Source organism: Athalia rosae, chromosome 1 (genome assembly GCF_917208135.1).
Source record: "Athalia rosae chromosome 1, iyAthRosa1.1, whole genome shotgun sequence".
Lineage (NCBI taxonomy): Eukaryota > Metazoa > Arthropoda > Insecta > Hymenoptera > Athaliidae > Athalia > Athalia rosae.
In genome coordinates, this window is record NC_064026.1 from 23053519 (window position 1) to 23178162 (window position 124644).

Genomic DNA, 124644 nt, shown 5'->3' on the forward strand with positions numbered 1-124644 from the left:
AAGCGCACGTGAAAGAAGAGAGGGCCGAAGCGTAGAAAACGTGAAAAAGGGACGGGCGAATATAACTTGCTTGACGTTTTCCAGTCGTGCGAAAACTCTGATCGATTTCGATCTCGAAATGGAAGAATACTTTTGTCGGCCAAAAACACGAGAGTCACGTGCGACGTGACGGGGAGAAAATAGTTATAGTGTTAAAATGTCAAAGGTTAAAAGGAATTGAGATTTTTCGCGTCGTCAAAGTGCAGAAAGTTTACTCGCCCGTGCATCCGTATTAATCCGCAACCCCTAAATTCGCCCTACGTGCGAATTGTATGAATATTTCGTTTCGTGAAACGAGAGAATATAAAATTTGAACTTCGCTTTTACGTTTCCCCTCCAATTTCTGGTTTTCTTGGTTTTCTGTCTAGTTTATTCTGCCAATAGGTACAGGGAATCACATAAGTTTTCAAAATATTACCGCCGTTACAGATGTGAAAAACTCATCCGTTAGAGATCATCTGTAGTTACAAAATTTCGTAAAAATTAATTACGATCTCCCACGATAACGGAGAAAAATGGTTTTCTTTTCTTACGTTTTTAAAAAAAATTTATTTTCGCGTTTCAGACAACTCGGTAATTGGTCAAGTCGTAAGGGTAGGAGCAACGACGGAGCGATTTCCTTTGCGAATTGAGATGACAAAAGTGTATGAAAAAGATGGGAAACCAGAACGACAAAAAAAATGAAAAAAGTGGGGGAACGTATACCTATATTGTGATTAGCCAGAGATATGCGGTGCAGTGGTTTCTTTAGTGTGACTCTTAAATTCGTGGTAATGGGATTACTTGCTCTTTGGATTACCTTAGTAGCGTCGACGACTTGGTAATATAAGAAACCAACTGGAAAATCCTATTACCAGTTAACGAGAAAAGTGGCGCAACTTTTGTAGGATTCAATTCTCGGAATTGTTTGTTTAAATCGAATCCCACAAATTTTCTTTCACAGTTTTGCTTCGACTAGCCGATTTACCTGCTGCCAAAATAACGCGTATTTAATAGATACGTATTATGAAAAAAAGGGCAAGTTTTTGTCCAGGGGGCTTGCAGCTTGTTACCAAGTCTTGAACTTGAGCCAAAACACAAGAGCTGTAACGACCGAAATACATATTTTACTAAATTCGCATCGCAACCTGAATCTGAAATTACATTTCCGTTTGAAAAGACAAGCGTTTACTTGTACATACGTACGTACAAGCAAGAGCTAGAGCGGTCTACCGTTTGCGGGGATGGAAAGATTAAAGTTGTCAGCTAGTAGGTAGAATAACTGATTAAACCTGCGTTGCCAATTGACACTTCGAAGGTATCAATGTTGGGTCGAATATCCTATTATGGACTTTGTGTCTCCCCGCGCCGCCCTCATAGCTGCAGTTCATTTGCTCTGAAAGCTCGCGTTGTCGCGCGATTTAATTTCCGCCATTTGCACAGCGTATCTATCGCGAATCGGCTTTCCTCATCTATGAAACATCGTAATCCGTTGTTTTTCCCTCTTTCGCTTAGTTATTCCCTTCGACCGATCGAATCCTTATTCCTTGTAGGTACAACGTACACGGTTGTTTCCGTTCGCCACTTCATTTTTATACAAACGTTCGAGTTCTATCGGAATTCGTTCGTTCGATGAAAACTGGATTTTAACTACTTTGGAAAAAGTTGTCCACACAGGCGCTCGGCCGCGAAGCGATTCGCAATCACCCTACTGTACGTATCTAGGTCCTCATCGATCGAACAGCTGCGGTATAATGTTAATCTTCGCTATATACGTACCGCTTGTAAACAACGAGATTGTTTCGTGTTCAGCTCGCGCTACCTCGTTTCACGCGGGTAAAAATCTTTATATACATATGTACTCGCAAACATTTCTACACGATGTAATATGTACGTACACGCAAACTATTTCGGAGTAAACTAATCACAGTCCTTCGCGGTCCGCGCGCGTTCCCCGTGTGCGTTACTTCCGTCTATTGACCAGAAATTCAAAATAGGAACCGCCGTCGAATCGGGGTATACATTTCAGCACTCCGCGTGAAGATTTATTCGTCTTTTTTCACTCGACAATCGACAGTTTGAATTACGTATCGTTCATCCTTTTTGTAAATTTGGGAACGGGTATATTCGATTCTTTCTCGTTTCACCGATCGGACGTATACAGGTATAATAGGTATACGTGCATGCACCACGTATGACGTATACACCCCTGTACAATACTGTAAAGATGTAATTCAATTAATTCGGTGCAATCAGCTGGTAGTCTGTGGGCCAATCAACGTTGCAGAATGGTGGGCAAAGGGAAAACCGCGATAATAATTATACGGTAAATGAAACAAAAGGTACGAGTAAATGTACAGCATTCAATTAGCGTACCGTACGATTCGACGTCTGGGGAAGAACCACATACGCGGGACACAGTTTGATCTCCCTCCCCCCCCTCCCCCCTCCCCGCCCCACTTACGTTCGCATCGACGTACAATTCGAGCCTGCATATTTTATGCTGGTATTTCAATTTAACTTTTATAATATGCACGCTCAATAATTTTCTCTACATTCTTTCGTTTTCTCTCGTTCCGTTTGCACGGTGTACGACGAGAATAGATCTATTACGATTTTGAAATTCCTGCGGGTAACAATCTACCCGGCGCGAGGCAGTAACGGTTGATATAAACTTACCTATACGCACACACTGTGTGGTATTCCGGAGTTGTACAACGTAAGCAAAAATAGGAGGTATTTCAATTTATCGCGACCCGCGCACCGCTACGGGTGCCTCGGCCAGGAAACTGGTGCTACATCACTCAATGGTTACCTCAGAGGGTCGCAAGCTCCTCCTATACGCCGCGGCTGCAGCGTCGTCCACACGGCGTAACGATATCACGTAATGTTTGCGTATTCACCTGCGATAAGTGCGAATAAATTTTACATCGCTTAGACACGTTCCACGTATCGTGTCGTTCCGCGATATCCAATAGTTTCACATTACGTGGTCCAGTTTCAGTTCGACGACGGAGAGTCGTACACACAGGGTGATCCCTTTAGAACGAACTCGTCAAACATTTCGAGGGGCGATATGAAAAGAGCGCACGGCTGGCGCGCTCGTATGTAGATTTCGCCTCATTCATTGTCTCTACTTCGCGGTTCATTTCGCGACGAGTGATATTTTTGAACATTCCACCTGTTACCGCGAATTCGATGTTCGTCCGTGCTATACGCATATCGTTCGTCAATACACGTTATGGGTAAGCGTGGAAATTCAAACCGAATGGAATAGAATCTACGATATTCTTTCTTCACCTAGATGTGTTTTGAGCGAACCTGTAGCTACGTGACGCGTTATGCGGGGGTGGGATAGCGAAGAATCGATGCATCGTTCGTTGGAATAGATGATACGTGTTCGTGTTCCGTTGCAGCCGTTACCACCGTTGACCAACAAGCGGCTGACGGTTGGGGAGCAATAGCGTTGGTAACGGGAAAATTCATTTATCAATACGTCCGTGGGGATGTATGACGAGTGGAGAATGGAACGATCGGTGTTGTCGGGGCGGTGACGTGCCTTCGGCTACTTTATCTCGTTTTCCATATTTGTTTCGATTACTTTTTTTCTCCTTTTCTTTGTTTCCGATTTTCTTCGGATCGACCGCTGTAGTCTCTCACCACGCGACTTTTCTTTCTTCCCCTTATCGCCTAGCGTGAAATTCGGGTCAGTTTTCAAGCGGTGAAAAAAAATTTCCTGAATCGTGCGAGGACGGAGCATTAGACTAAGTTATGACGTCGAGTGGAATTCTTCACTTGACATCGATACATGCTACACAGGGGTAGTGGAGATGTAGTGCTGGTTACGAGATCAAAGGAAACGATATGATAATATCAGAGAAACGGGGACTGTTCGGTGATGAGGAGAAAAAAGAAAGTTAGAAAAAATAGCCGCTGCGAACGAAAAAAGCGGTTTTTCTTTTTCTTTCTTTCTGGGTTTTTCTTTTTCTTTTTTTTTTTTTTTTTAACTTTTATTTTTGTTCAACGACAAAAGACTTCTGGATATCGAAAATGGAAATGCTCCGAAATGCATTGTTTCTTGAGGTACTAAATTAAGCCGTCCTAGAAAGTCCTGGGGAAAATAAAGAGGGGACGCGGCGAGGCCTAACATAATAGGTTGGCAACGGTACGGAGGTAGTCGTTGGTGCCCAGCCGCTATTGTTACCCGGAAGCTTGCGCTTGACGTAACATTCTAATGACAAAACTAACCCTACCTAACCCGACCCAAGACCAATGCTAACAAAATCGTACTACACCATTCAACGCAATGTAAAGTAATTCATAATCAGTTTATCTCAGACTTGTATATATTTTTTACGTTCACCCTTATCGTTGAGACTTTCCTTTATTATTTCGTGCTTTGAATCGAAATCTTTTGCCACTGTCCGCTGATGCTACAAGTTTGAATAGGTGTTCACGCGCTACTTGCCACTCCGCAATACCATATCCCATATAATACGTCATAATGAACACGGTCATATATCTGCTGGTTGTGTTTGAGAAAAAGCACGCGGTAGTAACCCCGGGGTGGGTTCCCTATACGTCGCTATAGACCCGGCGTAGTTACGACTAAAGCTCGAAATTTCACACCCCCGGGCCATATGGAATGTTAGGTGTAATTCGTTGCCTCATCGCCAGTTTTCATCTTAATTTTTTCCCCGCATTTTCATTGTTTTCTTTCCGTTGATTTTTAATTTTCTGTTTTTTCCTCGTCTCGTATCCGAATTTACTTCGACATTACAAAGTGTCGGCTAACACAGCTATACAGTGGCGGTTCAAAGCGAAGCTAACACCGCGTCAGTGTGCATGAGGAATTTCTTTTTACCATGAGCATCGAACGTTCGCCAAATATGCATGTACCGAAGACGGTATATTTTTCTCTGTAAACGTGTGTGGGGTGAAAAACTGCGGCCCGGTTATTTATTATACTCCTATACTATACACGGTACCTACGGTGTATTCATGCGGGTGGGTAAACGTTTGCGATAAAGTCGTCGGGCGGGTATATGTAAGGTGGATACAAGTGAAGGAAGGAAGCAGGTCGTAGATTACAGCATCAGACAAAACATTTGCATTATTAATTTATAATTCGTTGCTGCAACGCGAACTCGAACGTCGAGTATAATCTAGGGGTGGCGGATGTAATTTTTTCATCAGCGCGAATACTCGGTTTATTCGTAGGTACGCGTACACCCGATGTATACCACAGGTTCAACCGGGCGTGACTTTTTTTTTTTTTTTCACCCCTTAATTGTTCTTGTAAAGTGTACAAGGAGAAAATCGAAGCATTTTGTTCCTCGGTGATCGAGTAGTGGTACTACTACGTCGTATCGCGCTTCGTTAATTGAAAAAAGTAATTAACCACACCTACACCATCTGGTGTGCCCGTTACGCTATAGTTGTTTACATAAACCGTTCCGGGTTCCCGTGCTCTAATTTTAACCGCATTCAATTTTTACCACCACTGCCGTTAAGTTCAATCTCTGAAAAGATTTTCCAATTCCTCGTTTATACCGATCGCTTCTGACGTCCCATCAGCCTCCATTTACCCTCCGTATTTTTGTTTTTTCTTTTTGGTCCCCCCCCCCCCTCCAAAGAAATGTCCAAATCAAAATAACCACCGACGCGTCAGAAACACGCGCCGGTTCAATGCCTCCCTCTCTTCGCGGGGCCCTTTCAATTCATATCACATGCACAACGACCGCGCACAAACGTTAAATAATTACAGCCAAGACTCGAAAATTTATTACTTATTTTACTAAAGGCGGCGTGAATTCGGATCCGTTTCTGTGCCCGCCGGCGAAATCCAAACTTCCCGTTTTCCAAGTTATATCCTGTCCTCAGGGAGCGGATCCGTTTCCTGCCCAAGTCTCACCGCTCGGCACGGGTAGCCGAAGGTTTGGGTAGGTCGTTGCAGGCGTTTTATCTAACCATGTATATACGTATATATGCATCAACCGCGTATGTATAAAACGTACCTGGACCCAGGGCCGATATACATACTATCATCCGCATCATTCTTCGCTCGAGAAAAAGCTCATGGACCAGTGCGCGTTTCTCAGCGTCTTCTATTTCTGCACCGTTCGTCTCTGTCAACTCCACTCCCGGTTATTTACTACTTATTCTTGTAAACGATCGGCGGAGGTCACCTTCCCAGCTCGGGTATTACCGGTCAGACTACCGACAAACTCTTTTACAAAGTGCCTACGCATTACCCGTGTAGCGCCAACCGTCCAAACTTTCATGCAACACACATTATATTTATTTCTCATTCGCGAGCGACGTTAAGAGCGTCGGGATTTCCGGCTATTTCTCTCCGAGCGAGGTCAAACGTTACAACCATCTCCAATTTGGATTTCGCAGTATTCCGTCGACCCGACTCTACGCCCAGAAGCAAATTACAACTATATACGTTTATAATAGTTTCGCGGATCTGCGGCGCGTTACGCGGATGGAAGGTTTCTAGGGAAAATACACACATTTACAGGCCGAACGAGTAGAATAGCGGGCGCGCCAGCCGACAACCTACCCTTCCGCGGGGGAGAAAATATTTCGCTTAAAACCCTAAACCGGCTCTACGCTCCGGAAACTTATCTACCCTCTCCGTTTTCAGTTGGTTCGTTGCAGCGCGCGGTTCTTCAAGATGTGTATATATTCCAACGTAGTAAAAATCTGCCGGCGCAAACCCGTCTCGCCGCAAACACATTTCGGCGTTAGACATCGTCGAGGGGACTTCTCGCTCTCCTTCGCCGTATTACTAAGCTGATATTTATCCCAAAGGCTCCCCCTAATGTGTCCCAGGGGTGCGCGGCGCGTGACTGTTATGGTCGAATTGATAACGCTGAAATAGTGCCCACCTTTTGCGCGGTTATACCGCATGGATCCGAAATGAAAACGATTTTAAATGATGTAAAGTGATAGGAGAAACGGAACCTGCGGCTCTGGGACCTCGGCGACGACCTCCGAAGGGCTCGTATAACGTAATGGACGGAATTATACGTCTCGCAAAAGCTCTTTCCACTCCGCCTCGCTGATTATTCTAAAACGATCGTTATTGTCACGTGCATATACCGCGTACACCTACACGTCCGTTGCTCGGACGTTCGTTGTACATATACCCGTTGGTACGGAAAGGACAAAGAAACGGCTGCCGCGGTCCACGATGATTTGTCACGACGCGGTACCTGCTGGGATGCTTTTACTCGCCTCTCGCCACGGTTTCCCAAGAGCGTTTCGCGAGCCATAACCGCCCCACCTCCCCCCGACCATTTTCTACATTGCAAATAGTTACCGTTCCTGGTCTTACGCTTTTCCGAGAAACGGGTCCCATACGCTGCTGAAGGAAGCTGTTCTTCTATTTCGTCCAAGAGAAACGCGTTGTCGTTACTGTTTCACGCATCATAGTTCGTGAATTTGACGCGGAGACGCGTGTGTCTTTGAAAATTTGGAATACGCGGATGAATCCGGGTGGCGGGAGAATGAGGAGGAAATATAAAATTGGCGCGATGTAAGAGGGCAGAGGACCGCCGCCGCAAAAAATGATTCATCGCAACCCCTGGGGCAAAGCGTTCCTTGAGCACTTACGCGGTCGGGTAAACACCGCGCGGAATGATTTACGTGCAAAAGAAATTACGAGAATTGTAAAAGAAATGTGAATATCCGCGGTGCACGGGTACGTTAAAAAACAGAAATTAGGAATCTGTAGACAAGTAAATTCGGAGACGATTTCTGAGCGATTTTTTTCTCTCTTTGGGCACGTACACAATTCCGATGGTATATAAATGCCCCTAAAATCCGAACGGGAAAGATTTTTCCGACGCTATAGTGGCTGGGCTAAAATGTCGGGTGGCTGCACTTGAGCGTCTTTCGAGTATAAAAAGAGGGTGGGGGGTGGGGGGGGGGGGGGTCAGGGGGAGAAAAAGAGAAAAGGATAAGCTTGTGGAATAGGGAGTGGGAGGGGCCGGAATTTTCACTTGAAAATATTGCGCAGCGTGGTTCTTGGCAGCACGGCGCTGTTGTCTTTGTCAGTTTTCCGGCTTGCCGTTCTTGAACTCCGAGGCAAAATTATCTCCTGAAAGAACACACTTCCAAAAAGAAGCTGAAACCCCGTCTTGACTCCCTGGCCGTCTAGTTGGTCCTAGAATTTATCCGGTCCGCGTGTTACGTACCCTTCTCGTCGAGAGAAGTATAAGGCAAAGAGTAATGGGAACGCGAAAATCGTGGAAACCAGACGGGGCGGTGAAACAAAGGGTAAATCGGAAAGGACTCGCGGCCACTCCCCCGCAGTTGTTCGGGTTCCACAAAATGATCAGCTGTGTTCCAATTTTCACACCCCTATTTTCGCGCCCGATAGGTTAAACTATTTTGCTCTCCCATTTCTCCCGACCGTGAAAAATCCGGGCGTTCTCGTCCCGTATCCCGTCCTTTTTGCGTTTATTGAATTTTATACGCGCGTTCCACGTATAGCTAGCTGGATAGCGATATTAAAAATTGCGAACGAGGCCGAGATCGCATTTTCGGCTCGTTATTACTTCATTTTTCTGTTTATTTATTTTGTTTCTTCACAAGTATTAGAGTTAATGGCAAAGTTTCAAGCACCGAGAGGTCCCAGATTCTATTTATACGTTCGTGCTACAGAGCCATCGATCGCGGCAACGGCTACGCGCATAACTACCTAACTTTTATTTTTCGAACGTACATATCTGATATGAAATTTTATATTTTTCCGCATCATTTCGAGAGCCCATTCTTCACGATAATGGGGACACCGAGACTCTATAGATTTTGAATATACCGATCGAATATCACGTCAGGAGAGTTTTCATAAAGATTTATTACCGCATTATGGGATCAAGCGGCGCATTTTCACTGACCAATGACTGGAAAACTGAGCGTTTCACTCGCAGCTTACAACTCTACTTACAATTGAATTCATTCGATTCAAACTCTCGGTTTTCTATTTCAACACCAGTGTTTGAGGAAATAATACACTAGAACGGTAAATTCTAGTCTCGTGGGCGTTGACGGCGATATAACTGATCGAAGTTGTATCCGCAGTGTTTCGGTGTCAGGTATTATATCAACCCACATCTAAGTATAACGTACACACGTGTGTTGTTTCGACTTTAAACCAACAATGTCGTAGGACACGTACAGAGTCGATTGTTCTCCGAAATAATGTGATTTTTCACCAACTTTTGTTTTAGAAGAACTTTTATACGTAATTCTCATTGCTAAGCGAGTCCAGCTGTCAATGGGTTTTCGAAAGAACGTAAAAAACAATCGATCGTATCGTATATAATGACCACCATCGCCATGAAACAAACGAAATTATACAGACTGAATTAATCTTCACGTATTTAGTGGTTTTGTAATACGCTGACGAGAAATTTGCGTGCGCGAACTGCTGTGTGAGCGAGTAATAAAATTTAGGCCTATAACTGAGTAACGAAACGGGTGGTAGGTGATCACGCTCTGATAACGTTATAACCGTGTGCAACCCTTTTTTCTCTATATCATACCACCAAATCGCGTGTTAGTATCCTATAATAATTTTTCAAAACTGACAATCAGCACACTAAACTGCGAGACGAATTATGGAGGGACCGAGAGAAACAGAAAAAGATGTCGCAGGTCTATCTGCCGCTGGGTAATTCTGAGTATCGGAAATGAACACGTCCGATCGAAGGTCTATCGCACCGTTGTAATATATATATTATAGTTTTTTTCGTTTTTCTATTAATATTTTATCAAATGTCCATATCCTTGACGAGTGACGCTCGACGTTTCATTGCCAGTATCTGTACCGAGTATGCGAATGTTCATGTAATTAAGCCGTCTGTACAATTTTGGCCCAGATGAGGTAGACTGAGAAATGTATAGCTTCGCCGCAGACCTATGACGCACACGATTTCTCACCGTTGCTTTGAATGGGTCACATCTTCGACGATTGTTGATATTACACGACCTATGCACGTTACATACAAGCGCATATATACCGAAACGGCGTTCAAATTTGCGTACCGCTGCAATCAATGTAACTACATAGGTATAGCTATATAGGTGTAACTGTAGGAGATAGGCATTGGTAACCGTATAGGGGTTCTACCGCGACGCTCTTCCGTACTCCGGAATTCTCTCACGCGTTAACTTGTCCCTTGCAAACGGGTCAATTCGTACGCGTAGCGAAAAGCCCCGCGAATTACGTCCGGTTATATTTCTTGAACAGTTCGCCCTTCCCTGTTCATTTCTTCCCCCGTGCGCCCTACCCTTTCTTTCTCCATGGGGTTATAAGGGGGAGAAGTGCGCGGATCTGTGTACATCTGTGTGTATACGGACACTTACCTTGGGCTCGAGGCTATACGGGGGGACTCGGATCTTTTACGCGCGCCGCGATCTTATCGACTCGGTGTTCCCGTGGGATACCCTCGTGGGAGTGACAGATAAGAAAGCAGCGCGGAATTTAAGAGGGGAAATTACTATCGTGGCTCTTTCAGACGTCCTCTGAGTTATCGTTTCTTTAGTCCACTGAACACGCGCCATCCTTCGCCCCGCCTGTCCAAGTGCTGAGTGTCCGTCAGCTGAAATGTTGTATGTGTGTCTCTCTACGTACACCCGTATACGTTTATGTACTATGTATGTATATACCCGCCGCACTCTATTAACCGGTACATATATATATATATATATATACCTTCGACCAGCTCCCTTCAACCCTTGGAGATCCACTTCCAATTTTCGACGAAATTGAGACAAGACGTTTCACTCTACCGCGGGTGGCGGGAGATGTTCCACAATTTCGCGTAACTCTCCATTGGCACAATTTCATAGAATGTTCACTCCTCGTGGTCATACCGACGGTTTAATGACCGGTGACGTCGCCGAACCACGTAGGTACACGGATATTCTATGTACCGTCGTTGAGCAACTTGTGGCCCGCGTTTGACAGTTGAACGATCGAATCCCTCTTGTGCGAGAGTTCATCATTTTCACAATATACCAAAGCGCAATGGCTCTCCATAAGATAATAATCACGAATTATATCTGTATATTGCACTCGAACGAAATTGGCGAACGTCGAACATTACGCGGTAATCGTGATAAGACATCGCGCAACAGCTAGGAATAACGACGTGTCCGAGGTTCTGATCAATTTCGGAAATAAAGAAGTATCTCCGAGTGACGCGTAGTTGGCGGGCGGTATCGACGCTATCGACAAACACGCGGATCGGGCGTAGGTACGCCTAGTTGGGAATCGAACGGATTGACTGTGATAACGATATCGTTCGATTCATGCAACGTTTTGGCGTTAAATCAAGCCGGCCGACAGTTCCTCTGGGATACCACTGATTTCCGATGTTATGCCTGGAAACCGCGACGCACCACTGGACGTCAAACGTCTCACGGTCTCACGCGAAATGATTTACTACCTTCGACCTTCGTAGATTACCCCCAGTGTAAACGTGGGGATGGACGAGTAGAGGGTAACTTGCTGGATAGATACCCAGCTTTGTTGCAACTGTGAGTTAGGAAACTTCGCAAACTCTGCAGGTCCGTCCCGCAGCGTCTGAATATCTTACTTCTCTTTGCTAAATCTAACGTCGATCGGGAAACGTAGGTGTTTTTGCCGTTATTATCGCATTTAACGTTCCCACGATTCACTCTGAAAAGGTTGCCAGGTGACATAATTTCGTATCGTTTTTTTTCTCTTTGCTTTCCTTTTCATTCGTTTTACTCTATTCATGGCGAAGGGTCAACCGCGGTGTCTGAAGCAATCTGTAACCAGTGGAAAGAATTCCCCATTGGGCTATAAATGCTACGGATCGATGTGTTAGCGAGTTGCATTCCTGGAATTTCAATATCGGTGGCTTGAGTGGAAAAATAAAGATTTGTAGAGATTATTAGGTGGGTTCGGAATCGCCGCGTAGAAAATTCATCTCCCAGGAGGCCAGCGATCACGGGTGCCCGCGATGCTGCAGGGGCAATATCCTCTAATGAAAAACTGGATGGTAAAAGGTGCACGAAAAGTTATTGCAACTTTTGAAGAAAATGAGAGAACAAATATATATATTTCTATATCTCGATCGGCCGCAGATGCCAAAAGTTTGTCAAATGCAACCCCATTATATATCCGCTGAAAGAAGTTCGTTTACGATGCCTTTGATCCTTTTGAAAATTTTTCTATTCCAGTTTTTTCAGACCTTGGTACAGCGCGGAGTCGAAGATATTGCGGAGACGCGTACGCGTTCTGTACACAGTTAGCCGGTTCGGCGTTCGCCTCCGGATGGCACACCGCAGGTTACGGAGAAATCGAGTTGACAACTTTCCCAGATATTTTCCTAACTTCCTTTTGAAGGCTACGTGATTTCGGGGAGCACCGGGTGTTCCGAATTACATTCAGTTATTCGCGAATTTCTGTACGATAGGGTCGTGTCAAAGTCGCCCTTTTCATCACCTATTTCTGCGACTGCCGGTTTATCGCGATTACGTTTTACCTACTTGTCGACTTGGAAAAGGGGGTTTTCAAACTCAAGAATTTTCTCCCATATTTTCTTGAGCTAAGAACAAACCTTTGCGAAATTGAGGTGAGGATTGAGTGGCAGCCCCTATACATGCTTCGAAAAATATGCGGGAATATGCAAAAATGTAGCCCACGTGAAAAGAAGGATATATGGAATAGAAAATACACGCACACCTGACGCGCATATATATATATATCTACATAAGTTCCAAGCATTGGATATATAGTATTTTAAAAACAAGAACTTTTTCACGCCGGGAAAGAAAATAAAAAACAATATGTATACATACGTTGTATCTATAGGTATACAGCTCACCTCGGGTCAGGTTGTGAAAGGTTACGTGACGTAGACTATTTTACATATTTTACTCGGAGGAAAATCGGTAGGTTTTACGATGCGTTCGAAGCTGCCGGGAGGGTTCGAAGTTACCACCCTCGACGCAGTCACCTTTCAGCTCCAGCCTTATAATTTATAATCTTTGGGTGCCGCCGAGCCGGTATCTGCCTTGACTTACGGTACATAATTTCTTTTACGACGTCATTCTTCCTTAACTCGATAAAAACGAAGCTAATCTGCTTATCTACAGTAAATTGGATTTGCTGGGGCATAAAGAAAAGACTGAAAACAAAATAAAATACGTTAAAGGGGTGCACCGGGACGATGAACTCTATAACGCTGTAATAGGTGTACATGTGTATTAGCCGATATTAGAGCGTATACCTACTGTATTACTGTAGTATTGATGAAAAAAAAAAAAAAAGATATACTGCAAAAAAATCACCTTACCGCATTATGTAACTTTTGGGATTGAATTTCGAGTTCAGAAATCTGAAAGGATACGCTTGACTTGAAAATTGAATCCTTGTGGATAGAAATTTTTTTCCGAGAGGAGCTAGGATTTCGATAGTGGGTCCACTCGAGGGTTCATCCAATTTAAATTTAAATTCATGTCATTGCCTTTTCAGAGTCTGCAAATTTTTTTTGCCGGCGGAATAAAGTGTCTGATTCAAGCACTCTACTCGTTAGAATATTACGGTTTGTAATTCACCCGGCTCACGCTGTACGTTATATATAACGGATGTGTATGCGCAACCTACGTGTACAGATACACCCATATTTGCACGTAATATTACCCTCTAAGTACGTCGGGGTTTCCTCGAGGTGGAAGTTTTTAAATAAATTTTTGCAATTTGTAAAAAAATTAAAAAAAATCGGTGGCTGGTTATTTTTTATCTCACGCTCTTGGTAAAACCAGTTTCCTCCGGAGTTGCGTGATTTTACAGCGCAATATTCCGTTGAACGAAACGCGGTACAATTCACGTAGGACCCACGCAGCTGCCTCCGGAGTGCCGGAGCAATCGCGAATATCTCGGGCATGTCGAAGAATGAGGGAATGAGAATAGAGAATAAGAGAAAAAAAAGGGAAAACGTACCAATATATTCATTGCATCCGCGGCATATCATAGGGCGATGGTTCATTTTGCATTCGAAAATTTATTCACCGTTGCAAAGGGAATCGGAATAACGATGTTACACGTCGGTAGTAGTACGCGGTAGTTGGAAGAGGAAAAAAACAGAGAAAATTAAACTGATTCCGTAATCGGCGTTATCTTGACGCTGAAAATTAAGAGATCGTCGCTTTAGTGTGATACGTCGTACGATCCTTGTCAATATAATTAATTTTTATTAAAATGTTAGATAAGCCCTGTATTGCGTGTAAATTTGCTGACGATGATTTTGTCTTTTTCTCTGTTACAGATTTAAACTTGGATTGTTTATTTTCTCCTTCCTCACCTCTCTTAGTTCACCCTTTAATTTCCAATTACTTTACTTTCAAGCTTATTACATACCTGTACGGAACTATCGACGACACGAAATAAGACGAGGACAAAAAAAGACGAACAAGACGACGACGTGACCCGGGACGATTCAATAAACGTACAAAATCTCGATCATATCGAAGCACAAAGTTCATCGTTCTAAAACATCGGAAAGGCAACGCTACATCGAAAGTTGTCAGAAACAGGAATAAGAAGATAAAAGAAGAAAAAAAAAAAAAAAAAAAATCCTTAACGCACAAGAAAGTACGAAGATAAAATCGCGCGGGTGAAATATAACGTTGCAAGTCACCGCCGCGCCAGAGTTTTCAAATTTTCCTGAGTCAGTGAAAAAAGAAGAACCGGCAAAATTACCGGTCGAGGCGGGTGCGCCAAGTATTGCGGCAACGCACCTACACCCGGCAACATTTCGTTCTCCAGCTTCCGCCAATCTTTTACCTCAAATGTCAATTACCTGAAACGGAGGTGAGTCTCTCTCTAATTCTATATGCTGTTTCACGTATAGCTTTATATCAACGTTACGTATAAGTGAAAAGTAAATTTTTTTCTCCTATCGCACCAGTTGACTCGCATATATCAAGCACGTCCGCTCTTATTTACTTTATTTTTCTTTTCCGCTTTGGCGAGATGCATGACCGCTGTTTTTGCACAATACTTCGCTATTCAGCGGCAGAAAATTTCTCGCGTATGAACTATTACGAATACATTGAATTTACAATTGGTAAATTTTTCTGGCACCGTCTCACCCACTCACATTTTTTACTTCTCATCATTCTCGAGTAAGATACATCGTGAACGCGGTGTACTTGAAATTGAAATTTTCATCTCTCTTTGACCAACGAACTCGCCGTTGTCTACTAACAGTGGAAACAAGTATTGCACGAGCAATGTTACGGTCGTCGCTAAGCTATCCGCCTATCGTTCATTTATTTAGCTGCTACCCCCGCTGCCGCGCGAGGTGTAATTTCCGTTTTTCATCTTCTACGTCTGTCGAGTCCGCCGATCGTGATCGGGACGCAATTCAGTTTCCCATAGTTCGTACATAATGCGACGCCGATGGCATCGCAATAACAGACGTGTAATGAGGTTGTGACCCACGGCACTCGTCGCCGTGACTTCAATTTTCAACTCTTATTGTTAGTCAAGCCCTAACCCGGTGATAAACGACTCACCGAGCGACTCGCCGTACTTCTCCGATATTCGCGAATTTGCACCGCGATTCTCTTATTCTTTCGTCGCTTCATTTTATCGCGAAACGTTCGCGTATACCTCTCCAGCGCAGTCCAGTCCGAGTGGTCAATCTTTACAATGCTTCTGAATTTGTCTTTCGTTGTTTTTGCTTCCCTCTTTTCTTTCTTACCCGCGAAGATTTGTAGGTGGTAATCATTAGCCGCTCGAGTGCCGATAAAAGCTTTTCTTCGGTGCTACGCGGCTTGTGGTATACGCGCGGCAACGGTTCATTAATCAAGATAGTCGATCTTGATTATTCTTTATACGAAAGGAGATATCGAATCCGGTCGGACGTGTTGAATGAAACTCCATTTTTAGACGGGCGTAAAGCTACAAACTGGGTGCATTCCCTTGAAAAGATCGCGATATCGCGAACGGATAAACTATTCTCATTCAATTAATCGATCGCCCGTCTAAGCTCGAGAATCTTCCGGTGAAATTTTCGTACCTAACAGAGTTTGCTGTCGGTCTGGCATAAGTACGCCTATATCCGAAGTAGACGGTCGAATGGGCACTTTGCCAAATTTTTATATCAGAGTCGAAAAGTCGGAGGGAAAAATCGGGCTTATTCCTTCTCCAGGTAAAACTCGTTCGGTTAACAATTCGGCGTACCGTCCAACGTCGTACCATTGACAATAATAACAACAATAACAATAGTAATAATAATAACACATGTACGTACGTCAGATTTTTACATTGTCTGCACAATCGGAGTACGTACACAAGGATATATAGCCAATCGGAACCTCTCAACGGGTACATTCACATTTCACCTTCATCCGTCCTTTACTCACTCTCTGCAGCTCGTTTTCACGTACAACCTCGTTCTCTTTTGCCGTCGCCCTTACTTTCGTGAGCTCCAGTAAAAATGGTAACCTCGTTTATTTTGCCGGGTTAACCACTCCGACTCGACGATATGTACCGCGACGGGGTTTGCGCCGCGGTATGTTTTCTTTAACGGATTGAAATTTAGAACGTGAAAACTTTCTATCTTCGTATAACGCGTTTTTCTTTGTATACCATAATATCTAGTAACAACTTGGCCCTTATATATTTGCTATGTTCAGCAGTGGGGTGTGTGCCGAGAACAAACTTTGTTGAGACCCTTCGCAGAGCTTTATTAAAGCGTAAGAATAGCAGATTAATTTTCTTCGCAATTATAACTTTCGCGGACGCGGATATATCTACAAGGCTCTTCGCAACTCTATATACGGACCAATCAAAATCTCCCGGGCTTAGCCTCTTCCAATATATATTTTCATCTTATAACACTTCCCTGTACCGGTACGAGTGACGTAAAAGTAACAAACGGCATCCCGTTCACTCGCACTTCGCGCGAGAAAATTATTGTCCGTTCTGATCATATGCAGAAGGATACGCGTGGATACGCCTCAAAATTTTAACGGGATAATGCGAAAATTGGAGATCGAATTTTCAGAACTTCGTCGTGAAAATAAGAAACTTGAAACGTGCAATCGGAACCATTAGCGATGTACAAACATCCGCCGTCACTCACCGCGAAATCCCGATGATAATATTTTTTCACAGACTCGTGTTTCTCACGATACCGAAATTTCTTTCCGTCTCACTTGTCTCCGCCGTTCGGTCAGCTCGCATGAGAATTCCTGAAATCCCATTGCATAATGTATCACGAGTTCCGCATGTGATGTCGAAGTATGGTGTAAGAAGCGTTAGCTGTGTACACGTACGAATGTACGTCTCATGTAGCCTAACTCCGAAGATCATTCCGGACGCATTATAATATTGTCATGTAGAATTTGCTCTCGCTGATACGTCAGTCGTCTCTCTTTCCAGCGAATATGCCGCAGACGTTGTACGGAGACACATTGAGTGTCTCCGTGCGGACTACAGAGGACAATTCGCTCTTGCTTGAAAAAAGCCTCGCACTTTTCAAACTCCGACGGTCAAATTTAGGTCCCGTGAAAACCGCTGGAATATACGAACGAATGTTGTTACAGCAATAATAACAATCGTAATTATCGCGGATCGAGGCGACGGAAACGAACGTAAGATCGCGATACGAAATTGAGGAAAAATAATCAATAGATGGAAAAAAAAAGGGAATCAGTCCAATGTGAAACGGTTCGGTGGTATTCGTGCGTAATTCGATGCAGCTTGCGTTCGCCACGTTTTCAGTGAAGAGAAAAAAAGTAAATAAATAAATAATTCTATGCATAAAGCCAATTAAACGAATTGAGAATCCATTATTTTGGTCGCGCCATGGTGAGGGCGGTCGGAATAAATTTATCGAAACAGACGGAGCGCGCATGGAGGGATCGGGAGAGAGAGAGATATGAGAGAGAAACAAAGATACCCTTATTGCAAATTAATTCCGAAGAAGGCTACCGCCTCTTTGTCGACGTTGATATTCATTTATATTTCACGAGAAGCTGCGCGTTCGTGAATAATTGAAGCCACGCGAGTTTCCGCCTTAGTTCTCGTATACGTTGAAATTATTTCCTATCGCCTGTAATTGCTTTGTTCGAATTTTCAAACGTTCCACGCTACCGAAAACTATGCGGCTGGCATTTTGTTTTTCCCTTTGTTCGCTTGTTTTCATATATTTCGTTAGGTATCACAATTTGCGCAACGGCATCCATGTAATTCTGTTTTTTCTCTTTTCTTTTCTTTTACATTCAACGCATTGTCTGCGATTCGTGCCAATTTTTTATACCCATTGAACTTTGATCCGAGCGATTTTGAATGCGTTTCGGTTCGTCGACCTTTGTTCGAGCGAGTAGTGCATAGTATTTGAATTTACCGCCACAGCTTCATGCCTATTCTAATAACAAGAAAACAGGAAAAATCAAATCTCCCGCAGATTCTCTTCGGGCGATCTAAGCTCGGAGTTGGATGACGACGATGCGAGCTCCGGGCTGACTTCCGTCAGCCAACAAGACTCCTCGCAGTCTTATCAGGGTAGTCTGTCATCCGAACGCCCCTTGCAATCGCAACCGACGCCGGCTCCGCCGCCTAATCAACCACCGATTCCTGGGGCACCACCGGCACCCTCTGGGACCCAGCAACCTGCTGGCGGTGGCGATCTGAGTCTCAATCTACGGCCAAGCTCCAGGACAACCAGCGCTCCTTCATCGCCGGCTAAAACAAGAGAATCTCTTCTCCAGAGGGTCCAAAGTCTCACGGGGGCTGCTCGAGATCAGGTGAGTTAATTTTGTAGAGTAAACAGCAACCTCAGCCGGTGACCCATTTCTAACGTAAAAATGTAACGCGGGACGATTTTCCCCTTATCGTCCCTTCTTTTTCGCTGATTGCGAGACTTCGTCAATCTTTCGATGTATCTGCATAGACGATATATATGCGGTGATTGCGAGAAGACGAGTTTTGGAATGTTGAGCGTATACGTTACCGTTGAAATGTTATACACGTGACAGTGATAGCCGTCGACACCTAACATGTATCTGGGAAACTCACCCCTCGTGTCCCCTTGCCACGCGAGGGGTTTATTCATCGCAATCAGTTGTTTATCGCCGTCTCGGTGACCTCGTTAGATCGGTAAGTTCGCGACGTTAAGCTGTAAGCTCGCGTCTCCTTGTCGCTGACGATGTCGAAAGGTCGTTAATAATAAAGTATTATTATACGTATACGTACATATAAGCCGATGTTTTGTCTCGTTAGATTTGAAGGGATGAACGTAAAATTCGACGGTGGTAGTGCAGAGACAATAGGCCTGTGTGTGTGTGTGTGTGTGTTCACGTGATACCTCGACGATCTCGAAACCGCTTCCAAATACTGGTACATAATAGAGGGACAAAAAATCCGGGAAAATAGTACGTCTGAGCTTTGAGTGGATTCGAACTTGGCGGATAGAGATTTTCGTTGATGAAATTCTAGGCGTACGTACGGACTACTTTAAGGGTTGTGCTTGTATTACCGCGATCGAGATGCGATTCGGAAAAATCGTTCGGGTTACGAGATGGCGTGGTGTATTTCTTTTGTCTTTTTTGAATGAAATTTTTTACGCTGTCACCGCGAAATTCGGGAGCAACGAATCGTGGAATGAAGGCGATTAATTCGATTGAGAAGTTAGCGTCTTTTAAAGAAAGTCCTCACGTTAGTCCGCGCGAATTGCGCTCGTAAGCTTTTCACTTTTATCGGCAGACACTTTGCCTTCAACGCTCAATCGCAAAGCTGAACAAATGAATTCAAGCCACCGTTTTTCACGGTCCTTCGGTCTTGGCAAATTAAAACGAGCTCCTTAGTCGGGCACTCGACAACGATCTTGATTGATAATTATACTTCGGATTACTTACTGTGTATCATAACTCGGATCTTCACCTCTCATCATTACTCAAGTTTCGCAAGTTTTGAGAAACTGAAACAAAAAAGACAAGATAAATTCTTCACATTTATTAAATTCCTTTGATCTCAGGTACGTACAAAGAGCAGCTGTTTCAGTAATAGAGCCATATGGAACCGCCCTCGCGATTCCACTTCATATAATATTTCCTATTAAATTCATTTCAGAAACGAGCCGTGCTAAGTAATTAATGGCACACCTGAAATAATCGGGCAGACGATAGGCAGCATCGAGAGGCGGACTGCGGTGTTTAAAAACTTGTACTACCGACTCAAAGTTATTGGTTTAAATTTATTGCATACGCAATACCGTAATACCGTGACCTGCAACCAGAAACGAAGTATGACACCACTTTACATATGCTGGTTTATGTATATTTTTCTTTCTGAGCTCGCTGCACGCGGTAGTTGAGTTTAAATTGAAACGTTTAAAATTCCGTTCCATAGGGTTTTCGTATTTAAATTTAATACGAGGAGAGACGTGCAGTTGATTTCGCTTGATTAATCGCAGTGCAGTATGAGATGGTGTAATGCGAAAAGCAGGGAAATGGAATTTGAGTGTGAAGTGTCATTGTCGGAGGTCTTAAGATGCAGACACGAAGTCTCGGTGCGGGTGCTCGTCGAGAGGACATATTGCAGGGGAGCAGCCTCTTGTAGTCTTCTTTTTATTCTCCTTTATCGGAAATTTAAATATAACCCCCTTATAGAGAGCGAACGTTGTCATTCGGTAGGTATTGCAGGCGAGAGATAAAATCAATTGCACATCGAAGAGGCGGATATCCACGAGCGGTGGTTGTCTTCCACTATGAGAATCGATAGCTGTGAGTATCCTTCAAATATAGCTTCGCCCCTTCCGTTTTCTATAAATACACGTTTCAACTTTGCATCTCCACTTTTTCCCCGACATCGAAAACTTACAGGGTGTACCAAAAATTATTTGTCACCGCTCCGGAACAGCGAAGATCCGTTCAAAATTTTCGACCCCGAAGTTCACTTTTACCCCGTTCGAATTAAAAATCTATTTTATGGCCGGAAGTCGTCATGGATTTTGCACGGTCTGGCGAAACGGCAACATGATTTTCACATACGATTCCGAGCGTAAAAAAAAAAGTAAAACTCTTTTTCGGTTTATGATATTTCGAGAATGGAAAAGAGAACTGTGAACTGGGCAAACAATTCCCGAATATTACACAACTTATCGATTTTATAGTACGACGTTTTTATTTTGTTGAGAGAATTGTCGGGAGTTTTTCAAAATTCCATCAGAAATTTTATCCTGCACCGAACAGATAAAGGTCTGAATATCATCAATACAGTGGCGGAACAAAGGCCATTGTTTATCCGGATCAAATCACCACATAATATGATTACTATACGTTATCCGTAGTATGGAGCAACCTGCAGCACGAGATATCTGAAATTTCATACCCACGTACATTTCTATATGTATACCCATGTATGTACGAGTACGTACATACGTCACGGAGTCCCATTTGTTCTAGATATACCTAAATAAAAGTACACATTTCACACGTAATTTTGACGGATATATCCATATGTACTTCTTTTGTGCGAATTTCTACCTTGGCAACGCAACGTCTACGCGTTCGAACATCTCTTGGGATGGAGAGAAATTTGAAAACGCCCAGGTTGCAATATCCGAATTGCCATACCGTCACGTTGAGTACGGTCTGCGATGCACGCTAAAAAGTTGACAGCCATTCCAATCCGCAAAAAACCCCAAGAATCGCGGGGTTGAAAAACGATAAAAAAAAACCAGCAGAAATTCCTTCGCGAGACTTTTCTCACAATTCTGTACATTCGGAGAAGAGAAAATTTCCGTGTTAAAACAAAATTGAAAAGAAAGACTAGGAGGTATCTCTCCGATCGAACAACGAAATTTCGCATGTTAAGCTCAACTAGAACTTTGTTTGTCGAACAAACTCTTGCCACGATTTTCCAAGAAGTTTCGACTCTGCATTTATTTCATTCCATGCCACGGATCAATTTCGTTGTTGGGAGTGACGACGAGGCGACAACATTCCTTCTTCAAAGCTTGTCCGTTTCTTCGTCAGGTCCTTCTAATCCCCAGGGATATACCATGCGCTGACCGATGTGGCTACTGCAGTTGGTTCCATAGGTTGTGCAAGGTTTACTGCACTTATTTATCGCGACAAAGTAAAAGCCGGACGGCGAGCTCGCGTCTCGCGGTGTAAGAAAGAGAATTTTCGGGTCAAAAGAAGCAGCGATAAAAAAAAAGAACCGCATTAACTAATTGGAGTTTTATGCAAATTGGCGTGCAGTCGTAGTGTGGATATATAGGTATATATAGGAAAATGGTGGAGGCAGCTTGCCAATTTGCATGTGCCCGTTATCCAGTTTGCGGACCACACCCGGCGCTAAGTTTTTTTCAAAAAATTTTTCCCGGTTTTTTTTTTTTTTGCTCTCTTTCTTTCGCCGGCGTATAACTACATTCTATAATCACAGGCAAACGCTTCAATTTGTCAGCGAAATTTCTGCAGGTGTTATACGTACGTACGTACCGTAGATACGTATGGAAGTATACGTTCGCCTCCATTCGGCAAAAAGAGCTTTTCGAGTCGAGCCGAGCCACGCGGATAGCGGTTACAGTGGTGCTGTTCCCATACCTCTACAGACTCGTAAGCTCGTACCATTACGCGTATTATAGTAATCTGCGAATGTTTGCCTTACGCGACATTTTCAACGACAAGAACATCCTAGATCATGTTATTTACGGGGTGTAATTTACGTGCGGAGGCCTGTTAGCCGCATTTATGGCTCATGATGACATGAAATATGGCTTCTGTTAGACGGTTTACTGACTTATTCTCATGACTAATGCAGAGCTTTTTACCAATTGAAAGCTCTATTGCTCGAAATTATGGTCGGGGCCTCTTGAACCGAGCGAACTTTACGCGCCCTCGCGTTATATCTGCCCATCATTTGTTTGAGGAGGATTCGTTTACCCCACGGTACGTTTAACGTATCCGCAGATGTAACTCGCGAGCTTTACGCTCACGTAAATTTGTCCCTACGAAATTTTTTGAAAAGTATTTACGAATGATTCGAGAAAGTTTGAAGGTTCCCGGTGGTATTTGGGTTACGAGCGGAAGAGAAAATGAGAAATAAGAGACGGGGTACAGCAGAGGTGGAAAAAAATGTAATAAAACGTAAGAATTCACCGTTACTCCCGAGCTTTCAATTCTACTCTTGAAATTTCTTCCCCTTTTCTCTGCTGCTTTACGGCCGGTACGTATGTAGTGCAAAAATACCATTTCCTCGACGTTAATACACGGTCGCGGGAAAACCTGGCAAAACCGGGCGGAATATCCTTGGGGAAAATCGTGACGTAGTCGAACACGTGGTCTTCCTTTTTTCTGCAGTTTCTTGGCCGCGCCGTATTATTGTGCACCCTCGTCGTAATCATTGACCTATATCACGTTCACTCATATGCAATATGTTACTGTTGGAGCTACATAGATATGCACATGGTTTTATACAACATATACGTGTACGTGAACGTATGCACGAACTATACAGTTCTCGGGATATGCAAAATACGCATAGCCGGGGGTCTCCCGCAATCCCGAGAAAATTAGTTTTATCAAATTCCAGTTAATTTTTCCGGAAAATTGCTTCACAGGCTTCGTTTCCTCGAATTTAGTTATAGTAATTCGATAATACTTTCCACGCGCGCTTAATCATTCGTCAGATGTGAGGTCTGTGCTTCGATATCCGTATACGTGTGTGAACTTAGCGCCGACTAAGCGGGGGTTCACATACCCCCTTCATTTCATTGTTCTAATTATGAATGAAAAGAGAAACAGAATGTGCAGAAAATATATAAATAAGTTAAGGGAAATTGATAAACGGATCGTCAGACGCTCGCAACTCTGTTAAAGCGTAATATCGTTGTCATGGAAACTGCTGCTTCACTCGGGCGAAATTCTTTGGGGCGCGTTTCACATTCGTGCAGCTGTTTTGTAGTGTGAGAAGGGTGTAGCGGCAATATACATACCAAAGCACTTCGACATCGGGACATCGCGTTCCTGGAAAACTTCAGGCACCCTTCTTCGTAAGAGAGTCCTTGTTATCGTCACTTTCGTCTGAGCTATAGGTCTATCGCTGCGTGAAAAAAGAAAAAAACAGCCACTTACAGAAACGGTAATTCCAACGCCTGAAGCGGCGCGTCCCCGTCGCGATAAATACAACGTTGTACGGCCATTGCGGTATCTTCAAATTCTGTAGATAATATAGATTCGAAGAAAATAGTCTCAAAAAATCCCTGAGGCCAAAAACGAGACAGACAACCCTCGACTTTATTCTTACCGCAATTCCGTTGTCTATATCAACAGGAGAACTTCCATTGTACGTTATTCTATGTGCCTACGTACACACACCAGCGTTTAACGATGACTATACACCTGTATAAACTTATGTAGTTCACTATCGTACTTTTTACCCACGAGTGGACAATGAGTAAAAGTTGAACAACTTCGGACAGGGTTGCCCCGCGGTCCAAGCGTCTTTGCGAAACTCCTCTTCAACTATTGTTCAACACAACCTCCGAATTAGGCGGCTTTAAGCGACTCCGAAGGCTTCTCGTTCGTTCCTCGAATCAATTTAACTCTGACCATAGATATCGCGCGTTGTTGTTGCCCTTGGGATAAATGGTTAGATCAAATTGGTCGTATTCATTCAATCGACTCACGTTGCCTACCACTATACCTATACGCGTCCCGGTGAAATTCTTTCAACAAAATCCAACCCCGCCCGTTAGTTACAAGCCTCTCTTTTTTCACTCACTTCCAACTCCTCCGATAAACCACCACGGCAAAGGGACCGTTTGGTATGATTTATTTTTTTTCAATCTACGGACTCTGTTTTGACATGATGATCATATTGGGAGTTTATTTTCTCTCGCTGACCTTGTAGTTGGAACGAAAGCGTTGAAAATATTGAAAGAATTGTACGAGTCCAGTTCACTATCGTTGTTCAACTTGCCCGTGGTTTAGAGTATCGTTAGCACATTTCGGAATGGTGAGAACATTTTTTTTCCAAGCGAACGCAAGAAAGGCTTCAATTTTTTATTTTTCTCTCGTTTGACGAAAAGTGTTTTCTATTTAGCCGGATTTTATGTCTCACGTTGACTCACTACAATTTTTAGCTGTGTAAAAAAAGAAAAAAGAGAGAAGAGAACCCGGATAAAAAATCCACGGTTGCGTAAATAGATTTAAGAGAGAACAAACGATAGACATGGACGTTATTTCATTTTTAACAAAACGGACATTGACCCTTCACCCCAGTCCTCTTTGGCTCACGGAGTACGTGTCTCGCAAACGGAACTCAAAACGGTAATTGGAAGACAGTGTAATCTCTGCTCGGAAATAAAACACGCTTATGTCTCGCGGCGCTGGCAGGAGGAGGTAATTTGGCGTAAGGTAAAGTCAGGCTATAGGGTAAGGTATGAGATGGTAACGCGGGGAAACGTGGACCCACACCGCGAAGATGAGAAGTAGGTAGAGCTCGGATGCCGGAGTCCGAAGGCTGAAAGGTTTGAAGGCAAACAGAACGAGACCAAAAAGAACGAGGAAGCTATATCCCAGGTAGCCAGTCACCCTATCCGAGCGACAACCTCATAAAAAATTTAGGCACGCCCGCGGTGGCGGAGGCATGTTACCCCAGCCTTGCCAAAGACGAAGTTTTATCATTATTTTATGAGAGGCGCGTTTCGAGTCGGTTTTCGTCGAGGTCATGTCGGGGGAACGAAGAAGGGAGAAGGAAAATAGGAAAATGCCGGAGTTCCAGTGGGTCTAGTTCGTTGGCTTCGCGTTATATGGGTCAGTACGAGGTGCCGCGAAATTTGAGTTAAAGCGTAGTGTGCATAGGGCTCTGTCGTCGGTGATGATTGAAACGTCTCTCCGCAATCGAGTGGTTTGTCGGTCGATCTGAGGGCACCGCGGAGGTGTCCATAACGGAAGAAGGGAAGTTATTATATTGTTGCAAGTGATGCAATATTATAATAAACTCCCCGTTTCTTTTTTTCAGTAGCCCAATTAATCATTTGTCCAAATACAACACGGTTGGAGCTCCAATATATCGTCAAAACACGGGCCATTTATCCGCCCGACAAATTTAACCACATATAGTCAATTATATGGGATATTGAACGACCGGATTCTCTATAATTGGGAACTCAATTTTATTCGACCAGTGTTTTTCAATTAATTATCCCCACTTAGGTATACGAGCTTCCGACAAATGATGTACCGATCGATTTTTCGACGAGCTACCGCACGATACTGGGAATTTGACTTTCCCTATGGATTTGCCAATGCCGCATATCGAGTAATTGTAGAGCAGAGCGTTTTCGAGCGGGCATTTAATTCTTCAGGATAGTTGATTTTTAAAAAAAAAACTGAAATCGCATCATTTTTCGATGTCTGCTGTTATTTCATTGGTGGGTCGCAAGCGAGGAGTGTTGATTGCTCGCTGGCAACAATTACGAGAATTCAAGCGATAGACTGTGCGGTAAAAAAGCTTGAAACGATCTAGAGACAATTCAGTATATTTCCGGAGCAACTTCGTATACCGCCTTTACCATATGTCGTGAGTCTCGTTAGTCTAACGATGTGGTTAGTTCCAATGTACGTGTGCTATTGTAATTTTTTATTCGCTTGAAATATTCACCGGAGTCACGAACCGGAGAGGTGAATAAAAATTATCCCATTTCTCAACTTTTTTCTTCCTTCTTTCGGTTGCAGGGTGCTTCCATCTTGGGTGCAGCGGTTTCCGGCGCTACACGAGGTCCTTCTTACAACAAAGATCGTTGCTTCATTCTGCTGGTCGTCGACGATCAGAATACCGACTGGAGTAAATATTTCAGGGGACGTCGTCTCCACGGTGATTATGAAATCCGCGTCGAACAGGCGGAATTCCGGGAGCTTTCGCTCACCGCAAGTGAAGCCGGAACGATCGTTTCAATGGCCGTTTTTCGTAATGGGACTAAAGTAATTCGGTAAGTACACCCAATTTATTTACCGAGTTGAAATTCATCCGCGATATGGTTAGTACCGCGCGAGAAAAAATAGCCTGGATCAAGTTGGCTGAAGGGAGCTGAATTAACGGAACCGGAAAGAGAGCTGGCATGCTATAACCCTATACCACGGGGCCACGAATCTTATATATAACTTGGACCGCGAAATACCCGCGCTTGAGATGGGCTAATGAATGTGTACACAGCAGACACTTGGTGGTAAATTGCAGGTCAAACAGTTGAAATTGAATCTTCACCTTAAAAGCCCCGCGCAATTTGAGGTTGCAGAAAACCTCAGGCACAGCTGCCGCTACACCGTCGACCTCGGAGCTTTTACTCTAACGAACTAGATTCCGATTTACGACCGTTATATATATACCTAATGCCACGTAATATAATAAAGGAAGGTATAAACTACGGAATATGAGTGGAAACGTCCTGTCTGATATTCGGGTATCACCTTGAAAAATTGAATAATCAATACACCGTAAAAAAAAGCTCGACTTTTGAATTCGGTCGTAATAATGGCGGACTAAATTATAGTATATATACCATGGTATATAGTGGCGAGAAATAAAACCACGAGGTCATGACGTGCCTCAGAACCGTGACAAAAGGAGGGCATAAATAATTCAGAGTTCATAAAGTTGCAGGAGGAGGAAGTCCTTAATGCATGTAGTACCACCCACGCGGTGTGCGCGGTAATTAAGTCTCGCGTTCTATAAAAGGCGTCAAGGTTTACAGCTTTTATATTACACGTATACTATAGCTACGTATACTCTACAGCATCGCACTCATCGTGAAGGCGATGATAGCTGCTCGCTCTGTGTTCGTATACGTCGAGCGTATACGTTATACATCCATTATATCTATCATTTACAAATATGTCGTAGATTCGTGCAATTTTTTCCAATATACAACAGACCTCATTTCTCGGACGATTTGCCGATTCTGCAGGCATGTTAACATCAGTTGGAATTTCTCGTATACTCGAATCAGTGGATAGGAGATTCTCCGAAATATTTTTTTTGTTCTCACCAACCGATGTAGTACATATAGGTACGTATTTTTTATCTATGTATGTATGAAATTTCGTTTCTTCAGATCCTTCAAACCGGACTTTGTCCTTGTTCGTCAAAATCTACGCGACGCCGGAGAAGACTACAAGAATTTGCTACTGGGTTTGATGTACGGCGGCGTTCCGAGCGTTAACAATCTTACTGCCATTTACAATTTCCAAGTAAGAAATAAAAAATTGTACAGGTTCTTCTTTTCATTCGTTCGTGAACTTGGAGCTTTCATCATCTTTTATTCGAGGGTATTTCGAAACTGTCTTATCCGATTTGATATTTTGCATGAAATTGGGAACTTAAAATTTGGGGGTATACCGTTATCATTCGCACGGCGGATGCGGTTCGGTGCTTTCCATCCGCTCGTGTAATGTACTTAGGACATAAGTTTGATAAATGTTATTTGGGAGGTGCAAAATCAATTTGGTTTCAGGACAAGCCGTGGGTCTTCGCGCACCTGGTTGGGCTGCAGCGCCATTTGGGAAGAGACAACTTCCCACTTATCGAGCAAACCTATTATCCCAACCACCGCGAAATGGTGAGTGTCCGTTTCAATTTTCGCTTATATCATATCCGTATGTGTACGGACTACGTGACGATAACCCGAACCTTTCAACGCTGCGATTTTGGGTCCAGCCAAACTTACAATCAGCCCGCTGCGTAGCCGCAAATGTTATCGCCCGTCCGATTTTTAGCTAAAAATAAGACGACAATATCTTGCGTATCTTTTGGTGCAGGTTCTGGGTAACCAAATACTCGAGTGAAGAAATGCCTTGTTTCCGCAAGCTCTCTTGGTTTAGTTCGCGTCTTAGTTCCAACCAAGGATCCACCACCAAGTGTGTTTTTCTTCGCATAAATAGCTGAAGATTACTGGAATATCTTACCAGCTAGCGCTAGTTTCGAGACGTTGTTTTCCTTACCGTTCGTTCTACTAACCATAACTTATGGTCGAAAGTTGTTCGAAAGAAGTGATCTTTCTTTAAATTGGGTCCGGAATTCGAATTTTTTTTTTTTTAGAGGTTTTCTACGGTATTCGAAAATGCCTTGATTTCAGGAATCCGATTTTTCAAAGTCAAATTGGTCTATCTGTATGAAATTGATCGAGTTATCGCGAACTTATCGATCCGAAAAGTGAAACATCCAGGATATCTCGATGAGATTTATTCGGATCGTGGTCATGTAATTTGTTTCCAACAAAATGGATAATACGTGAAAGTACGGAAAAAATATGAGGTCTGAGTATGGTTTCTGAGACTCCTCAAGACGCGAGTCTTTCGCGTGTTTTCCGGTTTCTGAGCAACGGCGCAGGAGGTTCAAATAGACTGACTTATTAAACAACTTCGATAATGAAGAAAGGAGCCATTAAGAAGTTTTCCCTTTATAACTAAATTCATATATGTAGTGTTAGTAAATATTGTGAACTCTCGGCACGCGATCTTATTCCCTATTCTCCATCGTATCTCATCATACGCTTATATCTATACGTCGATCGTTCAGAAGCACGGTGTATACTTAGCCCCACAACACGTGTGATGCATTTTTTATCAAAATCCGTTCGCTTTATGAAAAATTTTAGATGCGTCAGCAGCGCGTGCCTCTAACGCAAAATTTGACTCGCCCTTTTCCAAAAACATCCTGCCCTCCACTTTTGAATCACCGTCAATATTTCCTGCGCTGATTGAGCAATGTTATTTCATTTCTTTAAAGCAATCCATTCACGATATATCGATGGATATTTGAAGACTACTCGAACGTGTATAGTGAAATTTTACCATGGCACAGTAAAAACAATTTCATAACTCTTTCGTACAGTGGTAGTAAACATTGGCACTGATTTCTCATTTTATTAAACTTGAAGTATAAGATTCCTCTTGGATGAACGAAAGTTATTCGATGGAATTCTATCACATTTATCAGATCGTAGTTGTGAAAAACCATTTTTCATCAAAAGTTATATGGGTTACCGGACGGTAAATGATTCCGATTGCTAGATATTCGAATCTATTTTATTTATTACAATACTTTTTTCTTAAAGTTCTGTATCAGTGCTCAGAGTACATATGCTTCTTAGATCAAACTTAATTATCTATGGGTTTATAAATATGATAATATAGCTTAAATTATATGTAACTATTTCAGTTTTTATCGATTAGTATGGGATGGTAATCAATGCTCAGTTTTTTTTTTACGGTGTTAAGTCCTTACAATATTGCTTTTTTCTGAAACACCTTTCATCTGGTAGCTGCAGCAAATCATTCTTCAGATGGATACAATTATTCAAGCAGTCGTATATTTTTTATTCAGATATACAAATAGAAAAATGAAACAAGTAATGAATACTGAAATAGTTATATCTATTATAAAAATCAAAGGATTGATTAATAATTTGTGAAAATTTTTGCTAACCGATAGCGATAACATTTTTTTCCGAATGAAATTCCAATATCGGTGATCACCCCGAACAAAGGATTAACGGTTACCTCATCTTCGCGACAGGTGTAATTAATTTTGAGCCTCGTAAAATGGGGAAATGTTTGTAGGTGATCGGATAAATTGAACAAATTGCGAAACCAACCCTTTGAGCGCACACGTATTTATCCTAAACCATATTGAACGAGAAACGTCGGAAATTATTATTTTTCAATCATTAAATACTAACTATTGGTATTAGTATTTTGTACTAAATTTAATCCAACTCATTAGTCACGTTCCACGTGGCTAACGGTGGGATGATGCTACAGTCCCAATCGTGAGAATATGAAGGAAATGAAGAAAAACCGGGAAAGAGCAGCAAATTCTCTTCGAAGATGAGTTAGAAAAAAAATTCAGGCACAATATTCATATAGAAGCACGCAAAGTAGGTGTATCTTAAGTTTACCATTCTAAAAATATGTATACTACGGGGTTATAGAGTAGAGACAATAATTTAACGTTACACAATATACAATAAGCTTATTCAATATTTACAACACGTAGTGGACACCGCATGGCCAAACCTTACGTTTCTGGTATTTCCAACACATAATCGAAACCGAAACGACTCGAGTTTCGGTCGTTCTCTTTTTCATATTGAAATACACCACTTAATCCTGCGATCGTGTGATCATGCCTACGTCCGTGGTCCATCCCAAACAGAAATATACACATCGATTTGACCGGAGGAACGTCCAATCAGCTCAATTCAAATCGTAAATGACTCCGTCGTCGAGGGTTACGTCAATTATCAGCCCGAGGGCTGACGGTCAGTCGGAGCTTACGGTTCATTCGATCGCATCGCGCATAGACACCACTCGAAATCCTATTCAGTTCGTCGTACATGAATTACTCTTGAAAATATAAAAGACTCGCTTGAATCAAAGATTTCTTTTTTCTACCGTTAGTGTGCGGCGTCGGGTCGATGAATTTTCCTCAAATTTTGGGATGAAATGCGGCCGTGAAAGAATCATATGAATTAACGCAAAAAAAAAAAAAAAAAAAAAAAAAAAAATGAAATACAAACAAAAAATAGAAAAAAAAAAAAAATGAGAAAAAACTACCGATTCGTGAAAACTGCGTAATGGTTAATCGTTAGTTCACACGTGCAGCGGGATGATCGAAGCGATCAGGGTTTTCTTGTCCGTTGTTGTTCACGTTTGCGTTGGAATTCTTTGATGCAATTTTTGTAGGCGACCGATGGGAACCAAGAACACCCTGCTGGTCCTTTCATACAAAGACCGTGCTGTTCCTGGCAGTCCTGAGGCCCGGGGGAGCTTTCCCACAGGCATCGTTTTCCCGCCACGCTATCCAGGGCGGACCCCTTGTGATACCACGGCGTGAATTGAATCTGAAACATTCAGAACTCGCTTATGTTCGGAATTCGATTTCAAAGCGCCATTGATAGCATTTCTATATACATATATAGATGTATCCTACAAAGGTACAGGTCACAGAGTAGTATACCATGACAGATACGACACATGTACATATCTGGTAGCATAGATATATTGAAATATTGCTGCTAGCATCGAAAGCCTTCAACTGTAACGGGAAAGATGTTCCGTTTTAGCTTCGGTGGTTAAACCGCAGCATTTCTGCAATTAGGTATTTTTTCAAGCGGGGCGGGGCAACGGGGAGGGAGAACGACAGGATTTGTGGGTGAGAATTTTTATTTCGTTGAAAGCATGGATTATAACATCTTAATCGCGGCGAGTCGGATTTTTTTGATGTGAACGATATGGAAACCATGGAATAATATCTTTGTGCACGTATCAATGATGTTTCAATTTTCCAATTGCGATGCAAAAGATCCCGAGGTATAAAATTCCAATTTCACACTTTTCGTGTTTGTACAAGAACTTGCGGTGATTTTTGCGATGCGCGGATAATCACGGTGAAACTATAAAGGCAATTAAAATCCTCATTCGATTTCAATAGAATCGATTATTCAACGCTGCCGTCTGAAAGCGTTGCGAAATTGGACGGGGATCGAGCAAAGCCCTCCTGTTCCTGATTACTGGATTCCTGGATTCCTCGACTTCCGGAGATTCCGAGTATATAATGAAGAAAACGACCGAACCCCGGAGCCGTCGGCCAACGAGACCAGAGAGACCGGTTGAATCCGAAGAAGTAGTAAGTGACATCTGAAATCCACCGGAATGGGACTCACAATCAGTTGAGCGGAGAAACGAAAGACTTTTGTTCGGCGGTACCAAGCTATCCGCTCGTCTATTCGTCGGTGAAACGTTTTTTTTTTTTTTTGTTTCCCTTATCATTATTATTATTTTCTTCTGATTTCGTCTATCTGTCGTCCGAGGTGAATCGAATTCTTCGGTGATTTATATTCTAGTTACGGTCGTTGAATTTACATTCGTTACTTCCATTACCCGTCACACGTTTTAATACTACGATACTTGGATCTGTTTCGCAAGAATTTCATCGAACGCGTCCGACGATCGTTGGCGGGAAGAGTAATCAATTACGTACATTACCCGGAGATGGCGGAATTCAATCTCACTATAGAGTGAACCCGATAATTTCGACGCACCCGATTTGGTCAAAGGTCGGCACTTTCAAACGCAGTCAAGCACGCGCTCGCCAGAAACTGTTTAGCGAGTAACGCGCATTGACTACAGCAAAATGGAAAGGCGAGACGAGACCACATTGTCACAGAGAAGGGTTGAAAAGGAGAGGCTAAGCGGTGACTCGGGTCCGGGTGACGCTTCTCACCTATAAACTTCTCCGATAGACTAGACCCGAAAGGGGGCGGAAAGGGTGAAAGGAGGTGTTTAAACGGAGACTAGGACAATGCTTCTCGCTTCGTCTTCGACGTTAAAATGTAGTCTGAGGAAGAAAATCTGGAACGTCGACTGGTTCGAGACCTACGGTCGAAGGTACTCACGTTGCAAACGCAATTGTGGTGGTAAAGCATTCTGAATCCTTTACGTTGTCGCGCCGAAACCTGGGGCCAAGGCATCGCCAATCCACACAGGTTGATTCGGGGCTTCCCTTCGATTACTTGTCCACTGACGACGTAAGTCCATCCACGTTGTAGACTCACTCCGCACATTCCGTCGCTGGATGCGGTGAAAATGTACCCATCCTTCAGCGCATGTTCCGCGGCTTCGCTCAACTGTGAAGTGGAAAAAAAAAGAGGAAACGTTAAGCTGCGAGTCCTGGAATCTTTGTTTCTTCTACTCGTACTTATGAGAAAAAAAAAAAAATCACCGTTTTCGGTGTGTTGGAGAATGAAATATGAAAATATATCGTTTCGCGAAGATCAAGCGGCACGTCTGTTCTATCCCTGGGTGTAATATACAACCGGCGACACAACCGACGTGACAGCCATCTTGGAGAAAGTGTCGCCCACCGCAACACCCGGAGGGTAGCAGCGTAATTTCAAATTGCACTCGCTCCAGACGTTGGATTCCAGGTGGGATTCGATACATAACATATGATAACGTTATACCGGTCTCGCAAAGTACTGCGAGAGTTTTTACATTTTTCCACGTTTAGACTCATTGATCAAAGGAACCAAGAAGCATAATGAATCGGAGAAAGAAAGAAATATAAAAGCTTCCCTTATTTAAAATCTGGTTCTTCGATTCTTCGCATACGTATTCATCAATGATGAACATTTCTTTACAGAAAACAAAATAAACAATTACTTCGTGAAGCTCGTAAAGATTTTTTCAAGCCCAAATTCGTCTTCGTGCGCGTAATTTTTCATACAGTTTATTCATCTGGATACTAGAGAAACGAAAGAGAATCGACGGGGATTTGAATCAGACGGTTGATGGATGTTATTGATTATGTCCGGTGCAGAAGGGAACGAGACCGGCGCGGCGGGTCGGATCCCCGCTAATTGTTCGGTGGGTGTGGAACCTCAAACATCCGTCGATTCGTCGGACTCGTCGGTTTCCCAACACGACAGATGAGTATTAACGGTATAACGATCGCCTTCTGCTCGCATTCTTCGTTCGCTAGGTTGCGAACCTTGCTGCACCTCGATCGATTCGATACGCATACAAACGCGGTACGATGCGGTCCTTTGTATTTCGCGAAATTCGAAGACTCCACCGTATATTTTACCGAGAGTCATTGATTACCAAAACTCAACCATTGCAACGTTATTTCAACGCTTCGGCGTATGTCTGTCGGATAAAGACCCTTTACACGAATTGCGACACAAATCTGCGGGTCTGGTATCAGGCGTCGGAGTATGAATAATTTGAACATATCTCACAATATAACATGACGCAACACGAGTTAGAGAATGATAACAATGGTGGAGCAAGGTGCGTGTCGGAGAGCGTCGCCGCGTCGCTGGAAAATCTCATTTCAGAGCGGGTCGTCGAATGTCCCGAGAATTTCAGAGGCGAAAGATAAGCCGAGAAGAGAATATCCCGTAAAGCCCCGTTATGTACCATTAGAATAGATCTTTGCGCCATGAATTGGGGAACAAAAAACGTGACATTCTTAGCGTTATATCCTCGGGGCGACTGGTCTGAATCATTTTTTTTACGTTCGCGCATCACATGTCGCGACTGCATCGCGGGTGTAGCGCGAGGTGTAGCGTGAAAACAAAGGATGGAAGTATCGGCGCGTATATCGCTGCAGTAGAGGGTAGAGCCTCGTAAGGAGTCGATTAGCGAACCACAAGTGGGTGAAATCAAGATATAAAACTGGTCTATTCCGGAGGCGAAGCACGCGACGTAATAGGTCCCCGGTAACCACAGTCGTAACCGTAAACGCCGTGTAGAAGATTGCTGCTTTGCGGTCCGCGTATTTCTACAGACGCCACTCCCGCTGCACCTATTCCGCTGCACTGGATCTAATGAATTTTCACATTTACACCGTTCTACGGTGCTACGTACATACATTGTTATCATGAAATCGCAGTTTCGTCTCGGATTCTCTCATGAATTTGAATCCCCAGTGCTTCATTATGAACCTTTGCTACGCGGAGTTTAGTAATTTCGACTGACATACTTGTGATCGAAATCAACTTACTTTGAACTTCTTATGAACCTTCACTCTGTAAGCGCTCTCGTAACTTCCTCCCGGGATGTGCTTCATCACTCTCACCAGAACAACTGGAAAAGAAAAACAAACGAATCAAAGATGAATATGGTATATCAAGAGGATCCGTTACGCAAATTATGTCCGCGCTCCGGCGTTATACTTTGAATAATTCATCGTCGTCCGAACGCTAAATTATATTTCAAGATTCGTTGTAATTGATCATTTCGTAACTTGGCGGGCAAACTCCTCGGCAACGGTATTCAGAGGTCGTGGATATTTATGCGGTTCGGATATTACTGGTAATTAGATCATCGAGACTGAGGTGTATAATACCGAGAGACCCAACCTGTCAAGGTAGTCGTATACTCGTGAGACGAAACATGTTCGTTAGTTGTTCGCCCCCAGAGAACAAACGGAGGGTGTAGTACGTAGGATGTTACGGTCGTATAGATTATGGTCACATGCATGGTTTAGCAGCCGAAACTTGAAACTCCCGCGAGTACCAGTTCCGCGTTGTTGCATTATCCCTAATACCTGATTTCGTTGTAACCGAGCGGAGGTTGTAACGAGAATACTAATGACCATAATTTGTGACAACATAGTTGACGGAGTACGGACGAGAAACATACCCATTGAAGTAGAATCCAAAAAAAAAAAAAAAAAAAAATACAAGAATTGTCCACGGAGATTGACTGTGCATAAACATAATCGTTCCGCGTTTTCATAACACATCAACTGAAACTGACTCGAGTTATTCTACATTCGTCACGGTGTCGTTTGCCGCATTCGCGAAATCGTCGAATTATGCTAATTGAATGCGATTCGCAGACGGTGATGTAATCTTGTCGAACATTCTCTCTTTTATTTTTGCGCTCGTAGCAAATACGAACGTATTTCATCCGGAGATTCAGCGTTCGCCGGAATGAGAACTTGCGAATTTTTCGAATCGATGGTTCGCCGATCATTCGTTCACGAACTGGCATCTGTACTTTTTTTTTTTTTTTCATATTTATCTAAGAGGGCTTCTATATTTGTTATCTCGCACCCTACGCGGGGTTACCAGCGATCTCATTCCTTTACACAGCTTCTCGCGGTGCAGTAACTTCTCCTCTAAAATCTCCGGCCCTCTTTTCTAACGGAAAGTAGCAATATTTGATGAAGTTTGCGACGCCCTCGTAGCCAAACCCCTTCCGCTTTGAAATCGAAGCTCAACGTTTGCGGGCTTAGCGAAACTCCGAACTTTGATTGACTTTGAGAAATACTAGAATGTCTGACTTCTTCGGATTTCAGTATATCGCCCCTGACTCCGGAAATTATAGCATCCCCCGACGAGAAATACCGTGAACAACGAGCGAAACTTCGATCTACCGAAACTGACTGCTATTCCTTGGCGACGCGAGTTCTTAAACAGGTTCTTGTCATCGCTGATCAAGTATAAAGATCACACCAGATTCTCAATTAGATTTCATTTCCTGAAAAGCTTGATAGGCGCAAAGTTTTTAGCCTCGCGAATCGAGACGTTCGGATTGATTCTATCGAAGAGAGTGCCCCGTACGACCATTATTACCATATCATTGCGGTCTGGACCCGAGACAAATCGGAGCGGGTCAAGGATCCTCGTAAAGTTTAGCGTGTATAGTACGCGCGTGAACGCGCTTCCATTCACGGACTAATACTAATTCGGATAATAACGTTGCACCGTGGCTCGTTTCTGGGTTAATTTATCGTACTTGGAAAGTTGGAAATATCATGACGGAATGTTTGAAGCGTGGTATGTATCCAAGAATCGTGGGTGTACAGATTTGTATCTCTGATCAAAGAAGCCGCACACAATTTCCGATAATGCTTTCTGATAAATTTCATTCCGTATAAAAATCTCTTTTATAAACTACGAGTAGAAGTTTATCGAACAACGAATCGGGTGTCTTCTAACGGAGAGAAATTAATGAGGAAGACGCTCAAGAATAATTACATCCGACGATAGCGCGGTACACACCGAATCGATACGTACCGATTGATTCGTATTCACACCGACGGTCAAACCTCTGAAATTATGTAATTTTTCTCCGGCGATAAACTGGAAGCAAGTTCCCGGTATATATACAAGTAGGTACTACATACATTCGTTGAAGTCGTAACGAAATAATTTTCTGACTCTATTTCCCGGTTGTTCCGGCGCAGATCGACGCTTATATCCGTAGCTACGACTCTGACAAGTTTACTCTGACATTGTAAACTCACGGTAACGAACGAGATGTTTATAATGAATATATTTTCATCGTTTTATCCGCATCGATGGGCTGCTTTTTCATATTAATTATTCGTATTTATCCATTTATTTTTCTCGAGTATTACAATGATTACCCGAATACCGAGCTTTCTCATTTCGCTTCTTTCTTTTCTCATCTTTATTTCTTCATAAATTCGAACGGAGGCGCGCAGTCCCGTGCAGAGGAATAATACAGGGCCCGTATATGATTCGATCTCCAGATAAATCCCGATCTCTCTATACACGCATGCACGCACACGTTGTTTGGATAGGATGGCGAGACCATCGACAGAATTAAGCGTCGGCCGAGGATCAAGTGGAATATATACGCGAGGGGACGACAAACCATGGAAGGTGAACGTAGACGGAGAAACATGGTCAGGGATAGGATGAACGGTCGAATAGGATTGCGAAACTCCCGAATAGAAGGTTGAGGAACGCGAAAAAGGTCCTCGTTTGTTCGTACAAAGGCTCAGGTCTTGGAACACACACGAAAGTAACGTAAATGGTCACGTTTCGTATTAACGTACCCATTTGTCAAAATTTCGGACATTTTTATCAAATATACAGTTGCCCCATAGATTCGGGGAAAAAAAAAAAAAAAACTGAGATTCATACGATTGCGACCATTTTCAAAGTTCCTTTTATTCTCAACTCGATGACTCGTTTCACCTGAATCGCGTTTTCTCCGAACGATATTTTCACAACGGATGAAACGTGACGACGAAATAATATAATTCCAAGGTGACGGTACGTCTTGTGCAGCGGAACTGCACAGTCCGACCGAAAGATGTCGAGGTTTTTGCGTCGTTTTTCGGAAAAATTTATCACAGTATCGCGACACCGCCTTGCAAGGGAATTATTTTGGCATCGCGGCACAGGTGTACATCGACGGAGAGATAAAATGGGATTCGTTCGATTAATTGAACTATGGCGGCGTCATAATAGTGCAGAAGTTTGCTCTATCTCGTGAACCGTTTCTTTCATACTTGACCTTCCTCTTCGTGACTCTTCTTATCCTTACTCTACAACATACCATGGACGTATAACATATTTTACACTCAATGTGAGCGGGTGTCGAGTACACGTTGCTTCGAGTACCCGAGGGGGTCCTGCCTTTCGTCGAGGACACTCCGTGAAAACGGTACGGAGTTCGTAAGGCGCATACCTGTATACCTATGTATACGTACGTGAATATGGTCGTATGCGTTATGTATGAAATATATTTACACGGACACACGTGTGTATGATACATATAATTCCGAGTGCCCGGACCAGAACGCAAATGCTCGGGTACGTATATAAGTATACCTATATGTATGTACAGCAGTCCGCCGGGAGACGATAAATTCTATCCAACCAGAGTATAAGAGAACGCCGAGAAATACTTCCGCCGTTTGTTCCCGAATCCTTTATTCCACGCGAAGCAATGGTTCCATTACCAAGATCAATTAGCTTACCACCCAACGCCGCGTCGCTGCAGCTTCTCCGTACAGAGACTTTGGATTGAACTCTTAGACGATATAAACACAGAGGAGTTGCTCTTCACGGTTACTTTATCGCGAGTGCCTATTCAAGTTCATTGAACGACAATTTCGAAAAGACTCGATTTGGACTTTTGAAGCTATCGCCCTTTCTCCGGCCGGGTTCCATTCTTGTCCCGACCTAATTCCGTTGATTAATTTCAACTATAATCGTCCCGAGGATCGACCATAATTCACCGCTGAATTCAATGCCGTTCGAATGAGACGGATTCGAGAAATAAAAAATTTAAAGAAGTATAGAAAAAAATAAATAAATAATGACTAAATAACGAAACAGTAACGGGAGACGGGATTCAACTTTTCATTGGCCAAATGCCAGGGCTATGCTTTATCTCATATTTACTCGGGCGAATTCAGGTCGGTGGTCACCCAGGAGGTTTGAACATCGTTCGATGAGAGATCGTATGTACCCATCTGCACGCCAACAAACCAGATACCAGGTACCAACTACCAGTTACCGGCTAATCCAATCCCTGATGGATTGATCTCAATTCTGTTTTACTCGGCAAAGCGTCTAATATAGCTGGCGTACGCAAATGTTGATCGGCGTGTATAAACACGTGTAATCGGTAAGCGATCCACGTCAAAATCACGTGACCGAAACTTTGACTTGCTCAAAATCCGTTCGGACTATACGTCGCATTTATGAAGATATTTTAGGGTTTCGGTCAGTCTGCAACGCAGAGTGGTGTTCGCCATTCGGCGTGCAAATATCGATCGTCTATTTCCATCCGACTTACGTATCAATTGAAGCGGTGTTCGAGGCGACTGGGTTTGTCCGTCTCCTTGGAATAGATTTATTTTTCAGGATTTCTCGGATAAATAATGCGAGAAAAAAGAGAAAGAAAAAATAAGTAAGGAAAAACTTATCACCCCGCTGAAGGGCTTCGAATAACGTGTTCCAACATTGAAGAATTCTAAATTCGACCTGTATATCTTCGGCATTTTTTACTTCCCTCATTCCCTCGTTAAAACGGCGTATAGGCGAAGAATTCCCCACGGGATTATTGGAGTTCAAGCACGATCGAAACCTCGTTACCGCGAATTATACTACGCGGTGGTGTTACTCCGAGACCTCAAGTTCGATTTTCAATTCAGAAATATTCGTTTTCCCGTTTTAAAAGCTATTGCAAAAAAGCTGTTTGACATTCTCAGGGCAACCGCGTTTCGCGACCCTTACCACCCCTCGCTCGGTATTACTAAATTTACAACACATTAGCAGAGAATACTTACCGAATTCAGCGCGACAGAACTGCGTCTGGGGATGGGTATACTGACAGCTGCAGGCATCGACTCTTTGCGAAGGCGATAAAACTATCGCCAAAAACGCGAAGAGACTCCAGCTAATTGGCCACCGCATCTGAAATTCAACAAAAAATAAAACAACGTTTACAAAAATCAACTATTAAAAATTTATTTCCTATGATTTATTGGCGTCAGGTTTAAAAAGATGTCCTCTCCCTCGTAAATAAAGTCGACGCACGTCGGTTACTCGATTTTTAATTGAACGTAGAGAATATAAAGATGTTCAACGGAAAAAAAAAGGGCCAAAGTTCAGTTGGCAAGGTTTGACGGGAAGTATTTTCCGACCTTACACGTCGGGTTATCGACCTCTTTTAAACGGCTCGTGAACCCTGGTCTGCAACCTGAATATTTAAAAGGCCACTTCACATTTTAGCAGGCTCCTGTCGTCCTCTTCATCGTTCTCGTCTCCAAGAAGTTCGATTCCCGAATCGACAACGACTCCAAGCGTATCTCGTTCTCCCTCCTTCCCAACTTTTCTACTTTGAATTTCACCCGTATATACGTGTTGAGCGGATGTCGTGTATACGAATTCCGATTTTAATTACGTTTCAAACTCGACTGACTTTTTTTTTCCTCTCCTCGTTACACGTCAGCTAGAATCGTGCCAATGTTGCCGGAGTCCGTTCGACTCGGGCGACCGCTCGATGCGGATATAATACCACATCGCACGAATTTCAGTAATATACCAGGTAATAGACCTCGGCTAGTAAATCGAGTTTAATTAACCGCGATTTCTTAGGTCTCTCAAATACTTATCTACCATGGGATATGCGTATGCATTATACGGTCACGCGATTACTTCACTTCACGACAAAATGTATTATATATTCGTGACACCTCATATACAAATTTTTATGTGAATCAAAAAAAAAAAAAAAAAAAAAAAAAAAAAAAAAAAAAAAAAAAAAAAAAAAAAAAAAAAAAAAAAAAAAAAAAGAAAGAAAGAAAAAGATCACGCAGTCCTTTTCGAGAAAATTTTTCACGTGGCTGTTGTTATAGAATTTTTATTACATTTTTTATGTCAGCTAATTTTTCTGTAAAATATAGAGATGAAAATGTGTTCATTTTTCTAACGATCGATCGGTGCGCTACGGGTTCTGAATAAATAATGTGCGGATTAAATTTACCGTCGTAAAACAGACGCATGCATCGATTATTAGTGACAGATTCCCGTATAGCTTGATAGGTGGTAAATGGATATTATCATAGATATGCTAGAAGTCTCGATGTAACGATATTGACATAATCGATGTATGAATTTATCCGTTTGAAATGTTTCTGAGGTTGAGTTCAACCGGGGATTGGCATTTCTCAGTTCCATTTGATCTTAAAAGTATATCGACAATCTTAATCCGTTAAACCAGGTTCGCATGGTATACGAAATAGGCTAATCCCTTCGTCGGGTTAATCGATACACTTGAGAAATACACGACTCCCGCGCATTCGAAGTATGTACATGTGTACTTTCTGTCGAATACTCAACTTATATCCTTATAGTTATTAGTCGCTTGACCGCACGCCATTATTGATTATGATAATTTTCCATACGGTCAGCACTCGTCGCGCTTTGGCGCAACGCCGTGAGAAAATTCGAAATTCATCGGGAGCGAGTAAATTCCTTACATGTATAGTGGCCCTTCGAATCTACGGCGAAGTTTTCAATTGGAATCTGGATGCGACCCTACGAGTTTTCGGCTGTTGATTACACCCGCTCGCGTATAACTCCGGTATACGTGTACGGATGAATCGATATTGTTACCGTTACCATCATTATACCAGTTAAATGCGAGGCAAAGGTCAAAGATCAGCATATAAATGATGATCCTCGTACAAACACTTGTCGACATTGTTGAAGAGGTCAGGTTCGATAAGGTCAAGTGAAAGCAAATATCGCGATATCGTAATTCAATTCCTCTACAGGCGCGGAGTGTAGGACAACAATAATGGAAGAATTGATTTTGTGCCACCGGAAATCCGATGAAGGACATGGACGCGAGGAGCCGCGGACAGATTGTTGATTGGAAATACTTCGGACGAAGTCGTCGAGCTTCCCGTGCAGCGAACTTGACGCGCGGTATTTCCCTCTTTGATCTCACGTTCGTCGCCCTCCTTCTCAAGTGCGGACAATCCAACGCACGCTACACTCCGATAGGCTGATTTCTCCGTACCAAAAAGGGCTGTTTCGTCCCAAATCAGCGCCCGTTACGTCGTTAGAAATCGACAATTTCAATTAACCTATCCGTCCAATTGTTTAATCATTGAATTACGCGCGTTACCTGCTGCACTCTTACACCACAGATTCCTCGGTTATAATCCGCTACGATATAGGTAAACCGCGTAAATAGACACGGTGAATCAGTTTCTAGTTGGAATGCGCGAGATGGAAGTGAACCTATGAATAGAATTACTTAATAGAAGATCCTATTAGGAGTGGTTCGGCTTTCATCTCACGCGCGCGGCGCGAACTTCCTCGCACACACTGTACACGATATACAGTTATACAGCTTCGCGTGGATGAGGACGTCCGTTCGTTAGTGCCGCTATTTGAGTGCCATACGGACCTTTAAACGCGCCATTTACTTGTCAGTAAGATTCAGTTTTCCCGAGTTTCTTCTCGAGTACTCTTAGGAAATGTGACCGAAAAAACAAAAAAAAAAACGAAAAAAAAACCAAAATAAATTAAATTGATCAGAATCTTGCAACGCTTAGAGTTACTCACGTACTATTAAAACCATAGCAATTAGCGCGTGTACCACGCCCGTCAACGTCTAACGCGTAGAGGACTTTCAACCGTATACCTATACCTACGTGTCGAGTTACACACGTACGCTCGACTGATTCTCGCCCGCATTATCTTGCCAAGACGTTTTCTGAGAGGCAAGTTTTCCTCGGCACTTCAAATCGGGGTGGTCCTGGTCCCGATGTATCCTGACCTATCACCATCACGCCGGATGAAAAAATCGACACAAAAATAAAGTGAAAATAAATGGATCGCGTAGAGTTATATTTGTTCGTCGCGTGGCTCGGTTTTAACTTCTCCGTACGCAACGAGTCGATGATAATCTTACGGAAGCTACTAATCCGGTCTAGTTTATCGTCGTCAGCTGAACCGATTCTAAAGATAGTGTTTTCTACCGAATGCGCTTACCGCTGGAGGGTGCGGCTCTCGTGCTCACTGTCACGTTTTCTTTAAATGTACGTGAGAAAAAAAAGGGGAAAAAAAAGGGAAAAAAAAAAATATATTAAAACGAGCGTCGCGAACGTGGAGGGTGTAACCACCGGCGCGGCGTGGCGCCGACGAGGTTGAACGTAACGGCGGAAAAAAACGTACGTGCACGTCACTCATTCATGTCGCCGTTTATTGTGTAACGCCTGAATGTGGTTCCTAGATGAAATATAAGAAAAAAAAAAAAAAAAAGTGTACGTACGGCGGCGGCGGCGGCGGCGGCGGCGAGGGAAGACTTTCAACTTTACTAATGGCCTTGTCCTCTCGTTAGAAAAACATATCGCGGTGAAATATTGGTTGCTAATAGACCGTCGTTCGGTTCTTTTTTTCTTCAGAGTTTTTCCTCCCTTCCTCTCCACGGATTTTAACCAACCCCGATAGGCCGATGTGATAGATCGTACCGAAAGCACGTGCCGTACGTACGGATAGTTCTAATTCGAGACCGCTACAACTTTTAACGCCAGACGTCAAAGTTTTTCCTTTCACTATTTTTTTGTTCTACGAACCACAACAGAAAAGCTATAGTTGAATATAGTAGACCTAAGAACGTTCGTCACGTTTTCCCGGTGAAATATATTTTTTTTTTTAATTTATTTCTCAGCTTAATTATATATTTATCGTGTCAGTCGAAAACTTTGTTCTTATACCTACTGTATACCAACATCGTGTTGGTTTGAAAATTGATAATTAAATTTGACGGTTATGACCGACCCATTAAAAGTTTAAAAAAAAATTAGTCCACGAGGCTTTGGCTCGAAATTTGTTTATTATTTTTTTTAAATCCGTTACGTTGGTGTATTTTACGACAATCTTTATGAAATCTCTGGTTATATAACTCGACATGGACCAGTGCTTATAATTCAAATTTACAACGTTTTTGAGCTCCGTATACTATATTTATTTTTCCGGCGATGTAAAAAGTTTTAGCTGCTAGGAGGGATACATAAATGGGAAGTAGATTTTGGTTTTTTCTTTTCTCCATTTTTTTTTCTTTTTTGACACAGCGCTCTTCCGTAGAAACAACACCCATCCCGTTTAGTATCAACGTGCAAGAAATGATGGTAATAAAATTTTAACTGCCAATGAACCCTGGAGCTCTAAAATTGAGCTGTTTGTACGCGCGTATTTTTCTACCCATGTATGCACTGCACCGCCGGAACTGCACTTCGTAGAACTGCGGAATAATAATTTAAATCAACCTCACGTTCGGTCTGCTTCGAGCAGTTTTCTCTCTCCCTTTTTTCATCGACGAGGAAACCTTTGATATTATACAAGCAAAGCTGCTATAATTTTCAGATGAAATATGAGTCCGTCCACGTGCAACGTATGTACACGGAATAATTTTTCTCTTCTTGCTTTTCCTTATCGCATCGTTTTTTTTGCAATGTATTCCCACCAGAAATTAATCTGCATTCGATAAATTTTCATCTGTTTCTATAATCGGTGGAGATCGCGTCACAAAGGTGGTGGGAGTTTTCATTATACTCTTCTTCATAATTTGTTGGAACGTTGCTGCGAAAAGTTTGAGATGATTTTCTCTCGTCTTGGAGTGTCAGCGGTATTATGTTTTTCGCGAAATTCAAAGCAAAATTAACCCATGCGGTTCGCGATTTATCTCCTTTCTGTTCGCTGTTTTTTTTAAGTTCGAACCGTACGACGCTTAGACTCCACCATTTCGCAAACGGATTGCTCCGCGAAAAGAAAAAACATCAAACGATCTTCGTCCAAAGTAAAAGTCGACGTGTGCAAACGCCGAGCGTCTGTATCCTGCAGCTTCACGTTAAAAAAAAAACAAAACAAAACAAACCAAAACAAACAAAATGACAAAACAAACAAAAAAAGAGATACGACCTCGGCACAAGGAGCATTGGAGGTACTCCGCGGCAATACCTTATTCACTACATGAAGTCACCTACGAACCGAACACCGGTGATGTAAGGAAGTTTACTCAGAGCTTGCGAGAATATTTTTCTACCGCTGCAGCTGCTTGTAAAACTGCACCGCTGAAAGAGTAGCTTCTCCTCCAGGCACCCGGTTCGATCGCCTCGGATTGGCCAAAGGTTCTACCTATATACACAGGGTGTGCCGTGTTGAATGAGAGGGGTTTTTCATCACTTCGAAAACTATTTCTCTCGCCGAAATTACCTTGAATATTTGGAGCCAGTGGAACTGAATCAAACTTCAATATGATCCGAATGAAATTTTCCGAAAAGATTTCATCATTTGGCGTCCCGCTGATCGTTCTGAAATATTTTCGACGCGATGAACCGTTATCGAAGTAATGGAGTCCCTCGTTCGAAATCGAACACTCCGTACGTGCATTCGTGTCGTACGTGTAACGTAGGTACGTACATAGCTATACTATAATATGTTTCGCTTTTCCGTATTCTACGTATGAAACGACTTCTGCAGCCTCTTTCCCCAACGGAATTTATCTTATAGCCCTTCTCTTATCTTTTCCGATCCAACAAAGCAATTGAATTTCCCCTCTCACTCGGCTCTTTTCATCGCTCTGCAAAAGCCGTTACAGGCATCAAGAGGGCAAGCTACTCGCATAGGTATACATGTACATACGTCTGAACGTCTTACTGTGGGAAAATTTGTCTAGAATTCATTCTAAAAATCTTCTGCACGGAAGTTGGTAGCCACGATCTTCGCTTCGTTGCTTGATTTATTTCCTTATACAGGGTGAATCCTTCAACTCTGTCAACCCGTCAGGGGTATGTTGGGGCTGCTCAGACAAGCATTTTGAGGTAACTTACTTATGGTCGGAAACTCCTCCTAACGGCTGTGGAGGGCTTTGAAGTTTTGTTTTTTAAATTTTAAAAAAAAATTTTTTTTGTTTTTAATTTTTTCTTTATGGTACCCAGTTTCCCTCGCGTGACGATTAACTGCAGAGAAAACTTGCCTGTGGGGAAAAGGTCGGTTTGGGAACCGTTCACGATACCAGCGTTGCGCAGCGAGTGAATTCGAATCATTGGCGCGGTACGCATAATGCACATCTGTTAGCTCGACCCAAGTAAGGCGGTTCATGATTACTCGACTTGTCATTGTACCGATGAGACACTAAGAAGTACGTTTTTTAGCGCAGAACAAACCATTACGTTCGAATCCGAGCGAAAGTAGGAGCAACCCCTGGGTACGAGAAAAAAAAAATGAATGAATAAATAAATTTTGAAAAAAATCTTCAAAGCCCTCCACAGCCGTTAGAAGGAGTTTCCGACCATAAGTGTGTTACCTCAAAATGCTTGTCTAAACAGCCCCAACATACCCCTGACGGGTTGACAGAGTTGAAGGATTCACCCTGTATACATTTCTCGCAGTGTGTTCATAAAAGTGGATCAGAGACGGAAGGAAATAGGTCGGTCGAAAGATCCGCTCTCCTCGAGAGTACGTATAGAAATAAGAACGAATCATTCGTACGATATCGTCGACGGATGAAGAAAGTGTTGACCCCCCCCGCGGTAAGGGAGCAAAGGGTTAGCCGCACGGGCATCTTTCTGAGGAGGTCATACATAAATCACGTATCATTCGCGATATATAAGGCGCGGGTAGGTATTTACCTTATGCCGTCCAGGTATTATTAACCATTCGCGAATGCAGCAGTCGAGTCGGATCTATCACTTTCAATAAATCTTTCAACCCCGCGTTCGTAGTTGGTTGCGTTACCTGCACGCGCAAACCTTGTAATCATCGTTTCTTGTATATTTATGTTGCATTTATCTCCAGCAATCCAGACTCGGTTATATCGGCGATAAAGCTTTATAATTTGACGTACCGTTAGAGGTTTCTCTATACGGCACTTTACGGTGAAAATACCTTTTGTATGAAATGCGTGTAGCGGGGTAACGTGTAACATTACATGTTTATATCGGTGTTATTTCACATCTCATCTGTTTTCTAGTAGTTGTTTTACGTTTACCTTGTATTATATGGGACCCGCGATGAGGTTTATTTTCAGCGCGTTAGAAGGGCGAGCTGGTTTGGAACACTTTGGTTATACGCGCTGGTAAATCACCTAGTAGTCTGTTTCGGAATCCAGAACTAAATATCCGGACGAGAAAAATAAAAAAATGACAAAGATAAAATAGTATAGTGTGAAACAAAAACGAAGGAAAGATTATATCGGCGTGGCTTCTACGCGGAGAATTACCTATCTTGAGAGAATGAAGTGCCGCTAAAGTTTGGGAAAAGTGAACCTTATCGGTACACGTTATAAACTAGACTAGGAAAAACCGAAAGAAAGCTCGAATCCGCGTAGTAGGTACGGCGCGTCGTTGCTGTGCACAATCACGATAGAATTGGGGGCTTAATTTTGAATTTGTCCGATATATTGTCCGAATGCAGAAGGGAATATTATATAGATACGTTGGAGATACACCAAAATGGCGACACAGCGTTCGCACCCAGACATTGCATTAAAATTTAGCACAACGTTTAAATATTCATGCAGCAAATATGTTTGCAACCCAAGTTTTCAACATTAATATTTTAAGCGAGACTTGGTTACGCCCGAGAGGATTTATTATAATTTTGCTAAGAATGTACGAATGAACTCATTAGTCTTGAATACCTCAGTTGATTACCGCCGAGTAAAATTTGCCACTGAATTAGAGGCTCTTTGATCCGATTCTTCGTCGCACAAATCCGGTACCTCGCGATAAACTCGCGATCATTTTTTTCTAAAATTTTCTTTCAATTTATCATCGAAACACCGAAATATCCGAGGTAGTAAAACGAATTTCCCTTCGTTCGTTGAATCTCCACGCTTTGGCGGTTGAGAATTTTATCCCATTACATCGACGATATGCCGCACCTCGCGAGCCGTTCGTTGGACAGGTCCGATCTGCAGGGTCGCGGAGGTAACAAGGCGTGTGATCAATGGGACACCGGTAATGGATCAATGCCACGGTGTCCTTCTTGTCTCTGCCGTACACGTTACCCCGCTGTCAAACCGACTGCGGCAGAAGGTTCCCTCGAGGCAACGTTTTACTCGCTCAGTTGCCATCGCTCATTTCGATATACCTTCGACGGAATTTATCGGGGAACTTAACCGGTAATTAGGCTTCGGAATGGAATCGACGCGTTGACGTGGGTCGGTGGAGATATAGCGAAAAAAGAAAAAAAAATTGATAATTCGCTTTCAGTGGACTTTCTTTTTTTTTTTTTGCGTTCTCGAAATCACGGATCGCGCCGTGTAATGCGGGTATAAAAATAGTGAACTCTTGCACGACACCGCGTTGCGGAGAGGATTATTACGGGAGTTTTTCGGTAATCGCGAATACCGGAATTTTTGAGCCACGCTTAATCACGAAAATACCTGTCGGTATGTATGTGTACCGCTCTGTGGAATGGCGTAGAAATGTTCGGATAATATTAATCCTCATAATCCCGATTCGTCCGGAGTGAATTTTATAGAGTGCAGGACTTTTTATACGTATATGCCTCTCTACGCGATGCAAAGTTTTTCGACGACTTCCGAACGCGGATTGCTTGCAGCTGCACTTCGGTTCCATTCGAATTTCGGAATGTCATCGCGGGCGTTCCAAGTTCGGTCGAATGTGCTTTCGCGACAAAACTTGAGACTGTAATATACGGGGCTGTTGTCACGAAGAAACATATAGGCGACTATATACTTATACCCTTATCGAGGGCAAAAGTGGGCCGTTTAATCGCCGTAGCTATTCATCGATTCCTCAAGGCGTGTAATCGATTGTTATCCAGGCTGCTCCGAGGTATATAACGCGCCGGTAGACCCGACGGCACTCCCGACGGGCGTCCTTTCGTCTCCGCGGTGACGCCCCAAAGACATTCTATCTATAGACGACTCGCGACGATAATGTAACGCGATAACGACCAAGAACCACTACCCTAGTGACACAGCTTTCTCGAAGATTCTCACCCCGTTATACCTTATCTTAAGTTCTGCGACTCAAACGAGGGTTTCGACCGGTGTGCTTGAAAAAAATCGATCAACTGTCCTCGTTGACCCGCACGTGACGTAATTGAGATTGAGCTGTGTCACGTGTTCTCCAAACTTACGTATACCCGTGCATACATTTCAGCCTAAACGGTGACCGAACGTTGATAAATTCTCACTTCGTAACCACCTGAGTACCGTTTAACCATCTTCAGAATCGTCATTTAGAGTTCAGATAGACGATAGAATAAATTGTTCTTGATTCAATACGTCGTAAATTTTTCCCTCATTCGGGAGTAATCAATAGCGGATTAAAATTTCGACAGATCAAATCCGCATCGGTCCGAATATAATACAAAGAGATTTGATCCCAAGCTGATTAGAGTAATTAGATTTTCCCTAGCAGCAGCACGCGCGTTCTTTCCGCATTGAAATATCGATTCTATAGCAACGGCACGCACCTCGCCACCGGGAGATCAATCAATGCCAAGCTGACCTCAAACCGAATAGTCCGACTGAAATTGTCAGCTTATCAGAAATTAGGGAGCATCCTGTCCGATCGTTTTACCGAGCTTGCGGCATTCGGTATACCTAGGAGACTTGCAGGTGTTTTCGATGGCTGGCTTAGACTGCGGAAATTCGGTGAACTCGAGGAAATCGCCGCGACTCGGGGTGAATTTGCTGATCCTAGAAGACAATTGACGCGTTGTTATATCCGATCGTGACATCTACGGTAACCGCCGACGGACGAATCGCCGCGTAGGCAGATCCGCGCAATTGCTGGAAGCTGTACGCTATTCCAAGTTCATCGTAATTGCACAGGCGGTATCGTCGCCGGGATGCACGAATTTAGCGAAATGTAAAAAATCTCGACTCGAAGGCTAATTGAATTTGAAAATGATGAATGAAACGGCATCTGATCTTTGGATCTGCATTTCACTTGGCACTCATAAAGGGCAGTTGAGCTAGCGCCTACTCGCTCACGTTGAAGAGTAACACGCCCATCAGAAATCAGAGTCAACGTGACCCTGATCGGTCCGGTTGATCGTTCGGTTTGCCATCGGTTGAAGATGCGACGTAAACCACTAAATTTCGTGGCTGCATGGGAGGATCCGCTGCTTCTGATTTGTGGTTTTATCTGCATACGCGTGTGTGTGTGTGTGTGTGTACGTATATACTCGCATATTCGAGTACACTTCAATCCGTTGCGAGCAATCGCGTGCGCTAATAACGGATGGGCGTAGGGAACCTTTACACATCATTTCTGAATCGGTATATTCCATTCTGTTTTTTACAACAACCGGCGTAAATAAACGGCCGGACCATTTACACGCCGCGTGTCATTTGACCCGGTGAAAAGTGTGATGGTAAAATTAAAAATTTCCGATTAAATTTTGAAACTTCGCCCATGACTCAGAAAATTCCTTACAAAATAAATATGTATACTTGCGTTGCATTCGCGTGTGAAGTTGACGTTAAACTTGAGACGGTCGAAGTCGTTTTGCAAGCTTGTACGGATAGCGGGTGAAAATGCGCTCCAAGTTAATCCATAAACTGTAATTCCCGGATATTTTCTCAAACATACATACGCGTGCAGCGGCGGTATATTATACGTATATATGTACGGTATACTGGAAGGTGCACTTAATCAGTAGTCCGTTTGACGTCGGTTTCGACTCGGCAGTAACTTAGAGAAACCGCAAAAGCTTCGTATTATTACACGACGTATTAACTCAATGCTTACACCGACGTCGTTTCAATCTGTCCTGCAAACAGTACCGCACATTCACAAACAGTACTTACATCTACTTTCCCAGGTAATTCGCTGGTAAAACTGAGTGTTTACCGTACTGTTTCGATTATTTTTCCTTTGTTTTGTTTTTTTTTTTTTTTTTTTTTTTCTTTTCTCTTAATCCTCATTACCTGTCCGCAATTCATACACGCCCACAAAATTACTAGGAAAACGGTGCGGGTTACGTGCCGCGAGACGCCGCTGAGCTTTTGGGACGGAGGGGCGATGAGGGAAAAGCGAAAAAGGCAGGAAGGGCGGAGCGGGGGGAAGAGAGGGTCTTTGACATCGCGTCCACATATTATAGAGAGCTTTTGTGTTGTAACGGGAACAGAATTACGTACGCTTTACGTGTGATACACCAAAGCTCCTGGCGTGAGCTCGCAATATTTAACCATACGGGTGTAATAAAACGGAATAGTTATATCAAAGGGAATCTCACACGTGTGCGTGCGTACGATGCGGAATATAACCCATGAGTGAATGTTATATGTTCACCTATAGATATACTGCATCCGCGGAAAAAATTTCATTAATTATCGAACATTGTTATACATATGTATCTCGCTGCTATTTCAATCGTGAATTCAACGTTACTTTGTACAATCGGGTATACGAGCGTAAAGCTCTCTATCGTTCGTTACAGTTATTTAAAGTTTAACAGCGCCAGCGCGTGTGCTCGTGAACGAACAATTATTTGCTCTGAGGGTATTTATTAAGCTCGCTATCAACCCCCCGTATACCTCTTCTTCGGAGCTTAGAGAACGATAAAATTGCTCGTACGTGCCCTCCAACGGCGCTTTAAACGTTGACAAGTTAACAAGGCTCGGGTGTAACGCGCGTATAAATTTTTCGACCGATGCGGGATGGCGTAAATCCAAGAAGTGAATTTTCGCCAAGTACAGACACATACCGAGGACTTCGGCCCCAATCGGGTATTCGCCGACCGAATTCAAAGTGTTAATAATTCTCGAGGCGCTCGATTCGTGGTGAGAATTCGCAGTGAAAATCTTGAAGGGAATTCGCCGCATCGCGGTTCGTTATACAGCCGCCCTTGGACAAATCGTTGGAAGTGACGTCAGCGTTTCACGGATTGAGACCGATTCGATTGTCGCTGTTGATGTCTTCTCTCTTTTGTTTTCATTTCTCCTTTCGGACGATCGTATCGACGAATCGGATCGGTTACGTGGGGAATTGAGAGAATTTTAAATCGGTTCGATATCGTCGTCCACACCCCGGTGAGTCGGCACAGGGAATCGCGATTCGCTGATCCGATGCACTTCATGCATCATCATGCAAAACGAATTGATTGAAGCTGATGTCATTGAAGGGGAGGGCGCTCGATCGCCTTATCATTGTCGTATGTAACAATGCCGTGATCATTCCCCAATGACAACGCGACCGCGGCGGCAATAACGACGAACTTATGAATAACAAGCTCGTCGATTCGCTGCCCCGCGTACACAACGTAACATTATCGTCCACGTAAGTACGTATGTATGCGAGGAGTATAACTCACGTTGACGTCATTTCGTACGAGAATATCTTACGGTGACCCGTATGATCGCGATGCGCAACCCACTCCGCCTGATTCAGGTACAAATTATACCTCTGCAACAGATGATGAGATCTTCCAGTGAATCACAAGATTTCCCTACCTCCCTCTAACAAGGGCTCAGCTCCAAGACCGCGTGACCGAAATGACAACGTAGTCCGGTGAAGTCACTTGGCGATAGTATGAATATATTTGAGCAAAAGTTTAGTATGCATGTGAGTATTGTAGGTATACGCATGTGTCGGGGAACGTAGGTCTCGCGGGTTGAATAAAAGATTTACGGATATTTGGAGGAGTTAAGTTTTCACCTCTATCGTAAAATGCGATCGTATTCCAGCTGCTTGATTTTTGTTTTTTTATCTCATATTGGAATTTGATACCTTCGAATAAACGAGTATAAATCAAACCGGAGGCCAAGCTGTGACAAAAAAGTGGATAACGAGTTGAACTTTGTTAATTTATTTAATTTTCTCCGTACTTTCATATAGTTCTAGATCTCTTTTAAATCATACTGGCGTTGTTTTAATTTTATTCGTCGTCTGTACACTACAGCCTCTGTTGTTGTTTTTTTTTTTTCGATTATTGGGGCCAAAGTTCGGACAGCTTTTATTTCTTTTGTTATTTTAAATGCGGAAGTTGCAATCCATGCTAAGTTTATCTGTTCTTCGAAATGACGGAGCGAACATCTCGTTTGTAAGATACCTAATAAGGGAGGGCAATCGATCGCATCCGCTCGGTCGTCATATTTTTCCAAAGCACATCAATTTTCGTATCCACATTATAACATACATTAGTATATACTTACAGTTATTCTATAAAATTCGCATATAAAAATTTGTTCGCCTGCGGTAATGTGATATGAGACATCTTACTTCCAAGTAAGTGAGATAACGCCCTGAGGTAGAAAAAAATATGGAGGGTTTGCCTCCACTTTTTAATATAAACATTAATGCAGGTGATGATGAACACATCAAGTTCTACCTACGCGCCGTATCGCCGAATTAGCTACGCTCGGTGCAAGGTGTGCCTGTGGTCACGCCCTACAATTTCTTCGATACTTATGGGTATTATAAAAGAGAAAATACATTTTCGAGGAGTCGAAACGAAGCCGTAAGATCGAAGGCTATTACGGACGGGCGGCTCGAAGAAAAGGTGGTTGTAAGGACGTGTGGGTCTTGCACGGCAAAGCCCGAAGGGCGTGAAGTCGAGAAATTATTAGAATTCGGGGATGGCGCTTGAACCGCTTCACCGAATGGTTACGAAGCGACCGCGAAATGCTCGGCAAATGGCCGTTATTTCAGGGGGAGAAACAAAATAAAAATAAGTAGGTACTAAATAAGAATGGAAAAAAAAAAAAATAAAGAAGAAAGATCGAAAGAGACGAGCAGAAAAAACTACCGCCATCAACCACAGAGTCATTCGGATTCGTTTCTCTTTCGCACTTGTACGGTTAAAATATGGAGGACTCTTCGAATTGGCCTATTTCCATACAAATCGAAAATCCTCGAACGTCAGAGGAAGTTTCCTTTCGCATCGGTCAGCGTTTTCGATCGCCTAAAAACGACCAACTGTTTTTCAGTGTCGGTATATACGACGCGAGCAGATCGACTAACACAAATTCAAATTCAGTTGAGAATTGCCATTCGATTTTCAAAAAACTACCCAACGATATATTCACGAGCTTTATGAGAACCGGATGAGGTTTATTTGAAAATGAAGAAAGGACAAAGAAATTTATAGCGCTACCGTGATTGAAATTATTTGTTCTCTATTTGAAATTCAGTTTTTGCATACCAGATTCGCGAATTCACAGCTTCAATTGAGGGACCTCAGTGGGATGACCCCGTGTAACTGAGAAAATTGAACGAGTAATTTTCAAGCTGCGACGTGACCCTGGCCCTCAATCTGATTGTCGGAAACGCTTTTCGTCACCCGCGGAGGTCGTTTATTGTGCGTTCTTTTAGCCCACCGCGTTTTACGGGCTTACACTACAACGTTCATTGCTAAGTGTGCAGAATAAGATCGCGTGCGTCATTCATCACCCCGAACCAAAGGTGACGTATAGAATACTTGGACCCAACATGTAATGTAAACGTCTGCCAAGGAGTAACGCAGCATCCGAAAGATCCTCGCTATTCATTTTTCACCTTATTTTGTCAGTGACTCGACGACCGCATTGTTTACCGCGGCGTTGAATCACCTTCATTATGCTATTCAAATGGTAATATTTCGCGCATTTCTCTGCCTCTCTCTCTCCCCGTTGCCGCGAACATCGCCACTCCAGATTACAACGGTGCGGATCAGACCGCGACAAGGATATCATCGAATCCGCTCGAGTATCTGACTTCACGATCAATCCGTCGAATCACTCTCACGATACGTCATCCTTTCTCATTCGTCCGCTACTCTGCCGAAAGCGTTCACCGCCCACCGACCTTATACGCGTACGATTTCAACGGCAGATTAATAAATCAGCTCTGCACTCCAAGCGTAAATAAATTTTTGAAAATTTTGCCATATTTTCGACCGAAAGACAAAATAAATCAGAAGGAGCCCGGCAATCAATTGAGGATGTAGTGCGTACGACGGTGTGTGATAATCCCCACTTGTCAAATACATCTCAGAAGTCATTCTCGAGATACTAGTTCGCGCGTAACGCGCGTTGACCTCGGGGGGGAAATTGCGTCGGATTACGGGCGACGCGTGAAAGATTTATGGGTCGATACATCCTGAGCGCTACGAGTTTGTGAAGCTGATGATCCATATGTGTAGCTAGAAGTACGTGAAAAAGCAGTTCTGCGCTGTTCACGAATGTTAAGTGACGATTTTTATTCACCAGGTCTATGGTTTCGGTTCGTCATGCTTTCAATTTACTTCTTCCTTCTTTCTTAATTCTGAGCAGGTGATTTTATTATGAACTTCATTTTAAAGTGTCTGTTTTTTTTGTTTTTTTTTGTTTCAGGTAAACACATTTTATGCAGTATTACGAAAGTTCGTGATTTGTAAGTGAAACAATCATCGATTTCAGCTGATTACCTGTACATTATACGCGAAGTGTATTACAAACCGATCGCGAATGTGGTTCACGTTCCCGTCGAGCGCGCGGGGGGAAATATTATTATTGCAAAAATGCAGTTGAATTGACTACAAGGTCGGAACTGTTAACCTCAACCCTTTGGTTGAATTACGTGAAACGGAAGGCCATTAAACATAAATGGCAATCATGCCACGGGCTCTCGTGACTCTGTTTGATATATTATACTTGGGAAAATATTTGTTGCGCTTAGACGCTGGAATTTTTCATTTCATATTGTTCCGTACCTCCAATTTATACCGTCGCGGCAATGAAAACCGCATACTTTACCGTAACGTTCTCTGATTCCAATAATTAATTGCACCGTCGGAGTTATATCGCAGTGTACGGACGCTTTCGAATCAAAGTTCGGAAACTGCAGCCACAGATACCTGCGCCTATACGTTCGTATATAGCTATATGTAATACTGCGGATATTCATCGATGTACATCGAGACGTATAGTATATCTACGCTAATTACCTCAGGCTAATTAATACAGCGCGATTAACTTCAATTAACGCTGATCTTGGGTATCCCTATATCCAGTGTTGGTACGCTCACGAACCGCAAATAGTGTACGTATACGGTAATAGTTCGTGAAACGTATAACAAACAACGGATTCTTTCTACGCATCGTTTCACCTATCAGATAAACATCGTGGCTGCTGGAAATGTTCAATTAACGCTATGATCGTTCGAATATAATGGACTGTTTACACGGCAAATTGCGCGTATAGTTCGAGTCCGATTTATGCCCGGTCGTAGCACTCTACTCCGAGCTAAACTCCTCGCTTCAAGTCGTTTTGTATAACGTCTGCCGCGAAGGGTCTCGGGCACCGCGAGTCTCGTAGTCCTAAGCCGGTCGGCAGTTCGAGAATTCAGTGAAATCTTTCCATCCTCGCGGGTCGTGACGTCACCTGCGCATAATCTTGAAATAAGATGTAACTGAATATAAAGACGTCTCCAAGGTGGCTGATACGGGGATGTCAGCGGTTATAATTTTGAGAGAAACTCGACCTGACGTCAGCTTTATATCACACTTCGGTGACGCTCGAAACTTATTGTTAGTCAGAGAGTGGCATACGGGGTAGGAAGGTCCACTATATGCAGCGGAGAAAATTTAATTAATTAATTTCTCCGCGACGTGGATTCTCCGCTTTCTTTACCCCTCTCTCTCTCTCTCTCTCTCTCTCTCTCTCTCTCTCTCTCTCTCATTCTCTTTCTCTCCGAATGTTCAAATTTAGATCCACCGCTCGCCAAGTTAGAACGCAAATTAAATGCTATCGTCAAAGTTTACCCAGCATACCCACCGAGGGTACCCAGGTACGCTACGTTCGTACGTATCAAGGATATACGTATAATTAATTCGTTTATGATATACATTATGCATATGTACGAAGTTGGATGGACATCTCAGAATCACGGTTCTTCAACTTTTTGTCTTTTTCTTTCTCAATCTTCGTAATGCAGGAATGAAGGGTGCGTAGGTACGCACGTACGTGTGTACTACATCATACGTAACTTGAATGTGGTTGCAAAGAAAATAATTCGCAGTAAGCCCGGATCTTGTCCACCGTTTAAAAAATTTTACCTATGTGATCGTCCCGCACGTTGAAGAACGTCGTTAATCCCACCAAGTCAGCAATATTCGATGAGAATATCGACGCTGAGGTGGCTCTTCAGTCCTTATACAGTCTTTAGTCAGCAATAAGAGTAACCCAATAGAGTAGCTATAGAAAGCCTGTTATTTGAGGTGGCTCGGAGCTGTGCCGGTTAAATTTGAGTGCGATGAAAAACGAAGTCGAGACGTGCTGACGTTATACCGCCAAGAATAATGCATACGGACCAACCGTAAACTGCATAAATATTTTGCGGCTTTGTACCTGCGGTGTAAGATTGCATCACCGAGGATCGCTGCTGACGCCTCACCGACGACCACGTTTTTTTTTTTTTTTTTTTGTCATCACATTTTTTTTTCACACATACTTTCATACGTGCACAGAGCGAGAGAGATAGTTAACCGTGTGTCTCGCGAGCTTCTGGAAAAAGACATTTGCGTCGCGACGAGCTCATTGAGAGGACGACAGGTGTTGAATTAATGCATATTACGTAATTGGCGAACGCGATTCATTCCGATTCACGCCGTACGGGGTTTGTTCTCACGACGCAGATCGTTTTTTTTTCGAAAAAAAGAAATCTGAATAAATGAGTGAACGGATTGATGAAAAATTACTGACAATGAGTCAAACTCGATCAGTCGGTTGTAGCGTATGCGTATGGGTAGGTATGTACTTCTTTCTTCTTTTTTCTCTTCTCTTTTTCCTCTACTTCAGAATCGTGACATAATCGTGCCATTAATTTCGCTCGGGTGTAACAAATGAACGAGGACTGTACCGATCTGAGAGAGAAAGAGAGAAAAAAATTAGCGAGATTAAAAACATCAGAATTATCGTCGCCGATGGGGGAAGAGACAAATTGGAACGAATTTATGGTTTACGACATGACGTTGAAATGGATCTTTCGGGCGACAGGGAGCGACGATTGAAACCATAAAGACGATTCCGTCTTGGCTTCGCCTCGTAATTTGGAGAATGTAATTCGGATCATCCGCACGCGGCCGTTGATATCTGGTATGACTGATCCGCGCGTATTACAAGGGGATCGGACGAAACGGACGGTCCCAGCGGAAGCCGCGACGCCCGACGGTCAGAGCTACATATATGTAGTAAGACTCGGAGTACCATAAGTCTATGCAGAGGTATAACTTTGATGACGCAATTTGATACAAACATGGATTCCGCGCGTAAGGCACCCTCGACCGTATTGAGTTTCGCCAAAGTCATCGATACCCCGACAATTTGATACTCAACGCCGAAGCAACCTCTGGCTTTACCGTCGTACCGGATCACGGAGCAGAAATTAACCGAACGTCTCCCAGGAGAGAGTGAACTCCGCTCGAGGGACTTTGAAGGAGATTATATCATTACGATCGGGATGCTCGCCGTTCGAAATAAAATATGAGAACAAATAAACGCTACGAATTCCTTTCGGTTTCAAAGGACGTGTGTGACCAGTGGCTATTCCGCATGATTTTCAAATCACCGAAAGAATCGTTCGAACGAACGTGAGCCAGGGAGACCTTCGTTATTCCGAGCGCGGAAAGAAAATGGAAGAACGAATTTTTATCAACGTTGATTTTAATTCATTTTTCATCGGCACGCCAAACGGGACGAGTGTTGATTCACCGTCGATAATCAATGACTCCATAATTGAGACCACATTTTATGCGTATATCCTATGCAGTTCAGTTTAGGTTTAGGTTTAGGTTTTTTTTTTTTTTTCTTTTTAAATTCTAACAGCGTTACGGCTAGAGTATGTGGATACTCGTACGTGCGCGGATATTACACTATTCGCGCTGTCATTAAATTTGCTACGGTGTTGTTGTACGTTGTTATTATAGATTTATATTTTATTATTTATGCGCGTCATCGACGCGCGGCAAGGTAGCGATTTTCATCCTCGATTTAACTACTTCACACCTCTCGCATTGCGGAGGATCAATTACCGTTGATTGGCTATTCGGAGCGTCGTCGTGTCGGTGTCGGTTTGATTATTATAAGCCGGTAGATGAAATTCATTTGCATATATGCACCAAGTAAATTATGCTTATCTTACATTCTATACACAACAAGAGATTATAAGCTCCGCATGGCTGTACGGTAGTCGCGGATATTATATAATAACATAATACCAAGGGCGGTGAAAATTCATACGATTTAAAGGGTGGGATTGACCTCAAATATATATGTATATATATATATTTTTCTGTTTTTGTTACTCTGATCGAAATTAAATTACGATTTTCCAATCAGCTCCCTCCATGGGGCCGCAGGGAACCTGGGGGGAGGAATGAGAGGAGACGAGAGAGAGAGAGAGAGAGAGAGAGAGAGAGAGAGAGAGAGAGAGAGAGAGAGAGAGAGAGAGAGAGAGAGAGAGAGAGAGAGGCGAGAGGGGGTTTTGCCGGTTATTCGTCAGAAAATTTCCTCTCATCACCGACAGAATAAAATCCAATCAGCCACACCATACTAATTATAGAGGATTTGATTGCTTCCTCGTTAATAAGGGAATGCCTTTGTTGATCCCGGTATATGCTGTTATACATTAATTTGGTACCACTAATTAACGAAACTAACCAATTAAGCGCTTTCGAAATTACAATTAAATTCCATTAAACGTTACGCGAGACGAGCCAGCAACGCGTGCGTGTTTGTACAATTATTTTACTGCACGGTTTGTAGGTATATACGGTTGTACTTGTGTACGTGTACACAGTGTATATGCAAACAATTTTTCCATCATATGACAAAATTTCAACCTGCGAATTCTCAGAGCACGTCAAACCGAGTAACACGTGTAAACGCGTTACATCTACATCGTACCGCCGTATCGTAGAATGCAGAAACACAGCTAGATGATAAAATACTACGCCGCACGGTTGTGTAGAAAGTTTCAACGAATGTCGAGAGCAAAAGTCCCGCGAGCCTTCGTTCTCGTCCCCGCAGAAGCAGTCTAGCATTTTGACACGAGCTGAAATTGCGCGAAACAATGGTTCGTCGTGTATTGAAATCCTCACCCCAGAAAAGTTATTAATTATTCTGTAGCGGCAGCTCGTTCGTCGACGGTCGAAGCTCGTTTTGTGGTCAGATTCAAATTCTCCACCCCCCTCACAGCGTCGCATCTGTACATACGTATCCGTACGTATAATACTTCGACCATATCAGCTGCCTCTGGTTTAATATAAACCGTACACGTATAATAGCCGAGGGCGGCGAAAACAACCACGCAAGAATTATAGCCGTTTCGTACACGTACGGAAAAAAAAAAAAAGAAAAAAAAAAAAACCCCGATATGACCAGGTAAATAAATGAAATAAAAATGAAAATGAAAATGAAAATGAAAATAGGGGTGAAACGAGACTTGCAATAAAACTTATTGCCATAATCCATTCGTCGGGTAAAATATTTCCAGGAAACCTGTCCGCGATATCTCTCGCGCGTATACGGTGAAAAAACAACGAAAAAAAATATATATGATACGAAAAAAAAAAATATTTCGGATAAAAAGCACAAGTCGTGAAAAATAATGTCAACGAACTCCTGCACGACGTTTCAACCTAGCTCTCCTTCTCACCCCGTGGCCATTTCCGTTTATATACATATCTGAAATACGTACGTATGTATGTATAATCGTTCGAGTCTCGTGTTACGATAAAGAGCTTGCATACCTATGAGCGGATAATGGATTATACGAGTACGGCGAGGCACCTACTTCTTGGCTGATTAATAAAACCAGTGGCGATCAACTCATGTAATTGTGATTCATCGACGCTCGATCTAAGGGGTTGCACGGTAAAGTTGTGACATCGAATCGGCGTTGCACAAGTCGACCCTCCGTTACACGAATTCCAAATTCTATAAACGATATGCGGTGGTGGTTCATGCGCGGCGTTGTAGAATCGAAATACCCGAAGACTCGCCGCGAAGCGTTTCCGATCGCTTTCCGTAAAAGTTAAAAAAAAAAAGAAAAGGAAACGAAAAAAAAACCCGAACCCCGTTTGCTTTCATGTACCCACCACACCCACAGCTATATGTATAGTCGGTAAGCTTGCGGGTCATCGACGTTTCAGCGTATAGTCGTTTGCTTTTCGGTCGATTATCGCGTTTCCAGGTACGAACGCCCGCGTAGTCCGCGTACGTATGTACGTACGGATAGGTAATAATATATCCGCTGCACATACGTACGGTGTATACCTGACTCGTATGTATTCGACCGCAGCGTATGAGGAACGGGTATGCTCTTCCGCGTATTTCGGTGAATATTCAGTTTAGCACGAGCGCATCGTGGTCGGGAATCCCCTGGGCTTCGCGCGAGGGTACAGGAGGCGCCTACGTACCCCTATAGCAAAGCTTTGTGCGCGTGGGACTCACGGATGGAATTGGATTGAATTTTTACCATATTTTGCCTTTATTTATTTTTCCTTCGACTCTGAATTCGATGCCGCACGAGAGACTGTAACATCGTATGGTTTTCGTTACACGGAAAAACTGTGCGATCCGTCCGGTGTAACGAAGTTCGAATGTTTGGCGAAATTGCGATGCCCTCGGAAATTGCGAAACGCCGAAAGTGACGATGACATTTTCACGGGCGACGGTGATTCACGTAGAAATAAATAACGCTAACGAGCGAAATGAAAAAAAACAAACAAAAAAAACAAAAAAAAACAAAAAGACAAAGGAAATGCGGTTGGACCGTTGGCGAAGTGCAGTTCACAGATATGAGAATTCAACCTGATTGAACGTTGATGTGGGATTTGTGGCGTTATTAACTTAGGCGGGTAACGCCCTCAATTAATCTGCATAAGGCCGCTGTGATGCGTAGTACCCGGATGAAGCAGCCTGTCCGCAATTAGTAACAGAGACAGGATCTCGCTGCCACGTACCCTGGACGTTACAATGGACCAAAGTTATCTGGAATTTAGATCCTACGGAAGCAACCTCCCATTACAAAATACGGACAATCAAACTGACCCGGGACCGCGTTACATACATATACGCCAGACAATTCTACGTTCGTCGTCTGCTAGGATCCCGCTTCAGACGTACTTACACCTATGGACCCTTTCGGGATCTGGTTCCACTTACCTCTGGTATTACACAACATGATTATTATGCAACAATTACAAACCTCGTCAAGAAGGGCAACCGCTGTAGATACACGTATACAGCAGTCACGTACGTACCTATACGTACGGTGTACGTAAGCACCTGCGTTTTGTAGCCATCGTACGGACACGCCAATCCCAACACAATTTGGTTCACATCCTGCACGATATTTCTGGACTTGAGTACCTACCCCCACGTGACGGAAGGAGACCGCTGAAATGTTCGGAAGTAGGCGCGGCCTCCTAGGTCAATAATTAACACCCTCTGGACCAAATAATAACCGGTTGATTTCAATTCACGCGTTATTGCTATACAGCCTGACGGGGATAGTTCATCGACCTTCGCGTGACATCGCACATCACATTCGCCGCATATATAGCAATAATTGCGGTTCGAAATACTTGGATTTCTTTTTCTCTACGCGTCACAATTGCGACAACCTTCGGACGAGTACGCGTGATACAATTGTTACATGGCCTGCCACTCGGAGTCACGGTCACCTCGAAGATCACCGCGTGGTTAATCGGACCTTGGAGATTACGAAAACTAATTTCACGCGAAATACGAAAAGAAATAGACATTTTCAGGACGACCAGATCGTACGTTGATCTTTCAGCTCTGAGAGATTTCGATTCATACCCGAATATCGTTAGATGGCAATACAGCGAATGAATTCTATTCAGTCTTCGTTAGTGCGCGTGGGGTGACGTAAATATTTATTTATACTCGTAGCGAGGTTCAGATAAGACTCTGCAAACGTTGCGAACTTGGATAACGCGTTGTGGTCTAGTAGCATAATAATATCGGTGATAATGATTGCAGAAAAAAAAGGTTGCCACGAGACGACGACGCGAGGAATGACGACACGCGAACGTCGCGCGCGGTTTCGCCTTATCTCCTGTACTCGAGTCTCGTGGATGATCCTCACGGACTAATCAGCGAATTCGGAGTGAGAATATTTTCGGCCATTCGAATAACGTAGGATTCCCTGGTCCCTAGTCCCGTCGGGAGTGCATCGTTTTTCCACGTTCGCGTGTGGAATCGACGTGGTACCAGGTCCTGTGTGAACCTCCCCGCGAAAGCACGGTGGATGTTTAACTCGTCCGGAGTACGGATTATACATTTCAACGGCGTCACTCTAAGTTCTGCGCGATGCCGTTACGTCACTCTTTCAATGGTATTTAACCGTAGCGATCAACGAATACGAAAAAAGCAGACGCTCGCGATTTGGTCCGTACTTACTGATAGTAATTGGCGTTAAATTACGGCTAAAAAATTATATCCGTTAAAGCTACCTTCGCCGTTAATTACCGTCGATCTCGGGACTCCCTATCTCTCGGTTCTCTCTCAAGCCCTCTTTTTACGCCGGTTGATTCGCGAGAAAGAAAAAAAAAAAACCCGATAATTAATCGCGATCGAAATTCTACTTCGGTATACGTATTATATATATATATATGTATATATATATATATATATATATATATATATCTGCGCTCGCGACCCTCTTGCCACGAGTATCATCGACGAGGTCGCGAGTGAAGACGAATGACAGTAACTATCGACTTTTCGTACTGTAAATTATTCGCCGGAGATCTTCTGAAGAATACGTAACGAAAACAAACTTGAAACCATATGAAGAGAAGGGGGTATGTTTGATTGATTCAATTGAGACTCACTTATACATGCACATTCGCCGCGCTCTGAACTGGAGCGATCGTTCAGTTGAAAAAGAGCAGTTGGTGCTGCCGCGGTAAAGGTAGTTAACAGGTATTCCGTGTACCTGCCACATTATGAATTTATTATACACAGCAATTCCAATCGGCTCATAGTTCGGATACTGTAATGGCCTAGACTTTACTTGTAGGAGGCACGGCTGCAGGTACCGAGAAAATCATTTGTTCTGATTTTTCCTTTTTTCCTTTTTCCCTCTTTTCAAATCGTTGGAGAAAAAACTGTTCCAGGTAACGCACATCGCGCGGGAGGGCACAAATTCAAAGAAGAAATAAACGTGAAATGAAATGAAACGCAGAGGGACGCAAATCTAATCGATTCTTTGAGAAGTTGAGCGAAACTTTTGCAGTATACCACGTACGTACGCTACATACACGCGTACGTAGGTTCGACGGTCTGGCGTACGTACGTTGGGATCTATCAGATGTAGGTTTCCTGCGTGGTTCGCGGGTTCTATATGGAGTCGTGATTTCACGTCAGGCGGCACGTTGTCGTAAATCAAACGACATTGCTTAACCTCGTCCAAGTTTGGACTTTCCGTGCCGTGTGGTGGAGCGCAAAGCGTACGTACACATCTTTGGTACGCCCTACGATACGGAGGTAGAAAAATTATTCGACACAAAAAACTGCCGTTGCTACCGTACAGAACGCCCAAAGGAATTGGAACGAGGGAGAGGAGTCCGTATTGTACTATTGTACACAGCGAGACTCGAGAGAATTATAAAATTCTCTGGACTCTGCGCAGCCCTTTTTTGTATGTATCTTCGCGCCCGCACAAGATTGATAAAAAGAACGTATCTCGTTGGCGAGAGCTGGAAACGCTATTACGGATCAGGTACTTGTGAATTCCGGGTGCATTCCTGCCGAGCCAGAACCGATATTGATAAAGAGATATTAGGATTGGAAGGTCCTTCGTTCGCCCTGCACCGTGCCCGGAATTTGGTTAGTCTTCGACCGGACGGCACGCCTTTGATGATAAGAATAAATAGCGGCGTGTACGAGGTATCGTACCGATCCGTGTAAAACGCTAAGGAAAGTACAATTATCGGTTACATGTATATTAAACTACGTGGCGTTGGATCGTTAGTCACGATCGTTAAATAAATTTTTTCCTTCAAAACTATGTTTATCACGATTTAACTATTCGTTAAGTTGAGAAAACGGTGTGTGCTGGAGCAATAAATTATTTTACCTATACGTTCACGGGCCTACGCGGACCGATCACCCCGGCCCAGCTCCGCCGTCGTGTATACGTACATACGTATGTACGTACTATGCTAATATTTTTTTATAATCACGGAATTGTAGCAGTTTATCCACCCATCGGTGTAATTCAATGTCTCTTGATTGAGACATCGTTTATAGGACGGGAGCGACTCGAGGAGCGACCCACCACTATTCGTGAGAAAATGCGATCCATCCTGTACGATGTTCTTCTTCTTTCTTTTTGGCTTTTTGGTTTCCGGCGTCAAATATGGAAATGGTATAGTTTGTACGGCCAGTAAATCACGAGACGTAATTCAAAGATGGAAATTTCTGCCGGTACACCTACTAAAAGAATGCTCATAAGTCTGACGCGTTAAGATTTAACGCTCCCCATTGCCGCGGGAGCGATGCATACCGAGTCCATAACTTCGTACGATTCTTATACACGTGAACCACCCGGGCGACTCGAAAGTGGCGAGGCGAGACTCCCGAGGAAAAAGAGATTTTCACTATGGAGATGAATGTGGCGTAAATCTCGCGGCTTTGCGAAACCGTTCGTTGCAGTTTTCATGTAATTTTTGTTTTCACGATTGACCATCTTATTTTCCCCTATTCTCGAGCTCGAGGCGAATATATTCGATAATACGATAAGTGATAACGAACACTCGATCGACGTATGCCAAGTTGAAATTCTCGTCGAATAAATACCCTCGACATTTGTTACATCATCCAGTGAATTTGCATTGATAAACATGGATAAACTTGTATATATATAAATAACGTAACTGTTTTTTTTTTTTGTTGCGGGAATCGATAATTATCATGCAATGGTACGTACATGTACATGTAACCGCTGTTCGAATACATGAACGTCTTTCCAATTACAATATGCAACGTAGTGTGTATTTTATCATTCCGATAAAAATGAGGAAAATTATTTCTCTTTGAAGAAACGTGAACAATAATAAAAATCACTAACCTTGGCTCGGGTCGAATTGACTCGGAGGAAGTGAAAAAAGACAACAACAAAACAAAAAGGGTCGTAGACGAATTAAAAGTTTGTTTACTGTAACTATTTATCTTGTACTCGGTATCACTCGTACCCCCGTATACACTTTCGCACTTTTATTATCCTTCGAATGAAATTTCGCACCCGTCAGGTACTCCGGTCAATAGCGGCAGGTGTTCTCCTTGGCTGTGATACGTCTCTGTGTGATCCGCGAACACTTCAGAGACGCGTGGTAAAGTAAGACTGCTCCACTTCCATCGCATATCCTCTATTATACGCGTCGCGGCACACGGGGGACCGCGGGCGAGGTTGATGTCGGGCGTCTGAGCTCACTCTCCATTCGCGTCTTCTTCTAATGTAGATATACGCAAACAAGCACACGCGCGTATGTGTGTATATTCATGAGAATGTACATAAACAACACAGTCGTGCGAGTCCGCGTCCTTTTGACGCTTCAAACATATCGGCGTGCCGCATCTGTGATAAAAGCGTCTACCGTGTACATACTCTGTCCGTTTCGTTCCTCTTCTTACGCTGATGCAAAAGCACAATCGGCATCCGCATCTGTAATACACACGTGTACGTCGCAAGTACGACATACATAGGTACGAATACCTGTACGTGAAAGCTCCAGCTCGCGCTGACTCACTCGATACGTCGAATGAATTTTTATTACCCCTCTCGCAATGGATGAAAATTTATCACTTCTTGGGTAACCGCGACTCCGTATAATAATGCGTTTCGAATAATCTTGAAATCCCGTGCATTATATACCCTATGGGGATAATTCGAGTGACTCCGAACGTAAAGCCGAGCCACTTACGCGGTACGGTTGGTTAACGGTTTTCCGGATAGATAAGATTAATTTTTTCTCTATTTATTTACTTATGTATTCGCTTTTTTTTTTAATTCGGGTACAATTAACCGCGACGACAATTCGAGACAACAAATTTCGTATAATACCCATCTGCGGGGTATCCCTATACTCGTAGGATCATTTAAAACTTTTAAACTCAAGACACTAATCTTTAGTGTCGACGGGGCGGTCCGGAGCAGCAGCGGCGGCGGCACACAGCATCACCGTAGTAGACTTACAGCGGTGAAATTCTTCCGAGGTGATTCGCTGATAAACTCTGACGACCCTACTAATTAAAACTACATACCACTCGGTCAACTATTTCAATACACCCACGCGTTCTTTTTACCCATTTTCTTAATTATCGAGTTCCTTTACACTCGGTGGGAAATCTCCCCATATCGTTACGCCCCGATATCGATCGATCACCGTCGCACCGACGTTGCAACAATATCGGTGGACGAATGTCGTTCGAATTATTCCAACTGTACACCGGAGTGCCCAACGACCTTTGTTTACTTCGATAGGTGAACCGCTTGAGTTCGAAATCCCGCAGGAAACCTCGTACGTAGCAAAGTACCGTTTGGAAGATGGATTTTTCTCGAAACCGTGGCTATAGTTCGTCTACCGATCGCGTTGATCTCATCTGTGCATAACGAACAAGATTCCGCTGCATATTTCTAGAGTTAGTTCAGAATAATTAAATAAACGTTGTGCGGACCTCCCACGATATTTCGACAAAGTTGGGCATTGTGCCCAAAATAAAATCATTTCTCTCTTCGCGGAATCGAGCTGCGACGTCGATCCAGTATAGACATACATATATGTATAAGAAAACTACATGGCTATAGGTACGCATTGCAGGAATGCGGCGATTCTCATTACTATAATTGGCAATGCGTCGTCGAACGGAGGGTCGGAGGGCGGGGGCGTTTCTTGAAATCGATCGAAATACTGACGCTCGTCGCTAAATCGGTTGATCGTTACGATATATAGTATAGGTGCAGGGTATGCTACGTACCATTCGTAAACAATTATGTACTCGGGTGGAGGAATTCGTACGAAAAACAGGCGCAAGCCTCGCCCAAGTAAGGTATCGCACCGTCCGAGGATCGCATGAGTTTTAAAGGCGTGTATGAGCGGTAGTTTTATATATAGTACATGTAGATACGGAGTTTCGCGACGGCCCGCGAGAGAAACGCGTATTCGGAGGCCCCGCGGCTATCTACACGTACCAACGCTCCGCGCGCACACACAATCCCTATGTTTTTTTACAATTTTTTTTTTTTTGTTTTTTCTTTTATCTTTCCGCAGCGGGTCAGCTGACGAGGCTCTAAGGTTGTGGGCATGAACTGTGCGGACAGAAATAAAGATTAGCCATCGGGTAGAATCGCGCGAATCTCTCGCTGCGGTGAATGAGATTGTTGGCCGCTGAGTCAGCGGCAACCCGTAACGCCTAGAGCCACTTGATAAATTCTCACATATTACGCTACCGACACGCACGCGGTTTTACAACTGTATAGAACCCACGACAACCCCACGTACCTTGAAAACATAATAAGTACATCCAGTTGCTCAGAATCGTACCATTCCCTCGTACGTGTGCGTTCACATCTATTTTCATTGAGATTCGGTGAGACGTTGAGCGAGACGTAGAAGAAAAAAAAAAAAAAAAAAAAAAAAAAAAATAACGAAAGGGACACAATCCGATGTCCGCAGTGATCTGATCTGAGAACCCACGGTTGACCCGAGGGTCAAGAGCATGCGATCGGTCAACTCGTTCGGGCACAAGGTGAAGATCGAATGCCGGATGATTTTTTGGGGATCTGAAAAATGAGGTTCGTTTTTCTACGTTGGCGATCCTTAGGCCGATAGAGTGCTCGTTCGTAAGTAATTCGTTTGGCCGTTTTGTCGGGGATAAATCTAGCGTAGAAATGACTGAATTGAGGAAGAAATTATTTTTATATACCGTTGTAGACGTAGTCGAGAAAATATGGTCTACGGATGTAACGCTTTGTGTTTACACCGTTGGATTTCGTGAGTTGAAATTTATTCGAGGGTAAGTTATTCGTGACGGAAGAAAACGGGTCTCGAGTTCAGCGCGGACGAGGAGAACCGACTAAGTTTCATGAACCGGCAAACGACGCCAACGTTTAATTGCATATTTAGGGATAATAGAAAACAGACTTTTGTCTACCCTCTGAGAGGCGACGCCAAGGCGCTACCCCCCCACTCCCGCGTTTCTGCAAAAGTTAAAGTCAATGCAATTAAATTAGGCTTATTAACTCGACGGAACTGGTCCTCAACTTTTTTTTCACCCCGTCCCTCTTCTTTTTCTTCCATCTTTTTTTCCTCTTAGATCGTTAGCATATCGTCCGGGGACTCCCGTGCAACTACGTTTACCAGAGTTCGCAAACTTTTCTTAATTTCCGTCATTTGGCGGGCGCGAAGAAGTTCGTAATTTTTCGATCTTTGAGAGAAAAATTCGACGCCATACCGACCCTAAAATCCGAAGTATTTTCATCGATACACATCGCGATAAGCTGAAATAACGGGAAATTTATACTTCTCTTCTTACTTCGTAATATTTTTCAGCCAAACCTCATCGCGCAGATAATACCGCGTTTCGCAATTAATTTTCGATAAGCGTGAAGATGTGTGCTTGCCAATTCTTGCGCTCGGAGAATACACGTACATATGATTTTACGACCCGAGCTGGTATTTGAGGCGAATTTATTCGCACAGCGATGTTTGCAGGGGTTAAATAGTACCGGGGAGTGGCTCTCTTCTACACGTACATCGAGTACGGTACGGTACGTATACATATACGTATAACATACAGCGATTGGGCAGACGAACGGATGCGTCGAAAGATAGACAGACAGATAGATGGAGATGACGCAAGAGCCGCGTAAACTTCAGGGAATTCTGCAGTGATGCTGGTGTGTCGGGTTCGTAGGGAGATTCCGCGAATCGCGAGCTCTCCTTATCAAATGCGGTCACTCGTGTTCTCACGTAAGCCGATGACCTACGTTATACAGACGCCGCAAGCGACGAGCCTCGACGCGACAACGATATCGGCTATAACCTCGAGAGAGCACGATCAAGGCCTTTTGGGAAATCGTAGCTCGCGATACGAATAAACGTTTTTTTACTCATGTCGGCAACCAACCCCACGGTTTATGGGTGTACAAGGCGGGCTCCGTTATCTTGGAATTCCGATTTCAAACCCCGTATTTCGATATTGGTAATAATCGGTTGCTACTGAAAAGCATGCAAGTGAGCACGGCCCAAAATTCATCGCACAGATTCGACTCCACCTTCGTTGATACAATGCTGACAATCAGCGTTCTGGGTCAGGCGAGTCACCGCCGCTGCTGCAGGCGTATACAATAAGAGTTATCGGAAAATCTGGGTGGGCGTTTGCCTCGAAGGCAGGAAATATACATATATTTATTTTTTTTTCTTTTCTCGGGCTGATTGGTTGGTACGTTAGTAATAAATGTCAACTCGTACGTGCGGGATATATACATATATATACATACGTGAATGTAGAGGAGAAGAGGGACCGGCCCACCTATTATGCGGATTTTTTTTTCATCCCCCTTGACGTGGTACATTCGCTACGTACGTACGAGTATAAGTATAAAATTCTCTCCGGAATAAAAGGCCGTGAAATAAATTTTTGGAAATATTTTTCGAGGCTTTGGAATATGTTGCCGTGATCACGTGTTTCTGCGGATTGCGTTTATTTAATGTGCACAATAAGTACCCCAGATATTATACGAGGAACAGCTATTTTCTTTGGATAGTGTTCCAAAGTTACCTTAACGCGTAATAGAACTGCAGTGATCTCTGACAAGGTGCAGCACAATTTCTGCAAAGTGCAAGCAAAGGGAAAAAAAAAAAACAACGAAACTTTGATGCGAGATGTGACGTGTGTTCGTTACGGTGTTCGTAAAGTTCTAATTACGCTGAATATACAGTAAAAATTTACTTCCGAGAATATATATATTTATATAGTCGCTTTCGAAATGGCTTTCAGCGACCTGCGGGATATTGTAATCAAGTAACGGCGCTCCGTGTAAGTACTTTAATAGTAACTTTTTGATGAATTTCCTACCGTAGTCAGGACCACGAAACTCGAGGGTATTTTGCTTGTGGTGGTTGTGAAAACCTCGAGCATCTGGATTTCGTCGCGTCCAGATATTATTTAGGTATAATTTAGGTGTAGGACACACTTAATCACCCGATCTTCTGCATGTGATGAAAAAGTCTCTGGTTCCGAAGAATCGTACGTTGTACAGGATGAAAAAATTACACAATATGTCGCGGAGTATAAACGGTATAATAGCCATAAAGTTTCTTTGAAGAAAAAAAAAAAAAAAAAAAAAAAAAAAAAACAGCCAGATGAACAAATAAACAAGAAGTCAAAAATTTCACGAGCGATCATTCTAACAGCTGGCTATGACGCGTACGAGTATAACCTCGAGTGTATCGCACAATGTCACGTCAAGGTGACTTCGGATAATCCAAAACGGTAAGCTACGGCACAAACGAGGATACCAGCGATCCATAAAAAAATAACGAGCGATCGGCTACCGACCAGAGGACCCAAGTGCAAGTGGAAGTGGAAGTGGGAGCAGAAACAGCAGCAACAGAAAACATATCGAGAATCATCGGGTCGACCGGACCAAGCAACGGAGTGTAATAAACAACGAGATCGATATCTAGAGATGATCGTGGTGCAGACGTTGCCTGACGGTATATAAACGACCTTCGCGAACTTATATCCTTCGTAGCAAGCGAGCGGAGGGCTGGCCGATGTGCAAGATGAACGGTGCGCCGAACAGCTTGAACTTTATACATCGAATATAGGTATTATTTATTGATCATCGCTCAAGTACTCCATATGATGCGCGTTTGTCCGTGTTCCTAAATACGACCTTCCACCGCGACGCTTAATATTTTTCGTTCATTTGTCTCGCTGCAGCTAAGACGTGGCTCCCGGGAGCGCAAAACAATTACACCAGCAATTGCAGCGACAAAGCTCTGACAAGGATTAGCATGATGGCCCGGAGCAGCCTCGGGGGAAAGCTGCGATATCGCGTATAGTAGAATATTGCGCTATCGGCGATGATCCCTGCCGGCGATTGTCACGATCATTATTATCCAACGCATTACAGATCCGATGGCTTGTATGTACCTACGACGGTGTACGAATTGATCGAATTATGAACCAAGTTCGGTGCATGAGGTATACTCCGATGAAATTTAATCGTCCGGAATAATATCGTACGGGTTATGCGGCGAATCGGAGTATACTTCTGACGGATGTCGCTCTCTGTACATTGTGTGTACAGGTACTACAATTTACCAAGTCCGGGTTACTCGTTGTCGGTGAGGTGATAAGTTCAACGTATACCTCGGCTGAAGCGATATAGATCCAATGACCAGATTGAACGGTGTGCGGGCTGGGATCAGCTCGAGTTTCCATACTTGTAGTAGTGCGCCTTCTCCGCGAGAACGACACCTACGTGAAAAGATCTGGATTCTGAACTTTCTACATCAGCTCCTGGATGGATTTACTACTCCACATAGGCAAGCGGGCGTTGTAACTAGATTCTCTATTTTACCAAACATTATGCATGAATTCAGAATACCCGACCCAACGTCGACGTAAAACGCATCTCGGCGATGAAGCTCTTGAAGGAGGAAAGACGAAATTGCGTCGACGCTGCATACAAAAGCTTTCAATTTCAGGAGAGTCTGCACTCCACCGTGAACTCTCGCGAACGCGATCGTCGGACACGAATCCCGAGGTCTTCGAATTCCCATCTTCATTTATCGGGTAGCGAGAGTTCCGATCCACTCCGGAAATATATGAGGATTAAACCGTTAGTTGATTTTCGTGGAACTGCGGGTTTTCCATCGATCTTTATTACCGTTGATGCAGCTTTCACGGTTAGAGTCAACCTTGTATAAATGACTCGAGGAAAGTTTCACGATACTTTTATATTCACCCACATAATCCTATGTGTATCAATTGTCCGGGTTGAGCGTTGCATTATTACAGTCGTCTCGATAAAAGCAGCTGTACACCGTTGATAACTATACACGATGAGTGTTATGGCTATAAAAGATCGGTATAAAATTCCGCGAATCTATATAACCCGTTATCTCGGGTCTGCAGGGAGTACCTAGTTGCCTCTTATATACCGTTCGGCAAAACGTAGTTGACACGCCGTAGTCGTAAAGTTTATCTCGAGTCCGTATAGGCGCCACTACATTCGCTATCACCGATCGTTCGTACACAATCGGAAGATCAAACTACTCCGGTTGTAGATTTGAAACGATGTGCGAATAAATTACTTACGAATTGACATAATCCTATCACGAGTCATCGATCGTACCTCCGCGTACGCGTCCACCGCGCGACATTCACCCGACAAACTCGCGACACACTCCGAAGCTGTATACACGTGAAAAATATTGTGGAATGGAAAAGGAAGGAGGAAGAACCGCGGGTATATAAATCATAGAACGTGTGGCCAGAGTCTTGAAAATATGTACATCTAAAACGCTTAACGATAACGATCCGAAGCCGGTCAGCTGACCGCGTTGTTTTTAATTACGTAATTAACTTAACGCGTTCACACGCCGCTCGGTATCTCGTGTACACGATCTTTACCACGGGGTGCTCCATAATACAGAGGTCTCATTTAATCCGGTATATCTCCTCTCTTGGAAAGCACTGAGAAAACGAGCCCCGCCGTCCGTTGGCACGCTAATAAATTTAACTCCAATTAGTCCGAGGCGTAAATCTACCGAGTGTATCAGCTCCGATCGGTGACACATATACAGTGCGTACGCGATATACCAAATGCGTAGGTACCTCTATACCATACCACATAACGTTTCTACGGGCTCATCCCCATCCAGTTCATCCTCTTCATCCCGCAATGTATCTGCCCTATACTCTGTTCGCGGGAGGAGTTGAGAGTGGTTAATTGGATTGCTTCCGGTTCGTACCAGACAATAAACAAAGGACCAACACCGGGGACCCAGGTTCGACTACTTGCAATATCTACTGGCACCGCAACACTCGCGGATCGGTGAATATGTAGAATAATCCAGCGAGGCGGTAGCACATGGGGTACGACAGGCGTTGAACGTACCTACAATAGTACGTGGGTTACAAACGTATTTCGGCCATACGGATATCCGTTGGTGCGCGTAGAGTCATTTTTATCAATCGCGTTACTGCGGGGTAGCACGTGGCTCGAGGTGTTCTACTCGTTTCGATTCTCCTCTTGTCATGTCCACGGAAAACGCGAATGATCGAGCGCTCGTTGAATTCAGTTTTTAGGTCAATTCGGAGCACGGTTTACTTCTGGGAACTCGATGCAAAAACAATCATACGGCAAGTTATCGCTCACGTGATAAGTGATTTAGACTCATCTGAGTTGAGTAGGTGTTATTACGAATGGGTTTATGTTTATTATACTGTTTATTATCGTTATCCTGCGGTGAAGTTGTTCATTCGATTCGTGCAGGCGTAAATATCTGTTCGATTATACGCCAGGAAGTCGGAGCCGCGGAGTGTAATTCTGGAAAAGCCTCGACACACATACCGGAGTCTTCTGAGGAAAATAATAAAAGAAGAAATTTTTCATTCCATCGAACGCTTAAGTTTCATAATGGCGTATTATTAGCTGTACGTAACACTAGGGACGTCAACCGTCGGCGATCGATAGCGTTTTGCACGATGGAGATAAATGCTATTGAATTTGCCAGGCACGAGACTAATTGGCGAAAAGTACGAGGCAAACGATTTGTTTATGAAAGTTTTGTAGACGCGGCTAATGGGGTTAAGAGAGGCAGGCAGAAGCGGCAGCGGTACCAACTCGCGTATAGAGATATATCGGCATTTCTATTCAGGCTCCTTTGAAGCTACATAGGACAGCGACGATCGTTCGCTGCTGGCCGATCAACGTCAATCGATTACCAATTAACGCGAGCGAGCTACGGGCGTTTATTTTCTCCGGTAAAAGCCCCTGCAGGACGTCGGACCGACGGAGGTACGGACAAACGTATAGACGGCCGTTCTTACTACGGTTTCACTCCACTTGCACGAGTAATTGGGTGATCGGTGATTGATGGCGTATCGTGTCGATCTTCTATTATGCACCATTACGACCGTTAAAATTGAATCATAGATGCATGCGGAGATGACGCGATCGCCACCTTCGCCGCGGTCTGCGGTACACGTGCGACGTTACGGAAAATCCAATTATCTCGTACTTTCTCATCCGGTGCGACGAATTAATTAACGCCGAATTGTAGCGAACTGCGCGGTAGTTGCGGATCCGCGTCGACGGCCGATCACCGATGCGATTGGATGAAGTTATTTTTCATGGAGGAAAAATTCAACTCGTCGGGATTCAGAAACATTAATCGGTAGGACGGTCAATCATGAATGTAATCGAAAACTGACGTACCCGGAGTGACGGGATGACGGATGAACGGACGGACATATCAATTGCCCTCGCCAAATCATTATACAACGATCAGACGCGTTACATGTAGGTACACGGGGAGCTAGAACCCGGATCGACGCGATATGTATAGTCGCTTTCGTTTATTCCTATACGCGATCGTTCTACATACATGTACTATAGTTCAACGTATCGTAATATAGATCGAGGTAGAAGTTTCTATAATTGATCCGGTAACGTGAAAAAGTTTTATTTTTAACCCCCGCGTATCGGTAGCATCACTCATATTTTTAGACCGGTAAACATATCCCGATATGTTTACGATACGTATACGTCTAACGGTGCACGCGCACGTAACACATACGGACGGATGCAGTCATTCGCCGGGAAAATATTGAATCACCCGCACACCGTATATCGCGTTTACAGAAGGGTCGTTTCTCATCCCCTGTACACTACATGGAGATACGTATCTCTCGGCCGCGTGACCGCTCGTAAAAATCCCATCGGATCTGTTGGTGTATCGTTACGTAGGGATTCTCACGATACCGTCAAAATTCATTTCGGCAAAACAGTTACGAATCTGTACGGACAGGTAACGCATCGTATAAGCTATGGGGGTGAATTACTGTCAGACGTGTTGTTCATTTTTTCCTCGCTAGACCGTTCTACGATAGAGAGATCCTCTTCAGTTTTGTCGTAAACCTGGCTAGAACTTGGAAGTATAATCGAACGGAAAACCAAGATAAAAGAAATAAAATAAAGACGACGATCGATTATTCGAACCCGCCCTACATTCATCCGGCGTAGTCCTGCACGTATAGCTGCCAAAATTAATCGCGGCTCATGACTAAGCTTGTTTACGCGTTCCGAAATGCGTTTGTTAACTTTTTTTTTTCATCATGTATTATAATAGCGGTGCAACGCGCAGTTGGCGAGATCACCCGGGGCATCGCGAATGAGGCCACGACTTCGTATACCAACAAAATAAAAAGAGAAACGTAACGCGATCTCAACGCGTGTGCAGACAATATAGGCGTGCATTCGTGACGCTTACTCCGTACGTATTGTATTACCGAATCATTTTCCGCAACGATATTCATACCGTTAAAAAAAAACCAAAAAAATAAAAAAAAACAACCACCATGAATCAAAGGTGTGTAATGTCGAAATAATCGCACGTCCGTCATAGCTGGATTTGCCACCGTTTTCCGACAGCGTGCATTCGTCACAAATGTGACTCGTCTATTTTCCATACGTAACGTGTCACACGGATTTCAGGTGGGGTGTACGAGAAGAAAAGGGAAAAATAAAAAAGACGAGAAAAAATGAAATCATTTGTCGGGAAAGCGATAAATTATCGATGTAAATATAGCTTAGCAGTTCGGTGGCGGCGCGTCGTCGTTCCGGGTGTAAAAAGAAAACCCTTCGACTTCGGTGCGCCGAAAGGTGGGCGTCGCTGGGCAGCGTCGAGAGTCATCGGAGAACCGATGGCATCACTGACCTATAGAGTGCTACCGGTCGTCACCGAGTCGTCGCTCACGGTTTTATTTACTCTTCTGTCGTCGGGTACGACGTGCGTCTAGCTCAAAAAAACTGAAACTATTCAGGTTCGCGATGTCTGAATTGATTCGGTACATGAAAACAACAGCACGCAATGTCAACGAACACTTCTTCCAACGTTTACTTCTTTTTTTTTTTTTTCATTTTTTAGCAAGATGTTGCGTAGCCAATCTGCGCGTATTGTGCCCCCCCCCCCCCCCCCCCATCTGTGCAGTTAAGTTGTGAGAAACGGTGGCCGTATTATATGCGAACACTGTGGGCGCATAGTGACTCGCGAAATTAACACCGCCTCAAAGTTAAGATCGACCATCGCACAATTGTGATCTTAAACTTTCGATTCTTTTGACCCTTTTTTCTTTTTTTTTCATTATTCATTTACATAGCGAATTAACAAAGTTTTCTTACATGAATCGAACACGCGAATGCGAATGATTTCCATGAGACCTGGGTAAAACTCGTGCTTACGAATTTATGAGACTTGAAAGAGAGAAAAAGAAAAGAGGACGACGACGTTGTACGTAAAATATACTATGCGAAACAACATGTGGTAGACGAGCATGAAATTCTAACAATTTCACGCTCATCTTTACAGAATACTGAGAATCCTACACCGGATCTTGTCATTGTATTAGACTTGAAATATTAAATTCTGACAGGAATATTTGTTCAACGATTTGTTTTCCCATGAACATCGATATCCCCATACGGATACTCCGTTACGACGCGTATGAATACTGAAGAAACTACAGTATGTATGGAGAAAGCAACGTTCGCGGTTCATTAATCAAACTTAGTAGGTGAAAAACGGGTTGAAATCTCACAGAATTGCGCTTGGTTGAAATTCGATAAATGGCGATGTAATTTGACTAGCTTTTCCGGTTATCGCAGCAGATCTGAGAGCCCTTTGCAACTTCAAATACCTCGGTCAATATCGAGTATCGTCTGTTCAGCGGTGCTAACCTTACCTAACTCGGCTGCCCGCTCTATTTGACACGGAACAATGTGGAGTCCACATTGCAGAGGTATTCGATGCTTAGGATACTCAAATTCGGAAAGCGGGAGTTATTGGAGATCCGCACGCTGAACGCGTATCAGGTTCGACTGTGCGATAAACTGGTCTGAAACAGCGACTCGCAGTTTCTGTAACAACCCGTGCACCTGGAGTACTATTGTACTGTAAATTCAGTTGCGATAATAATTCTGCAACTGCAGGTACACATGTATCGTTAAGTTAGGAAAATTAACGAGGAGAAATGTCAAGTGTGTGCGAGAAATTACAGATTCGTCATCGCGAAACTTCAGACGCATTACTCGAGGGGATATACGTCGTCGTTGTCGTCGTCGTCGTCGTCTAGCTACGTCATTACCCTGAAAATTACCGGCTTGATACGCGATTAAATATCACGCATTTCACTACAAATAATTAACCTATTTTCACACGGCCGAGATATAATTACTGCATGCGCCCGCCCGAAGGCGTTATTACAAGTTACGCGACCCAGAATCGAAAAAGAAAACGAAACAACGCTGATCATTTTCTGCTACGCGTATTCATCTCACATTAAACGTCAGCTGATCTCTGTTTTTTTTTTTTTTTTATTTTTTTTCGTATGCCTTGTATCAAATTTTGCCAATCGATATAATTATGATATTCAATAAGCGATTTTCGGCCGGGTAATTTTTACGGATGATGTTTAATGTCATTGGAACGGTAAACGATGTACGATCAGTTTAAAAGATTTGTGTTTTTTATTTTTCACCGCCCAAAGATAAACGTACCAGGAAGAGACGGTTCTTTAAACCGCATTTACTTGAAACTCTCTCCTGTCTGTCGGTGACTGGGAGTAGGCGCCAGTCGCCACCGTTCGAACGGCGAAGGAGGATATAAGCTGCGGATGATGAAAACGAACTACTGAGCTGACGTATTCATTTATTTACACTTTTCACGTGAACGTAAATAAATTTAAACTCCTTGAAACGGCTGTAGCTGTATAGACGGGGGACGGCAAAGGTTGACTTTGGCATTACTATTTGTATTTGGCAAACCTTGGCGCGAACGGGAACGCGAATGTCAAACGTAGACTCGAATCGGGCTTTATTGTTTTGCGAAGAAATTTTGTCGCGCAATTTGGAGTGTACCAGGATTATTCGGTCGCTGGACCGGTTGAACTTCAACGAGTTGCTCGAATTGTTTTACGTTTGCGTTAAATTTCAGCATAACTCTGGCAAACACAAGTAGCTTAAGCTCTTCAGAGTTAACGGTCAATTATCGAAGTGTGTCGATGAAATTGAAATCGAGTATCGAATCGGGAAAATTGTGAGATCTGCGAACTCCGTGTCAATTATTGCACATTATCGAGTACAATGCACCATGTGGGTACATGTTATTGCAGTACTCTCGACACCGTACCGCGTAGTACAGATTTTTTTTAATATTATTCATGGTATCGCGCGATAACGGTGGCGTGATTGAATTCATCTTTAATTCATGGGATTGTAAAGCATCGACGGAGGAGAAATTTGAAAAATTTAAACGCCTTTCTTGAAGTTGTCGGCTCTCGATAGCGCCGCATCTACGACGTTCCACATCACCATGCGTATTACAATCCGCCTATCTGAAGTTGTATTAAATACTAATTACAATACGTGTACACGTGATTCGTTACATCGTGCACGCGTACACGCATCGTTTCTGTAATTTTAACGCCTACCTTATTCTCGTTTTTTTTTTGTTTTTTTTTTGTTCGGTAACCCGATCAAAGAGTTCACGTTTTCCTCGTCCTTGCCGGCTTCAGAAGTGCTACACGGTCACCTAAGTCATCACCCACTCAATGGATCGTAACACAAATCTGGTGGGGAGCCACACGTGCGAAGTCCAAGGAAGAAAAAAAATTGAAAAATACTGTTCGGATATCGTGGACGAAATCAAATTCCGATCAATTGAAGACAGTACGTCGATTGGGTTCGAGCTTCTTTATTTATCTCGTCGCGCCGTAAGCTGTCCCACGGATTCGTAACGTGACTGCGAAAAGTCAAATGCTTCGGCGTCCATCCAGCGAGCGCGTGCCTCGCGTAGGTATTTGAAAAACGCGGGGCTCTTGGTCGTGACGATTCTCGGGGTATAAAAAGAGATCCTCTCTGCTCTTCACCGACGTTTGAAACGGACCGATCGCGCGCGCGACTCGTACAGAAATGCTAGCGCGAGTCGTAGCGGGGTCCGCGACTCGCTTCTTTGCTTCTTCTCGTCGTTTTAGCCTGGTGCGCCAACGCGACTGCGGACGGACTCGAACGGGCCCCAAGCTAACGTCCGGCATCGGCATCGGCATCGGCATGGCATCGCAGGCACTGGCACCGGGTCCTCGTCGTCGTTCGTTCTCTTCCCAGCGGTGCTCAGAACGACCGCAATGGCAAATCTCAATTATTGTAAAAATTTATACCTCCATACGTGCCTGAGATGTAAGCACGTATCAATGTAGGTACGTACCTACCTATACGTAATACACACTCGAGGTACATACCTATCTAGGTATGTAATACGAGCGGGTTACATACGAAGGAACTCGCGGCACCCACGTGCCGCCGGCATTCCTGGATCGCCAACTCGCTGGTATCGTCGAATAACTTTTTTCTTTTTTTCCTTTTTTTTTTGTTCCACCAAGTAAAGATCGAAGATCGGATTATCAATCTTTCGCGGCCCGGCGTGTGAACTGAGCGTGAGCCTCCTCTCCGTGGGTCGCATTGACGTCCAGAGGAGTACGCCCCATGATATATCGAGAACGCGATTGGCACCAAAATAAATCACGGAAAAACAGGATCCGCATTTCAAAAATATATTCCGTTTCTTTTTCTTCCTTCGGTATTTCGACCAGAGAATCAACCCGGACAGGATGGAACGCAGATAAATTGCTTGTGTCACGTTTCCTAATTAATTTATACCATTTCAATTCCGTTTCGGCAAAACGAGCTCAATCCACATCCTCTTGCACGATCAAGAAATACGTAATTGAGTAAGTAGTCCTGTATTCACGGATTAAACGTTTCGTTGAGCGAAATAGGAAACCGAACAGGGAAAAAGTCGATCATTACTGAGAAATGTCGCTCGATGAGCTGCTTATCTTCAGTCCAACACCGTCACTCTGAAACTCTTGCATTTATGTTTCGTACCACAAGTTTCCGGTGATTTTTTGCACTGCCATATTGTTATTAAATGAATATTTGATCGAAAGAACATGTGAACAAAGTTTTCTCCTTTTTCCACTCAAGACCTCTAAGCCACGTTCGTTTGTAATTTGGTACACGTATGTTTTTTTAAAGGGCAGTTTGACTTACAAACAAATTTTCTTTAAAAATAAATACGAAGTATGTAGTTCACGAATGTGTCAGGACTCGAACGGCTTTTACTAGAGTGCTTTCGATTCTTTAAGGATTTTCAAACGATCTACGCGCGAGAGTTTGGCGCCTTTTGAAAGTCGAAGTACACGTTTTCGCATCTCCGTTCGGTAAATTTACAGAGAATGTAGGAGCGGTGAAGAGAAAGAACGAGTGTCGGGGAGAGAAAAGAGAGAGTTCACGAACAAGTATCAAAACGCAATGAAATTAGCGGAAGTCTTTTCTCGTTTTATTTTCGTTGCGGAAGAATGGGTCCGGCTGGCGCCGCTTGCATTGTCCATGGTCAGTGCCGGTGGACACGAGCGACTCGAATACTTTGCCCAAATAAGGAAAACTCATTCAACCGTCCGCACCTGCGCAACCCCCGTCTAGTTTCTTTTCTACGTTATGCAGTCGGTTTCCTACCGAAATTTTCGAAATTTCAATCCAACAATAGCGAAGACTTTTTTTTCTTCTATCTCTCTGAATTTCTACATTGATTATCAGAATTGAAAGATAATCGCAGTCTCTGGGCAGTGATTCACCGCACTCGTGTTATATACCGCGTGTCGCGTAAAATACAACGCAGTATTTCTGGTTGCTTGCCGTCAGGCGACATCTTCCCTATAGCGCCACATTCATTCGACGGCTTGGCACTGGACGGCAGGCAACCAGAAATACTGCGGTGTAAACGCCGAGACACATGGTATACGTACAGATAATATAGCACATAATTGCACGTACGTAGAACCATGAGGTTTCACGGGAACGTTGCTCGATCAAATATTTGCTGTAATACGCATCCATTTGTTTGCCAGACGTCAATTACACGTAGGTGTGGGAGATTACCGCTTGGTCTGTACCAGTTATAGCGTCAGGACACGAATATATCGAATATGTATCTATGGTTAGGATATCGGATGAGGTGATCTCCGGAGCTACTTTCGCGTTTCACGATAAAAAGAAATTAAACTTCGAAATTCAGTCGTTCCCCGGTGAATTCTGGCGATCGCTCGTTCTCGGTAGACGCGAGTACGCTCTGATCGATCAACTGTCTCGATTGAATCGTCGCTTCGTTGTGTTGACTTTATTCCACATCGGCTGCAGCTGTAGGGGAGTCCGTCGACATTTCGTATTGTGGCCCCCATTGCTTGTTCAAATATACTCCAGTGGACGTTAAAACACACGCAAAAGCCGTAAACGAAACTCCGTTAAAGTCGCTACTAGCCTCCGGTGTACTGGTGGTCGGGTACCGCACGTACCTTCACCTTCTCCGATGAACCTGCAGATGAAACTTGATCCGCAGGATGGTACGTTAAGAAATCCTGGGGAGGATCTGTTACCGTGCAACCCGTTCCACACACGTGCAAACTGACCGTACGGAACGGTATACGTGTACCTGAGCGCACAGTTACACCGGCGTAAACACCTCGATGTTCTAGGAATTGTAGTTAACGATGCCTTTCCGAACAGAATTTGCATTCGATTTACCGTTTGCGTTGATCACCTGAAAGAAGGGGGTAGAAAACGCGGGGTAAGTAGCGAGTTTCGCATCTCCTTTGTTAGCGTTATTCCTTTTGTTTCGTTCGCTCATTTATCGTTGTTGCTGTCGTTGTCCTTCGAGTTTCTCGAATAGTAGAATGGAGTTCGGCGCACGTGAGCCATTTCTCTTTCGGACGTCCGTAATAATTTAAAGGAAAAAGTTACAACATCGACCTTTAACGGGATGGACTGTTAGGAAGGGACGTCATCCGACGAAACGTTCCCACGTGGACCGCTCGAAGACTATCCAAGTCAAAGAGCAGTCGAGCAAAGAGCATAATATTAGGACAATCCCTAACTCACCCACCGAATAACGCCTTCATATCGTCCAATCGCTCGGGCGAGCTGTGAGATGCGTAGTTCACCAGCCCCCGTCGAAATTGCTGTAATTAAACATCGGACGGATGAATGGGTAGATGGAAGAATGGATGGGTGGTCGGTCGAATACCACCGAGTAGCAATTCCTCCGTTTTAACGAGCTGCTGCTCGGTAGGATTTCATTGAATGAAATCTATACACGTGAAGCCGAGGCGAAGTTCGGCAACAACACAGTTTACGATCAGTTAGAAGTAAAACGGGTCGGGAATCACCATTTTCAGCCTGTCACTCTCAATGAGTACTGTTTGAAGCCTGTTAGCCTTCAGACTGCGTCGTATAATTCACGCTTAATTTTCCAACATTCATTCTCCGAGTACGGCGAAACTTCGACGAGCTATCGTTTACCTAACCATTCCGCGACGATAATTCCTTCCGACATTCATACGCACGCACCGGGCAACCGAAGGAGCAGTGGAAGAGGAGTTCTAGCCGAGACTACGAATAGGCGATGCGGTGGGAAGAGGGCGAACACTATAATAGTGTACGTGAAACAATCACGCATTCAATTAGAACTTGCCCGGGGAGCTCCCACTGTGAAAGAAAGCGCGGGTCGCAACGCGTTGCCGCATAGATTAGGCGCGTACCGTTGTGCGCTCTTCTACGCGCATCGTTCGTTGCACACGTTTGCATCTCGTGAAGACTAACCGGAGTCGATGTAGTCGCGGGAAAACTAGACGTACCTATATAGATACGCGCGCGTGCATAGTTATATATTTTCGATTGAAACTGTACACACCTATAATAACCAACTAGACCGTCAGTCAATGACCGCCAGGTTCTGTAAACTCGCATGCTAGTGCACGGGAGCATCATCTAGTGTACGGTAGACGAGATTCATGATTACGAAACGTCGATGAATGACACAACGATATCCTAACAGTTGGTCGAATTCGTGGAGATGACTTAATCTATTCCCGATTGGGATCATCTTCGTTTTGACGGTACCGGCGAGAGTCCGACGAGAATTACTTACGGAGAACAATGGAGACTTGAGAGAAAAGTGGGAGGGGAGAGGTAACGAATAGACCGGAGGATATTTCGGTTGTAATTATATTCAAGAAGTATAGGTGCGGTGATGAGCTGTTAACGGTGAAAATACTTCCCAACTATGCAACGTTCGATCATAGATATATTGTCGATTAACGCTTCTGCTTTGCGGACTGTTTGTAACCATCGGCTTACGGATCAGCTTCCGATTCGAAAATTTTCGCGTTCGAAACTTCGATATCGGAAATTTGGTTAGCGCATCTTGCGGAGACCGCCGTACTGTTCCGGGTGTGACGTCCGAGGTGTGGCCAGTGGTAGGGTAACGTTCAAAATTTTTCTTTTTCTCCGTCGAACTGGCGCACGGGGAAATCTTCGCCCGTCAAGCTCAACGAAAATACCGATGGCTCGACTCCCCCGAGGCGCAGCTTCGAATCCCGCGAACGAACCGATAAAATTACCAAAACTCTCCGACAAAACGAAACCATAAATATCGTTCTCGACTACGAACTCGCCGGTCCAGTATTCTCGGCTCTCGAGTATAAACTATAATTTGCGGACTGTAGTCGCGACCGTAAGAAACCGGGAAAGCTGGAAAGTTGCAGAATCGTAGCCAGACCAGAAGGCGCGGTGCATGAGAAATGGCACAGACTATCAGGTGGAAGACAAACCGCGCGGTAGGTATTTACTTTTATGCGATGGTGGGTGCCGAGTGATTATCATCCTATGGTTACGGAAAGCGTGTAACCGCTGAAAAAAAAAAAAAAAAAAAAAATGGCAAAGCTCCCGAGTCGAACGGGGGCTTATCGACGCGAACCTCAGGGAAACTCGCTCGGGTAGGTATATAACAATTGGTATACAGCTTGCGTAACTGTCCTGTAGTATCCTGAATTATAAGAGCCGGGAGTTATGAGGATGGCGCCAAACCGACGGCTGGTCGAGATCAAATAGCCATCGAGCTAGATGGTACTTCAAACGGTTGGGGTGTTTCTGCGTGTGTGCACGATTGATTATCCTGTGCAACGTTGGCGGCGAATTGATTCGACTACGGTTTCGCTGGTGGTTCAAAACTTCGAGCCGGCGCGGCGAATGAGACGACGCAGCTTGCGAAGTTTTCTACGTGTGTACGTACGTATATCACCTAGATCTTTGCGGAGCGTAATATTCCACCTATACAGGCACCGGCTAGGCTTTACGCCGCAGCGTCGACCTAGATTCGTTACGGCTACCAGATAAATTCTCGGTACGCAACGCGCTTCTGAATACCATTAGCTCGTACGGCATACCTATACATGTACGCGTACTTAAATATAAGCACGCTCGCGAAACGAGTCTCTCAAACCTGGAGTGTATGATCGGTAGGCAGCGGTGGTAGCTGCGATAAGTGCGTACGTTTTATCGGATAACCTTCGTATCAGCGGGTATATAATTGCGCCGGAGATTAATTCTCGTCGTGGCGTGGCAATACCCCTTACACCGGAGACACGAATCGTTTGAAGTGACCGCGAACCGAGTGCGATCGACTCTGCCGTTCGTTTTTCGGAGGTCGCAATGGAACGCTTGCCTCGCCAATTGTACGTTGGTCGGCAGGCGCTAAAATTGTCTCGTAACGTCCAACAATTGTTATATGTACGATAGACGTTTTCACACTGACCACTCTCAAAGTGGTCTTCCGAGGATAGGTTATTTGTTCCTGCGTGTCTGCCGAGTCGATGCCAATTTTTTTCTCTCTTCATTTTCTTCCTTTTTTCATTTTAATTCCACGCTAATTTCTATCGCAGGAATATATGATGTATATATATCCCCGTATAATTCGCGATGCAACTTGTTTTTGCGGAAGGGTCTGTTTGCGAAAAAGCAGAGATGAACGGGGAAGGAATCCGAGGCAAGAGAGTTCCTCCGTGGTTCTAAACTTTCGAACTATATTAATTACACGCTTTTCTCATTAGCACCATGCCGGAGAACAGAGACCCCCTTTCAGACGGTGAGAGTCTAGTCTTTGCCAAGCACTGTACAGGTACTGTACCTACAATGCGATGGTATTGTACGTACGTACGTAGACGGCGGTAGTTTTATGCAGTGAAATCGGTTACGAAACCGTTCGTACTCTGTACGCGAAAAGATTTAGCGTCTCAAAGAGGTCGCAAGTACCTCTTAAACGGATTGACAGCTCCACTGTCTCTGTGCAAATACTATCTAATAAGTTCCCTGAACTCGTCGGAGCGAAGACGAGGTGAAAAAGTTGGAGGATATCACATATTTGAAGTGGTCTCGTAACTCTTGGAAATAAATGCCTGCGTTCGTGCAGTGGTCGAGGTATCTTTTGAAATTTTTCTCCCGCTTTTAGATACACGTGCCACATTTTTGGCCGCGGTACATTGCGGCGTTCTTCTATTTTCTCCTGTTTTTTTTCTTTTTCTCTACGTCGACGGCATTTGACCCTCGGTATTTGTGTGTGGGAAATTTTAACGCGAGATAAAAATTACCTCCGCTTTGCATCCCGCAATTTATCGCGTCTAGGGTATCCCGGTTCGTACTGCACTTTTCAACATCCGCGCGACGATAAAAATCTCTCTCCATTTTGTTGGGAACGAAAATGGCCAATAAAAGCAAACCGAGCGCGGCTCTGGCGGTGCACGACTTTCATCTTTCTGACCATAAGTACATATATATAAGACGCACGAATCCCTTATACGTGTGTATATGCGTACGTTACTTCCGGTTACCGCGAAACTTTCCCGGTGCTGCAGCGAAACGGGTTACGTACGTGGTGGCGTATATTTTTGGCGAAGTATTCATTTGTCCGCGGCATGCCTTTGCCCGTGATATTTTTGGTGTGAGTTAGTTAAACCCCAAAAATAGATGGTCATTATGTCATCGCGTAGTATAGAAATAGCCCAACCTTGCCTGGAGCTGTACGGATCGTGCAGTTCCATAAATAAACGTTACTCTCCTCCGGCAGCGTGCAATAGACATTCGCAGGAGTTAACGTCACGTCGCTCTGTACTGTGTCCGACAAGACGTCTCGAACGATTACGGTGCGTCGCATTAAGCGATATACTCTTATCGCGACGCGCGGCTGATGTCAGTCAAAAAACCCCCTTTGCAATCGACCGCGCTCGTACGTCTATTCTCAGGGACGTATGGAGAAAATTTACGAATGCTTTTACCGTAAGGACATAAATAAAACTAAAACAAGATCGGAGCGTTCGATACGAATTCTTTTCCTCACCGTCGCAATATCCGTGCACGCTCTATTTCTACTCCGTGCATGCATGGATTGTGCGGTGTATCACACCGACTATCAGAGGTCGTTCAAACGGACCGTACACAATACGATATTCCCACGTGACATTGTGAGGCACGGACATGCAACTCCGGCCATACATGGAGCGATCCGAGCTCCTTATCCTTACCTATAACGGAACACACGGACCCTCGATCCTTCCAATTAAACCTGCATCCCATTAAAATCGATAGTACGGCGCGCGGTATCGCGGCGAGTCAAAGTACGGGATAAAATGCATAAATCATGACACGGATAGGAGAGTCATGAGCGGGTATAATTCGGCGATGAAAACCTGACCTGGTTTCGAACGTTGAATATTTCGTATGATCGTGTTTTTCCGAAAGGGCGAAACTTTTCGAAATCCCTCCGTCAGCGACGGCGGCACTCTTACGGGATTCAGGTATCTCGCGATTGTATCGTAAATTCAAATATTTATCTGAATCGGAAATGTACGTGGCGCACATGGACGTTATAGGCATAAATTTTGTCGGTTCGAAATAGCTGATTTACCGGAACGATTTGTTTTCGTGATACGGACCATCCGATTGAGGGTACATAAATATTCTAGGACCCAGATGAAGGAGCGGATAATGTCGGTGGGGAATCGCCGGAAGAGATCGAAATTCCCCCGCAGGGATAATACCTTGTGAGGTCTGAGCGACGTACATCGGTGCAGGTCGCACTCGAACACCGGTTGTACTAATTAACACGTTTAGAATAAGCAAAGCGAGACCATCTCTCTGACCCGAGTGAGCCCGACACGCTTATCCCGCCGGAATCTAACCAGGTGGAGAGATGGGTGGGGTGACGAGATTGTTTGAGATGAATCTCTATAGAACGTTTCACCCTCTCGAGCATTCGGATCTTCGGTTCCTTGTGGTTCCGAATTCTATGAAAATCTTGATAAACGATGTGCAAGGAAAGTTTTTGTCACCCAAGCGACAAAATATTCCCACCAACGGTTTCTTAAGTTTTCTAAATTGAATCCATTCCCGCGTATCGATGTTGGTCTTACGATCCGGCGTGGTCGGAACACAGGAAGTCTACGTCTCATCGCCGATACCTGGCAATGTCGATTTACAACCACAGTCGGTGTCGACTCGACGGATAATGCGCATCGAACGTTAATATTTACGACGTCCGTCTCTCCACTCGAATGCAAAAGTTTGAAAAATTTTCTCCGCGAAAGGAATGGCGGTGGATTAGATTTCTCTCGGTCGCTTACAGGATCAGACGCGGTCTCGAGAACATAGATTTTCCTGACATAATCCAGCGACCGGAGAGAATACTTATAGCTAGTACTTCGCCGACAGAGTTTACGTAGAACATGGTCAAAATCGACAACTTTTCGAAAACTTTTAAGCTCCTTAATTCGACCTGACGCCGGAGGTACGCTGAGACCAGCTCGCCTATGGCGTCGAATCCCCCGGCGTTACTGAAAATCGATCGGAGGTATTAATATATAATGCAAAGTGGGTGGCGCTAATAATTTTGAACTGGATTCGTGACCCTTGGCGACCTTAGCGAAATCGTGGCGAAGTTCCGCAATATAATTCCGCTGCAGCTTCTGCAGTCGCACGTTATAGTCTGACGGTAATCGGAGATCGAGGAACAATGAGCTTATCCGAAAGCCAATATAACTCGCTCAGCCACGCGATAACAGCGATTGTTACCTCGAGTTTCGCAACATCATTGTCCTATACGCTGCCGTGAACTTCTGGAAATATAATAATGCATTCTCCGGACCCATGACATCATAAAGTTCACCTCGTTATACCTATTAAAAAAAAAAAAAAGGAAATGTTTAACACAGACCGGTGCGATGGCCGGGTAGTCGGATCCGTGCCGTCTCTATGAGCTAAAGGGGTGACACCGCTCTAGCCGCTGAAAGAAGGCCTAACTTTGATCATTTATTTTGGGAGTATCGAGGAAGAAATAGGATTTCTTTTCAGAGGGTTGATTAAACATATATCGAAGTACGGAAAAATATTTTTATATCATCGTTATGATTTAAAATGGCGGCGATAGAGCTAATCTTGACAACGCTGCTTTTGAAAATTCCCGTACGGGAGGACGGATTTCACGTAAAGTATCGGTCCTAGAACAAAAAACCAAAATTCTTCAAAATCTGTATACTATTGTTCATCGAAGTACGTAGGGATTCTTTTTTTAAATCAAATTTTGTGGAAATTGCGCACTTTTGGGAAAAATTAATCGATTTTTAGCCAAACAATTAGCAGTAAATTGTGTATGAAAAAAAAAAACCAAATCAAATAAAAAAAGGGCTACGTATAGAAGCTACTGCCCAGCTTTTAAATTAATCCGTGCAAGGGTGTCCTCAATAATCCGTCCTGATCCCAGTTTGAAAAATGTAGTTTCGAGAAAAACGAGTTAGAAGTTTTACGAGCGCGCCGCGTGAGTAGTTCACAATATTTAGCGTGCGCTCCGAGGCATCGTGGTAGAATCGAAAATAGAACTTTTTAACAAAGATTTTTTCATTACGAGACTAACTGGATGTTATTTTTTAAAAAAAATTTTCAGCTATTTTTCAAGCCAAGAAAGAAAAAAAAAGAAATAATAATCGATCAATAATCCCAGAGTCGCGTTACCTCTCAAATTCATCAACGCGCCTCACGTGGTTTAGACTCCTAACGATCGAGGTCACGTGATTTCGTTAAAACGGCTAATTTTCTTGATCAGTGGATCGCGTGCGATCACGAGGGGATGAGTTTCTATATCGAGTTCGCATTCGCGTGACCCCTGCGCCGCATAGGAGCTCAGAACCTATTCCCCGTTATTAATCATCCGCGCCTGCATGCACGGATTAAACGGGTCAGAGATGAATTCCACGACTATCGTGATTTACTTCGTGAAATTTTCACCCCGACGTATGCAGTACCGAGAGCAGAGACAGAGGCGCGGGCGGCAACGGCAGCGGTAGATGTAGATACAGTCCAGGTATATTATGGATGTGTAACGGGGCGTTGTCAGCAACTATTCAAAGTGACTTCTGGTGTCCGACAGGCACAGGGGGATCACGCCATAGTCGTTTCGGGACAAGCGTAGCAGAATCGTCGGCGGCTCTCTTGAACGTCCGTTCGAGAGACCTGCCGACGATTTCACCAGCTAGCGGCACGATGCTAATAAACAACACGGAGGCAGATAAGGTGGAAAAAAGCGCTTCGTTTCTATCGGTTTCATTCGTCTTCTTTGCCACGAAGAAGAAATAAAAAAATCAACGACTACCAGAAGTCTTACCTTACACCTTGACTCGTCGCTGCGGCGTGCGTGAAATTTGCTTTCTCAAAAGAAATTAAGAAAACGAAATCAAACGTGATGCAGGTCAAAAGCGCCCGGAACTCGCGCGCACGAGCTAAATTCATACCCTCTGACCCGTGGAACCCGCAACCGTTTACGATCTAACTTTTTTCCGTATCCCAGTTTACGGTACAAAGTACATCTTATGAAAACTCAATTTTCACCCGACCCTACGACCAACATTGCGCCAACTAGCTCGAATCGATAAGAAGTTCCTACCGAAAGATCGTCGCGGGGCATTGAGCACGCCTGCAGTTACCGTAGTTCACGTGGAAGACTTTAACACCGTCCATTAGAGACGGCTCTGTACAGCGATCAATTTTTACCCCATACATGTATCGGAATTCTCTCCGTCTTACTTTCGTTCGGTGCTTTAAAGTTTTACCGTACCGTAGATACGTGAGTCGATGTACGCCATTTCTTTGGAACTAGGCGGTCATCCGCGAAGACGGTCTTCCATACCAAAGTCACGACTCGACTCGAACGAGTCGACAAAGGCCGGTTTCTGACTCCGTCCTACATATATACCCGCATCCGCTAGTCTTTTCATATCTACCCCCAGATCAACCCACGAATCACGTAGGCATCCGGACTTCCAGTCTTGTTTCCGTGAATAACTTCGCTGGTCGTTGAAAGAAAAAAATTTCTTTCTCTCTCTCTTTTTTTATTTTTTTATTTTTTTTTCTTACCATCCACAGCTGCACACAAGACGCGAAAAGAGGTTCGTCGAATGCTGAATTCCGGTGTGAAATGTTGAAACGACGATTTCCAAAACGGAGCATGAGCCACGCCTCGAGCGAAACGCCTGTAAGAATTCGTGCTGGTTAGCACGCTTCTGATCCCTAGGGAGCTGTTACAGCTTCCAGATCTAGGTAGTTGTGGGCAGTCAATGCAGGTTTTCCGAGTCACCGGTTGTGTTCTCAAATGTGTAGGCGCTGTCTGCCAGCAGTTCGCTGTAATTCTTGTCCTGATAAAAGTAAGGATAAATCGAGTTATCCTTACACAATCACATCTATACGTATCGCGCTGATAATCCGGTAAAACGTCGGCTGTGATCGCGAATCCATAGTACGGTAAAATTGGAGAAAATTGCCACAATCAGGTGACGAATGTTCGGGAATCCCAAATTAGAAACTTGAGAAGATTTTTCACATTTTTCTTTCTCCCCATCGGTACGGAACACCGTTGATATAATTTTATTATTATTTATATCGTTCGCACGGGCGAGTTTTCAACAAATTCAGCAGCCTTTATATACGGTTGAATTGTTCGATCGATTTTTTTACTGCGGATAAGATAGCCGCACTGCGAACTTCCGATAAGCTATTTATATGTATTGCAGTATCTTTCATCTGAGATTTTTTTCGTCGCTGATTACACCAGCTGTCTCCAGCAGTCCTCCGCATCGGTTGGGAATTATTCGTTCTTCCGCACCAGGTCATACCGCGTTCTACTAATGCGCGACTCTGCTCGTTGTGTGTAGAAACAAGTACTGAGACTCGAAGAGAGAATTATACATTTCAACTTCAACCTGAAGACATCACCGCCGGTTCACGTATTTGTTTTTTGCGTGTATCTACAATGATCATATAAATTCAGTTCTTGTCACAAAGATGAAGGCTCAATACGGACAGAGTTTCCTCTTTCTACGGAATTTCTATAATACGGTAGACCCGCGCTGAAGCACAATGGTATAAATACGCAATGAGCTTACCAAGAGCGAAACTTCATTCTTCAACGATACCTACGGTACGAATAAGGCTTAACCCGGTCCCGCGGACAATTGATAAGCAAACATACAGTCTAATTTGTACCTCTGAACTTGTAGATGGGCTGTACACACTCGCTACACGCGATGCTCCGAAAGAATCTACTTTTATCGACCAGATAACGTGGCTAAGATTTTTCGTCAAGCTTGAGGATAAGAGTAATGAAATCACAAAATCAATGGAAGTAAAACTTTCGAGTAGATGATCGAAATAGCTGGTATGTACCAGCCGATGAAGTTTTTTTTTATTTCTTTTGTTTTCCGTCTCCAACTCATGCCCCGCAAGTGGAGGGTAAGAGAAAAAAAGTTTTCAATCTATTATACATGGAAACGGAATCTATACGGAGGTAGTTTTGGCGTTAGTGTAAAGCACGTGTAAATTGACACCAGCCGTAGCTATAACTAACAAGTTGTAAGTAGCTAGTACTTGAAAATTTTGGAAACTATATGCGAGTTTCGCAAAGTTTCAAGACCACCCCCTCGTGCTTTTCTACCTCACCTAATTATTCACGAGCTTGAAGAGGATGTTCGTTAGGGTGCGTCAGCAAGAGCTTGACGAACACGAGGGTATAAATCACAGCGAGTAGCTAGAACATCCGGTGATTCTCGCTCGAAACGAAGGAGATCTCGAATCCAGCTTATGGAAGCAAATAAGACGTGATTGAAAGGCGGTAAAGACAAGACATCGAGCCACCCTGGCAGCCACGCGGCCGTATAATCTTGATTGCAAATTAACCGCCGAGAAGAAAAAGTGAAGTAAAATTTGAAGAAAAAAAACGGAATACTAAAAAAGCAAATACCTCGACCTGAATATGAGGTATCCACATACGCCGTATACGGAGCTCTGTAATCGCGTCTTGTCAATCCATTTATTTACGAGATATTCCTCAGGCGAGTACCGGACTAATTAATTCCTTTCGTTCCGAACAACGAGCAGACGTATAGTGGCGTTCGGGACAGATGCGCCAATCAACGTTGCCCATCGTGTCAACGGGCAGTTTATTACACTCAGATAATCACCTGATCGATTATGGACATGACCGAGCAAGGCTGAAGAAGATGAGGCCGATTCGTACGATCACGTGCATTTCGGTATACCGGGTGGTTCTGTTTCAGTGCGGCGTCAGTTACAGCGGAATCACCCCGAAAAAAAGCAACCGAATTTCAACCAATTTTACCCACAATCGGTACGAATGTTACCACACGAACGATCGTTAGATCAACAACTGATGATTTTTTTAATATATAACAAATGGGCTGATTGACGAAAAAATCCCACTATCAGCAATACGGCGTCATGTTTGCGCAGACTTAATTATTCACTCGTCACAGTCGTTGAAACGCAAATGAAATTCGCTCGCGGAACGAAGACATTTCACACCTGTAAGACGGTCTTTCGTTACAATACACCGTTCGCGTCACGTATCAAGAGTCGTGTTACTGAGAGGTTCAGGTGAAAACTGACGAGATCTTTGCAGGGGTCGGATATTAACTTTCGCTTATGGGATTGCTTCGCCGCCAGTCTTGTCTTTGAACTCACGTTGGTTTAACGAGCAAACGACGAGCCATGCGGAAGTTGTTTCTCCTGATACACGTGTAAACTTCAACCTGATGAGAGGTCTTCGTTAACGTGGAATATATCGTTGCGGCTTATCCGCAGCAACGTCACCAGCTTCCATTCCACGAGGGATGTTTTCTACTCGTTTATTCACTATTTTTACCATCGCCCTAAGTTCTATTCGGAATTCGCTTCTACACGAGTTCTCTTTTTTAACAATCTGTTCCAGGTGACCGCTTCGAAATATCCCGTTGTCGTCAAGCTGGGTCACGCACACAGCGGTGTTGGTAAAGCGCGCGCTGAAACCAGTCAAGAATTTTCAGATCTCGCATCCCTAGCTGCTTTGTCGAACACCTATGCAACGGCGGAACCTTACATCGATACAAAATACGACGTCCACCTTCAGAAGATTGGAAACAACTACAAAGCATTCATGTGAGTAGTTCGATCCCGACGGCGAGTGAAAAGTCAGCAAGGTTGAATTTATATGCTGTAAAAAGAATTTAAGAAACGTGTGAAGTAAGAATATGAAAAATGATCGGACCGTAAAAAGCGCAAACAACTACACGGTGTACGGAATACAAAGGCGGCCCATTGAGAGTTCGATCAGCTTGACAAATTCTCTAGGCATTCGATAAGTAGAAGCGTCAAAGGGCTCGGCTACGTCATCTCTCGTACACCTATACATTCACGTCGTTAACCATCCCCTGTCAGACTCATCAGGAGACACGGATCGATCAATGACAAACGAAAATGTTGGTGGTTGAGCGTCTCCCTGTCATAGACTCGAAAAACTCCCTCCGTTTCAGAGTAGGCGTCGAATATAAAAGCTCTGGAGCCAGAAAGATGGGTTTGTACAAAGAATCATGTGTCGTATGAATGAAAATTATTCTGCGTCCGCATCAAAATATCCGATAAAGGTTTGAGCACGGCTCGGATCAGGGGGTTGAATATCTTTTAACCGTGCGGTAAATACCTGCGCCGAGAGAACTCACGGCTCTTTACGAGGACGATTTTCAGGGAGGGTGTTTATGCGCGTACACGTACGCCGCCGGGGGAGTGAATCAAGCGGTTCGAATTCTAATACAGTTAACGGTTGAATGGGCGTGGAATGAGAGGAGACCACGGGGCTCGTTACGGTTGTCTCCCTTTTTCACGTCGACGGTACGACGCGTACCTTTGAATCGCATAATAATAACGGCTAACTAGTGCGGCAAAGAGTCTGCAGGCCCCTTCGAATGGATCAAATCCTCCGGGGTCTTCATCGGCGTCCTTTCATCGGGTCCTTCTTCGTCTCTATACAGTTTCTTATTCCATTCACGTTCATTGTCATTTATTGTAACAATGCGGATTCTAAGAGGGAGCTTCATACCGCAGGTATCAAAGTATCGAACCTTATATATATACGTTACAGCCGTTAGATTCAGGCTTTCAAACTTCTTTTGGCAAGTGCCCGCAATGCGCGGAAGCCGTACACCGGGCAAATCAACCCGGCGAAAATTAAGACCAGCTTCTAAAGAATATCGGTATCGGAACGAAGAGGGAGGAGATTATTATATCGGAGCGCAGAAAAATCGCGCGGTTAAATAATTAGAAAGAAGCCTGTGAACCGTTTCATTGCACGTGAAAATCCATTCGGAGCGAGATGGGTTGCGCGCGACAGGGCATTATTATACAGCGTTACGAAATACGTTCGAAGAACGTTAATTATACCCATACGCCAGAGTGATACGAACATGCCCACCTTTACGTGCCAACTTTTATTCCCTTTTTATTTTTCGGTTTTATGTAACACGGAGTTACGGAGACCCGTAAAGCGTTGTGTTCCAGAGAAAGCTGACTTTGTTGTTTATTGACCGAAATTGAATATATTGAAAGTTTTCGTTTCAACGAGATATTCTATTCTCATGTCTTGGAATGTCTGAGATTTAACTTCCGAACGTAATTTGGCAGGCGTAAAAGTATCAGCGGTAATTGGAAATCTAATACCGGTTCAGCTATGCTGGAACAACTGGCTGTAATCGATCGGTATCGCGCATGGGTCGATCAAGTTTCACAACTTTTCGGAGGGCTGGATATTTGCGCTATCGAATTGGTCGTTGGAAAGGACGGTCGCGAGTACATCATCGAGGTTAACGACAGCGCGTTGTCTTTGATGGGCGACTCTCAGGAGGAAGATCGTCGCCACATCGCCGACCTAGTTACATCTAAGATGCAGGTATGATTCATGTGAAATTACCGATCGGACAATGTGTACAGCGTATTTACGTTAGCATTCAGAAATACTGTAAAACACACCGGCTGTACGTATTTGATGGAAATTATTATTCAACGTCAACGCGTCAACGTAGTTTTTTGCGTTATACAAAAGTCCTTTGCACAATCGTGTCCTATTTGAACAGGCCTGCTGTCGATTGCCGAGTGCGCTCACTAAGACAACATCGAGGGGCTCGGTTTCGAGCTCGAGTCAGGCAACGAGTCCTGCCGACGAACGACCGACTCAACTACCTCCGACGATGGGATCGCACGGGAGTATGAGCTCCATGACGAGCATGGCAAGCGTGGGATCTATGGGCTCAACAACAGCCCTTGCCGGCGATGTCACAACTTCCGATAGCCACCATCAACTGCAGCGTCGCGATTCTCAAGGTACGATCATGATCATCACCGATCACTGTAGATAGATATATTCTTCGAGTGGTCAAAGAAGTTCTTTGATCGGGTTTCACAAATATTAGGTAGATGCTCTATCCGACTTTCAATGCCCTCGTGCGAAAGATGAGGGAACATGTAGTTGTATTCACAGGTTCCTCAGAGATATTTCTTGATGGTTAAAAATCGATTAACGGTCGTCAAATCGATGTACGCTTGGTCCGAATTACCCTCGGTGCGATCGAACGAAAAAAGGGTGAGGACTGTTGTGTCGTTAGACAGGAGAAGCTTGCGCGCGGCCGTATCGAGATACAATTTTGATTATTTATGACGAAGACGCGATGACTTGGGAGGAGTTCCATTTGGGTTCGTGGGTTCGCGGTGATGTAGACCCACAAATCAGGCAGAGGTACATATCGGGTACGTGTACGTTAATTTCACATGCCAGGATATTATTCATACTAACAATTAGTCTAACCGAGATAATTATCGCAGCCCACTTGAATTAGTTTGCTTATAGATGGGAGTTTACAGGTGGGCAACCGCCACAGTGAACGTCAGACATTTGTGTTTCGGGAAATCTGATTATCGGTCGTTTCACTCGGTACTGTATCACAGAACTAATTCGTTACCTTGCAAATGAAAAATATAATGTAAAAGTGTTCACTGGATCGTCTGAACGTAATATCGATCTTTCGTTTAAGAAATCTGTATAGAAAATTGCATTTTAATTAATCCCGCACGGTTAACCGGCGTTTACGATGAAACGTAATTGCCTTTTGCCGGGAAGGTATCGGCCCATCGGTTTCATATAAACGGTCAATCGTTCTGGAACATGTATGTTATAGGTACACATACCTATACCTATAGTTGAGGACGTAGGCTCGGTCGGAACTATAAATTTTCTGATATATATCAGACTTATTAAATTATACCGATGCGGTGATCCGCGTGTATATATATATACCAGAGTACATAGGGGGACCGTTTATTTATATTACCGCGAGCAAACAGTAAACCAGTTGCACGTTGTTTATAAGGTATACATACATACCTCGAACCTTACCTAGCCTTATATTCTGCTATTCGCCACCCAAGTATAGGAGAAAGCTATGCAATTACGGTATCTATACACAAACAGAACTTGGCTAACCGGGGTTCACGGAGTTGTCCTAAAAGGATCGCCGCGGCGAGCAACTACTTGGACGCTTCAACGGTCTGACCAACTCCAAGATCACCAAGGGTTGTAGAAATTACTCTTGGCGGCGACCTAAAGTTTCCCATATAACACGCTCACCTGGTACAGTTGAACTGAAGACATACATGCCCTGTTCACGATTAGCAAATTTCCACCGAAATAACATTAATCTCTCCGCAGTTACGGACAGAATTACTATCACACATTATCGAATCATCGCGTTTTTTTTTCTGTAATTAGTAATTATTTTAATTTTCACTGTAAACAAATTACGTAAGGCAAATTCTGTCAAGTTTTGACCCAACGTGTGAGGCTAGATGTTTTTGACGAACAAATGTTATGAAATGAGATTTCGATGAGAATCACTCAAACGCGTCGTTTATGCCAAGCAAGGCTCGTTAAGTGGTAATTACTAATTACGTACTTTTATCCGGCAGCTTCCCAGTCAAGCACGGTGAGCAGCGCACCGTCGGTTAGCCGACGCCCAGACGATCCTCCTTTATCTCGAGTACCGTTTCACCGTCAGGGAAGTCAAACACAAGTCCAAGGTGAGGACACCGAAGACACGATGAAAAATCTACGCAAGACGTTTGCCGGAATATTCGGTGATATGTAAGGTAAAACGGCGTCGGTGAGGTAATCGGGGAACTAAAAATATGAAGAACGAAAGAACACATCTCTTAATCATTGAAATCATCGCGTATGACAGAGTGTCATGCAGAAAGGAACCGAAAAGATGCAAACGAGATGATCGACAATATTTTAAGTTATTTCAAAGGGTTGGCGGTAGTTTTTTTTATCAATTCGCAGCGGGAATATCCGAATGATGTAATCTGGATGATGCTTCGACGAGAGAAAAAAAAATAATTAAAATTGAAAAAAAAATGAACACTTGGAAAAATCAATAATCAAATTATAACGTCAGTCGTGAATAACTGTAATAAAAATAATCAACATTCGAGGTAAAGCAAAATGTTTAAAGTACGCTTCGGAAAATTGACGGCATTCTTCGTGTTATTGCATGATAAGAAAAGGGCGATTTCGCCTTCCTCGCGCTGCAGTTAGCAAAAAATAAAAATATAAAACTACGGAAATTTTCAACGAATCGCTGAGATAATTATATTTGTTGCTCGTGAGCTTGAATATAATCGTTGCAGGTAGTACTATAGACGCTAGAAATTGTAAATTTGCAGACCATTTCATAGCGAACTATAATGAATAGGATAGTAAAAGCGACCGGTACACTGCGCTGGCTGAAAGCGTACGTAAGACTTTGGAGTAGTGGCGAGTCGAAATACATGTCCCGACGTTTCTGGTTTCTGTTCTTTTCCTGAAATCTCTTAATGATTTTCTCTTAATACAAAAAATATCAATTTTAGCTTTATATTGCTCCACAATTAGGACCGCGAACAGTTATCCCATTTTTTAAATACTGAAGCAATCAATGATCGAGTAATAAATTGGCTCACATTGGTCAATATCCGATTATTTGGAATCGCCAATGAAATGGTGTGAGGCACGTTTCGAAATATTATTTCGACCAATTTACTCAACCTTTTACATCTGCGTTCAATTCCATCATCGTAGCTGATTATTTATCATTATTTTGCACTCATTATTCCAGTAAACAAGTTAATGCATCGGAGTGCCTTACTGCATAATTTGCCTGAAAATTATATTTCTCGACGAAAAACAAACGCCTCCGTGTTAATTGACCCCTAAAAATATTCGACTTGTTGCGTCCAACTACGTTTCCGGACAATCAACCAAAATTTGAGCTTCAGTTGCCGCGGACTGGACGGAAGTTGAGTAATCATCAGTAAAAGGCAAGGACAGAAGGAGCAAGGATTACAATATTTTGTTCAAATGAAAGGGATAATTGAATGAGGTTAAAATGATCGAGGTATTCCAATTGAAGGGCAGTGTAAATTGCTAACGTATGATGATTGATTATTACATTTCGAAGCCGGTCGAATTGGATATTGATATTATTGATGAAAATAATATCTTTAGCTGCTCTACCAAATGGGAGCCCGTACCTTAAACGCACAAATAGTTTTTAAGAATTTGGATAATGGAGTGAGAAAAAAAACAAAGTTTAACATCACGATAGAAAAGAATACCCAACGAATGAGTATAAGACGAGAAAATGAGCAAAAAAATAAAATAAAATAAAATAAACTAAAATGAATAAAAAAAATATATATTTAAAGATTAAGGTCTGTCATTATTACGTAGGCTGTAATTATGTAGATAACGAACATTTGCGTCAACATCGATGAAAAATTATAACGAATTGAAAGAAGACGAAAAAAAAAAAAAAAAACTCTTGAAACGCTAGATTTTATGACGTATGAAAAGTTTTTTGTTCAGTACCAAAGGGACAATAACTCTATAGATTCAAAACCATTCCAATCTTTCGACTTCGAGTCGTCAAAAATGCTGCACAGGACGACTCCGTCGACTTTGGTACTCGATAAAACACTTGTGTCGAAATACCCTGCAAAAGCTTAATTAAGAAATTGTATAATTATGGTTATGGTTTGTCGATATAAAGAGCGAGAGTGGTACTCAACAAAAGATGGAAAGATGAAGCTGGGACGATGTTTATGCCAAGAATAATCGATCTCGATCTAATAGAAAAAGCAGGTCGTTCGCGTAGCGGAAGTCCAAGTGTCGTCGCAATACCGGCTAAGATTAAGTGTATCCAACAGACTTTACTGTGCATCAAGAAAAGTACAGGCATCGAAGACTCATTCCGTCAGTTGTTACTTTTTCGTACATACGGAAGAAGGAAAACTCTAATGGTCTGCAAATTTACAATAATTGCTCGTTGAATTTCCATTTGGAGATACTAAGCTGTTATAGTTTAAGGGTTTGAACATCGGAAATTGTAGGATATATAGATAGTGCAAATCGTTACACCGCAAACGTATATGATCATGGCTCAATGAAATTTACGAAAAAAGTTCACTTCTTCAACATTCACGTAGTGAAACTGCCGAGTTTATTGCATAATTCCTTAACACTAAAATATAATGAAAACAACCAAATAAGCGTTTTTGGAAAAGAAAATATTCGAAAATGAACAGCTGATCGTCGATCCATTTGAACCCGGAAGTGACGCTAAAATTGTACGATTCCTCTGCAAAACATTCTGCACCAAGAATATAAATTATTGAAAAATATGCATGTCAAAAAAAAAAAAAGAAAAGAAACGCAAATGAAATGAAAATAAACGAATGAATGATGATAAAAACTAAGTAAATATTAAAATTAAAATCTCAGCGCGTATCGGTTGCGAAGTATGATAAAAACCGCTCACACGACGATATATGTAGAATCGTTTTCAATGCCTCGATCGTGCCGCAACTCCCCAGAATTCTATACCCGATATGGAATATGATGATCAATCGATCGTTCGCGAGGTTATAGATGAATTCGTTCAATAGTTGATTGAATCTCCAGGTATCACACCGTTTGTCCCTCAATTACATAAGTATACCCACCCTTATTCGTGATCGTCGATACGACCGCGCCTAGAAGTCAGCCCAGCAAGCAATCCATTGATTCAATGAAGTACAAAGTTCACGAGGTGCCTTCAAAGAGCTGCAGTTGTTAGTCGCTCCGGGTAAATGTAGCTGCCAGACGCTATTGAATTCGACAATATAATATACGTGATATCATAATCAGCACATTATTTTATTCGCCGCTCAAGGGGATTTCATCTTGAAAAATATTGGAGAACGCGATTATCGAGCGCGTGTTAAGGCGTGGAATTGGAAAATTATCGTCGCCTCTAATACCCATGCCCCAAAAGTGTGTCGGCGTTGTACGGCTTCTGCAGCCCGCAGTGGCAGAGGGCATATAATATCAATAAAGCGAAGGAGATGAATACATTATCGGAATGTAATCACGTATTTGCATACATTGGCTGGTTCGGCTGTAACTTAAAACCATACTTGAGGTAAAAGCTTCTTTGAGCCAAGATCTAAACGCTGAGACGATGTGTACGAAGAAGATGACAAGTAAATTCCGGATTGGTGGTCGTGAAAATAACGATTATAATAAAATACTAACAAACGAACAACACCAACGATGTAAAGCGAGAGATACATCGAGTTACGATGACGACGAACGGTTCAGGAAAATACGTTTAATTGTTAAGAAAAATCTCAGGGGTGTCTTCGGGCACTAGGTAAGATAGGAAATATAACTGACGGTCTTTCCAAGTAATAAATGGTTCCATGAGCCAGATTACTGAATCTTGAATAATATAATGATTACAGAAAGTACGATTAACTTGACTGCAAACTCTTAGGACATGGACCTCGACTTTTACTCATTGTCAGACTGAACGAAAAACCTTGAAAACTATGCGAATGAAGAAACTTGTAACGGAAATTCACCATTCGGACGATTCGAGGCGACGCCAGGCGCTATACCCCCCTCGAGGTAATTGATTGAAATTCGGTCGCAGTGTGAGGTAGGAAAGAAAAATGAGGAAATAAAACGAACGTAGCAGCGGAAAGATCGTTAGAAAAATCGAACGATGATAACGATTCTATTCTGCAGTTGTGCAGTCCTAATTATACGAAGACGAATTTCAAACTCGTTGAGGAAAAGCGGTCGACGTCGAGCCGTTTCAATGAAACATACACACTAAACTCGGAACAAAGAAAATCACCAATGACTTAACGAATCGAATGAATCGCAATAAAGACGAGAACGAAATAAAATAACACAGCTGGTAGAATCTAGGAACAATGAAATTCCGTTATTTTCCAAGCTCTCTTAAATCCCAACTTCGCTTAAATTTTTGTTCTTCTTTCATTGTTCGTTCCTTTTTTCTTCTCCTTTTTTTTTGTGTCTGTGTGTCGTGAACCACAATTGTTGTTTCATTTTTTCATAATAGTAGATACGTGTATATTCATCTTCAACAAGTAGTGTAGTTAAAGTAAAGTATATCGGTAAATAGATCAGTAATATTGACACAGGTTCATTTATGTCTGGGTGAGAAAAATACTTTCGTATCTGCAAAAAAATATCTACAGCATTTTTTCATAACGTGGCGCTTCGTGATCTTCACGTTGATAACAATAATTGACTGCGCCACGACAAAGAATCCATCATCGATATAATCATCGGGTAAAAAGAAGAAAATTCAAACAAATAAAATCGAATGATACATGAAAAACGAATAAAATTTTTTTTTCTCCAAACATCTTAGACATGCTCCGTAGCTTCACTTATAGTATTGTGGACCGTTGTTGTGGGCTGTTGCAACGTTCTGATCTTTTCTCATATACGAAATATGCATCGGCCAGGGGCATTGTACTTCCACGTTTCTTTCGTGCTTAAAATAAACTTGATAACTATTTTCCTATCTTTCTAGAGCAGAATAACGCACAGGCCTATTTTAAACGCGTATTGAATCAACTATCCAAGGAAATAGTAATTTTTTTTTTGTATTCCCTCCAATGAGAAACTTTGCACAATAACGTACGAATGTGTAGAAGAGAAGACGTCGAAAATCGAGAGGGATGATTTGAGTTTTCAATTTTTTCAACCGATTGTGAGCAACGTAACGTAACGTGGAAGTAAAAACGATCCGGCCGATCATCCCAATTCCCATATAATACTCTGTATGTATCTCTTGTCTAATAACTAAATACTCTAACTAAATAAGTAATGAATAATAATGAAAAGAAAGAAGTATTTCAAATTATCAAAAGCAAAAAAAGCAAAAAAAAAAAAAAAAAACTAATGAAGATGAAAAATAAAAAATAGTAATCGTAGGCGCTTAGGCGCGGATCGTGCTGAATACCGTACGTTCCCTTCTTGATTTCAATGCGTGCTAGCCACATATGATATCCACATACCTATAATTCATTAAGCTAATAAAACAGTATACACGATAATACGCTACCCAATACTATCACGATATGTGTCAATGTTATAATAATTGTCTATTTCATTACGATCTAGTCAGAGTGTCGCGCCGATGAAGAAATAGTAAGGAAAACTATTACATAAAACAAAAAAGGTAAAAAAAAAACCAAAAAAAATTAAAAAAAAAATAATTGCTATCTGATTACAGCAGTGTCTAATAATGATGTATAACTCAATTATATAATCATCCGTTTACATTATATAAATAGTATTTAGATGCAATGCAAAATATTGCTGATGATCGTATACATTTTGCCGCGAGTATAATAAATAGGTTCTGAAAATTTGGATATTTTGCGGCGCCTGTAGAAATTCCACCATATAGAAATTGCAATATCATATCGATATAGTGGAACCCATTTTGGGCATGCAAAGAGGAAAGGCAAAAGTTTGAAATTTTTAGCTATCAAAAGAGATAAAAAAAATTATTCAGAAAAAATCGAAAAAAAAAACAATGCTGTGTAGTCGTAATATCATAATACAGACTCATCTCTTTTTTATTTTGTTTTATTTTCGGGCAAATGTTGTAGTAAGTAAGTGTGATTAAAATATATAAATAAATCATAAGTCCTATGAGAAGGTCAAGTAATTGTAACGCGTTAATTTTAAGCGAGGATAAAAAAAGAAAAATAATAATTAGCTGATAGATATTTGTAATGTTGGGAAAAAGTGAGGCAGTGAAGAGAAAAAAAAAGAAAGAAATTATCGGAGCGACAAATAAGAAATATGTAAGTTGGATATTTAGGCGATCGTATCCTATATGGATCCATAGATAAAAATAGTTGGCCGACGTTCAGCGTAGCGAGACGTACTGCAGGGGCTACCTGTCCCCTTAATCGATGCGACTCGCAATGCTGAACGTTGGAAGATAGCGCGTAAAAATCGTCGTAGTTTGGGTTTATGACAATATAGCATGTCTATTATAAATGAACTGACCGTGGATGCATCTTGATGCGTAAACATCTTAACATCGTGCGTAACTCCAGCGTATCAAGGTTCGTTCGACGATCGGTAATTATATACGGCGTCGACTCGACGACTAATCGGAGCCGTATAATGGTTATTGAATGAATCGGCGTCACGACGCTACGATCTCCGGCAACAATCGAGACGCAAGCGTCGTCTTTCGGTTTTATTCGATAACGTTTGTCTCCGAAGGCATGTCTATAGTTACCATTATAGTTTAAACGAAACCTAAGCCAACCATTCGGTAAGTGTCAGATAATTGTAAGCTAAGTGTCCTAAGGTATTACATACTCAATGATATAGAAATAAAACTTGCACGTGAGAGGCGTGCGGAGGTTTAAATATATTTAAGTGTTAAGAGATTAGGAGTAAATATATAAAATAGGTTTGATCGTAAGCTGTAAGAAGATAAGGAGAATTCACGACTAGATCATAATTAGTTGGTATGTTAAGAACTAAAATATAACAACAACATTAATGTTAATTAACGAATGGTAGCAATTGAGGTGACAACGAACCCACGACGCGGGTTCGAGTGACGTAAAACTGGAGCCCGAGTCGCGGTCGTGCTTAGGATAGTCTGCACAAAAAATGCGATTGTTTATCTCATATAACATAATATATATATATATATATTATATAGTATAAATGAATAAATAAATGAATATATAAATATTATATATAAAATTATCAATAAATATATATATATATATGAATAAATATAATACATGTAAGTATAACCACACCAAGGACAACACAGAAAGATTAAATCATACATAAAATGCGAGTTCTATCTGTCATCGTTATTATTAAGGATTATCAGAGTTTGGAAAGACTCTAAAATTAGTGACATAAGGAATACGTATAAACATATATTATATTACAGTAGGAAAATACCGATCGAGGGCGATTCTAGAACAAGATCTTGAAACGTGAAACGAAAGAACAAATTACTGAAAGCTACTGCCGCATGTAATGCAGACACGATGCATACCCCTTTAGCTACACGTCGTCGTAACTGTCACGAGCTAGAAATCTGAGAAAGGTACACTGTACGCGGTCTTCTCGTGAAAAAGTTACACCACCGTAAGAAATTAACTCGTTAGTTATTCGTGCATCAGAACTCCTGAACGGCAATTTTTACACTTGGTTTACGGTCTGGGAATCAAGGAGTATATATTTTGCTCTTCGATTCTCCAAATGTTTTTAAACAACACGATTGAATTCGTGAATTCGGTAATCTGGCGATTAATTCCCAAATTATCGATACCACCATCGAAAAATCTATGAAAAACGTTCGGCCAAATTAGAGCGCTTAAAACTTTTGTGTCAGATTGCCCTGATCATTTGTAACGAACGTGGTACAAATTTCTTGCGACGGGGTTTCCGGTGTATCGGTTATGGAAACTGCAGCGTATGTTATCGTTGCCCTTGCGGGTGAACATTCGTCGGTGAAAAATGGCGTCAGGGCGCGAGTCGTTTTCATTCGCTTTGACATGAGCCGGAAGTTTTTGTTTCCGTCATTGTTACAGACAGAAACGCGCCCGAGTTCGAGGCGGTCCGTAACAATAGCGAAACGATTATTTTTCGACCCCCAATTAAGGGAGGAAACGTTGAAGTACCATCGGTACGCTCCGGCCCGGCTGCACCGACGATGAAGAAAATATACCGCGGTGGTTTCCAGGCGAGACAAATTGGTCATCGACGATTTTATTCATCGATATCTATTGGTGTATCGTCGGGGACTATACCGGATCTTTTTTACGGAGGAATGCGGAGAGTAGCCTCGATAACATGAAAAATTTAACGACGCGTAGAACGATCAACTTAACATCGGGAAGTAATTTGGTAATCGGATGTGAATTATTACGATCGCCATAATTGATTACAAAACATTTCGAATGTTTCCTAGTCATTGTGGTAGTTATAAGCTCTATACCCGTAGGTGTGTTAAGTTAATTATACGAGTTATATATGTTTACGTTACGATTATATTAATTATAATTAGAAAATTTAAGACGGTGTCAGTTAATGTAACTGAGGATAAAACGTACCGAAAAAGTTATTACAATATTTAACAATAATTATCATATTAAAATCACGATAATGTTACGATAATATGGATATTACGATAATACTATGTATTACAATCATATATGTATAGTAATCTCTGTACGTATAATGTTTTCTGATAACTGTCTGTAGGCAAAATGGACACAAGTGCAACTGTGTCTTGTGAAGATTAAGAAGAAAATGATTAAAAAAAAAAAAACAAAAAAAATGAAAAAAAAAAACGTAAAAACTTAAGCAACGTAAAGACGTTACCTGGGATTACCTGTCAGAAACTACTGTAACAATGATGAAAAAAAACCCTTGAACCCTCGTTAGAGATAGGGCACGGTGTATTCAGAGTGCCCTCTAGAGAATCTGTTAAACTATGGTTAACTTATTATATTGCATTAAACTAATCTGTAATAATAAATATATAAGTAAGTCTAATCGATTATTTTTTATCAGTTATTGATCACGATCATCCAAAAGGTCGAATTTTTACCTTCCGATTTTCCAATGGAATTATCACGTGACCAACTTTGAATTATTACGTCCTAAGTGAGGGATATTGAAGGAACGTTAAAGAATTTATCAATTTTTCTTTCCTTTTTTCAAATAATATATTTTGCGTATCAAGCGATTGAGAAAAATTGTTCTCGGGTGATCGTTACATGTGTTTCGAAACTTTCCTTTCAGAAAAATGACTTGTCCAATTCCGTGTTGAGGGAACAATTGCGATACATTCCCGCTCGGGCGAGACGGTTGGTAAATTCGTTGGTTCTTGGAAAAAAAGACGTAGGTACGCTGTGAATCGTCGGTGCATGCCACCCATAATCCATCGAAGTACTCCGATAACAGGGATGAGGGAGGGAACAATCGTCTTGGCGATAGCCTTGGAACACCCCTGAAATCAGAAGAAAACTGTGTGTTGGAATCCGTGATTATAAATTAGAAAATAACGCTCCAACGTCTCAGAAGAGATAAATGAAAAAGAGAATCGGTGAATTACCACCTCACAGCTCTCCACCTTCCAGTTCGATCCCGAGTTGTTTATTTGAGGAAGGGAGTAGAGACGGAGATCGGTTGAAGAACGATAATCGTCGGTAGACCGCGGTCAACCGGTGTACCTACCACCGTATCGAAGTTTTGGCCGTACGACACGCGGGCGTCGTTCGGGATCCTTGCTTTTCAAGTAAGGAATGCTGTTACGGCAACTGATAGTAAATACGACCTATTAATAACCAGTTGATTCCGAGAGACCAATGCACCGTGCACGACTACTATTGCTCGCTCGTATATATAGCGGGGGGGGGGGGGGGGGGGGGGGGTTTCGACGGAGCTAGCGGTCGTTACTTGAATCTCATCGAATTTCAAATAAAACGAAGATTTCGGAGTCCGAGGTTTCCCGCGGCGAAGGAAACGTCGAAAAAAAATAATTCTCCGAGTGTACAGCAATCGTGAAACGCAATAACTTGCCACCTTTAATGCTCGTGGATATTACAGTCCGCGTTTGTACTAATCTTTTTTTACATTGCGTTTATTATTTACGAATGTCGTCATTCCGTCACTCGAGCAGATAGCGGAATCAATATAACAACCAAATGACCGTGGCAACTTCAGAGTTTCAGATCGGTGTGCACTGACGACGGTACAAGAAGCGAGCTTGCGATTATTCGTAATTTCTGTAGCAAAAATGCATAACGCTCGTCGATCAATGTGGGCGGTTGTGTTTGCTTGTTGTTTTTTGCCAGCGGTGATAACCGTCAGCGATCGTGATCATCGAAACGATGCAGCACAGAGTTCGAACTCACCGATTTCGTGTACCGCCAAATTTTGTCTTCGCGATTCGAGCCTGGTGATAGTGAAAATCCCGGAAAACTTCATCGAGATCAATGAAAAAGGAATTACTGGGATAGATCCTTTCGCCTTTGAGTTTTGTAACGCTACGGAAATTCTCATGATGACGGACAACTTCTTGACTACTCTGTCGGGTGGCATGCTAAATGGGCTAAGAAGTCTCAAAGTAGCGAATTTTTTCAATAATAAGATCACGAATATTGCCCCCCGAACTTTTGACGAGTTGAAGGAATTACGAGACTTGGAACTGAGCCAGAATCTTTTGAACGGACTCGAAACAGGTGTACGAAACGGATTGAAAAAGCTGCAAAATTTACAGTTGAACGGGAATCCGATCATTCTAATGCACGATGCATTCACGAGACTTCCGAACTTAAGGTTGTTGGAATTAACTGGGGCGCGTATTTCGGCTATTCCTCGCGGTAGTTTCAACTGTTTGGATCGGCTTCAGCGGCTGGACCTTTCCTGGAATCAATTGAGCACTATTCCCGGATCAAGATTTGAGGACCTGACTCATTTGGAAGAACTTGATTTATCGTCGAATCTGATATCCAGTTTTCACATAGACGCTTTCAAAGGACTAACTAATGTCAAGTATTTGTGGATAAATGAAAACCGAATCGGGTCCCTGGGCGATCAGGAAATTTTCAAATGGACGCCGAATCTCATTACCGTCTATCTCCACAACAATCCGATCCGAATCCTGGATCTGTCAGTTTTTAGACACATGCATAGTGTCAGTATTTTGCCGGGTTTCCAAATTAACTCGTCGAAAACGGTTCTCAAAAATTTTTCAAACGCAACAACCACTACCGTTAATTGCGTCCCAAGTTCTCCTGTCGATTCTAGCGCACCGTACAAATGTTCCGAAACATACGAGGTGATTCAAGAATAAAGAGTGACGAGGTCAAACCAATGTCGGAAATTTGATCATGTTCGACATTCAGATTCCAACGTAAATAATTAGTGATGATTTTATAAAAGAATAAATATGGAAATAAATGCAGTCTTGTATCACGTCCAAATTTTAATAATTTTCAACTGCGTCAAAGCTGTGACATTCATTAAATATCCTGTTCGATTAATCACTGCATCACTTGTTATTTTTCCCCCGCTTTATTATTTTTATCATTTTATCGTCGCGTCAATAAGAAGAGAAGTAAATATATCCAATCGCACATCTCGCTGCGCAGCGTGTGCTCGGCATTGAAATGTAAACTGCACGTCTGATATTAAGATAAAAGTAAATATACCTTTTACTGTGGATGATGTATTTTAATTACATTTTAGGTGCAGTGTTATACAAAAATGGATATACATTTCCTCACCGCATAGTATTTTCGATATATAGCTGTCGATAATATAGTCATGTTATAAATTTCTTATGTATTATTTGTAAATACCATGAACTCTCTATGTCTACGATATGTGGTAAAATTAATTACTAGATGACATTATAATAAAAGAAAAATAATTCAGTTATGTTAATTCAGATATGTAAATAGGTCGGAAGTACGTGTAGACATTTGACAAGATATCTCGCCACTCGAAAAAAAAACTACGAGCTTCACGAATGTTGGGAAGAATAATGCGACCATCAGTTTCTACAGATATACATATGTATGTATTAGAATACAGAATGAAAGAGATCTTGCTTCATGTAGGCAAAAAGAAATGAGCACCCAACATATCGCATCATGGTGATATTACATTGCATGGTGAATATAATGTGTAAATCGATGAGTATCAAAGGGTCGACGTTAACTAGGTCACAGATTTTCAATTCTTTCGCAATCGTAGGGTTCCTGATAATCGTTACTGGTGCATCTGAATCGGCCTCGGAGATGGTTAAAATTGGTAATAAGGGAACCACCGAGTCGAAAGCCAGGTTCGATTGTGACATTTTTCATCAATGCGAACGCTGAAAGTTCAACACTTTGAAACTCGTTGCTGTTGAGAAAAAGTGACGAAAGATTTTCCAGGCCTTCGAAGGCACTCGCCTGTAACGTAGCCACTTGATTCCCATTGAGCCACAAGGAGTCGAGATTTTTAAGGTACTTGAAGATAGCCGTAGGTATTATGGAAATATAATTTCTTCCCAGATCCAATTCGTTCACTTCACCGATAGTACGAAAAACCTCGGCGTTTAAAGTGGATAGCATATTACGCGATAAGTAGAGTAAGTCCAGGTGTGGTAAGCCGTTAAATGTTCCAACGGGTATTTTGGTGATTTTGTTCGCGTCGAGAGCCAAAGTTTCAAGATGCTTCAATCCCTTGAACATATTCTTTCTCAAGACAACGCTGTTGTTCGTTAAATAGAGTTCGTGTAAATTCGACAACCCTTTCCATACGCCAGGTTGAAAGTCTGTAAGGTTGTTATAATCTAATAACAAGGTTTCCAAATTAGTCAGCATTGCGAGACCACCGTCTTCTATTGCACTGATGGAATTATTGCATAAATCGAGGTAAGTCAACTGATCCATTACTCGACAGAAACCCTTCGGTATTATCGACAATTCATTGTCTCTGAGGTAGAGCGAGGAGGCGTTTTTAACTTCCGTAAAGGCATTCGCTGATATATCGGTGATACCGAGATTTTCCAAGTGCACTTCAATATCATCGATAGTCTGAACAGCGCGCACGTCTGCGAAAGCGACGCTATTAAGTTTACTACCGTCCATACATACGTATAGATTGTTGTACACCTGGCATTCCGTACTGTCTGCAAAACTGTTGCGGACTAAATCTGAAGACAATATGAGAAGTATCAACAAGGAAGACATTGCACCGCAAACGCTGAGAATGCACTGAACTCACATACTTCTGATCGATCCACATATAGTCACGGAGACAACAGAAATATCAGAAACTTAGACGCATGCTTTGCTCTAGAGATACGCGAGGAGACTTAAAACATGCGTATAACAGCTATAGAGCTTGTGTTATAAGTTGAGAACTTTACACTGTTCGGCTATGCGATGGGATCGGTCGCTCTATACTTCCTGTGTAAGTGGTGAAGATTATGTACACCTTCTCTTGTATGTAGATTCGGTTAGCTGCTGAACCGAAGATAACAAATTTTTAGATAACGCGTCACTATAGCCCACTTCAGATTTATCGAGCTTTTTTCTCTCCCAAGTTTTAAGAGTGAATTTATATCGCTTATCATATACTTTTTCTTTTCTCATGGTTGGTCAAAAAACTTGAACTTTCATTTTCAGTTTTCGGTCCACTGAGACAGTAACATGGGAGTTTTAATTGGTCTCAATTTATCGATTCCAAATATGGCAGATTATTGATACGCACGAAAAAATGATCATCAGAATATGCAGCGCAACCGAAACAATCTATAATGTATGGAGGAACAGTGTGGTGATTATTATTAGATGCAAAAATGTAAATGCAAGATAAGCGGTTCGCGAGTGCATTGAACGTCGCGGATTTTTACGAGAGAAATGATTCCCTTCCATTGTTTCATCGTAAATATATAATCTACATGGCAACGATTGAACGTATCTCATTGCGACCGCAGTTTGACAGCCTTTGAAGTAAACTCATAGTCAAACTCGTATTCTATTTTATTCTTTTACCTATGTGACTCACAATCAGTCATGACCCAGAACATCGAACGATGATTGTAGAATTTTTATTGACTTTATCGAAAAATCTTCGAAAGAAACAAATTTGTGACCTAAAATGACTCGATTATAAGCAGGACTTGACCTCCTCAGTCTCCACGATGACTCACCGATAAATTTGAAAGCCAAAATCCTGCACGTGTCCCAGTTGTACCATGATTTACACGGCATGTTTATGGGTAATAGAAAATTCCCTTAGCGTATAGTCACAAGCAATATTAAAGCAACTACTAAACCACCATGAAATTACTGTAACATCGTATAATTTGAAGTCAAATGATTTACGTGACTCCGACACCTTCAATGGTTTTTGAAATCCTGCGGTGGAATAGTATCGGTCAGGCAGAGTACGTAACCTTAAGTTTGCCATGAAAAAATTCAAGTCCGTACTTTGCGACGTTTAGATTCGATAGGTTGCAGTTGCTTTGAAATAAGACGGAAGCGAAAGTATTGGCTGCTTCATACTCACTCGGGTACATGAATCGCATCGGCAGATTGCAGGTGAGGTAAACTTCGCTGGTACAGGTTCCCAGAGGTTTCGAAGAGTCTTCTGTCACATTTTGCGCCCTGCCTTCGTTGCAGAAAGTCGGAATTTCGGGCATTTCTCTGCAATAAACGGGAGTTCGAGATGATGTTCGGACTGTAAATATATGTATATGATGAGAATTTACCAAGTCCACGAGGCAGAAGCTATTATTGATAATTTGCTGAAAACTAATGTATATTTGTTATATCGAAGAATCGACCTATGTGGCGAATAACTACGACCGAGAGATACGTCAGCGTTGTCTCATCACCGTGGAAACTGAGTTGTTTGTATCAACCTCAAACCGTTCAAACCTCCAAAGAAATTATTTATCTTGCAACAGGTCGCGTCGATAGATCACCTAATTTTCAAATTTTGAGTCTATGCATGTAATAGCGAATTTCAGAGGCAAAAGATTAACGAATCACATTTATCATAGACTCATGAGTCTACTAATTTGAAAATATAATATTGACAATAAGATGCTTATGTTATTTACGATATGAAATTATTTAAACGATATTGTAACACACTTATCGTGAAGAATTATACGCGCATAAATAAATCCGTGATGTTCATTATAATGTATTAGTCTTTTTTTTTTATCTTCAATTCATCCGTTATCGAAGAGCACTCCTTAGATTGTTAGTTGGATTGACTTTTGATTGTGTAACGAATCATCAAATGATCGACAGAATGTAGGAAGGGGAATTGAGGATCAGAGAGCGAAGAGTGGGAGTAATAAGAGGTACAAGGCAAGAAGGAACATAATTTGAAAGGACTTCCTCGAGATCGGTGATCACCTCAATATACATAATCCTGTACCTCATTCTTCGATATACATCACACATACACAGCATACATTCGTCATCTTTACATTTCTTTTTAAAAATAAAACCTGAATACTTCGAGCATGTTTGCTACCTGGAGCCTGCATTTTAATATCACGGACTGAACAAATCTATATAATACCAGAAGGCCCTAAAAAGAAGGAAGATCTTGGATGACGAACTAGCTGAGGATTGACAACGCCATTTTGAAACGGTCACGACATCATCACTTTCGAAATTTTACTAATCATTTTCATTTTCATTCTTTCATCTCATTCTTGTGTTGTCTTTTAGTTAATTTACATGATTTATTATTCTTTTGTAGGCCGATTATATTGATCTTTGTTTTATTATATAAATTCGTAAGCATACTTATTCTTTTATTTTGATATTTTCATGTCACTCTTTGTACGCCCTATTGGCATCGTCGAATTTTGAATTATTTAAGTACAGTCATATTTTTATTTTTGTTAATTTTCATATTTTTATTTTATACACGTCATACAATTCATGTTGATTCATTCGTTATTTGATATATTTTTTGCCACGATTTATTAATAAACTTTTAATTTATACATTTTCTCGAACAATTTTATCTATATACAATTTTTTGTTATTTATTCATATTAGCAATGTTACAATTGCAACCCTGCATGCACCGCTAATTGACATCATTTTTCAGCAATGCATAATGACACATGCATGCCATGACATCTGCAAGTACTGATTGAGAACATCTGGCAGGCGGAACGATTTACATACATTAAGATAGACGATAAAATGAATCTTTTATTCTTGATCCCGAAAAGCTGAAAATTGGCGATCACTCGGTCACTTTCAGGGATAGATCAATTTGTCTCTCACAATCGGATTCCTGAGGTCGAAATACATGAGAAAAGTGTCATACGATCAATTCGCAAGAAAAAAAAAAATTTGGCCCAAAAATCCCCGAAGGGATTTGAACCCGTGACACTTTATCGATTTTTGGGTCGAAAATCAAAATTTTTTTCACTTGGGTTTCCCATGCTATTCTCATGTATTTTGATCTGAGAAAGTCGAATCTGGAAGCCGAATTGATCTATCTGCGGAAATTACCGAGTCATCCCAATTTTTTTGCATTTTTTGTACAAATTTGAAGATATCTCGAAAAAAAAAAAACTCGTAGCTCAATTCGGACAACAGATTCGTGTTCCTGAGGTCAAAATACATGAAAAAAAAACCATACGATCAATTCTCATCCTCTCAGATTCAAATTCCTGGGTACGAATTACATCAAAATAGACGATAAAATGAATCTTTTATTCTTGATCCCGAAAAGCTGAAAATTGGCGATCACTCGGGCAATTTCAGAGATAGATCAATTTGTCCCTCAGAATCGGATTCCTGAGGTCAAAATACATGAAAAAAGTGTCATACGATCAATTCGCAAGAAAAAAAAAAATTTGGCCCGAAAATCCCCGAAGGGATTTGAACCCGTGACACTTTATCGATTTTTGAGTCGAAAATCAAAATTTTTTTCTCTTGGGTTTCCCATGCTATTCTCATGTATTTTGATCTCAGAAAGTCGAATCTGAAAGCCAAATTGATCTATCTGCGGAAATTACCGAGTTATCCCCATTCTTTCGCATTTTTTGGTACAAATTTGAGGATATCTCGGAGAGAAAAAATCGTAGCTCAATTTGGACAACAGATTCGTGTTCCTGAGGTCAAAATACATAAGAAAAGAACCATACGATCAATTCTCATCCTCTCGGATCCAAATTCCTGGGTACGAATTACATCAAAATAGACGATAAAATGAATCTTTTATTCTTGATCCCGAAAAGCTGAAAATTGGCGATCACTCGGGAAATTTCAGAGATAGATCAATTTGTCTCCCAGAATCGGATTTCTGAGGTCAAAATACATGAGAAAAGTGTCATACGATCAATTCGCAAGAAAAAAAAAAATTTGGCCCAAAAATCCCCGAAGGGATTTGAACCCGTGACACTTTATCGATTTTTGGGTCGAAAATCAAAATTTTTTTCTCTTGGGTTTCCCATGCTATTCTCATGTATTTTGATCTCAGAAAGTCGAATCTGAAAGCCAAATTGATCTATCTGCGGAAATTACCGAGTCATCCCAATTTTTTTGCATTTTTTGTACAAATTTGAAGATATCTCGAAGAGAAAAAAAACTCGTAGCTCAATTCGGACAACAGATTCGTGTTCCTGAGGTCAAAATACATGAAAAAAGAATCATACGATCAATTCTCAGCCTCTCAGATTCAAATTCCTGGGTACGAATTACATCAAAATAGACGATAAAATGAATCTTTTATTCTTGATCCCGAAAAGCTGAAAATTGGCGATCACTCGGGCAATTTCAGAGATAGATCGATTTGTCCCTCAGAATCGGATTCCTGAGGTCAAAATACATGAGAAAAGTGTCATACGATCAATTCGCAAGAAAAAAAAAAATTTGGCCCGAAAATCCCCGAAGGGATTCGAACCCGTGACACTTTATCGATTTTTGAGTCGAAAATCAAAATTTTTTTTTCTTGGGTTTCCCATGCTATTCTCATGTATTTTGATCTCAGAAAGTCGAATCTAGAAGCCAAATTAATCTATCTGCGGAAATTACCGAGTTATCCCCATCCTTTCGCATTTTTTGGTACAAATTTGAGGATATCTCTAAGAGAAAAAATCGTAGCTCAATTTGGACAACAGATTCGTGTTCCTGAGGTCAAAATACATAAGAAAAGAACCATACGATCAATTCTCATCCTCTCGGATTCAAATTTCTGGGTACGAATTACATCAAAATAGACGATAAAATGAATCTTTTATTCTTGATCCCGAAAAGCTGAAAATTGGCGATCACTCGGGCAATTTCAGAGATAGATCAATTTGTCTCTCAGAATCGGATTCCTGAGGTCAAAATACATGAGAAAAGTGTCATACGATCAATTCGCAAGGAAAAAAAAAATTTGGCCCAAAAATCCCCGAAGGGATTTGAACCCGTGACACTTTATCGATTTTTGAGTCGAAAATCAAAATTTTTTTCTCTTGGGTTTCCCATGCTATTCTCATGTATTTTGATCTCAGAAAGTCGAATCTAGAAGCCAAATTAATCTATCTGCGGAAATTACCGAGTTATCCCCATCCTTTCGCATTTTTTGGTACAAATTTGAGGATATCTCGAAGAGAAAGAATCGTAGCTCAATTTAGACAACAGATTCGTGTTCCTGAGGTTAAAATACATAAGAAAAGAACCATACGATCAATCCTCATCCTCTCGGATTCAATTTCCCGGGTACGAATTACATCAAAATAGACGATAAAATGAATCTTTTATTCTTGATCCCGAAAAGCTGAAAATTGGCGATCACTCGGGCAATTTCAGAGATAGATCAATTTGTCTCTCAGAATCGGATTTCTGAGGTCAAAATACATGAGAAAAGTGTCATACGATCAATTCGCAAGAAAAAAAAAAATTTGGCCCAAAAATCCCCGAAGGGATTTGAACCCGTGACACTCTATCGATTTTTGAGTCGAAAATCAAAATTTTTTTTTCTTGGGTTTCCCATGCTATTCTCATGTATTTTAATCTCAGAAAGTCGAATCTGAAAGCCAAATTGATCTATCTGCGGAAATTACCGAGTCATCCCAATTTTTTTGCATTTTTTGTACAAATTTGAAGATATCTCGAAAAAAAAAAAACTCGTAGCTCAATTCGGACAACAGATTCGTGTTCCTGAGGTCAAAATACATGGAAAAAGAACCATACGATCAATTCTCATCCTCTCAGATTCAAATTCCTGGGTACGAATTACATCAAAATAGAAGATAAAATGAATCTTTTATTCTTGATCCCGAAAAGCTGAAAATTGGCGATCACTCGGGCAATTTCAGAGATAGATCGATTTGTCTCTCAGAATCGGATTCCTGAGGTCAAAATACATGAGAAAAGTGTCATACGATCAATTCGCAAGAAAAAAAAAAATTTGGCCCAAAAATCCCCGAAGGGATTTGAACCCGTGACACTTTATCGATTTTTGGGTCGAAAATCAAAATTTTTTTCTCTTGGGTTTCCCATGCTATTCTCATGTATTTTGATCTCAGAAAGTCGAATCTGGAAGCCAAATTAATCTATCTGCGGAAATTACCGAGTTATCCCCATCCTTTCGCATTTTTTGGTACAAATTTGAGGATACCTCTAAGAGAAAAAATCGTAGCTCGATTCAGACAACAGATTCGTGTTCCTGAGGTCAAAATACATGGAAAAAGAACCATACGATGAATTCTCATCCTCTCGGATTCAAATTTCTGGGTACGAATTACATCAAAATAGACGATAAAATGAATCTTTTATTCTTGATCCCGAAAAGCTGAAAATTGGCGATCACTCGGGCAATTTCAGAGATAGATCAATTTGTCTCTCAGAATCGGATTCCTGAGGTCAAAATACATGAGAAAAGTGTCATACGATCAATTCGCAAGGAAAAAAAAAATTTGGCCCAAAAATCCCCGAAGGGATTTGAACCCGTGACACTTTATCGATTTTTGAGTCGAAAATCAAAATTTTTTTCTCTTGGGTTTCCCATGCTATTCTCATGTATTTTGATCTCAGAAAGTCGAATCTAGAAGCCAAATTAATCTATCTGCGGAAATTACCGAGTTATCCCCATCCTTTCGCATTTTTTGGTACAAATTTGAGGATATCTCGAAGAGAAAGAATCGTAGCTCAATTTAGACAACAGATTCGTGTTCCTGAGGTTAAAATACATAAGAAAAGAACCATACGATCAATCCTCATCCTCTCGGATTCAATTTCCCGGGTACGAATTACATCAAAATAGACGATAAAATGAATCTTTTATTCTTGATCCCGAAAAGCTGAAAATTGGCGATCACTCGGGCAATTTCAGAGATAGATCAATTTGTCTCTCAGAATCGGATTTCTGAGGTCAAAATACATGAGAAAAGTGTCATACGATCAATTCGCAAGAAAAAAAAAAATTTGGCCCAAAAATCCCCGAAGGGATTTGAACCCGTGACACTCTATCGATTTTTGAGTCGAAAATCAAAATTTTTTTTTCTTGGGTTTCCCATGCTATTCTCATGTATTTTAATCTCAGAAAGTCGAATCTGAAAGCCAAATTGATCTATCTGCGGAAATTACCGAGTCATCCCAATTTTTTTGCATTTTTTGTACAAATTTGAAGATATCTCGAAAAAAAAAAAACTCGTAGCTCAATTCGGACAACAGATTCGTGTTCCTGAGGTCAAAATACATGGAAAAAGAACCATACGATCAATTCTCATCCTCTCAGATTCAAATTTCTGGGTACGAATTACATCAAAATAGACGATAAAATGAATCTTTTATTCTTGATCCCGAAAAGCTGAAAATTGGCGATCACTCGGGCAATTTCAGAGATAGATCAATTTGTCTCTCAGAATCGGATTCCTGAGGTCAAAATACATGAGAAAAGTGTCATACGATCAATTCGCAAGAAAAAAAAAAATTTGGCCCAAAAATCCCCGAAGGGATTTGAACCCGTGACACTTTATCGATTTTTGGGTCGAAAATCAAAATTTTTTTCTCTTGGGTTTCCCATGCTATTCTCATGTATTTTGATCTGAGAAAGTCGAATCTGGAAGCCAAATTGATCTATCTGCGGAAATTACCGAGTCATCCCAATTTTTTTGCATTTTTTGTACAAATTTGAAGATATCTCGAAAAAAAAAAAACTCGTAGCTCAATTCGGACAACAGATTCGTGTTCCTGAGGTCAAAATACATGGAAAAAGAATCATACGATCAATTCTCAGCCTCTCAGATTCAAATTCCTGGGTACGAATTACATCAAAATAGACGATAAAATGAATCTTTTATTCTTGATCCCGAAAAGCTGAAAATTGGCGATCACTCGGGCAATTTCAGAGATAGATCAATTTGTCTCTCAGAATCGGATTCCTGAGGTCAAAATACATGAGAAAAGTGTCATACGATCAATTCGCAAAAAAAAAAAAAATTTGGCCCAAAAATCCCCGAAGGGATTTGAACCCGTGACACTTTATCGATTTTTGGGTCGAAAATCAAAATTTTTTTCTCTTGGGTTTCCCATGCTATTCTCATGTATTTTGATCTCAGAAAGTCGAATCTGAAAGCCAAATTGATCTATCTGCGGAAATTACCGAGTCATCCCAATTTTTTTGCATTTTTTGTACAAATTTGAAGATATCTCGAAGAGAAAAAAAACTCGTAGCTCAATTCGGACAACAGATTCGTGTTCCTGAGGTCAAAATACATGGAAAAAGAATCATACGATCAATTCTCAGCCTCTCAGATTCAAATTCCTGGGTACGAATTACATCAAAATAGACGATAAAATGAATCTTTTATTCTTGATCCCGAAAAGCTGAAAATTGGCGATCACTCGGGCAATTTCAGAGATAGATCAATTTGTCCCTCAGAATCGGATTCCTGAGGTCAAAATACATGAGAAAAGTGTCATACGATCAATTCGCAAGAAAAAAAAAAATTTGGCCCAAAAATCCCCGAAGGGATTTGAACCCGTGACACTTTATCGATTTTTGGGTCGAAAATCAAAATTTTTTTCTCTTGGGTTTCCCATGCTATTCTCATGTATTTTGATCTCAGAAAGTCGAATCTGAAAGCCAAATTGATCTATCTGCGGAAATTACCGAGTCATCCCAATTTTTTTGCATTTTTTGTACAAATTTGAAGATATCTCGAAGAGAAAAAAAACTCGTAGCTCAATTCGGACAACAGATTCGTGTTTCTGAGGTCAAAATACATAAAAAAAGAACCATACGATCAATTCTCATCCTCTGAGATTCAAATTCCTGGGTACGAATTACATCAAAATAGACGATAAAATGAATCTTTTATTCTTGATCCCGAAAAGCTGAAAATTGGCGATCACTCGGGCAATTTCAGAGATAGATCAATTTGTCTCTCAGAATCGAATTCCTGAGGTCAAAATACATGAGAAAAGTGTCATACGATCAATTCGCAAGAAAAAAAAAAATTCGGCCCAAAAATCCCCAAAGGGATTTGAACCCGTGCAACTTTATCGATTTTTGGGTCGAAGATCCAAAATTTTTTTTCTTGGGTTTCCCATGCTATTCTCATGTATTCCGATCTCAGAAATTTGAATCCGAAAGCCAAATTGATCTATCTGCGGAAATTACCGAGTTATCCCCATCCTTTCGCCTTTTTCGGTACAAAGTCGAGGATATCTCGAAGAGAAAAAATCGTAGTTCAATTTGGACAACAGATTCGTGTTTCTGAGGTCAAAATACATGGAAAAAGAACCATACGATCAATTCTCATCCTCTCAGATTCAAATTTCTGGGTACGAATTACATCAAAATAGACGATAAAATGAATCTTTTATTCTTGATCCCGGAAAGCTGAAAATTGGCGATCACTCGGGCGATTTCAGAGATAGATCAATTTGTCTCTCAGAATCGGATTCCTGAGGTCAAAATACATGAGAAAAGTGTCATACGATCAATTCGCAAGAAAAAAAAAAATTTGGCCCGAAAATCCCCGAAGGGATTTGAACCCGTGACACTTTATCGATTTTTGGGTCGAAAATCAAAATTTTTTTCTCTTGGGTTTCCCATGCTATTCTCATGTATTTTGATCTCAGAAAGTCGAATCTGAAAGCCAAATTGATCTATCTGCGGAAATAACCGAGTTATCCCTATTTTTTCGCATTTTATGGTACAAATTTGAGGATATCTCGAAGAGAAAAAATCGTAGCTCAATTTAGACAACAGATTCGTGTTCCTGAGGTCAAAATACATAAGAAAAGAACCATACGATCAATTCTCATCCTCTCGGATTCAAATTCCTGGGTTCGAATTACATCAAAATAGACGATAAAATGAATCTTTTATTCTTGATCCCGAAAAGCTGAAAATTGGCGATCACTCGGGCAATTTCAGAGATAGATCAATTTGTCTCTCAGAATCGGATTCCTGAGGTCAAAATACATGAGAAAAGTGTCATACGATCAATTCGCAAGAAAAAAAAAAATTTGGCCCGAAAATCCCCGAAGGGATTTGAACCCGTGACACTTTATCGATTTTTGAGTCGAAAATCAAAATTTTTTCTTCTTGGGTTTCCCATGCTATTCTCATGTATTTTGATCTCAGAAAGTCGAATCTGGAAGCCAATTTGATCTATCTGCGGAAATTACCGAGTAATCCCAATTTTTTTGCATTTTTTGTACAAATTTGAGGATATCTCGAAGAGAAAAAATCGTAGCTCAATTTGAACAACAGATTCGTGTTCCTGAGGTCAAAATACATAAGAAAAGAACCATACGATGAATTCTCATCCTCTCGGATTCAAATTCCTGGGTACGAATTACATCAAAATAGACGATAAAATGAATCTTTTATTCTTGATCCCGAAAAGCTGAAAATTGGCGATCACTCGGGCAATTTCAGAGATAGATCAATTTGTCTCTCAGAATCGAATTCCTGAGGTCAAAATACATGAGAAAAGTGTCATACGATCAATTCGCAAGAAAAAAAAAAATTTGGCCCAAAAATCCCCGAAGGGATTTGAACCCGTGACACTTTATCGATTTTTGGGTCGAAAATCAAAATTTTTTTCTCTTGGGTTTCCCATGCTATTCTCATGTATTTTGATCTCAGAAAGTCGAATCTGGAAGACAAATTGATCTATCTGCGGAAATAACCGAGTTATCCCCATTTTTTCGCATTTTATGGTACAAATTTGAGGATATCTCGAAGAGAAAAAATCGTAGCTCAATTTGGACAACAGATTCGTGTTTCTGAGGTCAAAATACATAAAAAAAGAACCATACGATCAATTCTCATCCTCTGAGATTCAAATTCCTGGGTACGAATTACATCAAAATAGACGATAAAATGAATCTTTTATTCTTGATCCCGAAAAGCTGAAAATTGGCGATCACTCGGGCAATTTCAGAGATAGATCAATTTGTCTCTCAGAATCGAATTCCTGAGGTCAAAATACATGAGAAAAGTGTCATACGATCAATTCGCAAGAAAAAAAAAAATTCGGCCCAAAAATCCCCGAAGGGATTTGAACCCGTGCAACTTTATCGATTTTTGGGTCGAAGATCAAAAATTTTTTTTCTTGGGTTTCCCATGCTATTCTCATGTATTCCGATCTCAGAAATTTGAATCCGAAAGCCAAATTGATCTATCTGCGGAAATTACCGAGTTATCCCCATCCTTTCGCCTTTTTCGGTACAAAGTCGAGGATATCTCGAAGAGAAAAAATCGTAGTTCAATTTGGACAACAGATTCGTGTTTCTGAGGTCAAAATACATAAGAAAAGTGCCATACGATTAATTCTTATTCTCTCAGATTCAAATTCTTGGGTACGAATTTTGTAGGTAATAAATTCCGATTCCTTAGGTTCGAAATATGTAGATGAAAATACATCAAAATACTGCCAAACAAAAAACGTTCATTCAGATCCAAAACTTCAGAAAAGTCAGAGGTAGTGTCTGCCAATATGTCCGAATACATCGGGGAACGAACCTCCCCTCCGGATTTTAATAAACTAACAGCGTCAAGAATAAGCCGAGTATCGTCCGTCTATCTGATTTTAGGCAATCTTGAGGATCAATCCGAAATGTAACTCGAGTTGTGATTAGTTAGGCGTCAGTGGAAATGAAGGCAATCTCTTTCTATGCTTTCATCAATATATCCATGCTTTCATCATAGATATTTCAAGAGAAGGCAAAATATATAACCATACACATTAGAAAATAAAGTTTTATTTTTGAATTGAATATTTTGATTCAGATTTTCTGTTCTACAGGTCATCTCTTGAGTAATGCGGTTTTTCAGGAATGGAACCATGAATTT

General features: G+C 42.3%; 5 protein-coding genes across 8 annotated transcripts; 2 read left to right on the forward strand and 3 right to left on the reverse strand.

Annotated features, from left to right (window-relative positions):
* Positions 1-14738: 14738 nt before the first annotated feature.
* LOC105691327 (synapsin) lies at positions 14739-108351 on the forward strand (the record flags this gene model as incomplete). The annotated part of the gene is made up of 9 exons (XM_012409728.3): positions 14739-14881; positions 18489-18828; positions 26770-27023; positions 28146-28281; positions 28545-28649; positions 95314-95519; positions 97038-97302; positions 97487-97733; positions 99372-108351. Coding segments are annotated over 9 exons (1875 nt in total), but the record flags the coding sequence as incomplete, so codon positions are not given.
* LOC105691372 (metalloproteinase inhibitor 4) lies at positions 30100-79804 on the reverse strand. 2 transcript variants are annotated; one of them, XM_048660088.1, is made up of 5 exons: positions 79659-79804; positions 40658-40784; positions 35600-35682; positions 33489-33719; positions 30100-31934 (listed from the first exon to the last, which is right to left on the reverse strand). In XM_048660088.1, exons 2-5 carry the CDS (start codon positions 40782-40784, stop codon positions 31713-31715), a joined length of 663 nt encoding a protein of 220 aa, XP_048516045.1. In that variant the 5' UTR covers positions 79659-79804; the 3' UTR covers positions 30100-31712. The 2 variants fall into 2 exon arrangements, with proteins under 2 accessions (XP_048516045.1, XP_012265210.1); XM_012409787.3 differs by lacking the exon at positions 79659-79804 and adding an exon at positions 66933-67285.
* A 137-nt stretch (positions 108352-108488) lies between the features above and the next one.
* Positions 108489-115450, reverse strand: LOC105691328 (piercer of microtubule wall 1 protein). 3 transcript variants are annotated; one of them, XM_048660089.1, is made up of 2 exons: positions 113869-115450; positions 108489-108808 (listed from the first exon to the last, which is right to left on the reverse strand). In XM_048660089.1, the coding sequence occupies exons 1-2, from the start codon at positions 113999-114001 to the stop codon at positions 108597-108599; spliced, it is 345 nt and encodes a 114-aa protein (XP_048516046.1). In that variant the 5' UTR covers positions 114002-115450; the 3' UTR covers positions 108489-108596. The 3 variants fall into 3 exon arrangements, 1 of the variants encoding a protein (XP_048516046.1); XR_007280064.1 differs by lacking the exon at positions 113869-115450 and adding an exon at positions 108917-109200 and having other exon boundaries at positions 108669-108808; XR_007280063.1 differs by lacking the exon at positions 113869-115450 and adding an exon at positions 108914-109200 and having other exon boundaries at positions 108669-108808.
* On the forward strand, positions 109342-110846 carry LOC105691342 (leucine-rich repeat-containing G-protein coupled receptor 5-like). Its single transcript, XM_012409749.3, has one exon. It carries the CDS (start codon positions 109598-109600, stop codon positions 110654-110656), a length of 1059 nt encoding a protein of 352 aa, XP_012265172.2. The 5' UTR covers positions 109342-109597; the 3' UTR covers positions 110657-110846.
* LOC125502213 (leucine-rich repeat-containing protein 15-like) lies at positions 111021-112771 on the reverse strand. The gene has a single exon (XM_048660087.1). It carries the CDS (start codon positions 112542-112544, stop codon positions 111531-111533), a length of 1014 nt encoding a protein of 337 aa, XP_048516044.1. The 5' UTR covers positions 112545-112771; the 3' UTR covers positions 111021-111530.
* Positions 115451-124644: the final 9194 nt, after the last annotated feature.

What these genes read in the sequence shown, in the direction of transcription:
- LOC105691328 (XM_048660089.1), bottom strand. Translation starts at nt 114,001, where the DNA reads ATGCCCGAAATTCCGACTTTCTGCAACGAAGGCAGGGCGCAAAATGTG. An exon ending in GATGCGATTCATGTACCCGA is followed by an intron (nt 108,809 to 113,868) that starts GTGAGTATGAAG and finishes TTCTGATTTCAG; the next exon opens with GGGTGTTCCAAGGCTATCGC.
- LOC105691372 (XM_048660088.1), bottom strand. Translation starts at nt 40,784, where the DNA reads ATGCGGTGGCCAATTAGCTGGAGTCTCTTCGCGTTTTTGGCGATAGTT. An exon ending in AGGTTCATAAGAAGTTCAAA is followed by an intron (nt 33,720 to 35,599) that starts GTAAGTTGATTT and finishes TCCACTTCACAG; the next exon opens with TTGAGCGAAGCCGCGGAACA. An exon ending in ACCACAATTGCGTTTGCAAC is followed by an intron (nt 31,935 to 33,488) that starts GTGAGTACCTTC and finishes TGAATGTTTCAG; the next exon opens with ATTCAATTCACGCCGTGGTA.
- LOC125502213 (XM_048660087.1), bottom strand. Translation starts at nt 112,544, where the DNA reads ATGTCTTCCTTGTTGATACTTCTCATATTGTCTTCAGATTTAGTCCGC.
- LOC105691342 (XM_012409749.3), top strand. Translation starts at nt 109,598, where the DNA reads ATGCATAACGCTCGTCGATCAATGTGGGCGGTTGTGTTTGCTTGTTGT.